General features: G+C 37.0%; 5 protein-coding genes across 7 annotated transcripts in view; 3 read left to right on the top strand and 2 right to left on the bottom strand.

Annotated features, from left to right (window-relative positions):
• The first annotated feature begins 12,637 nt into the window (after nt 1–12,637).
• Nucleotides 12,638–17,120, top strand: LOC132110049 (ubiquitin-conjugating enzyme E2 K-like). The gene is made up of 7 exons (XM_059516634.1): nt 12,638–12,773; nt 13,970–14,063; nt 14,476–14,534; nt 15,492–15,574; nt 15,642–15,741; nt 16,486–16,614; nt 17,010–17,120. Exons 1-7 carry the CDS (start codon nt 12,711–12,713, stop codon nt 17,082–17,084), a joined length of 603 nt encoding a protein of 200 aa, XP_059372617.1. The 5' UTR covers nt 12,638–12,710; the 3' UTR covers nt 17,085–17,120.
• A 5,377-nt stretch (nt 17,121–22,497) lies between these two features.
• Nucleotides 22,498–75,542, top strand: LOC132109352 (putative methyltransferase NSUN7). Its single transcript, XM_059515369.1, has 13 exons — nt 22,498–22,781; nt 23,942–24,257; nt 35,820–35,878; nt 39,353–39,489; nt 42,844–42,996; nt 45,554–45,737; nt 45,947–46,205; nt 47,702–47,845; nt 47,936–48,037; nt 68,075–68,195; nt 71,905–72,040; nt 73,763–74,057; nt 75,057–75,542. Exons 2-13 carry the CDS (start codon nt 23,945–23,947, stop codon nt 75,500–75,502), a joined length of 2,349 nt encoding a protein of 782 aa, XP_059371352.1. The 5' UTR covers nt 22,498–22,781; nt 23,942–23,944; the 3' UTR covers nt 75,503–75,542.
• Nucleotides 75,543–76,715: 1,173 nt separating this feature from the next.
• Nucleotides 76,716–99,751, bottom strand: LOC132109350 (amyloid beta precursor protein binding family B member 2-like). 3 transcript variants are annotated; one of them, XM_059515366.1, is made up of 14 exons: nt 99,596–99,751; nt 95,911–96,873; nt 95,565–95,743; nt 94,959–95,090; nt 94,798–94,877; nt 94,661–94,721; nt 92,625–92,753; nt 92,424–92,551; nt 86,721–86,835; nt 86,221–86,296; nt 84,326–84,409; nt 82,207–82,322; nt 80,932–81,114; nt 76,716–77,540 (listed from the first exon to the last, which is right to left on the bottom strand). In XM_059515366.1, the coding sequence occupies exons 2-14, from the start codon at nt 96,854–96,856 to the stop codon at nt 77,385–77,387; spliced, it is 2,385 nt and encodes a 794-aa protein (XP_059371349.1). In that variant the 5' UTR covers nt 96,857–96,873; nt 99,596–99,751; the 3' UTR covers nt 76,716–77,384. The 3 variants fall into 3 exon arrangements, with proteins under 3 accessions (XP_059371349.1, XP_059371350.1, XP_059371351.1); XM_059515367.1 differs by having other exon boundaries at nt 84,326–84,406; XM_059515368.1 differs by lacking the exons at nt 92,424–92,551; nt 92,625–92,753; nt 94,661–94,721; ... (3 more) ...; nt 95,911–96,873; nt 99,596–99,751 and adding an exon at nt 89,016–89,158.
• Nucleotides 99,752–106,355: 6,604 nt separating this feature from the next.
• LOC132109370 (fibroblast growth factor 2-like) overlaps nt 106,356–116,579 on the top strand; it is a 12,460-nt gene continuing 2,236 nt past the window's right edge. Inside the window, exons 1-2 of the mRNA XM_059515393.1 lie at nt 106,356–106,699; nt 114,506–114,609. Coding sequence (XP_059371376.1) covers nt 106,522–106,699; nt 114,506–114,609 — 282 coding nt within the window. The 5' untranslated portion in view covers nt 106,356–106,521. The remainder of the gene's footprint in view (nt 106,700–114,505; nt 114,610–116,579) is intronic.
• Nucleotides 110,757–116,579, bottom strand: part of LOC132109357 (ankyrin repeat domain-containing protein 50-like) — a 164,480-nt gene continuing 158,657 nt past the window's right edge. Inside the window, exon 5 of the mRNA XM_059515379.1 lies at nt 110,757–110,772. The gene's annotated coding sequence lies outside the window, so the exon portion shown is untranslated. The remainder of the gene's footprint in view (nt 110,773–116,579) is intronic.

Genomic DNA, 116,579 nt, shown 5'->3' with positions numbered 1-116,579 from the left:
TTTGACTCGCCAAATGTTCTTGTTGGTCTCGACCGAGTCCAGGGAAAAAAAATTATCCTTTAAAACAAAACCACATTTGTATGATGTCGCGATTGAAAATGTGTGGAAAACGCTAGGCTCGCCGCTTTCTCTTTTTTTCCAAAGCACTCTGTAGCCTGCGCTTGCGCTCCAGTGGCGTCTGCTGTTGCTAGCCAACCAAGACCTGCTCTCCATGAAGACGCAAAAGTTTCAGCAAAGGATAAATGGCGTTCCAGCACTAAAAACCGCTTGCAGTAGCTCTGCTAATAAATTCTATAATAAATGGCTTTCCTTGTACAGCTATGATCAGCTGTTTCTCCATCTTGGCTTAGCTTAAATTTTGTTACGGGAAAGGATGTGCATGAGCAGCGGTGCACTTGCTGCGTTCTGAAAAGTTTAGATGTTTCTAATTTAATTTTCTACCTGTTAAATTGTATTTTATTTACATCTACACCTTAGCCCTAAACTTACCCTTTACAATAATGAAATACTAATTCATGTTGTACAGTATAGGGGTTGCAAGACAACTGATTTCTACAAGTCAGTTTTTTATTAAAAATACTTAGTTAACTCGAGTACTCGTGGTTCATGCTATTGTAAATGAAAACACATTAAATATGTTTTTTTAATCAATAAACACTTATTAATTTTTAGCCTTATGCAACAATTTCATATGTAAATTTTATAATTATGACATTACATATTAAAATTTTCATGTAACAGCCAGTATTTGTATTTGTGTCTGTAACAATCACAACATTTTTCATATCTGCATTCGGATACAACGTCGCACAGTTACATATTAAGACCGTTATGACTTTTTATCTTTTTTTTCATAGTTTTCACTTAACAAGTATGTCGTGTTAAACTAAAATAATTATTAATTTGTTAAATAATATTTATCATGCAAGCAAAGAGATGACATGTCAAATGTTTAGTGATCATTTGAACACGACTGAATCCATTCAATGCGCACATTTTCATTAAGCAGAAGTCTTTAAGCGAGTCTTAATGTTTAGTGAACTTCACTAAACAAATGTGCATGTGCTGTGCAAACCAGCAAAAGATAAAGATGCAAACATGTAGGACAAATAGAAAATGTATCTGTATCTACCCTGATTATTAGCCTACTCTTGAGAGAGAACTGGTTTGGTTTCTGAGAGACTGAGATGCGCGGCTGTTTGTTTGGTTAAGTACGCTGCGCTTATTCCATTCATTTGTATCATATCTTTGCCTTTTAAATATATACAAATAATAGAACATGTATGATGTATTATTATAGGTGAAATTACTCTTTTCATTCATAAAGTTTACATTCATTCACTTCACACTTGTGACTTTAGAGGTCTGTGTATAATATTGCGCTGATCCTGATATTGTAATCCTAAAATTCACGTCGTACTTGCAAACTCTTTGTATGCATTATGGTTAATGCATAGTAGTCGATTGTTTCCAACAGCGCTCGACTAGTCTATGCAAGTCCTAGTACAGTATGACAAAAATTTTGGTGTATTTATGTGCACATGCCCAGTAGAGCCAAACGTATCCCTTCTAGCCTTAACTGCACGCATGCGTTATATCCAAAGCTTTGCGTGTGTGTGTGTGTGTGCGCTGCACCAAGCCATCAGTCATTTAATTTTTAAACCACAGACATAATGTCGGCAACAGCAGCATTATAAAGTAAATAAAATGTAAATTGAAGATGGCATTTCTTAGACACGACGTGGCAGGAGCCATTCTTAAGCCCTATTCGGACGGGATTAGTTTAACATAGGGATGTGGGGTAAAGCAATTTTTATCAGAGCTTCTCTGTGATTTTAGTCCTGTCCGAATGCTCCATGTCAGTAATCATTACGGACAATGTCAGTAAAGATTACGGCGACTTTTACCTTCTGTAAAAAGGTCCGGAGAAATTATCTCAGGCAATTCTAGTCCCGTGCGAATAGACGATCTGAAAATATACACGGTAGTATTTCGTCATTTCCTGTAATTTTGCGCGTTTTTTTAAAATATGGAAGCGCTTGAAGAAGCATTCACTTGCTTTCTAGGCGGTGGAACAAATCAATGGCAAACCTCAAGTTTATCCTGCATACGACGACACAGACCATTAAATCAGAATCAGAATCAGAATCAGAATCAGAAAGAGCTTTATTGCCAAGTATGCTTGCGCATACAAGGAATTTGTTTTAGTGACATAAGCTTCCAGTAAACAGAGACAACAACACACAGACAAAAAAAAAAAAAAAAAAAAAAAAAAAAATTTACAGGAGATTTACAAATTGGCAAATAAATAAGTGTATAAACAATTGTGCTATAAATGATAATGGAATAGGACTGAGTGAGATGCAGGAATGTTCTAGGATGGAGGGGTAACAAATAAATATAAGGATATTGCACATTTTTTTATAAGCATACGTTTAAGTGGGAAACATTTAACTGTTCATGAGGTAGATTGCCTGGGGGAAGAAACTATTCTTGTGCCTTGCTGTTCTTGTATTTGCGGCTCTGAGGCGCCGGCCAGATGGCAAAAGTTCAAAGATGGGGTGACTTGGATGTGAGGGATCCAGAGTGATTTTCTGAGTCCTTTTCCTCACTCTGGATGTGTACAGTTCTTGGAGGGTGGGCAGGGGAGCACCAATAATCCTTTCAGCAGTCCGAACAGTTCTCTGTAGTCTTCTGATATCTGATTTTGTAGCTGAACCAAACCAGACAGTAATTGAAGTACACAGGACTGACTCAATGACGGCTGAGTAGAACTGTTTCAGCAGCTCCTGTGGCAGGTTAAACTTCCTCAGCTGGCGAAGGAAGTACAACCTTTGTTGGGCTTTTTTCACAATGGAGCCAATGTGATTGTCCCACTTCAGGTCCTGAGAGATGGTGGTTCCCAGGAATCTGAATGACTCCACTGCAGCCACAGTGCTGTTCATGATGGTAAGTGGGGAAAGTGCAGGGGGTTTCTCCTAAAGTCCACAGTCATCTCCACTGTTTTGAGCGTGTTCAGCTCCAGGTTGTTAAGACTGCACCAGACAGCCAGCTGCTCAACCTCCTGTCTGTAAGCAGACTCGTCACCGTCCTGGATGAGGCCGATGACTGTAGTGTCGTCTGCAAACTTCAGGAGCTTGACAGAGGGGTCTTTAGAGGTGCAGTCGTTGGTGTACAGGGAGAAGAGCAGAGGAGAGAGAACACATGCCTGAGGGGCACCAGTGTTGGTGGAGCAGCTGTTTGACATGAATTTCCCCAGTCTCACTAACTGTTGCCTATCTGTCAGAAAGCTGGTGATCCACTGACAGATAGAGCTAGGAACAGAGAGCTGGGTCAGTTTGGTCTGGAGGGTTGTTGGGATGATGGTGTTGAAAGCCGAACTAAAGTCCACAAACAGGATCCTCACATAAGTCCCTGTTTTGTCCAGATGTTGCAGGATGAAGTGCAATGCCATGTTGATTGCATCATCCACGGACCTGTTTGCTCGGTACGCAAACTGCAGGGGGTCCAGTAAGGGTCCAGTGATGTCCTTCAGATAAGCCAGAACCAGTTTTTCAAACGACTTCATGACGACAGACGTTAGAGCCACAGGTCTGTAGTCGTTAAGTCCTGTTATCTTGGGTTTCTTTGGAATGGGGATTATGGTGGAGCGTTTGAAGCAGGAAGGCACTTCACACAACTCCAGAGATCTGTTGAAGATCTGTGAAAAGATGGGGGCCAGCTGGTCAGCACAGATTTTCAGACAGGCTGGTGTAACGCCATCTGGGCCTGGTGCTTTTCTTCTTTTGTTTTTCTTGAAGACCTGGCGCACATCATCTTCACAGATTTGAAGAGCAGGAGGTATGGAGAGGGGGATTGCAGGAGGTGTTAATGGTTGTGTAGGGAGATGGTCAGAGTGGGTGTTGGGGGTTTCAAATCTACAATAAAACTCATTCAGGTCGTTAGCAAGTCGTTGATTAGCCTCAGTGCAAGGGGATGGTGTCTTGTAGTTTGTGATGGCTCTCAGTCCTCTCCAAACTGAAGTAGAGTCGTTGGAAGTAAACTGGTCTTCCAACTTTTTAGCATAGGTCTTTTTAGCCGCTCTAATCTCTTTGTTCAGTGTGTTCCTGGCCTGATTGTACAAGACCCTGTCCCCATTTCTGTAGGCATCCTCTTTGGCCTGACGAAGGTGTCTGAGTTTTACTGTAAACCATGGCTTATCATTGTTGAATGTGAAATAAGTCCTGGTAGGAATGCATATATCCTCACAGAAACTAATATAGGATGTTACAGTCTCTGTGAGTTCGTCCAGATCGGTGGTAGCAGCTTCAAAAACGCTCCAGTCTGTGATGTCAAAACAAGATTGTAAATCCTGCTCTGTTTCGCTGGTCCATCTCTTCACAGTCTTTACTACAGGTTTAGCAGATTTAAGTTTCTGCTTGTAGGTCGGTATAAGATGAACCAGACAGTGATCAGAACGTCCCAAAGCTGCTCGTGGAACAGAGTGATATGCATCCTTTATTGTGGTGTAACAGTGATCCAGTATATTACTGTCTCTGGTGGGACAGGTAACATGCTGTCTGTATTTTGGCAGTTCACGGGAGAGATTGGCATTATTAAAGTCCCCAAGAATGATTAAAACAGAGTTCGGGTGTTGTTGTTCTGTGTCTGTGATCTGATCAGCGAGTTTCTGTAAAGCTGAGCTCACATGCGCTTGAGGTGGAATGTAAACACTAACCAGAATGAGCGAGTGAAACTCCCGCGGCGAATAGAACGGCTTGCAGTTGATAAACTGCGTTTCTAGATCAGGACAGCACATCTTCTTTAACACAGTTACATCTGTACACCACCGTTCATTGATGTAAAAGCATGTCCCGCCGCCGAGCGATTTCCCCGTTGATTCTGCGTCGCGATCCGCTCTAAACAGCTGAAAGCCCGGCAGATGGAGTGCGCTGTCCGGTATGGTGTCATTCAGCCAGGTTTCCGTGAAACACAGAGCAGCAGAGTGTGAGAAATCCTTATTTGTCCGAGAGAGCAGAAGGAATTCGTCTGTTTTGTTATGTAGAGAGCGGAGATTTGCGAGATGGATGCTAGACAACTGCGTTCGAAATCCGCGCTTCCTGAGTCTGACGAGCGCTCCCGCTCGCTTTCCCCGTCTGCGCATCCTGAAGCGCTTGATCAGCGCCGCTGCTCCTCCGATAACAATGTTCAGTAAAACGTCTGTATAATAGAAATCCGGAAAAATATAATGTGGTGTGTTCTGCCGAATGTTCAGCAGTTCATCCCTGGTGAAACTGATCGTGTTTGTTAAACAAAAAACAGGAAAAACGAACAAAAACAGTACAAACACTGGAGAGCCAAGCACTGAAGCAGCCATGTGCGGCGCCATCTTGGATTGTGATTGTGTTAAAGAAAATGTCACAAGCAGTTCTCAGAAGCACGGAATTTCTGTTTGTATTAGGTAAGTTAATTTCCAATTACCAACAGAATCCAATCATCAGAATGTAATGAATTGCATTAATAAATCGTTTAACTGGACATGTTGCGTGTTTGCACGTGAAATCAGGAAGCAACGTAATGTCCACGTGACGACGAGGGAGGTGACTGTGCTGCGTAATCGTGTTACCCCTCCCACTTCTGACTGTTTTACTGAGACTTTCTAATCCAGTTCGAATAGGACATCAATATTACAGACGTCCTGTGGTAAAGTTACATTACTCCATCTACCCCCGTAAAACTAATCCCGTCCGAATAGGGCTTTAGAAGTAAAATAAAGCGACCTAGTTTTTATACATATAATGAGTTTAGTTCCCTGATCAACTTTACTGCACTTTTTATGAATTTTTACAAGTCGAAATATATGCAGAGATTTTTGATCTTCGGATATATGTTTGCCCTCCTTTACGCTTCTGTTCAGTGTTGTTGGACTACTCGTAATAATAACGAGACCCAGTCGCTAGTTTGTCTAAGTAAACTGGGCCAGTTTGCTACGTATTCCGTTGTCTTAAAACACGGAAAAGCGTTAACACCGTCTGTATCTAGAAGTCATGCACATGAGAGATCTACGCGGCCTGAGAGAAAGGTAGTGCCTTACCTGATAACGACGCTTCTCCTAGCTGACGATTTTAAACTCAACCCAGGCCCTGGCGACACTAGATGTCCTCGGCGCGTCGTTATATCATTTCTAGTGTGTTTGTCTGAAACGTGGTTAACTAAAACTTCTCCTAGTGCTGCTTTGGCAATGCCTGGGTATAAATATTACAGACAGGATAGGAAAACTGGTAGAGGGGGAGGGCTTCTTATTTATGTTAAAGATTATTTGACAAGTAAACAAGTCCATCTTGAGTGTTCTAATGAATTTGAATGTATCGCTGTTTTCAGAGCCGGCCAAGCCACTAAGCGACCCTTGCAATTGCAAAGGGCCCCGTAGCCAGCAGAGGGCCGCCTAGAGTCACTCTAAAAATAATTGTTTCTGCAAGTATTCCCGTAAACACAGTCGGTTATGTTTTAAGTGAACGTATACAGTGGCCTGCTGCTCAGAGAAATTCGCTGTACCGGATAAATCTGTCTCTCTCTCTCTCTGTAAAATAGACGACGGGGGTGTGTTTCAAGATACGCAATGGAGTAGACCAAACTAAACAGGGAGGGAGGGCAAAACACTCATGCAAACAAAACATATCGGCCACGGCCGCGCGATCGACTCTCTCATCCAGATGGCCAGCCCGCCCCTGAGTGCAACTGCCCGAGCGCTTTGGAAAGAAGGTGTCTGTGTGTGTGTGTGTGTGTGTGTGTGTGTGTGTGTGTGTGTGTGTGTGTGTGGGCGCGTTGGGCGCGTTGACACCATAGACAGTAAAAGAAATGGACACAGCGACCCTATTGGATTCAATGGAGACAAGTGAAGTCAATTAGAAGCACGCACTTCCTGGGGATCGGGCGTACTGCGCAGACTCAAACTGAACTTGATGACGTAGATGTCACGTGAGGAACCTGCCTGACGATTGTAAGACTTCTAATCGCTGTGCCAAGAGAAATCTGAATCACCCACCGAATATTGCAGACGTTGTTGAATAATTTTGTCCCGTTGCTTTTATGGACTCTCTATGGGCTTCTCCCTTAACTTTATGCCTCCGAAGTTACTTGCAAAATATGCCACGTGGTATTAAAATAAAGCAGTAGTGCAAGTACAATGCTGTATCACTTGCGACGCAAACATCCACAAGCGAATCAAAGGCGCTTCCCAAAGCTGGTCACTCTAGCGAGACATTATCTCTTTATTCCCGGGACAACTTTGCCATCGGAAAGGGTGTGTGTCTGCCACGGGCTGTCCACAGGAGCGCTCCAGACTGACCACACATCGTGACATGTTACATTTCTTAAATAAAAATTGAAAAAAGAAATTATCGCGGGTGAAGAAATTATCGAGCTCATTTTTTTTATAGTGCGATTAATTGATTTATCGACTATCACGACAGGCCTACTATTTACATCATTAAATTAAAGTTTATGTAAACTCGTTTTTCCTCATCAATCATTCTCCAACGTTCAGTAACGTTATTCAAACAGCGCGCGTGCCTCGTGCATGGTAAAACTCTCTCCAATATATCATATGATATATTTACATTATAATGCTTGATCTGTAGATAAAAGGCTTTGGATTTGCATAAAATGACTTTATTTTGTGTATTTGTATTTTATGTTTGTTGCTGTTTTTAAACGACTCGCTACCGTCTGCCTGTTGGATCACACTCATCACAAGGACTATGAATCGGCATCAAACGCACAATAACTGGAATTTAAAACTGTGAAGAAACAAATGATCAATAAACTGTTGGACAGTTATACATTAGGATTTGTGCGCTCGACATTTCTTCGCTTTGTGCCGTGAACTTTTAAATGCGCACTTGAGCAGCGCAGCGCTGCACACTGTGACTCCATGTTGCTTTGAGCACATCATTCTGCACAAATATGGATTTTAATAGTTCTATTGAAATATTACCTAATTCTTATTATTGTTACTATTAATCTTGTTTGTGGTGTTTTAGATGTTATTGTTAATTTTGTTTATTTTAAAAATTCAAACATTTAAATGTTCTATTTATTATTATATATAATATTTTATTTAAATGTTATTCTATTTGCTTGATTTCATTTAAATTATATATAGGCTGTTGTTTGTGCCTCATAAACTCTGGTGTCAATTAAAAATGTTTCTTTGAAGGTCAGTGAAAATCACTTTATCAGTCTTCTTATTCAGCAAGTTCATCAGTGTGTGTTCGTTGAACTGCACTGCCATTCAGCTCAGTGGTATCATAATTTTCCTGTTAGACATCAAACATGGAACTCAACTCAAGAACTCAAGGTCTTTTATTGTCATTCTGTACATGTTGCCACATAAGAACAAAATACTTACTCAGGACCAGCAGCGTAAAAAAGATAATTAACATACAGCATACATAGAATAATTTAAACATAATTTAATAGACTAAAAAATGTAAAAATAACATAGTAGATATAATATGTAAAGTATAGTTATAAGGTATCCAACCGAATTTTGCTTAGGGCCCCCAAAGATCTAGGGCCGGCTCTGGCTGTTTTAATTACACTATCTCCGCAAATGTCTTTTATTATAGTTGCAGTGTATAGACAGCCCTCATCTGATATCTCATTCTATGATCATTTTAAAAACCTCTTTAAAGAAGTGGATATACATAAAGAGTGTATTGTAATGGGGGATTTCAATCTTAATTGGTCTGATAAAAAGGCCAAAAAGAAATTGAAGGAGATAACTAAATTGTATGATTTTATACAAATGATTACATATTACACTCGTATTACAGCTACTTCACGAACTATAATAGATCTTATCTTTACTAATAAACCAGATAGAATTACTAAGACTTTTAACTTTTTAACTGGATTATCAGATCATAATCATAATCAGGTCATAACTCTCATATCTAGGAAGTTAAATAAAAATAGGTTTGTTCATCATGAAACCACACAGAATGAACAGAATTGTTCTTTTAGAATACCAAAAAAGGATATGAGTGCGTTCGAAGAAGAGCTTGGACAGATTGACTGGGTACCCCTTTTATCTACTGAAGATTTGGAAACAGGGCATAAAAAGTTTATAGAAGAGATAAGAAATATAAAAAAAATATATACAAAATTTGTTAGAAATACGCATAGAAAGAACAACCTACCATGGATTTCGGAAGAGATATGGATGCTCATGAAAAGGCGTGATAATGTTCTAAAAAAAGCTATAAAATCTGGTTTACGATCGACTTATGTTTAATAGCTTAAGAAATAAGGTGGTTAAGACATTATGGCAGGCTAAGGCACAGTATTTTATCAATATTTTAAATGAGGCTAAAGGAAATGGCAAAAAGTTGTGGCAAACTATTAATCAATTGATAAAGAAAGAATCTAAATCATGTACTAAATGTTCAGAATTAAATCATGAAGGAAGAATACTTAATAAACCTGATGAAATTAAAGATACTTTTAATAATCATTTGATCGACTCAGTTCAAAGATTGACTGATAAATTTGGTATCAGACATAGAGAACCTAACTCTGTTAACTCAGCTGAAACTGCTTTTTACTTAACAACAGTATCAGAGAATAAGATTCAGAATGTTATAAAAAAATGAAAATTTGAAAAACTCATACGCTAAAGATATAGATGGTTTTAATTGTAGTTTTTAAAAAAATAACTGTGAACATTTTTTAGTACCAATCACACACCTTGTGAACTTATCAATTAAGAAATCAATTTTTCCGAACTACTGGAAAACTGGGATAGTTACCCAAGTTTTCAAAGCAGGTGATCCACTAAACATAGCAAATTATAGGCCAATCTCAATTTTGTCAGCTGTATCTAAAATAACAGAAAAAGTAGTAACTGAACAAATTGTAAATTTTTTAGACACACAAAATAATTTATTGTGCCCTATGCAATTTGGGTTTCGTAAACAGCACTCTACGGAAACTGCTGTATGTTATCTCATTGAGCAAGTGCAATTAAAGTTAGATAAGGGTGGGGTTGGGGGTGCAGTGTTTCTTGATTTGCAAAAAGCATTTGACACTTTAAACCATAATATTTTATTATCTAAATTAACACATTTTAATTTTTCTGTGCAAACAATGAAATGGATTGAGTCTTATCTTACATCAAGGAAACAATGCACCTGGATTAAAACATGTATATCGTCAACAAGACACTGTTTAACAGGGGTACCTCAGGGGTCCATACTAGGACCTCTTCTTTTTAGTGTGTAACTGAATGATCTTCCAGATGTTTGTTCTGATGCATTTATTCAAATGTATGCAGACGATACTGTGATTTATGTACATGATGCTAAAACAAATCTGCTGTTATGACCAAATTCTCAGACTGGTTAAATCAGTTTTGTTTATCGTTAAACGTCCAGAAAACTGCTTGTATGTATTTTAAGATTAGAAAGATGGAGGAGGTTATACCAGATATATTAGTAAATGGTGAAAGATTACAAACTGTATTGGATTTTAAATACCTTGGAGTTATTTTTGACACTCAGTTAACATTTAAAAAACATGTTAAAAAATTGGTTGTACAGTTACACCCCAACTTAGAAATTTTAAATTTATACGGAGTCAACTTTCAGCAGAAGCTGCAAGAATCTTTCTGCACTCTTTAATCTTTCCTCACTTCTCTTACTGTATCACTTCATGGTCCCAAGCAGGAAAATCTACCCTTAGACCTTAACATAGTTTATACAAACGTGCTATAAAAGTGTTTGATAAGAAACCTGACAGACATCATCATTGTCTTATAATTCAAAAACATAATCTCTTTACTTTTAAAAACTTTGTAATATTTCATGATTGTAGTTTAATGTATAAAATTGTGAATGATCTTGCACCTCCACCTTTAAAGATGTTTGTTTCATTGTGCAATGACAGCATAAGACAGACAAGAGCCTTGTTAAGAGGTGACTGTGAAGCGCATTTTAGAAAAACTGATTTTGGAAGATCAGCTTTTTCTGTAAAAACTGTTAACAATTGGAATAGTTTACCAACTGATATTATACAGTGTACAAACTTTGTGCAGTTTAAATTACATTTGAAAATAGTTTTAAAGGCAAGTCAGGTTTGTGATCATTGATTATACAAGGTAATGACTTTTGAATATGTTTTTATACTTCTTATATTCTACCGTGTTTAATTTGTATGTTATTGATAATTTGGTGTACTCCTGCCCAGGGACAGCAGATGAAATTTAGCTCTGTAGCTAATTCTGGGGTAATACTTTATTGTCGATTGTCCCTGTCAAATAAAGAATAAATAAATAAAATAAATAAAGTACATAAAAATAATTAGACCCTACAGCTCCAAACTCGGGTCTAGAAGGCCAGTGTCCTTTAGAGTTTAGCTCCAACCCTAATAAAACACACTTGAACCAGCTAATCAAGATCTAACTAGACACACTAAAAATTTCCAGATACTGTAGGTGTGATAAAGCCAGTTGGAGCTAAACTCTGCAGGGCATTGGCCCTCCAGGATCTAGTTTGGAGACCCCTGTCCCTCAGAGTTGTTACTTTGCACATGCTTTTTGATCATTACAAATAATAATGTACAATTATTTTCTTAGAATAGGAGCTATGCTGTCTGTCCCATCACATACATTATCAGTAGTTAAGTATGTGGCCTTGAAGAGGATCTTTTTCTCTCTCATTTGATCTTGATGGGACTTGAATCGTTTGGACTTGGACTTGACATGGACTTGAACCTCTTTGGACTCGTTCTTGACTAGGTCTCGACTAGTCCTGGTCTTGGACTTGTCTTGGACTCGACAAAGCTGGACATGACTACAACTCTATAAACGAGTAATCAAACCTTGGTCATGACAAGCTGATTAAACACAACTCAACACTTCGCTGTGCAACTGGCTGTTGGACTTTCTGACTGGAAGACCTCAGGCAGTACGGGTCGGCAGCAACACATCCAGCACCATTACACTGAACACTGGGGCCCCCCAAGGATGTGTGCTGAGCCCCCTGTTCTTCACTCTGCTGACCCACGACTGCACACTAGGGGTGTAACGGCACGCAAAAATCAAGGTTCGCTACGTACCTCGGTTTTAAAGTCTCGGTTCGGTTCATTTTCGGTACAGTAAGGGAAAGAAATGCAAACATTAAACTGCAGGTTGTTTATTACTATAATATTTTTTAACAATTTGTTTACACTTTTTTAAAATAATTTTTAATAAAGTATATATAAAATAAAAAAGAATAAATAAAATATTAAACAATAAAACACAACTTCAATATTCATTAGGGGGAAAAGGCATTGTATCTTACTAGCAGCAAGATCCATTGATGATGTCACAAGAAGAGGGAGGAGACAAATGAGCGATGCACCCACAAACATGCACATACTGAATTTTAAATTGTTCATAGAATTCTAGAATTTATTGAATTGATTTGTTCGATTTTATTTTATTATATATACATGCATGTATTTATTTATTTATTGAAATACATATCTGTTTTAGATTCAATGTAAACATTATGCTTTGGCAATGCATTTTAACAATTGTCATGGCAAGATAGTAGGCTACATACTGAATTAAAAAAAAAGAGAGAGTGAGTGAGTGAGAGTCGCGCGCGTGTGTGTGTGTGTGTGTGTGTGTGTGTGTGTGTGTGTGTGTGTGTGTGTGTGTGTGTGTGTGTGTGTGTGTGAACAGCATGGCCAACATCGCGGTCCAGCGGATCAAACGGGAGTTTAAAGAGGTCGTTAAAAGCGAGGAGGTGCGTTTAACATCGACACACACGTGCGTTTCACATGACAGCTGTCAATCAATCATGCTTCATCAAACACATGTGCATTTATTCATGTGAGATGAGTCTGATCCGGACCGAACCCGATGCAGCTGTTTAGACTCATGCATTGATATAATTCAGTTTAATGTGTGTTTAATTTGTCAGATGAAAGGTTTAAGGAATATTATGGGGTGTTTGTCCCGACAGGCCGAGCCGCACTGCTAAACGAATCCAAATCCCCCGAACCGAGTCATACCACAGCTCTGTTTTCTAACGTTAAATGTGCTTGTTAAATCGTTTCCACAGAGCTTATTGTGTTTATACAGTGATTTGATATGTATTCCTGTGTGTTTATGCTGTTATAAATAAAGTAATGTGAGTGTGAATGATGATTAGCTGCGTGCTAACTGAAGGCCAGCTAGCTTCATAAACAAACACATTTTCTCATCGATTTAGACCAACGACTGATAATATTTGGGATCATTTATGTAGACTGGCTGGTTTGGGAAATTTTATTTAAGTTTTATCGAGAGTGTGGTCTGATAGCATCGTGTAGTATCGAAAGAATTACACGACGATGATTTATTTTTACGAACACGCATTTTGATTAAAATCACCTGATCTGTACTGTAAAGAATACGTGCGATAATGTATTAATGTGTGTATTGAGTTTTGTGTGGAACTTTTAACATCAAAACTTCAGACCAAATTAATTGAATTGCCAGCTAAATATGAGATCCATATAAATAATATGTATAAAAATATAAAAAATATAAAATATATAAAAAATAAGTACAATGGATAATGTATATAGTATATAATTTAAATACCATATTACATGATCTTTCTGTAAAATTATTTACCATATAATACCATCTCTGTACAACAAATACAGCATCTGGTTTTTGTTTTTGTTTGTTATTGGTGGTTTAGCATTTAAGTTTGAATCCTGGGTTTGTTTATTAAGTTTGTTCTCTTGATTTTTGATTTTGTCCATTTTTTGTCCATTTCAATTTCAAATGTTAACTTTAACATTAACGTAATGTTGGCGTTCCCAGCCTTGGAAACCCAATCCAGACTTTCTAGAATTTTTATGCTCTCATTTTTGCAGAATTCTGTGGAATGAGTTTAAACGTGAACTATGTCAGTTGTTGACTAATTGTTCTGCCGCTTTATTTTCACAGACGAGTAAAAACCAGATCAAGGTGGATTTAGTGGATGAGAATTTCACAGAACTGAAGGGGGAGATCGCAGGACCGCCAGATACGCCTTATGAAGGTAAGAGAAAAGATGTTGTTCTGCTTAATTTTAATGTTCCCTCAGAGTTATCTGGTCATTAATAATGTTAGCAAAATGTTAGCACAACATTATTTATACTTCATTCATGGAGTGTTCTTTCCTGAAACGTTTTTTAAATGTTACTAGTCTTTCAGAATGTTCAGAGAACATTCAAAAGTAACATTCTCGGAATGTTCGTACAGTTACAATATGGAATGTTCCAGTAACATTCACATAGCCAAGTAAAACATGTTGTTGTTCTTTTTTTAACTGGATGTCTTAAATGTTCAGAGAACATTCAGACATAACAATGTTATAATTTACTGTAAATGTTAGCAAAACGTTAGCTGGGGTATGATATTGATTTTATAATGTGCTTTGATTTTGCTTGACTTTCTGTCATGTTTTGCAGGTGGCAGATATCAGCTAGAAATAAAAATCCCAGAGACATATCCGTTTAATCCACCTAAGGTGAGTAACGAGATGATGATGATGTTCTAATGTCTAGTTAAACTGGGTTTGAGTTAAACATGTGGTCTGTATTCAGATGATTTGTGATATTAGGGTAGTGTTGCGTACCCAAATACAGATACATGCAGGAGACCTCGTATAAACTCAGTAGCCTTCGCGAGACAGAAAAAGATAACAAAGATAACACTTTATATATTATGTACATTTCATTTTAAGTCAGTGTTATTTTAGTATCCTTGATATACTAGAAGTCTTTTTTGATATTTTGAATAAGATTTTATTTTTAGATTTTCTGTTTTCACTTTAATGAATTTTTGTTATTTTTATGAATATTTTAAGCATGCCTATATAGTTTCTAAATTTTTATGTATTCATTTTATTTGGTTTTAGTTATTTTAGTACATCAGTTTAAACTAAACAAAAATGAGAAATGTAGCCTTGTTTTTTGTTGTGTGTTTTTGTAATTTTATTATATTTTATTTAATTTATTTGTGTGTACATAGTCTTTATTTATTGATTTTAGTTTATTTAATTTTAGTTATTTTAGGACACAAAGTTAAAATGAAAATTAGAAATCTTGCCTTGGCAGCTAGATGAAATAAAACTAGTTTAAATTTATTTATATTTTATTTTATATCATTTCAGTTAAATTCTGTAAAATCAGAATGGTTTAATATTTTATGGTTTTAGTTTTACTTAACTATAATAACTTTGTGACATGAATATTTTTGCACAGAAATCACTTCTTATTTTTATTTTTTAAACAAAATATGGCAATGATCTGTCTTAACTTGTTCCTAATTTAATATTTAGATGAATCAAGAATAATTTTGTGCTCACATTGTTACTCCCTGAATTGAAACTGAATCAATCCATAAGATTCACCTCTATTTTTAACTAATGTGTCTTTTAAATGACAATTAAATAACTATGCCTTTCTCCACTGATGTTTTCCAGGTTCGGTTTATAACGAAGATCTGGCATCCCAACATCAGCTCAGTAACAGGTGCCATTTGTTTGGACATCCTGAAGGACCAGTGGTAAGATCTCACAGTAGAGAAGCGAGCGCTGGAGCCGGAGCTGAAGCTGAAGCTGTGTGTGTTTCAGGGCAGCGGCGATGACCCTCCGAACAGTTTTACTGTCACTACAGGCTCTTCTGGCCGCCGCTGAACCAGATGACCCACAGGACGCTGTAGTTGCCAATCAGGTAGATGCTTTGGGCTCGTGTTGGGAATGTGCAACAGGAAGTGGTGAAAAAACATGCCTTTCATGTAGCATTCAGGGTCCTTAAAAAAGATCAGTTTAGTGTGATCAAATTAAAGTCTTACATATATTAACAAAGAGCATGATATAAAGGAACTGTGATGTGTTCTGATGTGATTATTACACTCCAAAAGGCAAAGATTAAATGAACTGAATGTTCATTTAAAAATAAATGATCTACTGTTAATTTAAAAAAGCCATGCAGTAATGTAGATGTACACTCACGTTATTTTTTATTTTATTTTTTATGAATATTAAGCAGGGATGCAATAAACTGATGAAAAGTTTCAAATAAATGCTGTTCTTTTGAGCTTTCTATTCAACTGTGAATCCTGAAAAAATAAAATGTATCACGGTTTCCACAATTAATTTTTTCTGAAGATCATGTGACACTGAAGACTGGAGGAATGATGCTGAAAATACAGCTGCACATCACAGAAATAAATTACACTTTAACACAGATTCACACAGAAAACAGCTGTTTTACATTAGAATAATATCTCACATTTTAACTGTATTTTTGATCAAAAACATGCAGAAGAGAGACTTTTTAAAAACCTTTTGAAGAGCAGTGTATATATACTGTACCACCGTAGTTTCACTCACATTCACAGGTTTTCTACTAGAAAAAAACATAAAATTACTTGCTCACTTCCTCTTTTAACATTCTGTATTTCCTGTTTGGCAGTATAAACAGAACCCAGAGATGTTCAAACAGACGGCTCGACTCTGGTCACATGTTTACGCAGGAGCTCCCGTCTCCAGCCCAGAATACACTCGCAAAATAGACAAACTCTGCGCCATGGGCTTTGATAAAGTGAGTAAATACACACTCATTGATATCACACTTGTATAGAAGCTTGTTTTACAAAATTAAACATAATTTTATCTCATCATTTTGAATTTGCAGCTCACAGTATTTTTTGCAGTCCTGTACTTTTCTTCCATATATTTGTGTGTATAACATTTACTGCAGTTTTTCAAAGCTGGAAAATAATTGTCACAAACTTTTCTTTCTGTAGCACTTCTGTTCCAAATATTTGTCCAAAAAACATATGCACATGCTTCTATGTGTGTGCTGTGATTTTGCAATGTTGCACACTATTCTGAAGGAGAGTAATTGTGATGCAGCTTGTGATTTTATGACAGTTTGTGCAGTAAGTATTTCCTCCACTCAGAATCACTGACATCTGGATCTTCTCTTCTTCTCAGAACTCAGTGATAGCGGCGTTGTCGTCGAAATCCTGGGACGTGGAGACCGCGACAGAACTGTTGCTTAGTAATTGAGTCCAGCCTGAGGGGCCAAATCACCTTATCTGACACAATCCCACCCTCAGATCTCCTCCTCAGTCCACACTACCTTCATCTTCATGAATCTCTTTTTCTTCATCCATTTTTTACCTCTGTTCTGAGCAGTTCATCCCAAAGTGAAAATGGCGTCATCTTTATGTTGTTCTAATCTTGTCTGTCTGTATTTCTTCCATGGGAGACTTTCAGTTGGATGTTCAGGCTGCTCTGTATATGTACAAAGAACGCTGGCTGGTGATTGGGCAGTAAAAACCTCCACCCGTTTTCCTTGTACAGTGCAGATTGGTATGGAAGCTTTAAAAAAAAAAAAATCTGACTTTGTTTTTCAAAGTTCTATAAACAAAAGTCAGAACTGTGAGACGTAAACTCAGAATTATTTTTTCCACCTTGCAATTCTAAGTTTATATCTCGCAGTTCCTCTTAACTGAGTTCCATTTTGAGCCGTACCTGTATCTCAAAAGTTTATATTTCATAATTCTGAATTTGTTTCAAAATTCTGAAATTTCATCTCATAATTCAGTTTCAATTTCACCGAGTTTATATCTTATAATTCTGACTCACACGTCAGAGTTGTGTGATATAAACTCAGAATTGTGAGAAAAAAAAATCACTATCACCTTAGCTTTTTATTCCGTGGCAGAAATGGGCTTCGATAGGTTTGGAACAACAAGAGAGAAAGAAACATTTAGGGATAAACTAACCATTTTTTCCCTTTATACTGTATATCTTGCTCTCTCTTCTTTCGTTTATTAATTTTGGTTTGAATGTGCCTTTTTTCTTTCTTTCTCATAATAATAATCATCATCATCATCTCCCTCAGCTCAGGTTCTGCAATCTGACTCTAGCCACGCCCCCTCAAGCACACGCCCAATCAGCACTGTGGTCATTCTCCCTCCTGCAAAATCATTGGCCCTTTCATCTGGGAAAACATTAGGATTACATTTTTAAAACTCCAGTCTCACAATGGTTCCTTCACTCATAGATGTTAATCTCAAACAGTCAAGACTGGAAGAAACCCTCACACAAATAAATAAAAGACGAGAGTTCATCTGTAAATAGAGCTATTAAAGTCTGTATAAATTTAAGCAATGTGGCAATGCCTTTATTTATTATTGCTTTGTGGAAAAGTGAAATAAACACCAGTTTCATGGCTGAGCATGTGATGTTTGGATGATCTGTGTTTTACATTGACTGCAGCTTCTGCATTCATAAAAACTTTCCTAATATTAGCATAATGTATAGTGAGAGAGAAAATGTTTATTTGCCAATAATGTGTGGGAGCTGTCTTATTTTGACAAAATACCAAAACTACAGGTTATTAAAGTATGTTAACATAAGGATATGACAAGATTTTTGGTCCACATTATCCTTAAAGTGTTTAGCATTAATATATCAATTCACATATATTCAGTTTTATTGAGTGTGGTCACAGAATGAGTAAACATGTTGATGGTCACTGGGATAACAAATCTAATTGCAGTTGCTAGTGAAAATGACAATAAAATGTTGCACTATATTAAAAGCTCAAATGTTACAAATAACTTGCAATATTGATGTTGTAATACTGGTAGCACTGATATGAAAATCTGATGATACATTTTACAAAAAAGTAACAATACTGTAAAACGCTGATGGTTGTAATATTTTTTATTTTTATTTTTTTGTCTAAGTGTTTTATGCATAATAGTAACCCTATAATGTAATCAAACAGTTTAAAAAGATATCTAACCATTTTTTGACTGTAGAAATATGTTAATGCAATATACAATTGTGACAGACCATAAAACAAAAACAATTAAACAATTATTATTTCCAAAAGGTTACTAATGACACATCATCTGGATATTTTCATGTCTGGGAAAAAACGGGTCTGGGATTAAAATGGTTTAAGTCTAGTTTTCTGAACAATTTATCAAAATGAAGTGAGTTCATGCTTAGAACAAGAAAGCTTTATTTTTATAAAAACCGAACAGTATTATTAAAACAAAAAAAATACTTAAAAATACTCAATTGAACTAATTCAAAATAATCTTAAAAACTATAATGGTATCTCAGCTATTCTTAACACTGGTTCACATTAAATAAACACACATTCAAGAATTATATATTTAAAAAAAAAAGTTGAGAAATTGTTTTTTCACAATATTATAATAACCTATAAATAATGTGCAAGTGTAAAAACTTGTTAAAAATAAGTATAAACAGTAAAAAAATGTTTTTATATTAGCTGTCTAAAAAGGTAGAAATCATTGTCAGGATGTCCTAAAAGTGTCTAAAAAGTTTGCAGACAGCACCACCTAGCCTTTAGAAGACATGCAGTAAATGTCCAGCTTGCATTAAATTATGGGCAAGAATTATTCACAGACTCATAGTGGGACATGCTGAATAAAGTCTGGTATCTGGTCTTTAACCTGTCCACTGGTCTCCTGTGGACATCACAGTGGGATGGACAGCAGTGATGTGTCGGATTCGTGGAGAACGTGGAGTGGGAATGTCACGGGATGCCAGCCACTAAGAACGTGATCCGTATCCCGACATCACCTACACACTAGGTGTGTGTGTGTGTGGAGAAATTAATGTTGTGTAAATTAAATGCCATATACATTACCATTCAAAAGTACGTTTTTTATGCTAAAAATTTCAAGTTTTTAAGAGAGTCATACTTTTATTCATCAAGGATGCATTAAATTGATTAAAAGTGACAGTAAATAGATTTCTAATGTTGCAAAAGATTTGTATTTGAGGTAAATGCTGTTCTTTTGAACTTGCTATTCATCTGTGAATCCTGAGAAATAAAATGTATCACGGCTCCACAAAAATCTTCATATGTATTTTTCACCATAATGGAGGTTTGTGTTCATTCATACACTCATTCATTCATTTGTTCATCTGCTGAAAAAAATTGAAATCACATAGATTTTTTTTTTTTATTTTTTATTAAGATAATAGCCTCTTAGTTATGGATGATTTCACTTCAGTAAGATCCTAGTTCATGCATCTGACTATTAAGCATAACATCATATTACTTAGTCTGCCTTCATAACAAATGTACTTATGTAATATTATTTCATTATGTGACATATTTAGCTACAGTGTGTTTTCCTTAACATTATCACTGGAACTGTGTGTCACAATGACTGGAACCAAAGACTTTTCTTTTATTTAACAGAAATCACTTTTCAAAATCTACAACAAACGACTCATTTGTACTATTTTCTGGGATTTGTGATATCACAGATATTGACGAATGGGACGAGACCTGGTTGAGCAAAACTAGAGAAGACTATTTCGGAGACACACTAACTTTCCCAAGAGAGACGAGCTTAGACTGGTTACAATCATCTGGGTTTAAATCAGACTTTGATGCAGTATTTACACTGAAGCTGGCAGCAGTAAGGGCATGATATTTCCCAACCAGTGCTGCCAGTCACAGCTCAGACTGGCCCAGCTAACCAATCACACCACAGACTGGCCCAGCTAACCAATCACAGCTCAGACAGGCCCAGCAAACCAATCACACCACAGACTGGCCCAGCTAACCAATCACAGCTCAGAATGGCCCAGCTAACCAATCACAGCTCAGACTGGCCCAGCTAACCAATCACACCACAGACTGGCCCAGCTAACCAATCACACCACAGACTGGCCCAGCTAACCAATCACAGCTCAGACTGGCCCAGCTAACCAATCACAGCTCAGACTGGCCCAGCAAACTAATCACAGCTCAGAATGGCCCAGCTAACCAATCACAGCTCAGACTGGCCCAGCTAACCAATCACACCACAGACTGTCCCAGCTAACCAATCACACCACAGACTGGCCCAGCTAACCAATCACAGCTCAGACTGGCCCAGCTAACCAATCACAGCTCAGACTGGCCCAGCTAACCAATCACAGCTCAGACTGGCCCAGCTAACCAATCACAGCTCAGACTGGCCCAGCTAACCAATCACACCACAGACAGGCCCAGCTAACCAATCACAGCTCAGACTGGCCCAGCTAACCAATCACAGCTCAGACTGGCCCAGCTAACCAATCACAGCTCAGACTGGCCCAGTTAACCAATCACAGCTCAGACTGGCCCAGCTAACCATACACAGCTCAGACTGGCCCAGCTAACCAATCAAAGCACAGACTGGCCCAGCTAACCAATCACAGCTCAGATTGGCCCAGCTAACCAATCACACCACAGACTGGCCCAGCTAACCAATCACAGCTCAGACTGTCCCAGGTAACCAATCACAGCTCAGACTGGCCCAGCTAACCAATCACAGCTCAGACTGGCCCAGCTAACCAATCACAGCTCAGACTGGCCCAGCTAACCAATCAAAGCACAGACTGGCCCAGCTAACCAATCACAGCTCAGACTGGCCCAGCTAACCAATCAAAGCACAGACTGGCCCAGCTAACCAATCACAGCACAGACTGGCCCAGCTAACCAATCACAGCTCAGACTGGCCCAGCCAACCAATCACAGCACAGACTGGCCCAGCTAACCAATCACAGCACAGACTGGCCCAGCTAACCAATCATAGCACAGACTGGCCCAGCTAACCAATCACAGCTCAGACTGGCCCAGCTAACCAATCACAGCACATCTTGTGTTTCAGAAGGCGGGCCTTCATTTGATACAGGAACTATTCGTGCTGTTCATGCTAGACTGGAGAGAGAGGTGTTATAATAATGTAAAATAAATGAAAAATTATGTATTTTGAACAACCTAGTATGAGAGCCTGTTACACTCCCAAATCAAAATCAAGATTTTGTAAAAGTGCATAATAGGACCCGTTTAAGCCATTTATGGGAATGTCGCAGCTGTCAACTATGTTTGAATGGAGGAAATTTTGAAATTTGGTTTTCATTCAGTTTCTTTTCTTTTTTTCTGGGACCTGGCAACCCTGTTTGGTCGCACACTGAAATTTCAAACCTTCTACTTTTTGCCACACAGAGAAATACAAACAAAAATGAATTAATTAATTAATAATAAAAAACAATCTTGCTGGTAAATGACAGATCACCTTAGATGTAAAATCTATCTAAGAATGGTTAAAGTGAATAAAGAACGTTTTTACAGAGTGCATCTAGTAATCCACCACAGTAAACGGGTAACTGAATAAACTGCTGGTTGGGTGAATGTGATCGGTTCAGTCATCAATCTCACTCCATCCTAGAAACCAGAGTTTGTCGACCCTGATATTCTGCATGTGTCCTCAGCAGCTGTGTGTAATGTGATGAGACACACACAGCTCTGTTCTTGTCCAGCAGACAGCAGCAGATCCTCACAGATCAAACTACCTCTGAAGAAAACACTACTGCTTTTATTTGAATTGATTCATGACGTGGTGACAGGCTTTCTGTCGTTGATTTTTGTTTGTTTTTGGTTTTAACAGTTAAACGTCGCGTGCCCGGAGGTTTTGTGAAATTCTTTGATGTTTTAGATGAATCTGTGATTGATCTTTTTACTCCAGTGACTGAGAGCGCGTGATGAAAGCATCTCCCGTCGCCATGGAGACGGAATCTCGCCTGCGTCATCCGACGATAAACTTCTTCCTCCAGCTCCGGACTGATTTTGTTCGCTCAAGTTTCTCCGACAGACGCAGATTTATTCCTCTGATCGTGGAGACTTTCACAGAAACAGCGATGTTTTCATAAGACCTACAGGACTGAGAGTTTCCGGTGAGTAACATCTTTTCGTCTTTATTTTACATCTGAAAGATGTAAACAACGTACTGCAGTAATCAACATTAGACATTATTACCATGTTAAAGTGTTTTACAGAATAAATCATCATCATTAATCAGTGAACAGTTACTCTGATGTTGTTTAGTTTCGCACGGATTGTTTTGTATTGAATATCTCTGCTCTGATTATTGAGAATAATGATTTTGGGAAAAGATTTCAAACCACGTGAAAAAAAAAGTACTATAGTAATTTTGTATTTGTTTTTGAGCCATGCAGTAGTAAAACATATTATACTGTCTATTATAGGATTCACAACACTATTAATGAAAGCTATGTCAAAGTATTAACTATAGTACTATAATAAATACTGTAACGTTAGTATACTTTAGTTTTTACTACAGTAAACTGTAGTGTATTGTTGTAGAAAACTTAGTACAGTATTGGTTAAAGTAATTTGTTTATATTACTATAGTTGTTATATTACCATAGCAACTATAGAATTACCACACCAAATTAATTAAAGAACTTAAGCATAGTGTTTTTTCTTTTTGATTTTCAAAATATTTCTGTTTATAGTAAAAATTAAAAGTATTTTGAAAAGTGAGTTTGCCAATATATTAGAGAATAGAATGTCTTTCACAGATATTTAAACATTATTATTAAATCAAGATACAGTTATTTTAGTAGTGAAATTACTTAAAATATTATGATTTGATTACGGAAAATTTGTATTAAAATTTAGTAAAAATATCTGGCAATGGTGTTTCAGAAAAAGATAAAACTAAATTATGTTTCTTACTTCATAAGTATATTTTTTCTTGTTTTAAGAATAAGCTTTGAAAGATCGTTTCTGCCGCAGGATAAAAAATTAAATAAAAAGTTAAGACTTTTTTCTTACAATTAAAAGTCAGAATTTCAAGATATAAACTTAGAATTGTATGAAAAAAGTCAAAACTAATTTTTTTTATTTTTTCAAGACAGAAACCATAATCTTCCATAATAAACTCAAATAATTTCGATACTTATTTTAGAAAACAAGACCTAAATGAATAATTTTTTTTAATCATGTAAAACAAGATAGAAATAGTAAGTAATGAAATGTTTTTTGCAGTGTTGGATTATGAATGCGATGTGTTTTTGTGTGTGTGTATCAGAGGATGGTCAGGAAAAGCGTTGTGGCGCGTCGTTCATCGAAGCGTGGCTCTCAGATCTCGGCTCTCAAACATCTTTCTCTGCTGGATCCGGCTCCCGCAGAACCTCCTCTGCTCCGGACCGCTTCACAAGAGAGTCCCGTCTGTCCAGACCGGGTTTACCTGCACGCGGCTGCCATCTTTCAGAGCACACACCTGGAGAAACCTCCCGCTCACAGGCTCATCAGCTACGGGAAGAGGTCAGAGGTCAGACTGCCGGTCGCCAAGGATGAGGCGTCTCAGCGATCAGCGTATCAACTCGCCTTCAACACGCTCAAATGTAAGTGTGAATCATGTTTACACAAGTGCACTGCAAATATATATTTTTTTCCTGTTTTCCGTTACAAATATATAACATTCTTTGAATCAAGTTATAGTTTCTTTACTTCTCGTTTTCTGGAAAAAACATACAATAAGAACAAATATCTGCCAATCAGGTCAGAGAAACAAGTTTAATTCAAAGAGAAAATAAGCAAAAACTAATTTAATTCTGATGGATTTTTTTCATAAAATGAAACTTAATATCAAGACATTCATATGAAGTCATTCTGGTTCTCCAGTACATGTATCTTGATTAATAAAGTTTAGATATTTGTACTGGAAAACAATACAAAAATACCGCAGAAATAATGATGATTTTTTGCAGTCCAGTTTATTTTTTCTTCCCAAAACAGCCACAAATGCACTGCAAATTATATATATATATATATATATAATTTTATTTTTTTCTATAAGATGGTGGTTAAAAAGGATAACACTCCATCCATCCATCCATCTTCTACCGCTTATCCGGGGCCGGGTCGCGGGGGCAGCAGTCTAAGCAGAGAACCCCAGACTTCCCTCTCCCTAGACACTTCCTCCAGCTCTTCTGGGGGGACACCGAGGCGTTCCCAGGCCAGCCGGGAGACATAGTCTCTCCAGCGTGTCCTAGGTCTCCCCCGGGGTCTCCTCCCAGTGGGATGTGCCCGGAACACCTTCCCGGGAAGGCCTCCAGGAGGCATCCGGAACAGATGCCCGAGCCACCTCAGCTGACCCCTCTCGATGTGGAGGAGCAGCGGCTCTACTCTGAGCTCCTCCCGGGTGACTGAGCTTCTCACCCTATCTCTAAGGGATCGCCCAGCCACCCTGCGGAGAAAGCACATTTCGGCCGCCTGTATCCGGGATCTTGTCCTTTCGGTCATGACCCAAAGCTCATGACCATAGGTGAGAGTAGGAACGTAGATTGACCGGTAAATCGAGAGCTTCGCCTTGCGGCTCAGCTCTTTCTTCACCACGACAGACCGGTACATCGACCGCATTACTGCAGAAGCTGCACCGATCCATCTGTAAATCTCCCGTTCCATCCTTCCCTCACTCGTGAACAAGACCCCAAGATACTTAAACTCCTCCACTTGAGGCAGGAACTCTCCACCAACCTGAAGTGGGCAAGCCACCCTTTTCCGACTGAGGACCATGGCCTCGGATTTGGAGGTGCTGATTCTCATCCCAGCCGCTTCACACTCGGCTGCAAACCGTCCCAGTGCATGCTGAAGGTCCTGGCCTGATGAGGCCAACACGACAACATCATCCGCAAAGAGCAGAGACGAAATCGTGTTGTCACCAAACCTGACCCCCTCCGGCCCCTGGCTGCGCCTAAAAATTCTGTCCATAAAAATCATGAACAGAACCGGCGACAAAGGGCAGCCCTGCCGGAGTCCAACACGCACCGGGAACAAGTCTGACTTACAGCTGGCAATACGAACCAAGCTCCTGCTCCGTTCGTACAGGGACCGGATAGCCCTTATCAAAGGGCCCCGGACCCCATACTCCCGGAGAACCCTCCACAGGCCGCCGCGAGGGACACAGTCGAATGCCTTCTCCAAATCCACAAAGCACATGTGGACTGGTTGGGCATACTCCCATGAACCCTCCAGCACCCTGTAGAGGGTATAGAGCTGGTCCAGTGTTCCACGGCCTGGACGAAAACCACACTGTTCCTCCTGAATCCGAGGTTCTACTATCGGCCGGATTCTCCTCTCCAGTACCCTGGCATAGACTTTCCCAGGGAGGCTGAGAAGTGTGATCCCCCTGTAGTTGGAAGACACCCTCCGGTCCCCCTTCTTAAAAAGAGGGACCACCACCCCGGTCTGCCATCCCAGAGGCACCGTCCCCGACTGCCACGCGATGCTGCAGAGGCGTGTCAGCCAAGACAGCCCCACAACATCCAGAGACTTGAGGTACTCAGGGCGGATCTCATCCACCCCCGGTGCCTTGCCACCGAGGAGTTTCTTGACTACCTCGGTGACTTCAGCTTGGGTTATGGACGAGTCCACATCTGAGCCCTCAGCCTCTGCTTCCTTAATGGAAGACGTGACAGCGGGATTGAGGAGATCCTCGAAGTATTCCTTCCACCGTCCAACGACATCCCCAGTTGAGGTCAACAGCTCCCCACCTCTACTGTAAACAGCGTTGGTAGGGCACTGCTTCCCTCTCCTGAGGCGCCGGACGGTTTGCCAGAATCTCTTCGAGGCTGACCGATAGTCCTTCTCCATGGCCTCACCGAACTCCTCCCAGGCCCGAGTTTTTGCCTCCACAACCACCCGGGCTGTAGTCCGCTTGGCCTGCCGGTACCTGTCAGCTGCCTCTGGAGTCCCACAAGCCAACCAGGCCCGATAGGACTCCTTCTTCAGCTTGACGGCATCCCTTACTTCCGGTGTCCACCACCGGGTTCGGGGATTGCCGCCTCGACAGGCACCGGAAACCTTACGGCCACAGCTCCGAGCGGCCGCTTCGACAATGGAGGTGGAGAACATGGTCCACTCGGACTCAATATCTCCAGCCTCCCTCGGGATCCGGTCGAAGCTCTGCCGGAGGTGGGAGTTGAAGATCTCTCTGACAGGAGACTCGGCCAAACGTTCCCAGCAGACCCTCACAGTACGTTTGGGTCTGCCGAGTCTGTCCAGCTTCCTCCCCCGCCATCGGATCCAACTCACCACCAGGTGGTGATCGGTTGACAGCTCCGCCCCTCTCTTCACCCGAGTGTCCAAGACATACGGCCGGAGGTCGGATGAAACGACCACAAAGTCAATCATCGACCTACGGCCTAGGGTGTCCTGGTGCCACGTGTACTGATGGACACCCTTATGCTTGAACATGGTGTTCGTTATGGACAAGCTGTAACTAGCACAGAAGTCCAATAACTGAACACCGCTCGGGTTCAGATCAGGGGGGCCGTTCCTCCCAATCACGCCCCTCCAGGTGTCACTGTCGTTGCCCACGTGGGCGTTGAAGTCCCCCAGTAAAACGACGGAGTCCCCAGTCGAAGCACTTTCCAGCACCCCTCCCAGAGACTCCAAGAAGGCTGGGTACTCTGCATTGCCGTTCGGCCCGTAGGCACAAACGACAGTGAGAGACCTATCCCCGACCCGAAGTCGCAGGGAAGCGACCCTCTCGTTCACCGGGGTAAACTCCAACACATGGCAGCTGAGCTGGGGGGCTATAAGCAAACCCACACCAGCCCGCCGCCTCTCACCTTGGGCAACTCCAGAGTGGTGAAGAGTCCATCCTCTCTCGAGGAGTGTGGTACCAGAGCCCAAGCTGTGCGTAGAGGTGAGTCCGACTATCGCTAGTCGGAACCTCTCTACCTCACGCACAATCTCGGGCTCCTTCCCCGCCAGTGAGGTGACGTTCCACGTCCCTAGAGCTAGTTTCCGTGTCCAGGGATCGGGCTGTCGAGGCCCCCGCCTTCGACTGCCACCCGATTGTCTAAGCACCGGCCCCTTACGGTCCCTCCTGTAGGTGGTGAGCCCACGGGAAGGCGGCCCCACGTCGCTCCTTCGGGCTGAGCCCGGCCGGACCCCGTGGGGGGAGGCCCGGCCACCAGGCGCTCGCATACGAGCCCCAACCCCGGGCCTGGCTCCAGGGTGGGGCCCCGGCTGCGCCATACCGGGCGACGTCACGGTCCTTTGATTGTTCCTTCTCATAAGGGGTTTTGAACTGCTCTTAGTCTGACCCGTCGCCTAGGACCTGTTTGCCTTGGGAGACCCTACCAGGGGCATATAGCCCCGGACAACATAACACTCATTCATGTTAAGTTTTAAAAATGTTTTTTAAATGTTTCTTAGATCAGCAAATGTTAAAGGAACATTTATTTTATTGTTTTGCAAACATTATGGAAACGTTACTTTTGAATGTTCTCGAAACATTTAAGTAAAGTAGTAACATTTAAAAAAAAAAAAAACATTAAATGAACATCCAACTGACTTTTTTCAGAAATAAAATATTTAATGAATGATATATAAAGATGCCGTAGTGCTAATGTTTTGAAAATAGCATAAAAGACCGGATAACTTCGTTCTATTCACATTATTGGATAATGTTTGTTCATAACTTTGAAATAACCCCGGCAGAACATTCTGAGAACATTTCCTTTTTATGTTGAAATTTCACACTCAATCTCATTGAAATGCAGTCGTATTGAGTATTATGTTTATTCCTGTTCACTGTTGATGGAGTGGCCTGGTTCCATTTCTATATACTATCTCTGTCATGCTGGTTAAGAAGTTGCAGATTTCGTCCCGTGTGATGGTCAGTATCTGTTAGCACTGTGTCCTTTTAGAAGAATATTTAATCTACGGGTTCTCTAGAGGATGACGGCTTTAATGAGCGCTGTACATGTCTGCTAAACCACAACTAACTAATGAGTCTCTGTGTGCCCAAGAGAGTAAGACAGAGTCAGTACATTCTGTTCTGTGTGCGGATATCGCTGGGTGACGCCTCACAATTAAAGCTACACTATGCAAGTTTTTGATCAAAATTAACAATGTTTTTAATGAGAGAGTGTTCTTAACTCATGTCTTTACCCAGACAGACTATACTGTTTATAATATATGTCAATTTTAATTTGTTCTATTTTTAATATAATATAATATATATATATATAGACTTAATATATCTAGTAAGTAATTCTGTTTCTCAGATACAGTAAATGCATCTTGATTTAAGAATGTTTAGATATTTTTTCTCTAAAACAAGACAGAAGACAGAAAAAATACCAGTGCAGAAAATCTACAGGGAATGTAAAAAATCAGACATTAAAAAAAGGATTCTTTAAACTTTTTCGTAATATATTTTTGTTATTTATATTTATTGCCTAATCTCCCTGGTACTTTAGGCCGCGGTGGAAACACAGAAAGCAACAGGTCTTGAGGGAAAAAAGTTCCTGGTACAAATGTTCCGGATAATTTCGGTGGAAACGCGGCAGTTAATGAGATCTCATTCATGAGTCAGAATGATGATGGATGACTCTGTGAGCTGAATTGATAGAGTGATTTGAATTAAATATCTTCATTCTGCTACCCATAATGCAACAGATCAGTCGACCACTCATCTGCTGTCTGAGCAGCTCGGCTGATAACGGTGATGAGATACGGAGATTGATCTCTCTGTGTGTCGCTGAAGAACATGGGCCGGTGGTCTGATCAGTGACCGAGTGTGGATAAACACTAATCTTACATTTCCCAGAATGCCTTTCTGCTGTCATCCACAGGTTTGACGCCTCATCAGCATTCATTAAGCAGAATTAGGAGTTAAGACATGTTCACAGATGTCTCACTAACGTGTCTGGGCTTATACATGCACCTTAATTAGAGGCTTAATGAGATTCAGATGCTTGTTTCAAGCTGAATGTTAATTTGAAAAGCTCTTTGTGGCATTATGAGATTGCACAATAAATACAAACACAGTCTGTGAAGAATATGTGATACTCTGATGCTGTATATTTTAGTCATTTTCAGTGGAAGTCTAATAAATAAAACAATAATATTTTTTTCACAAAACAATTATAAAAAAACATTTTACAACTGTAAAATATAATTATTATTATTGATAAATAAAATAATATATAATTTTATACTGTAATATGTGAGTACATAATTAGTTTTAAAATAAAATTGTAAAAGAAAATAAATATTATTAAATATAATATTTAAAATGTATTGCTATTTGAATACTGTTATTCTGTAAAAATTTTGAATTTTATATTTTTTACAGAACATTTTAAAATAAAATTAATATCATTATTAAATACAATATTAAACAATATAACTTTTTTTACTATTACTTATTTTATTTTTAACTAAGGATCTGCAAAAAAATATTTTTATTTTACAATTAAAACTTAAAAAAAATAAAACTTATTATTACAGTATTGTTTAAAATAATTATCTTTATTATTAATTGTAAACAATAGTATAGTGTTTTATTAGTAAAATAAAGATGAACAACTATATGACTATTGTAATAATTATACTGTACAAAATAAGTATTTAATAATAAAAGTTATACTTTACATTTATATTATTATATTAACAATTATTTCATTATAAAACATATTAATTATTAAATACTTAAATACTATAAATATTTATTTTACAGTACAATAGTATACCAATACTAATATATCATTAATTTAATATTTTTTATTATATATAATTACAATTTTATTATGTAAAGTAATTACAATATGGCCAAGTTTTATACTCATTCTTAGAGGTTTAATCACATCTCTATCAGTACTAGTTCTAGTGATAATCGACTTAAACAGCACTAAATGTTTACATGTATACAGCTGAAGGTTGTATAATGTTGAAGCATGTTGAAAAGCTGATTTTGCACCAGTAAGCTCTGAGAGCAGCACAGTCAGAAGAGATCAGAAATGAGACCGAAGCTTGATATCGATGTGGCTGTTTTGGTTTGTTGAGCATGTTTCACATGAAACCGCACACCTGAAAAAACCTGCTTTAATCTTTCCTAACTCCATGCTGCACAATCAATACACACACAAACGTGACTCACATACACACTAGCACACATCAGGAGATCTGCAGAAAATTAGTTTTGCATTTGCTCTCCCAGTGATTTTTAAAACTAGTCTTATTTCTGTTTTTGCTGTGAAAATACATGCAGACAGTTGAACAGATGCAAGAGTGAAAAGACAAATAGTGTAAGCAAATCTTAAGTTAAAAATTTGTTGTAGATGATTAAATACACTTGTCTTTGCAATGAAAATGTGGTTGTAAAGGGTTGGATAGATTTGTATTTGCAGTGAACTTATAAATGGTTATAAATGATTCAATTTACTTTGCAGTGAAAATATAGATCTTAATGTTCATATTAAATTAAATTTATGCATTTAGCAGACGCTTTTATCCAAAGTGACTTACAGTGCATGCAGGCTATAAATTTTTACCTATCATGTGTTCCCGGGGATTCGAATCTCCAATTTTGTGCTTGACAGCGCAGTGCTCTACCAATTGAGCTACAGGAACACTAAAATTAAAATGTTAAAATTCATTTGTATTTGCAGTGAAAATGTAGTTATAAAGGGTTAAATAGATCTGTATTTTTTCAGTGAAAATGTGGTTATAAAGGGTCAAATAGATCTGTATTTGCAGTGAAAATGCAGTTAGTACAGGGTTAAATTGATCTGTATTAGCAGTGAAAATGCGGTTGTAAATTGTTAAATTGATCTGTATTTGCAGTGAAAATTCGGTTAGTACAGGGTTAAATTGATCTGTATTCCCAGTGAAAATGCAGTTGTAAAGGGTTAAATAGATCTGTATTTTTTCAGTGAAAATGTGGTTATAAAGGGTCAAATAGATCTGTATTTGCAGTGAAAATGCAGTTAGTACAGGGTTAAATTGATCTGTATTTGCAGTGAAAATTCGGTTAGTACAGGGTTAAATTGATCTGTATTCCCAGTGAAAATGCAGTTGTAAAGGGTTAAACTGATCTGTATCCGCAGTGAAAATGCGGTTGTAAAGGGTTAAACTGATCTGTATTTGCAGTGAAAATGCGGTTGTAAAGGGTTAAACTGATCTTTATTCGCAGTGAAAATGCGGTAGTAAAGAGTTGAATTGATCTGTATTCCCAGTGAAAATGCGGTTGTAAAGGGTTAAATTTATCTTTATTCGCAGTGAAAATGTGGTAGTAAAGGGTTAAATCGATCTGTATTCCCACTGCAAAGGCAGTTGTAAAGGGTTAAACTGATCTGTATTCGCAGTGAAAATGCGCTTGTAAAGGGTTGAACTGATCATTATTCGCAGTGAAAAGCGGTAGTGAAGGGTTAAATTGATCTGTATTCCCAGTGAAAATGCGGTTGTAAAGGGTTAAACTGATCTGTTTTCGCAGTGAAAATGCGGTTATAAAGGGTTAAACTGATCTGTTTTTGCAGTGAAAATGCGGTTGTAAAGGGTTAAACTGATCTGTTTTCGCAGTGAAAATGCAGTTATAAAGGGTTAAGTAGATCTGTATTTGCAGTGAAAATGCGATTGTAGATGGATTAAATAGAACACGACTGAAAAGACAGTTTGCAACTAATGTAAGAAACAAGTCCGAGTGTGTTTTCTGGAGTTCGGTCTGTAGACGTGGTTTGATTCTGTCGCTGTCTCGAATCCATGAAATGCAAATGAAGGAGGTTTCGGTTGTAAAGGGCAGAGACTGTATTGGTCCGGTGACCTTACAGACAGCGTGATCATGCTCACTCTGCACTTACAGGTGTGGAGGGGCTTCTGCATGATTCCACTGCGGCTTCATCAGTTTTCATCAGGTTTGTGAGTGCAGACACGTCTGGAGGAGATTGGAGCTGGATTGTCTCAGGGTTCGTGGGATTGTTGCAGTTCACTGGAGGAGATAAAGGCTTTTTAGCTGAAAAAATCCACAGGGTTCATTGTGATTTTGTCCTTGAGCAGTAGAAAGTTCCCCTGCCAGAAAAACCGTGGTAAATATCAGCCTGCAGGAGATCCAGAGCATGAAACTCATGCAAATGACCTGATTAAAGCTCTGGGCCAAAATGAGTCGTTTCTCACACTGGGTTCCTTCTCTTCTGACAGATAGATGAGTGTGTTTGTGTGTGTTTCACACATCTAAGAGATAAAGTAGAGAAATGGAGCTCTGTGCTTTGTGTTCATCTGTCACACACTCATATTTCTCTTTTTCCTTTCATTTTCTGTTCGTTTCTCTGCTGTCGTCCATCACTGGACTCTCTCCGGGTCACATGACTCCGACCAGATGTATGACATCATTAATTCTGTTTCACGACTCCACCCAGAGTGATGATAACACGGGGGTTTTAATCTTCTAAATGCCACATCCCTAAAATGTTATTTGGAAAATGGTTTGTTTCTGTTAGAATACATTATTATGTTATTTCCTACTCTTTAGAGTGCTGTATTTATTTACTTTTATTTTAAATTATTTTTATTATTATCTATTTTATTCCCTCACTTATTTACTTATTTGAATCTAATCATTTACTTTGTTTTTTTTTCAAATTTTTAGTTAGTAATGTATTTTAATAAATTATTGTTTATGTATTTGAAATTTATTTATTTTAATATAATGTTTGATTATATATTTAGCTGTTTTAGGCCCTGTTTAGACTTGGTATTGAAATGTATTTTGGATGATCGGATCACAAGTGAACGATGAAGACACATATCCGTACACACCTGGTGTTTTAATCCGTCTCTTCTGTCCACTTTACCTCCTCAGTTCACCCAGAGCGATTATAGCTGCTCCTTTAAACCAACAACCTTCAGCAAGAACTACTGAGCAAATCACAGCGTGATCTCAGTAAATGGCCATGAACAGATCAGCGTTTCTCCTCAGTGGTGCGATAAACATGATTTTCATTCTGCTGGGGTCCAGACCATTAGTGAGATTGCAGATTTACTCTGACAGGCGTTTCTCCACCGAGAGCTTGGCTGGGGAGCTGCTGTAAATGTGATCTATGTGATGACCATCGCTGGAGTTTGTATTGGCCTCTTGTGCTTTTCCAGCCTCTTACTTAGTCCCGCCCCTGCTCTCCTCTAATTGGACAACAGCTGTGTGGTGGCCACACCCACATGCAGTGCTGATTGCTTGATCATTGGTTGACTGCATCCAGCAGAACGTGTTCAGACATTATGCAAATGTGTTACTTTGTGATATAGAGCCATAACAGAATAAGATTCAATTTCCTGACAACTGGTTTATGCAATTGCGAGCTGACTCTTTTTTTTTTTTGACAGACAATAACTTTATTTATCGTGCACTGTTGACTTCATAACGTTGCAGATAGTTTATGTTCACGTACAGCTACATGACACATTGCATGAAAGGTAACAGTCGAAAAGGCATAATAGGGGCACTTTAATAACACAGACCCTGAAAATAAATTCATCTAATGTTTAGTAATGTCATTTAATCTAATTTTTGATCTCATTAGTAATTATTTATAATTTATTTGTTTGTTTGTTTATTTATTACTTTATTTGCTTATTTATTTAATCTGGTTATGTATTTATTTTTGTTTTATCAAATGTCTATTCATTTATTTTAATCTCATGCTTTATTTATTATTTATTATTTATTTGAAAAAAAAATCATATATTATTTATTTACTATTATTTGTATTTATTCATTTTAACCAATTTTTTGATTATTTACTTTAACCTATTTTGTGATTATTTATCTTTTTTTTGTAACTCATTTATTTGCTTTTTAAAATCTAATTATGTATTTATTTGTATTTTATTCAATATTTAATTATTATTTATTTTAATATTTGATTTTACTATATATATATATATATAATGTTTTTTTTTCTGTAAACATTCCATGCCTCTGGTATGACCCCCTCTCTTCTCTGATTGGATAAGAGCTGCACTAAGGCCACGCCCATACGCAGTGCTGACTGCTTTATTAACAGCTGATGCGCTCCACTGGAGGTCATTATCTCTCCTGCATTCAGTCTGTGTTGTATATTTTAAATGTTTGAACACAATTAACGGCTTAACGAGTCACAGATCAGAAGGTTAATGACTGGCTCATGAATCACATCCGAGGAACACTCTCTATGTGTGTGAGAGAGATTCTTCTCAGTGAATCATATTTGCTGATACTTCTTGGCCACACACAGTGACGGTCCCCTGTCAGGCCGGATGAATGGGATGTTTGTGGTTGTCATGGAAACGGCTGATGGGCGGAGACAGAGCTGTCAATCAGGATAAGAGCCTTATCTTCACGGAGTCCTGTACCAGCTCGAGATCAGCAGACACACAGATCCCACGTGACTGATTTCCCTCTGACTCTCGTGCAAGCTTGAAGGAAAACTCCCGGGGAGACAGATGCATGCTTTATGAAATGCAATTCAAGCACTTTTCTCCAGAGAAATGAAATAAAAATGAATTAGGATCTCGATCTATTTTACTCACTCTGTGAAAATGAGCTATAAAAGGAATTTGCGCTTCCTCTGCCTTTGATCTGTTTAACGTACACAAATATAAGTTTTGCTGAATTATGAATTCATCAGATTGATTCAGTTCAGAGGTTCAGTGAATGTGGGAATATGTGGAAGATGTTTTATGTCTAAAGGAGTGTTTTTCACTCTCATGTTGCTTATGCATTGTCTTTTTTATTGCTTTAATCTTCGGCAGAATGAATCTTAGTGATTGGTGGCATCAAAAAAGTTATTTTTTATCAATTAAACAGATGATCTTGATCTAAATTTGTGTATTTTCCTCACACAAATTATATAGTACGGGTTCAGAAGGCTTGATATATAGATATTATAGAATATAGATATTATAATGTTTAATCGTATTTAAAATGAGCTTATGTGTGTGGGACAGAGGGACACAGTTTGCTGGCCATATCATGCATCAAAGCACATGGCACACAGTGTTTGGACGAGAACGCTGGAAAATAGGACAGAATTGATGATATTTGTCAGTATTTGCCTTACACAAGCGACGGTTCAGCTGCTCCTGCTCTGTGTGTTCGATCTGGACTCATTTGAACTCTTTTTATCTTGTTTCTGTAGATCAGGAGCTTCTGGAGGACGTCTTGATTGACAGCTGCTTCTGTCTCTCACAGCCAATGGTGAGTGGAGGGCGGGACTGTGTGTGTGTGTGTGTGTGTGTGTGTGTGTGTGTGTGTCTTCCTAATGAAACAGAAAGTCCATAAATGACTAAAAACTCCCAGAATGCACTGCAGGTGGTAAATGTGACTGCTGATGGCCATGGTGCAAAGACACTCACAAACGCTCAGCTGCGCATTTATTTTACACACATTCACACCCTTGTGCATGGACACACACACACACACACACACTGGAGGCTGAAATACAGCCGCTGTAAAGGATGAATCGTTTGTCCGCTGCTGTTTTGGCAGGTCGTTACTCTGGATCTTAAGAGAGACCATAAACTCTGAACACAATGAACCACAAACACACACACACACACACACACATCGAATGCTCAGGAGTTGCTCTTTCAGAGCTCATGAGTTGTGAATGAAACAAAGATTATAAGAGAACGTATTGCAAGAAAAGACTAATTCAGGATTTCTACTTCAAGAAATCAAGCTTAATTCAATGTGTTACTTTCTGTTTCTTTGTAATTATATGTGGAATTTATTAGCAAACATATACATATATATAAGTTTCTCAGATGTTTCTTCTAATATTCCTTATGAAAAATAGAAATCTAAAGAAAGTCAAATCAGTCACTAGTTAGAGATCCAAATAAATGCAGCTCTGATCAGTCGATAATTGAGTTCATATTGAAATCTGTTACACTTTACTATAAGCTTTTATTTGTTAGCATTAAAACCTCAAAAACCAAAATAAAAAATACAAAACCACAACAAAATTACTTAAACTAATAAAATAAAAATAAAAATTCAAAATTAAAACTTTTGAAAGTATCTCGGTGACACTAAGATAACACAGAAAACAAAACACACTCACACTGACACCAGAAAGAATGTAAACAGCCAGTGAGTTCATTTTATTTTATTTTATTTATTATTATTTTTAATAACCTTTTAAATGATTTAAATTAATAACTTAATTTAATTATATATATATATATTTTTTTTTTTTTTTTTGTTTACAATTACATGTTTACAGTTTTTTACAATCACTTTGCTACTATTTTCTGTGAAATACCATTGAAACATAACTATAGATCACCCACACACAAGCAACCGATAGTTTCACTGTGTCATTGTTCGTACAATCATTAAATATTGTAGAACAAAATAGGTGATACAGGTTTGATTATGGTACTACATGTACAGTAAATACATCTCAGTAAAAGTACTGCAGTAGTAGAGAGAATACTACAGACACAGTGGAATCATTGAACAAAGTTTATAATATATTGATGCAAAACACTACAGTACTGTACAATTACAACATAGGTTTATTTGAATCAAAGCAAAAATAATTAGCTATGAAATTGAAACCCACCACACCATCTTCTGATATAGCCGCACACATGGTAATGTTAGCCGCACGTTGTCCAGGTTCTTGGATGGTTTCCCGCTGGCCAATGAAATTCTGACCTCTCCTCCTTGTCTTGGCCAGATTAAAACCTGCCTCATCCAAATATATGAATTTGTGATGGTCATCATCAGCATCCAGCTCCATCACCCTCTAAAAATACATTTTAGAAAGAGATTTAGAGATTACTGTACAATGTAGAATTTTTGAAACATCACCTATTCTGTGATACACATTGGTATGCAGTCATTTGACAATTGAGAGTAGCATAATGTTTAGTGCATGCTGATAACTTACCGGTTCTCATTGTGGAACGTTCTGATTATTGAGGCCACGGTTGACCTTCTGAGGTTTGGTTGTATCATTGTAGCCGCCTCAGTCATTGTCATGCCATGATTTATGACATGGTCTACAACTATTGCCCGAATTTCATTGGTTACTCTATGCTGTTGCTGCCGCTGTCTTGGTCCGTGGCCTTGTCCTCTGCCACGTTCCCCCACACCTCTCAAACGAGGCCCACGACCACCTCTCAGAAGGGGGGCCTGTCCTCTACCATTCCTTTGACCAACATGTCTTCCTCGTCTTCCTCTCACCACTGCCTGACCTCCATTGTGACCTGGATCACCTGCTGGCTCCATGTTACGTATCACTATGCTCTTGCAATTGGATCCCAATCAATTCTTTCACAATGTGCACTCAATCATCAGTAATGAGCTGGCAGAATTGGACAAGCAATTACAAGGGCCTGCATCTATACAGTGCAGTACTGTCAATACTGTAAATAGTCTGAAAAGGTGGTACAGTATTTGGGGCCATAGACACAGTTTCTGATGAAGCATTATGATAAAATATTAGGCTACATCCATGGATATTGTAGTCTAATTGGTTCATGCTCCGCGCTAATTGGTGACAATGAATCTCGTTATCTTGAAACGTTCATGATTTACAGTAAACATGGAAGATTGTTTGTGTGTTTCCATACTAAGAGTAATGCAACAGTTACTTATCATTTTGAGCAGTTGTATCAATTGATAGTTACATCATTGTAAGGAAATTAATAGACACTCATTTGAAATGTAATGTGTGAATTGCCTTTTGAAATAGTAGCACTTTGATGTTAAGTTGTGTCATATTGAACAGGTGATTTTTGTTGAATGAACAAATGATCTAAGTTTTATGTGTATTGTATCCAAGCAATTGAGAAAAGGGTTAGAGTTTTGAAAAATGTGCATTTTGATCATTGGTTGTGAGTTTTGTGTCTAGAGTTGTGAAAAATGACATCACGGTTCTGAAAATAGTAACAAAGTGATTGTAAAAAACTGTAACTTTGGTATCTGGTCACAGTTTGGGCCATTGTGAGATGCTTTTAGAAAAACATCTTACTTTGCTCCCATTTTATCTCACTGCTGTCTCAAAGAAACAACTGAGATATTATTTAGATCTGAGATGATAACTGAGAGTGTGTTTCCTGAGTTTATTGATCAGATAAAGCCTGAGTTCACTCTCAGTGTGTGTGTGTCCGTGTGTGTGTGTGTTTGTGTGTGTGTGTGTGTGTGTGTGTGTGTGTGTGTGTGTGTGTGTGTGTGCGTGCGTGTGTGTGTCCGTGTGTGTGTGCGTGTGTATGTGTGTGTGTGCGTGTGTGTGTGTGTGTGTGTGTGTGTGTGTGTGTCCTGCTCTCTCATGGGTCTCAGTTATTAGGTCAGTGGTGCTGAACCCATCAGAGACACAGTTACTCAGAGACAGCAGAGGAATCTTAGGGGTGTGAGTCTGACCTTCACTGAGAGCAGAGTGAACCTCCAGCTGCTGCTCGTGATTACACTTCAGAAGAGACAAAAGCAGAGGAAACTCTCAGGAACAGTTCGTATGAGACACTTCTGAGCCCAGAGCTGCATTTACACTGACCTCTGAGACAGACATACTAAAACTTCAACATTAAGTGGAAAATATAAAACTACAGAAGTAGCCAGTTGTTTAGTCATGTATTATAAGTTTAACCAGTAATCTTTATGAGCAGGTTGTTTATGTCGTATTATAAAGAAGAGCCACTCTGTCTGTCTGTCTGTCTGCAGCCGCTCCACAGCATGAGTCTGGTGGCCGTCATGCTCAATGACTTAATGGACAGGAAGTTCCTCCCACGTCCACCGGCAGCCAATCAGGAGGAGGAGGAAGTGAAGGCCGTGCAGGAAGTGGAGGCGTGTCTTCTCAGGTGGGTCAGAATTACAGACTAATCATACTGTTCTGCACTGTACAGACTGAATACTGTGTTTGTGAATATATATATTAGTGGTGGGCATAGATTCATTTTTTAATCTAGATTAATCTCACTGTAATCTTGGAATTAATCTTTTAATCTAGATTAAAATGGCTCATTTGAATTCTTTGAAATCATTTGAATTTTTTTTTATCGCCCGATAACGGCCCACCACTAATATATATACATATATACATATATATGACAGACACAGTGGGCGTGGCATCAGGCCTCGGAGAGGCTTTTATTAACAGAAAATCCCGCTCCCTCCCAAATAACTGTTGTTTTTGATTTTCTTCCAAATAATATTTGACTTGTTTAAGTGTATTTATACATTAAATGATAATTTGAAAAATCCACCAATGAGTTCAGAAAAATAAACCTAATTTAAAAGCAAGTTGTTGTTTTTTCTGACCCCACTGGCAGATTTTAGTTTTAAGCATAAGGTCACTTGATTTTAATACATTTTTCAAAAAACAACTTTAAGCATTTAAATTTGAAGTAATTTTGCATTTAAAAATATTTAGATATTTTATTGAAAAACGAGACAAAAATATTTTAGATTTTTTTTTGCTTGTTTGTATTTTCTTTTTTTTCTTTTTTGCAGTAGAGTTTTTGAATATACTGAAGAAAAAATATAAAAAATAAATCATGCTTAATTTGATTAATCAATACTACCAGTTTTTGTTGATTTAAAAAAAGAAGTTTTATAACCGTTTTTTTAAAACGATACACTTTTTTTTTTACTTTACACAAAAATCCAAGAATTGCAAATGCCTCTCATCTCTTGCAAAATAAAGTACTGCGTTAAAAATATCACAAACACATCTTAGAAACAAACTTGCCATAATATTGTTACGTACCTTATTTGGTCATCTTCCTTTTCTTGTTTGGTTAATTGATTAATTCCCACCTGTCTCCATTCACCTGATTTCTCCCTCGTGTTTAAATACCCTGTCTTTTGAGTTCCTCCTTGTCCGTGATTGATGTTGTATCTTGAGTTAGTATTGCATCTTATAGCATGGTTATGTTGGATTCCCCCTTATTCTCCTGCATTCATTAAAAGAATCCGTTTATATATCTTCTTTCTCGTGCGCCTTCATTCACACACCAGCAGCCGTAACAGAGTCACGGACCCAACAGTTTATTTAGCGGCGTTTTTCTTTCTTTTTGTTTTGTTTTGTTTGTTTTCCTCCCCTGCCTGAATGGCAATCCCAGCAGTCCGTCTCCTGTGCCTGGAGCAACTAGACCGTTCGCTGGAGGACCATACCAGGGACTTTCTAGATCTGGCGTGCCTTACCCACTTCCCCGACGTGTAAGGCACGCCTGTCAGCGAATGGTCCCAGAGAGGATTTCACTGCTTTCGTGGAGTGGGTGCTGGAGAAAAATGGATCTTCATTTACCATCTGCACCGCTGAAGAGGATATCTCCAGCCCCACTCCCGAACCAGAGACCAGCCAGCCATCATCCTGCTGCACGGAGATACAGCCAGAGCCCACCGCAGCCACAGAGCCCGAGCCTGTCAATATCAGGGAGCAAGGACTCGAGAGCGCGACTGACCAGGTGTGTGAGCCGGCAACACCGTGCGTCGTGGGATTACTGGTGGAGATCAAGGGTGTGAAGGAAAGCCCTGCCCACACTCCCGCGACTGAGGGTGAGCTGCATTCGGTTTCTGGAAATTTTATGGAGGAATTTATGGACCTTATAGACTGGCTTGTGGAAGTAATTCCTGAATCTCCTGTTTTTCCGCTGGTTCCGTCCAGCCTGATCCTCATGTGTTCCCTCCCAGCCCCCCTCTCCCGCCTCCTCCTAGACCAGTCTGTTCCTCTGCTCCACTTCTGCTGGTTCAATCCATCCCTGTATCTCCTGTTTCTCTGCTGGCTCTGCCCAGCCCTGATTCTCCTATGTTTCCTCCCGGTCTCCCTCTCTCATCTCCTCCTAGACCAGCCAGTTCCTCGACCTCATCTCCGCTGGTGCCAGTCAGTCCCGCAGCTCACCCTCAGTCAGCGCCATCTCCACCAGGCTCCCTCGTCCCTCCGGCTCCACCTTGGTCAGTCGTCGACCATCCGCCGCCTCGGGACTCCACTCCTATGACTTTGCCTCGTCAATCCATCCTTCTGGCTCTGTCAAGCTCCTCCTTCCCTCCGGCTCCACCTCCGTCCTCAGTCACTCCGAATCCGCAGCGGGCTTCCGGAGCCCTGCCTTGGTTGCCGGTGCCTTCAGCACTGCCTTGGACCTCCGGACCCTCTGCGTCATCCTGGCTCTGCGGCTGCTCTGCTCCATCTTGGGCTCCTCAGGCGGGAGGAGCCATGGTGGAGGAGGAGCCGACGACACCAGGGGGCCGACTGACGGAGACTGCGCCAGTGGCTGAGGAGCCCAAGGTCAGTCGTCGGGGCTCCGGAAGCCCGCTGCGGATTCGGAGTGACTGAGGACCATCCTGGCTGGTCTCTGGAGCACCATCTGGCTCCTCCTGCTCCGGGCTCCTCCCTGGCTCCTCCCTCCATCCACTCACCCTGGTTCCAAGCTCCTTGCTCCCTCTTTGCCTGCCCCACGCCCGCCTCCAGAACCCCCCCCCCCCCCATTCGCTGGTATTCCTCTTGCGGTGGAATCCGAGAGGGGGTGAACTGTTATGTACATGGACTTTCAGTTCCCTTATTTGGTCATCTTCCTTTTTCTTGTTTGGTTAATTGATTAATCCCCACCTGTCTCCATTCACCTGATTTCTCCCTCATGTTTAGATACCCTGTCTTTTGAGTTCCTCCTTGTCCGTGATTGTTGTATCTTGAGTTAGTATTGCATCTTATAGCATGGTTATGTTGGTTGTGCCCTTATTCTCCTGCGTTCATTAAAAGAACCCGTTTATATATCTTCTTTCTCGTGCGCCTTCATTCACACACCAGCATCCGTAACAAATATTAATTCATGTTAGATTTGTGTTAATAGAGAATTGTGTGTTGTGTTTTACAAAAAGTGCTTTATGAAAATTGAAACCTAAATCAATGTCTGAGAATCAGTGTATATTTTGTAGATCTTGTGTGTGCTTCTGTTGTTTGAGGGACAGCTTTCAGAAACCTAGTGTGACAAGTTAAGATTTAGTGTGTAAAGAGGAAAAACTGTAAATAGCCGACATAGAAGCTACATCAATCCATCACAAAAATGAATGCAAATGCAAATTAAGTGTTTTTATGTATGAGATGATAACTGAATGAAAGCTGAAGTGTAATGAGATTATGAGTCTGTGTGGCGTAACACAGTTTGACCAGTCTGTCGTTGATGTGAACTCTCACACATGCTGTCGGTGTTTGACAGGTTCAGGACGAAGCTGGTGGCGTCTCTGGCTCGATGTCGAATCAAACACGAGCTGCTGACGCTGGAGAACATGGTTCCAGAGCAGATCAGACACAGAGAGGAGAGAGCCACGCTGCTGCCGCTGTATGGCTGGATCAACTCGCTCCGCAGCAGGTCACCACTAACACCTACACTTACTATCACCGCTCATCTTCCTTCACTAACACTTACTATCACCGCTCATCTTCCTTCACTAACACTTACTATCACCGCTCATCTTCCTACACTAACACTTACTATCACCGCTCATCTTCCTACACTAACACTTACTATCACCGCTCATCTTCCTACACTAACACTTACTATCACCGCTCATCTTCCTACACTAACACTTACTATCACCGCTCATCTTCCTACACTAACACTTACTATCACCGCTCATCTTCCTACACTAACACTTACTATCACCGCTCATCTTCCTACACTAACACTTACTATCACCGCTCATCTTCCTACACTAACACTTACTATCACCGCTCATCTTCCTACACTAACACTTACTATCACCGCTCATCTTCCTACACTAACACTTACTATCACAGCTCATCTTCCTACACTAACACTTACTATCACCGCTCATCTTCCTACACTAACACTTACTATCACCGCTCATCTTCCTACACTAACACTTACTATCACCGCTCATCTTCCTACACTAACACTAACTATCACAGCTCATCTTCCTACACTAACACTTACTATCACAGCTCATCTTCCTACACTAACACTTACTATCACCGCTCATCTTCCTACACTAACACTTACTATCACCGCTCATCTTCCTACACTAACACTTACTATCAACGCTCATCTTCCTACACTAACACTTACTATCACCGCTCATCTTCCTAGACTAACACTTACTATCACCGCTCATCTTCCTACACTAACACTTACTATCACAGCTCATCTTCCTACACTAACACTTACTATAACAGCTCATCTTCCTACACTAACACTTACTATCACCGCTCATCTTCCTACACTAACACTTACTATCACAGCTCATCTTCCTTCACTAACACTTACTATCACCGCTCATCTTCCTACACTAACACTTACTATCACCGCTCATCTTCCTACACTAACACTTACTATCACCGCTCATCTTCCTACACTAACACTTACTATCACCGCTCATCTTCCTACACTAACACTTACTATCACCGCTCATCTTCCTACACTAACACTTACTATCACCGCTCATCTTCCTACACTAACACTTACTATCACCGCTCATCTTCCTACACTAACACTTACTATCACCGCTCATCTTCCTACACTAACACTTACTATCACCGCTCATCTTCCTACACTAACACTTACTATCACCGCTCATCTTCCTACACTAACACTTACTATCACCGCTCATTTTCCTACACTAACACTTACTATCACAGCTCATCTTCCTACACTAACACTTACTATCACCGCTCATCTTCCTACACTAACACTTACTATCACCGCTCATCTTCCTAGACTAACACTTACTATCACCGCTCATCTTCCTAGACTAACACTTACTATCACAGCTCATCTTCCTAGACTTTCTGTTTGCACTTGTCGTTTTAGTCATTTTGATTTGTTTTAATCTGAGTTCTTTAAGTTAAACCGTACGAAAATGAGAGATGAGCTTTATATTTGTTATTATAGCTAAGTTCCTGTTTATTTTATTTTATTTCATGCAACCTTTTTTTTTTTTTGCTTGTTTTAAGTTTTAGTTCATTATAACTAAAAAATTATGTTCTTCCTCAGTATTTTGGTCTTGTTTTATAGTACATGTCTAAAAATGCTTAAATTAAGATGCATTCATTTTACTATTATATATATATATATATAATATTGCACTTTTGTTCATATAGCAGTACTTTTCAAATAAAAGTGCGCAATACACTACTTTTTCGATTCTTTATTTAATGCACTAATTTAATTATTTATGGTGAAAAATAACACAATAAAATGTTTTTACGCATAATGCGATTAATCGCAGAAAAATCATGAAGGTAATTGCAATTAAAAAAAAATAATCATTGTCCCGCACTAATATATCATATATAATAATACATAATATATGTACATTTATTGTACATATATGATAGATGCAAATACATATTACATATTTTATATTAGAATTTTAAATTGTTTTTGCATAATAATAATTAATATAATGTACATATATTAAATATTATATTCTGTGTTATTGTAGAAAACAAGACTTAATATCTTCAGTAAATGTCTCCTGATTTAAGAAGGTGCAGATGTTTGTTCTGGGACACAAGAGGAAGTGATTTGTGGGACGCTCAGAAACACGCTGCTGTGTTCATCTCTGTTCCTTGTATTGCTGTATGATTTTCCACTGAAATCATTTATTGTTTATGAGGTAGAAGACGAGAATGTGTTTGTGTGCATGTGATTTATGGTTCAGATGTGGCATTATTCTGGTTTTTCCCTGTTTAACCTCCATTCTGGGCTGACCAGCCTTATTTCACACTGTTTGTGTGTGTGTAAATTTTGAGTTGTTGACAGATCCAATCACTAGCACTGGAGATCACACACACACACACACACACACACACACACACACATACACACACACTGATTTCTCTCCATTGCGTTGCTCTTGTCTTACATTTGACACTTAATTTCAACATATGTGTGTTTGTGTGTGTAGTTTGGAGGAGGTCAGTGAGGTGTTACACACATCAGGTTTTTCCTGTGTTAAATCTGTCGGGCAGCTGGAAGGACGGACCTTCTGTAAGGACCTGCACTGCCGCGATCTGCTTGTGTTTCCCAGCAGTGTGAAGAACGATCTGAGCAACAGCAGATTACTGAGCGACGGCAGACTCATTATACAGGTGTGTGTGTGTGTGTGTGTGTGTGTGTGTGTGTGTGTGTGTGTGTGTGTGTGTGTGTGTGTGTGTGTGTGTGACGGGTTGTGCTCTCTGTGACGGTGTGTGTGTGTGTGTGTGTGTGACGGGTTGTGCTCTCTGTGACGGTGTGTGTGTGTGTGACGGGTTGTGCTCTCTGTGACGGTCTGTGTGTGTGTGTGTGTGTGTGTCTGTAGGATAAGTCGTGCTGTGTTGGCCCCTGGGCTCTGTGGCCCCTGCTGGCCGGCGGCGGAGACGTCCTGATGAGCGGTTGTTTCTCTGCGCAGACGGTCGCACACGTGTCTGCAGTGGCTGCGTCTGCACACACACAGACTGAAACACACACGTCTCAGTCAGACGCTCGCGGTCGAAGCGCAGTGATCGTGTGTTTGGGAGACGGAGCGCAGACACACACAGAGGAACTGCAGAACACACTCACCAAACTGAACTGCAAGAGTAAGAGCTGACATATACAGCACAAACAGCTGTGTGCTTACATATCTATATATAAAAGATAATTCAGACACACTAGAAGATTTATGATCATTTACCATACAAAAAGAGCATTTATGAAACATTCAGTATTATATTATACTATTATATATAAGTATTTATAATTAGTTTTAATATTAAATTAGTATTATACAGAGAAATAGATAATACATAATTTATAATATAAACATATACAAAAAGAAAAGTTTTAAATGTTAATTGCTGCTTTTTTTTCTCTAAAAGTGAATTTAGACATCACAACACTATTGTTGTGTGTTTGTACATATAAAAAAAAATTAAACACAAAACATACAACATAAACATACAAAAAGCAGATTTAGACATCAAAGCAAAATGTGCAGTAGGAATGATGGGTAAATATTCAAAATTCATGAAAATTCATTATATAGAGAGAGAGTGAGGCATTATATATTAATATAAATACACAACATTATAATGTGCAGTATAAAATAGATACATATTTCCTTTTATAGTCTTCTGAAGGTAAACGATGCTCTGTTATGCTCTTAATAACAGGAGAGAAACCGCTGGGATGCTGAGCTCAAACCAATGGATCTGAAAGATTATTTGGGTTCCACACGAGTCTCATCTAACTGATATATCTCTTATTACATGATATGGCTCTTATGATAAATTGTTTGTGTTGTTGCTGGGGATAAGGGCATCTGCTAAATGAATAAATGTGAATGTAATGTAAATGCTGTGCGTTCCTGTTTTGCTGTAATGTAAGCAGAAGCAGGTGCAGGGCTTTGGTTCCCAGGGAAGGCAGGAACTGATTAAAATGTATATATGGACTGCTGTTTAAGTTGCTTTCCATAAACGTTTCTGCTGAATGCATGAATGTAAATGCACAAATGAGCTCCTCCAGGACCGTGAAAGAGAGACACTGGTGGAGGTTTGACTCGAACATGTGTGTGACCTTGGTATATTTCTGTGGTAAAAATGCTAATTCACGTCTCTTGGGGTCTGAATCAGGAGAAATAACTCCCTTTGGGGATGTTCACTAAGACGACATGGTCCATGACTAAATTATGTCTTTCCAACAAAACATTTTTTATTTTTTTATTGTGATTACTGAGATATTTTGATTTCATCTAAATCATATCAGTATATCTATAGTTAATTAAATCTTAAACTAAAATCAAAACCATAAAAAGATAAAAAGAACAATTTTGTTGCTTGAAATCAATGTAACTTCTAATATATAACTATATATATGAAAATTTAAGCACATAAAAGTTAAATGCTAATTTAGCTTATAAAATTATTTATAGTGTTTATAGTGTACAGTAGGAAAGATGGATAAATATTCTTTATATGAAAAACATGAAGTACATGTTTGTTTGTGGTGATGGTGGGATGCTGGTTAGTCCTTGGTTAGAAAATAGAAGTCAGAGAGGTTGATTTTATTAGAAGATAAAGTAATGTGTGTTTTTCAGATGTGAAGCTGCTTCCAGATTCTCTCGAGTCTCTGGACGTCTCTGACGTGCGTCTGCAGAAGATCAGTGTGGTGTTTCTGATGCCAGCGTGTTCCCTGTCCGCCATCAGCAACCCTGTCGATTACATAATGCAGGAGAACAGAGGTGCACACACACTCACACACACACACACACACGATACTGAACACTCTCTCTGAGCATCAGTCACATGTGATTGTTCTGGACCCGTTTCAGACCCGCGGCTCATGTTGGATCTGTCCCAGGGTTCAGTCTCTCCAGAGAAAATCCAGATGCTCGTGTGCCAGCAGAGGAAAGTCCTGCAGCGCGCCGTCCAGTGTGAGTGTGTGTGTGTGTGTGTGTGTGTGTGTGTGTGTGAGTGTGTCTTAGTTCAGACACAATTAAATGATGATCTAAAATCGTAAATCTGGATGAGCTACAAAATATTACACTAAATAACTACCTTAATATCTCTAAAAATAAAGTAGTTTTTTGACTAACATACTAATTTGCTTACAATACGATACATCCATTATATAAATCACTTAATTCACTTAATGAGGTCTTTTCTCGTGTGACATCCATCTTATTTTCAATAATGCTTTATTTGTAAATCTCTTTATCAAACAAAACCGACCAACATTGAAGTCTAACAAAGTTGAATGACATAAAACTGTTTCTAGAACACAACCAACATTTAGATCTCTTAATCAGAAAACAGATATTAAACAATCAAAACTGACCAACAATGAAATCTGTTAATCAAACACAACCTGTGGCATTTAAATCTCTTAATTGAGCAAGAACTGAACAACATTTGAACCTCTCTAGAATAAAACCGAATGTCCTTTAAATCATTTTCTATAACAAAACTTAATGACATTTAGATCTCTTACTCAAACCGAATTGTCCAACATTGAAATCTGTTAATCAAACAAAACCAAACAATATTTAAATCTCTTTTTAGAAAAAAAAAATTGAATAACATTTAAATGTCATTCTAGATTAAAAACCATAAGACATTTAAATTTCTAGAACTGAAACAAGTGGTCCACTGAATGTCAAGCTGAAGAACCCAAGTGCAGTTTATTAAAACTAAGTAGAATCCATAATCCAAACAAATCCAAGCAAAGGTCTGTTTAAATGCAGACGGGAGCTGCGTTTGAATTACAATAGTTTTTTTCCTAGTTGTAGTGATGTTCACACTCGCGTGATGCCTTTTGAAAACCTTAGGCCGGTGACACACTGGCGTATTGCACCTGTCAAACATAGTCTATTTTGCCGCCAATACTGTTGACGGTGTCCTTTATCAGTAGGCTTTATATTTATGCTCAACATGAAGTATAGATATTGTTGTCGTGAAGACAAGATCCTGGTCTGTCGGCGCCAGCGCCGCGTCAGGCACGATTCTGGTGTTAAAAGACACAGCCGTCACGCAACTGACACGCAGCAGAAACGCCACGCTCACGCCACGCAGCCAGTTAGAATCAGCTGCAGGGCAGGATTTGGCTGAACGCGGAGACTTCCGACACTTAATATGTTCGTTTGGAAACACGAAAATGTACTTATGTTCCGCAAACAAAATATTGCATTCGGTCATTCGGTACACACGTGCACTGTACCGAAAGCCCTGTACCAAAACGGTCCGGTACGAGTACACGTAGCGTTACACCCATAATATATATATATATATATATATATATATATATATATATATATATATATATATATATATATACTTTTGCACATCCTGTCATACCGGTGACTGGATGTTGCTGCAATAGATGCAGCATTTTGCAGCATTTAGGTTAACGATTAATTGATCGTTAACTTAAACAATGATTGATCATGGAAATGATCGAAAATTAACATCCCTACACAGAAGTATAGAAATTCTACATTGATTTTTTTTAAAAAAATGCAAAAAACGACACTGATATCGGATCGGAATTGGCATATACTGTCTCTTCTCATAGTGACAGCCAGTCACATTAGTTTTCTGGTATTGCATGCACTCGATTGGCTTGCGTCTGCGCTAGGGTATTTGCATAAGACGTTCTGACTGGAGGGCGGCTGCATTGGCGCTTGAAAAGTTTTCAACTTCTACCACGAGCAACGGACCCACAATTAATTTTTCCATGCTTGACGTCACTCCATTCAAAGTAAACGAGAGGCATTGATGCCGACGCCACGTGTGAATGGGGCGTTATATGTCTGGATACCGCTGCACAAATCTTTCAACCATGAGAAATGTATATCCAGCATGGCCTTACATCCAGGACAGCAGAATGGTCAGAATGACCTGAAACACATAACCAACTGAAATCATTTTAAATGTATTTAGTCTTGCCTGAGTGATGGTGAAACCACCAGGTTTAGTTTTTCACCCAGGAGAAACTGCTTCCTGTGGAACAGTCTTCATGAAGAAGATGATTTGGATATGTGGTTGTGTCTAAAGGGTAATGAATCAATGTTACAAGAATACTGATAGCAGCACTATTGATCCTGTAGTTTATATAAATGTTTTCAGTACCGAACAAGTCAGGAACCAAATTAGTACCAGTTCTTGAAACCCATCTCTACTTGTAATAGTTGTCTTGTTGCTGCTGCCCAGACGGTCTCTTCCCTGATGATAGATATATGTGTTCATTTTAAAGCAATGAATAATACATTTAAACTACTAGGGGGTAACAAATGAATATATTTTCTTATAAAGAACTCACTGAATCATTGACTCAACTGGTTGCAGTCAGTCCCTAAAAAAAGTGAACCATTTGTTTATTTTTTTGTGAAAGGAAAGTATCAGATCAATTTGAGAATTAAACTAGCATTAAAAAGCATGAATGTGAAAAACACCATTAACACCAATAATGAGCAGATGACAATTTATTAAATATATATATTATATATATTTATATTTATATTTATTATGTATATATATATATATATATTATTAAATATATATATATTTGCCATATTTTAACATGCTTGATGAATTATTAGTGTATTTCCCAAATAATAGGCTGTTCAAATGGTATCTTAATAATAATAATACATATAGTGCAATAATATTAAAAGTTATCTGAAGACCAGCTGGCCACGCCACTACAACGTCCCCAATGGGACTCCAAAAAATGGAACTTTACCATGACGTCCTCACAACGTCGCCATAAAGTAATGTCGCGATGACCAAATGATGACAAACTGGCGGGATCGCGAATCATTTGAATCAGATCGGGAGTTCGGAGCGGCTTCGCGGATCATTTGAATCAGTTCGGGAGTTCGGAGGGGAATTGCGAATCATTTGAATCAGTTCGGGAGTTCGTAGCGGGTTCGCGAATCATTTGAGTCAGTTTGGGGATCGCAAATCATTTGAATCAGTTCGGGAGTTCGTAGCGGGTTCGCGAATCATTTGAGTCAGTTTGGGGATCGCAAATCATTTGAATCAGTTCGGGAGTTCGTAGCGGGTTCGCGAATCATTTGAGTCAGTTTGGCAGTTCAAAGCGGGTTCGCGAATCATTTGAGTCAGTTTGGGAGTTCAAAGCGGGTTCGCGAATCATTTGAGTCAGTTTGGGAGTTCAAAGCGGGTTCGCGAATCATTTGAGTCAGTTTGGCAGTTCAAAGCGGGTTCGCGAATCATTTGAGTCAGTTTGGGAGTTCAAAGCGGGTTCGCGAATCATTTGAGTCAGTTTGGCCGTTCAAAGCGGGTTCGCGAATCATTTGAGTCAGTTTGGGAGTTCAAAGTGGGTTCGCAAATCATTTGAATCAGTTCGGGAGTTCGTAGCGGGTTCGCGAATCATTTGAGTCAGTTCGGGGATCGCAAATCATTTGAATCAGTTCGGGAGTTCAAAGCGGGTTCGCGAATCATTTGAGTCAGTTTGGGGATCGCAAATCATTTGAATCAGTTCGGGAGTTCAAAGCGGGTTCGCGAATCATTTGAGTCAGTTTGGGGTTCGCAAATCATTTGAATCATCATAGCTGTATATGGATAGGCATTTTTAACTAATTTAGTAGCTAGTTCTAATTATGTTTTCCAAGCGTCTTAAGGTGTGATATGTGAACTCGTATTTTTTGTTTTAATGATGTGCCTTTTAACAGTATCAAGTATATTCAAAAACTAAACAAATCGTGCCTAAAAAGTGCACGCATAGGCTAATGTAAAGTTACATGATGAAGTCATTCTAGTGCGCGTGTGCATTTTGAGTGCGTTCTTTCACTGCATTATTCGGTGTATTCAAATGCATTTATGAATGCATGTGAATGATCACAAAATTCAAGATATGGTTAGAAAATGTATACCGTAATTCCTCAAATAAAAACTGGTAGTCAAATAAACGGCGGGCCTCTTATAGTGGCCGGGGCCTGGTCAACACGGACAAATAAAGGCCAGTCTTAAATAAAGGCCGGGGGAAAATTTGTGCAGCAGAGCCAGATAACGAACGTACACCTTGGAGATTGAAAATGTTTCTTTTTTGAAACCCCAGGAGCCCAAATTCAGACCCAGAACAATAAAACCCACAGAAGAGGTGGGAGTTCAAAGGAGGAATCTTTATATTACCAAACTGCAGGGAGAGGAAGAGTAGATATAAGTCATGATCTTTGTTTTCGGATGCTAAAATGGCATGGGATTTTTTTCATTCAAATTTTATTTCCATTGTAAATAAATATGTACCAATCAAAAAGTTTAGGATCAGTGGTAAGGACAATCATTGGTTTTCAGACAGTCTATCAGAGCTAATCTGTTTGAGAAATAAAATGTGGGCACAAGCCAGATTTTCTGACTCTTCTGCTGATTGGACTGCATTTAGATCTGTAAGAAACAAGTGCACTTCGATGATTAGAAAGTCCAAATCTGATTTTTTTTTTTTAAGTCAACCACAGAAAACTTAAACAATCCTTTAAAGTTTTGGAAATCAATTAAATCTTTGTCGGGTGCACGTGTGACCTCAAACCTCCCAGATCAGATTCTTATTGGTTCAGATGAAATAAAAGATAAAGCAGTCATAGTCAATCAGTTTAATAAACACTTTATTCAGGCTGGATTCATATTTAATCAAACCGTAAATAAATCTGTCCCATGTCCAGCCATGTCAGCATCTGAAAATGTAAATCGGGAATTGTTTAATTTTAAACTGATTTCAGTTTCAGAAGTTCATAAAGCCCTCAGAGACATTGATCACAAAAAGTCAGCAGGTACAGATAATCTGGATCTCTTTCTGTTAAAAGTAGCAGCTGATATTATTGCTTAGCCCATAGCGCATATTTTTAATTTGAGTCTTCTTTCTAACTCCATTCCTAAAAGTTGGAAAGCAGCCTATGTTCTCCCTTTACATAAAGGTGGAGACCCATCAGAATTGAATAATTACCGTCCAATATCAAAACTTTCTGTTTTGTCAAAGATCTTGGAATCATTTGTGAATGTACAGTTAAAACAGTATTTGACTGACAAAAATATTTTAAATAATTTTCAGTCAGGGTTCAGAAGTGGCCATAGCACTATCACTGCTGCTACATTAGTGACAAATGATATTATTGGGGCCTTAGATAAGAAGCAACATTCTGCTGCATTATTTGTTGATCTTTCTAAGGCATTTGATTCGGTTGATCATGGATTGTTATTGACCAAACTACATTCAGTTGGTTTAAGTGAGAAGGCTGTTGCATGGTTCCAGAAGTATTTAGTAGATCGTATTCAGTGTGTTTATGCTGAAGGTTATAAATCTGATTTTCTTGAGATAACTAAAGGTGTCCCTCAAGGATCAATCTTAGGACCCATTCTGTTTAAAATTTTTATAAATGATTTGGATAGAGATGTTCAAGCCAAATTACATTTATACACTGATGATACAGTGGTTTACACCCAGGCTTCCACCATTTCAGTAGCAGTGCAGGAACTTCAGACTGCATTTCAGGCATTGCAATACACATTATTGAGTCTAAAATTGGTTTAAAATACACAGAAAACAAAGTATATGGTCTTCTCAAAAGCTCGAGCATAGCTACTTGACAATTGTGGCATTTTGTCATTAGATGGGAAATCAATTGAGAGAGTGTCTTCATACAAGTACTTGGGGATATGGATAGATGATAAGCTATCCTTCAATGAACATATTACTGCTTTAGTTAAGAAACTTAAAGTCAAGTTCAGCTTCTATTTCAGAAACAAATCTTGCTTTACTTTTAGTGCTAGGAAGAAACTTGTGGAAGCTACTTTTCTGCCTGTAATTGATTATGGAGATATATTGTACATGCATGCTGCATTTTCCATTCTGCGTCATGTTTACCTTGCATCACTACCATTCATAACAAATACAAAGTCCCTTACCCATCACTGTCCCATCATTATGATTTAGTTGGTTGGACATCTCTTAAAATTTGTAGACAACAGCACTGGTATATCTTTATTTATAAAGCTATACTTGGCAAATTTCCACTGTACCTATGTAAACTTCTCTCTGTTTGCTCTGGTACCTATCAGCTACGCTCCTCAAAGTGGTTGCTTTTTAATGTGCCACGAGTTACAACCGAATTGGGAAAACTGCCTTTTGTTATTTAGCATCTTGTGGGTGGAATAATCTACAAAAAGAGCTAAAGTTAGAAACCCTTATGCCCATAAATTAATTTAAAACTACTGTAAAGAGTGTTGTGATGGAGACATGTTCTTGTTTTTCTTAAGAGTCTCATTGTGTTATATATATATATATTTATATTTTGTACTTCTTTTATCGTGAAAATGTAATTTGGTGTTTGTTATGTATGCATTTGTTGTGATTTGGCTGCTAACTTGGCCAGGTCTCTCTTGCAAAAGAGATTCTGAATCTCAATGGGAACTCCTGGTTAAATAAAGGTATAATAATAAATCTGCAAGATTAACCACAATCTGATGTGATCCGACCACCTCAGAGAAAACCAGTGTTGAGCTGCTGCAAGAGCTTTTGAAGCACAGCAGCTGTGGTCAAAGAGTTCTCGTGTGTTCTGATTGGTGGATGATAATGATGAGTGGATAAAGACTACAGCATTCAAATAGTGAGAGAGTGATCCGCTCACCTGGTTGTTCATGGATGTTTCGACGTGGAAAGCAGTTCGGAATGGAAATATTGATATTTTATTTGTTAACAACATACTTTTCTTACCTTAATTTCAGTAAATGTTATGAAATTAGAGAACTAAGCCAATAGTATATAGCACTGGAGGTGTCATTTGATTTGGATGGGAACTTCGGATTGTGAATCATTTGAGTCAGTTCAGGAGTTCAGAGCGTGATTCATTTGAGTCATTTTGGGAGTTCGGAGCGGGATCGCGAATCATTTGAGTCATTCGCCATGACATCGAAATGCTTTTATTTTCATCTCGGAGTCCAATCACCTTTGTTTGAGCTTCCCAGGGACGCTGTACTTAGAGATCAATGGTTACAATTTATGTTTAACTCGGTTCCCGAAAATTGTAATCCACATGTAAAACTACGTGCAGCACATTTTGCTGAGGACAGCTTCCTCAATCTCAACCAGTTTAATGCTGGATTCGCACAAAGATTATTCCTGAAAGATGGAGCAGTTCCCTCTTTGTCTGGAGAAGGCGTTGTTTATGGACCACAACCGGTAAGTGTATTTTATTATTTAAGTTGGTGCGTTTAACAGTTTCTGTAACTTATTACACAAAGGGCAAAGCTGTTTAGTTTTGTTAACTAGATGTTAGGGCTGTGCAAAAAAATCGAATGCGATTCTCATGCACATCTCGTCAGTAAAAATGCTCCTGTGATTATAAGTACATCTCCAGCACGTGCTCCTGCCCACTTGCTTCTCAAAACTAGTCCATAACTAGTCCAATTGCGTTTCCAGGAGGGCAGCATGAGCTAAGCTGGTGTCGAATCACAACACAGGAACCGCTGGCACAATCACAACTCATTATGTATTTCTGAAGGAGGGACTTCAGAACAAGGAAGTCATCAGCCTGTTTTTATGACAGTGAAAACAGCGGTATACAGATAGGTGAATTGTGTGGAAAATACTGTTTTTTTACACGCGAAACATGAACCCATGTTATATTGCACACTGTAAACACAATCAAAGCTTCAAAAAAGCACGAAAAACAGGACCTTTTAAGAAGTTAATTACGATGATTTTTAAGAAGATTCTTTTCAAGATTTTGAATTCTTCTTAGGTTTTGTCTTAAGAACAATCTTAAGAAAAAAGACAAAAACATTCCTAAGAAGATTTTTTGGGGAATACAAAATATTCGTATCTTTTTTCTTAAGTAAGAAAATAAGAATAAATTGGCAGTTAAGAAGAATTTTATTCTTAAGTATGCTTTGTGAATCCGGACCCTGCTGTTTATGAGTTTGTGTTTCTGTTCATGTAAAGTCAAGTCTTTGTTTGTTTGGATGTTTGGATTTCACCTTGTTTAAATAAACTGCTCTTGGATTCATCATCACAACTCAACTTCAGTGGACATTTGTTACAAAAACAAAACCGAACGACATTAAAATCTCTTTCTAGAACAAAATCGAATGACATTTAAATATCTCATTCTAAATATATCTTGCTAGAAAAAAAATAAACAATATTTAAATATCTCTTTCTAGAAAAATTGAACGACCTTTAAATATCTCTTTCTAGAAGAAATCCGAATGACATTTAAATATCTCTTGCTAGAAAGAAAAAAAAATAATTAAGGGAAAAAAACATAAGAGCTTTCTGTAAATAATGTTTTTGTGCTAATTCTCTGAGATCAGATTGTTCTGAATGAATATTCTGTTAACGTTACAGATTTTTCATGACTTTGAGAGGACCTTGCCAGAATGTTTCAAAAGTTGCAAAATTTGCAAAAACCGAACGACGTTTAAATATCTCTTTCTAGAACAAAACCTAACAACATTTATATCTCTTGCTAGAACAAAACTTAATGGCATTTATATCTCTTTCTAAAACAAAACCGAACGGCATTTTAATATATTTTGCTAGAATAAAACTGAACAACATTTAAATATCTCTTTCTAAAACAAAACTGAGCGACCTTTAAATATCTCTTGCTAGAACAAAACCGAACGACCTTTAAATATCTCTTTTTAAAACAAAACTGAATGACCTTTAAATATCTCTTTCTAGAACAAAACCAAATGGCCTTTAAATATCTCTTTCTAGAAAAAATTGAACTACTTTTAAATATCTCTTTCTAGAACAAAACCAAACAACCTTTAAATATCTCTTGCTAGAATAAAACCGAACGACCTTTAAATATCTCTTTCTAAAACAAAACTGAATGACATTTAAATATCTCTTGCTAGAATAAAACTGAATGACCTTTAAATATCTCTTTCTAGAACAAAACCAAATGACATTTAAATATCTCTTTCTAGAAAAAATTGAACGACTTTTAAATATCCCTTTCTAGAACAAAACCAAACAACCTTTAAATATCTCTTGCTAGAATAAAACCGAACGACCTTTAAATATCGCTTTCTAAAACAAAACTGAATGACATTTAAATATCTCTTTCTAAAACAAAACCGAACAACCTTTAAATATCTCTTTCTAGAACAAAACCGAACAACCTTTAAATATCTCTTTCTAAAACAAAACCGAACAACCTTTAAATATCTCTTTCTAGAACAAAACCGAACAACCTTTAAATATCTCTTTCTAAAACAAAACCGAACAACCTTTAAATATCTCTTTCTAGAACAAAACCGAACAACCTTTAAATATCTCTTTCTAAAACAAAACCGAACAACCTTTAAATATCTCTTTCTAGAACAAAACCGAACAACCTTTAAATATCTCTTTCTAAAACAAAACCGAATGACCTTTAAATATCTCTTGCTAGAATAAAACCGAACGACCTTTAAATATCTCTTGCTAGAACAAAACCGAACAACCTTTAAATATCTCTTGCTAGAATAAAACCGAACAACCTTTAAATATCTCTTTCTAGAACAAAACCGAACAACCTTTAAATATCTCTTTCTAGAACAAAACCGAACAACCTTTAAATATCTCTTTCTAGAACAAAACCGAACAACCTTTAAATATCTCTTGCTAGAATAAAACCGAACGACCTTTAAATATCTCTTTCTAGAACAAAACCGAACGACCTTTAAATATCTCTTTCTAAAACAAAACCGAACAACCTTTAAATATCTCTTTCTAGAACAAAACCGAACAACCTTTAAATATCTCTTTCTAAAACAAAACTGAATGACCTTTAAATATCTCTTTCTAGAACAAAACCGAACAACCTTTAAATATCTCTTTCTAGAACAAAACCGAACAACCTTTAAATATCTCTTTCTAAAACAAAACCGAACAACCTTTAAATATCTCTTGCTAGAATAAAACCGAACGACCTTTAAATATCTCTTTCTAGAACAAAACCGAACGACCTTTAAATATCTCTTTCTAGAACAAAACCGAACAACCTTTAAATATCTCTTTCTAAAACAAAACCGAACAACCTTTAAATATCTCTTTCTAGAACAAAACCGAACAACCTTTAAATATCTCTTTCTAAAACAAAACCGAATGACCTTTAAATATCTCTTGCTAGAATAAAACCGAACGACCTTTAAATATCTCTTTCTAAAACAAAACCGAACAACCTTTAAATATCTCTTTCTAAAACAAAACCGAACAACCTTTAAATATCTCTTGCTAGAATAAAACCGAACGACCTTTAAATATCTCTTTCTAGAACAAAACCGAACGACCTTTAAATATCTCTTTCTAGAACAAAACCGAACAACCTTTAAATATCTCTTTCTAAAACAAAACCGAACAACCTTTAAATATCTCTTTCTAGAACAAAACCGAACAACCTTTAAATATCTCTTTCTAAAACAAAACCGAATGACCTTTAAATATCTCTTGCTAGAATAAAACCGAACGACCTTTAAATATCTCTTTCTAAAACAAAACCGAATGACCTTTAAATATCTCTTGCTAGAATAAAACCGAACAACCTTTAAATATCTCTTGCTAGAATAAAACCGAACGACCTTTAAATATCTCTTTCTAGAACAAAACCGAACGACCTTTAAATATCTCTTTCTAGAACAAAACCGAACAACCTTTAAATATCTCTTTCTAAAACAAAACCGAACAACCTTTAAATATCTCTTTCTAGAACAAAACCGAACAACCTTTAAATATCTCTTTCTAAAACAAAACCGAACAACCTTTAAATATCTCTTTCTAGAACAAAACCGAATGACCTTTAAATATCTCTTGCTAGAATAAAACCGAACGACCTTTAAATATCTCTTTCTAAAACAAAACCGAACAACCTTTAAATATCTCTTTCTAAAACAAAACCGAATGACCTTTAAATATCTCTTGCTAGAATAAAACCGAACAACCTTTAAATATCTCTTGCTACAATAAAACCGAACGACCTTTAAATATCTCTTTCTAGAACAAAACCGAACGACCTTTAAATATCTCTTTCTAGAACAAAACCGAACGACCTTTAAATATATCTTTCTAGAACAAAACCGAACAACCTTTAAATATCTCTTTCTAAAACAAAACCGAACAACCTTTAAATATCTCTTTCTAGAACAAAACCGAACAACCTTTAAATATCTCTTTCTAAAACAAAACCGAATGACCTTTAAATATCTCTTGCTAGAATAAAACCGAACGACCTTTAAATATCTCTTTCTAAAACAAAACCGAACAACCTTTAAATATCTCTTTCTAAAACAAAACCGAACAACCTTTAAATATCTCTTGCTAGAATAAAACCGAACGACCTTTAAATATCTCTTTCTAGAACAAAACCGAACGACCTTTAAATATCTCTTTCTAGAACAAAACCGAACAACCTTTAAATATCTCTTTCTAAAACAAAACCGAACAACCTTTAAATATCTCTTTCTAGAACAAAACCGAACAACATTTAAATATCTCTTTCTAAAACAAAACTGAGCGACCTTTAAATATCTCTTGCTAGAACAAAACCGAACGACCTTTAAATATCTCTTTTTAAAACAAAACTGAATGACCTTTAAATATCTCTTTCTAGAACAAAACCAAATGGCCTTTAAATATCTCTTTCTAGAAAAAATTGAACGACTTTTAAATATCTCTTTCTAGAACAAAACCAAACAACCTTTAAATATCTCTTGCTAGAATAAAACCGAACGACCTTTAAATATCTCTTTCTAAAACAAAACTGAATGACATTTAAATATCTCTTGCTAGAATAAAACTGAATGACCTTTAAATATCTCTTTCTAGAACAAAACCAAATGACATTTAAATATCTCTTTCTAGAAAAAATTGAACGACTTTTAAATATCTCTTTCTAGAACAAAACCAAACAACCTTTAAATATCTCTTGCTAGAATAAAACCGAACGACCTTTAAATATCTCTTTCTAAAACAAAACTGAATGACATTTAAATATCTCTTTCTAAAACAAAACCGAACAACCTTTAAATATCTCTTTCTAGAACAAAACCGAACAACCTTTAAATATCTCTTTCTAAAACAAAACCGAACAACCTTTAAATATCTCTTTCTAGAACAAAACCGAACAACCTTTAAATATCTCTTTCTAAAACAAAACCGAACAACCTTTAAATATCTCTTTCTAGAACAAAACCGAACAACCTTTAAATATCTCTTTCTAAAACAAAACCGAATGACCTTTAAATATCTCTTGCTAGAATAAAACCGAACGACCTTTAAATATCTCTTTCTAGAACAAAACCGAACGACCTTTAAATATCTCTTTCTAGAACAAAACCGAACAACCTTTAAATATCTCTTTCTAAAACAAAACCGAACAACCTTTAAATATCTCTTTCTAGAACAAAACCGAACAACCTTTAAATATCTCTTTCTAAAACAAAACCGAATGACCTTTAAATATCTCTTGCTAGAATAAAACCGAACGACCTTTAAATATCTCTTTCTAAAACAAAACCGAATGACCTTTAAATATCTCTTGCTAGAATAAAACCGAACAACCTTTAAATATCTCTTGCTAGAATAAAACCGAACAACCTTTAAATATCTCTTTCTAGAACAAAACCGAACAACCTTTAAATATCTCTTTCTAGAACAAAACCGAACAACCTTTAAATATCTCTTTCTAGAACAAAACCGAACAACCTTTAAATATCTCTTTCTAAAACAAAACCGAACGACCTTTAAATATCTCTTTCTAGAACAAAACCGAATGACCTTTAAATATCTCTTGCTAGAATAAAACCGAACGACCTTTAAATATCTCTTTCTAAAACAAAACCGAACAACCTTTAAATATCTCTTTCTAAAACAAAACCGAATGACCTTTAAATACCTCTTGCTAGAATAAAACCGAACAACCTTTAAATATCTCTTGCTAGAATAAAACCGAACGACCTTTAAATATCTCTTTCTAGAACAAAACCGAACGACCTTTAAATATCTCTTTCTAGAACAAAACCGAACGACCTTTAAATATCTCTTTCTAGAACAAAACCGAACAACCTTTAAATATCTCTTTCTAAAACAAAACCGAACAACCTTTAAATATCTCTTTCTAGAACAAAACCGAACAACCTTTAAATATCTCTTTCTAAAACAAAACCGAATGACCTTTAAATATCTCTTGCTAGAATAAAACCGAACGACCTTTAAATATCTCTTTCTAAAACAAAACCGAACAACCTTTAAATATCTCTTTCTAAAACAAAACCGAACAACCTTTAAATATCTCTTGCTAGAATAAAACCGAACGACCTTTAAATATCTCTTTCTAGAACAATACCGAACGACCTTTAAATATCTCTTTCTAGAACAAAACCGAACAACCTTTAAATATCTCTTTCTAAAACAAAACCGAACAACCTTTAAATATCTCTTTCTAGAACAAAACCGAACAACCTTTAAATATCTCTTTCTAAAACAAAACCGAATGACCTTTAAATATCTCTTGCTAGAATAAAACCGAACGACCTTTAAATATCTCTTTCTAAAACAAAACCGAACGACCTTTAAATATCTCTTGCTAGAATAAAACCGAACGACCTTTAAATATCTCTTTCTAAAACAAAACCGAACAACCTTTAAATATCTCTTTCTAGAACAAAACCGAACAACCTTTAAATATCTCTTTCTAGAACAAAACCGAACGACCTTTAAATATCTCTTTCTAGAACAAAACCGAACAACCTTTAAATATCTCTTTCTAAAACAAAACCGAACAACCTTTAAATATCTCTTTCTAGAACAAAACCGAACAACCTTTAAATATCTCTTTCTAAAACAAAACCGAATGACCTTTAAATATCTCTTGCTAGAATAAAACCGAACGACCTTTAAATATCTCTTTCTAAAACAAAACCGAACAACCTTTAAATATCTCTTTCTAAAACAAAACCGAACAACCTTTAAATATCTCTTGCTAGAATAAAACCGTACGACCTTTAAATATCTCTTTCTAGAACAAAACCGAACGACCTTTAAATATCTCTTTCTAGAACAAAACCGAACAACCTTTAAATATCTCTTTCTAAAACAAAACCGAACAACCTTTAAATATCTCTCTCTAGAACAAAACCGAACAACCTTTAAATATCTCTTTCTAAAACAAAACCGAATGACCTTTAAATATCTCTTGCTAGAATAAAACCGAACGACCTTTAAATATCTCTTTCTAAAACAAAACCGAATGACCTTTAAATATCTCTTGCTAGAATAAAACCGAACGACCTTTAAATATCTCTTTCTAAAACAAAACCGAATGACCTTTAAATATCTCTTGCTAGAATAAAACCGAACGACCTTTAAATATCTCTTTCTAAAACAAAACCGAACAACCTTTAAATATCTCTTTCTAGAACAAAACCGAACAACCTTTAAATATCTCTTTCTAAAACAAAACCGAACAACCTTTAAATATCTCTTTCTAAAACAAAACCGAATGACCTTTAAATATCTCTTTCTAAAACAAAACCGAATGACCTTTAAATATCTCTTGCTAGAATAAAACCGAACGACCTTTAAATATCTCTTTCTAAAACAAAACCGAATGACCTTTAAATATCTCTTGCTAGAATAAAACCGAACGACCTTTAAATATCTCTTTCTAAAACAAAACCGAATGACCTTTAAATATCTCTTGCTAGAATAAAACCGAACGACCTTTAAATATCTCTTTCTAAAACAAAACCGAACAACCTTTAAATATCTCTTTCTAGAACAAAACCGAACGACCTTTAAATATCTCTTTCTAGAACAAAACCGAACAACCTTTAAATATCTCTTTCTAAAACAAAACCGAACAACCTTTAAATATCTCTTTCTAGAACAAAACCGAACAACCTTTAAATATCTCTTTCTAAAACAAAACCGAATGACCTTTAAATATCTCTTGCTAGAATAAAACCGAACGACCTTTAAATATCTCTTTCTAAAGCAAAACCGAGCAACCTTTAAATATCTCTTTCTAAAACAAAACCGAACAACCTTTAAATATCTCTTTCTAGAACAAAACCGAACAACCTTTAAATATCTCTTTCTAAAACAAAACCGAATGACCTTTAAATATCTCTTGCTAGAATAAAACCGAACGACCTTTAAATATCTCTTTCTAAAGCAAAACCGAGCAACCTTTAAATATCTCTTTCTAAAACAAAACCGAACAACCTTTAAATATCTCTTGCTAGAATAAAACCGAACGACCTTTAAATATCTCTTTCTAGAACAAAACCGAACAACCTTTAAATATCTCTTTCTAGAACAAAACCGAACAACCTTTAAATATCTCTTTCTAAAACAAAACCGAATGACCTTTAAATATCTCTTGCTAGAATAAAACCGAACGACCTTTAAATATCTCTTTCTAAAACAAAACCGAATGACCTTTAAATATCTCTTGCTAGAATAAAACCGAACAACCTTTAAATATCTCTTTCTAAAACAAAACCGAACAACCTTTAAATATCTCTTTCTAAAACAAAACCGAATGACCTTTAAATATCTCTTTCTAAAACAAAACCGAACAACCTTTAAATATCTCTTGCTAGAATAAAACCGAACGACCTTTAAATATCTCTTTCTAGAACAAAACCGAACGACCTTTAAATATCTCTTTCTAGAACAAAACCGAACAACCTTTAAATATCTCTTTCTAGAACAAAACCGAACAACCTTTAAATATCTCTTTCTAAAACAAAACCAAACAACCTTTAAATATCTCTTTCTAGAACAAAACCGAACAACCTTTAAATATCTCTTTCTAAAACAAAACCGAATGACCTTTAAATATCTCTTGCTAGAATAAAACCGAACGACCTTTAAATATCTCTTTCTAAAACAAAACCGAATGACCTTTAAATATCTCTTGCTAGAATAAAACCGAACAACCTTTAAATATCTCTTTCTAAAACAAAACCGAATGACCTTTAAATATCTCTTTCTAAAACAAAACCGAATGACCTTTAAATATCTCTTTCTAAAACAAAACCGAACAACCTTTAAATATCTCTTTCTAAAACAAAACCGAACAACCTTTAAATATCTCTTTCTAGAACAAAACCGAATGACCTTTAAATATCTCTTTCTAAAACAAAACCGAACAACCTTTAAATATCTCTTGCTAGAATAAAACCGAATGACCTTTAAATATCTCTTTCTAAAACAAAACCGAACAACCTTTAAATATCTCTTTCTAAAACAAAACCGAATGACCTTTAAATATCTCTTGCTAGAATAAAACCGAATGACCTTTAAATATCTCTTTCTAAAACAAAACTGAATGACATTTAAATATCTTTTGCTAGAATAAAACCGAATGACCTTTAAACATCTCTTTCTAAAACAAAACTGAATGACATTTAAATATCTCTTTCTAAAACAAAACCGAATGACCTTTAAATATCTCTTTCTAAAACAAAACCGAACAACCTTTAAATATCTCTTGCTAGAATAAAACCGAACGACCTTTAAATATCTCTTGCTAGAATAAAACCGAACGACCTTTAAATATCTCTTGCTAGAATAAAACCGAATGACCTTTAAATATCTCTTTCTAAAACAAAACCGAACGACCTTTAAATATCTCTTTCTAAAACAAAACTGAATGACATTTAAATATCTCTTGCTAGAATAAAACCGAACAACCTTTAAATATCTCTTTCTAAAACAAAACTGAATGACCTTTAAATATCTCTTTCTAAAACAAAACTGAATGACCTTTAAATATCTCTTGCTAGAATAAAACCGAACGACCTTTAAATATCTCTTGCTAGAATAAAACCGAACGACCTTTCAATATCTCTTTCTAAAACAAAACCGAACGACCTTTAAATATCTCTTTCTAAAACAAAACTGAATGACATTTAAATATCTCTTGCTAGAATAAAACCGAACGACCTTTAAATATCTCTTGCTAGAATAAAACCGAACGACCTTTAAATATCTCTTGCTAGAATAAAACCGAACGACCTTTAAATATCTCTTGCTAGAATAAAACCGAACGACCTTTCAATATCTCTTTCTAAAACAAAACCGAACGACCTTTAAATATCTCTTTCTAAAACAAAACTGAATGACATTTAAATATCTCTTGCTAGCATTAAAACCGAACGACCTTTAAATATCTCTTGCTAGAATAAAACCGAACGACCTTTAAATATCTCTTGCTAGAATAAAACCGAACGACCTTTAAATATCTCTTGCTAGAATAAAACCGAACGACCTTTAAATATCTCTTGCTAGAATAAAACCGAATGACCTTTAAATGTCTCTTTCTAAAACAAAACTGAATGACCTTTAAATATCTCTTTCTAAAACAAAACTGAATGACATTTAAATATCTCTTGCTAGAATAAAACCGAACGACCTTTAAATATCTCTTTCTAAAACAAAACCTAACGACCTTTAAATATCTCTTTCTAAAACAAAACTGAATGACCTTTAAATATCTCTTTCTAAAACAAAACCGAACAACCTTTAAATATCTCTTTCTAAAACAAAACCGAATGACCTTTAAATATCTCTTTCTAAAACAAAACTGAATGACATTTAAATATCTCTTTCTAAAACAAAACCGAATGACCTTTAAATATCTCTTTCTAAAACAAAACCGAACAACCTTTAAATATCTCTTTCTAAAACAAAACCGAACAACCTTTAAATATCTCTTTCTAAAACAAAACCGAACAACCTTTAAATATCTCTTTCTAGAACAAAACCGAATGACCTTTAAAACCTGTTAACTGTCACTGGCCCACCGGTGGGCCCATTTGTCATTGCATGTTTAAAACAATTATATACTATACTTAACCTGATCTAATATTGACAAACAATATATCGTTGGAAAGCTCTAAGTGTGTACTTTTCATATTTGACCACTGTTTTGCAGGACATATTATGTAGTGTCAAACATTGATCAATTTGTGACAAGAGAAAGTAACGAAAAAATCAAAACTTTACCAGGAGTTGTGACCTTTGTTATGAAAAACCCATAAACACACTTACAGTGACTTAAACTTCAGTTTTTATGCTAATAATCCAAACTAAATATATTTTCTAGTATTTGTCCAAAAATATTGAGAATACAATCGAAAATTTATATATTTTTAATGGTTGATGTAATGTGTCAAGTGGTAACAAGTGTCCTTTAGGAATCATCAACTGGGCATGAATGTCACCTAGTGGCCTTTGTTGGTATAACAGCACATAAAAATCTCATTTTTTTAAGATATTAGTCTCAAATTTGGAACACAACTTCTTTAGAACTATGGCTTTTATTTCATATAATTTTTAGGGTGAACCAAATTTTTATTTATATATTATTTTAATAAAATATAAAAGTTTTATTGCATTACTTTTTTATTACAATAAACTTAAACAGCTATAACTTTTTTATTATTTAATTTTTTAACTACAGTCACCTGTGCAATAAACCTCAAAGTCTCTTCTTTAAAACAAGACCAGAATGAGGATTATATTCAAAAGCGTTCCACAATTACATTCATTTTAATTTCAACATCAACTTTGCAGGCCTACACTCAAAAATGGGCGTGACAGTTAACAGGTTTTAAACGTCATTCAGTTTTGTTCTAGAGAGAGATATTTAAATGTTGTTCGGTTTTGTTCTAGCAAGAGATATTTAAACGTCGTTCGGTAAGAGATATTTAAATGTTGTTCGGTTTTCTTCTGTCAAAAGATATTAAAATGTCGTTCAGTTTTGTTCTAGAAAGAGATATTTAAACGTCGTTCGGTTTTTGCAAATTTTGCAACTTTTGAAACATTCTGGCAAGGTCCTCTCAAAGTCATGAAAAATCTGTAACGTTAACAGAATATTCATTCAGAACAATCTGATCTCAGAAAATTAGCACAAAAACATTATTTACAGAAAGCTCTTATGTTTTTTTTTCCTTAATTCTTTTTTCTTTCTAGAAAGATATATTTAAATGTCGTTCAGATTTTTTCTAGAAAGAGATATTTAAATATCTCTTTCTAGAACAAAAACGAATGACGTTTATTTATCTCTTGCTAGAATAAAACCGAACAACATTTAAATATCTCTTTCTAAAAACTGAATGAAATTTAAATATCTCTTTCTAGAACAAAACCGAACAACCTTTAAATATCTCTTTCTAGAACAAAACCGAACAACCTTTAAATATCTCTTTCTAAAACAAAACCGAACAACCTTTAAATATCTCTTTCTAAAACAAAACTGAATGAAATTGAAATATCTCTTTCTAGAACAAAACCGAACAACATTTTAAATATCTCTTGCTAGAAAGAAAAAAAAGAATTAAGGAAAAAAAACTATAAGAGCGTTCTGTAAATAATGTTTTTGTGCTAATTTTCTGAGATCAGATTGCTCTGAATGAATATTCTGTTAACGTTACAGATTTTTCATGACTTTGAGAGGAACTTGCCAGAATGTTAGCCACAATTTTTTTTATACATTTGTCAACTTTCGATTTTAATCATGAACTGTGGTACTTGGTGGAACAAATTTATTAAAAATAAGTAAATCAAACATTGTGGTTTACTCAGTTTTGTATCATGCCTTAACACTTGTGTATAATCCGCCTCTTACAGCTTATTCCTGTAACACCACAGATCTGAACGTGTTCTAGAGAGCTAGAGCTGATCCTGAGCATTGAGTGATTTAAACACGCCTCCCTGTATCGACGTTCATCATTTCTGTGATGATTTGTGTCTTTATTGATCCAATGTGTGTGTGTGAGATCCATTCATCAGCAGATATCGAGCGTGAAGACGTTGCGGTCCCTCCCTGCAGATTCCCGTTAAAACAGCGTTAATTAACGGCTGGCGTGAATCGATTGTAGTCCGTCAGTGAACAGACAGCCATGGTTCTCTGCAGTGTGTTAACAATCATTTATCTCATGCCTGTGTGTGTGTGTAGTTCCTCAGGTGCGGGCGGTGCTTTACTCCACCTGTTCTGTTCACCCAGAGGAGAACGAGGAAGTGCTGATGACGGTCCTCTCACAAACACAGGAGAGTCACTCCACAGCGCCGCCCTACAGGTGTGTGTGTGTGTGTGTGTGTGTGTGTGTGTGTGTGTGTGTGTGTGTGTGTGTGTGTGTGTGAACTTACATCTTGAAGGTGCTGTCTCGTGATCACTAAAACATTTTTCTTTGTACTTGAAAATGAAAAGGGAATCGAGTAATAATGATAAAATACCATTTCAATTTGATTCTTTCTGGGCAAAAACTGTTTTTCTTTTTTTTCTAGTTTTAGAGTGGCATAGTCTCCTTTCTGAAAGTTTACTAGTTAGAAGGAAATAAAAGGATGGTTAGTAATGGTCCGTTTATTATGAAAGTGCATTGTGCTATTAAGCTAATAAATATCAATAACATCAAATAAATCACAAATAATTTACAACTTTTTTTATGTGTGTGTGTGTATATATTCAATTAATAGAAATATATTCATATATATATATATGATGAATGTTTTTACATGTATTTATGTAAAATGTATGTTATGAATATTTATATATAAATACACAGTGTATATATATATATATATATATTAGGGATGTCCAGATCCGATCATTTGATCGGAAATCGGGCCCGATCACGTGGTTTCAGACTCGATCGGAATCGGACGTTACCTCCCGATCAGGACTCGGATATATATATATTCTCATTAATTTTGAACACATCTTTTGTTATGCGGTGGCACAGAGTTAGACCCTTTTGACTCCACACAGAAACAGCAACGCGTGCGGCATGACATCACTTTGTTTTCAAGAGCTGGTGTGAATAAATATAGATTCAAACTCAAAGAGACATGATAGTTTGCGCATGACCTGATATTTCATTCGGACTCAGAATACAGCGAGATGAACATCACAGAGCGCTAAACTCTCATGCAGTGTGTGTTTCATTCATACTCGAAGCCGGAGCGCGCTCTCGCGCTGATATCAGGAAACTCCTAATATGGACAAAAGCGTCCAGCTATGCTGTGGTGCGCACAGGAAAACAGAAACTTATGCAAACACGAAGACATTAATATACGATCACGACAATAAATTGTTCTTCAAGTCATCTCCAGCAGGTGATAAATAAAGTATGAACAATGCAGTGCTGATTGACATAGTATTTATTACAGTATAGAAACTATTCTGCATTATTATGTGATAAACAGTGTTTGTAGTATATAAACAAATCATTATTATTTGTTATTGTCCAGCATTTATAGATTTCTAAGCCAATTAAAAGCTAGAAATTAGAGAAAAAATAAAGTTGCCTATACTACCAGTCAGAAGTTTTTGAACAGTAAGCTTGTTAAGGTTTTTTTTTTTTATTTTTTTAAGTCTCTTCTATTCACCAAGCCTGCATTTATTTGATCCAAAGTACAGCAAAACAGTAAGATTTTGAAATATTTTTACTAGCCTATTTAAAATAGCTGTTTTATATTTGAATATATTTCAAAATGTAATTTATTGAAGATCCTGGATCTGTTTTTTCGCTCTTCTTTATTCTTTTTTTATGTATTATAGAAGTATCGGATCGGGACTCGGTATCGGCAGATACTCAAAATCAAATGACTCGGACTCGAGGACAAAAAAACCTGATCGGGTCATCCCTAATATATATATATATATATATATATATATATATATATATATATTCCTTTTTTATTATGTTTTGCATATTTTATACATATTTATAAGTTAAACCATTTTTAAACAGAAGTGGTGTAAGGTGACAAAGCATTTTGTCAACCATTGAGGAATCTGACAAATTAAAATATTTTTTCCTGCAAAAACAATAGCTTCAAACCAGGTATAATGTTTTAAATACAGGTGAGACTAAATACTGATGCCTTAATGTGATGTTTTTAATATATAAAAGTCAAAGGACACGTTTCACCAAATTTCAATAAAGAACAATAATTGTGTGTGTGATTGAGTGGATGCAAAGATTGAGCTAGTCATGATTAACCAATCAGCTGTGTGCGGTGATAATTAGCCCCGCCCCTCTCTCTCTCTGTGCTCCAATCAGCTGACGGTTAGCAGCTGTTGTTCAGTATAAAGCTCAGTGTTCAGCGAGGAGTACTGAGTGTTGAAGGAGATTCTTCATACACAGTATCAGCTCTCACATAAATCAGTGCTTATTTAGTCTGAAGTAATGTATTTTCACTCCTTTAGTCTGTCTATTTTGTGTTAGTTATCCATAATGTGAAAGAGAAGTTTCTAAAGCGTTTAGATCATCAGTAGCTGCAAACACTGGAAAGGTTTCTGGACACTGTCAATGATTTTGTTTGCTGTGTTTATAAATGAACATCAAGATGTGATTTTGACCATTAACTCTTATTGCTTATGAAAGATGAAGGCAAAGCAAATTGAAATACATGATGCATGTTCACAATGAAACAGCATCTCATGTCCAGCAAGAACTACAAACTAACTGTGATCTGTATTAACTAACCAACTAATTTGTTATTTTGTTTTGTATTATTACAAACGTAATATTGCTTTGAATTTCTTAATATATGCATTGTATTGCTTAAATCTTCCAGTCTTAATTTCGGCAAAAACTGAAGAATGAGTCTTGCATTCTCTTGTGTAGTTGGCAAGAGTTTTCATAAACTTTGTTCTCACTAGAAATCTGCTTTCATTATTGACATTTAATTATTTAGCCAACAGTTTTATCCAAAGCAGCTTGCAAATGAAGTAAACCTTTGTCCAAAAATCTGAGTGATGTTAAAATGAAGCTGATGTGCTTAGTATTTTCAGTGCATTAGAAGCAGATCGCAGCACAGACGTACAGTAAAGCGAGCTGTGTGTGTGTGTGTGTGTGTGTGTTTCTGTGTGTATTAAAGGCAGAATGCACATTTACTATGCATTAATTTATTCAGTTTAATAACTGCACTAGGCCATATCCTGATTTTCAATATATTTAGATTTATGTGTGCAGCCGTGTTGGAGGAGGATAGAAAGAGTCAAGCTGCTCTCGTAGTTGTCAGATAAATGAGTGATCGTCTCTGGTCTCTCTCTAGTTCACACTCAGTGCTGCATTGTGTGTTCAGATGGAAATCTACCATTTTTTAAGACAAAATTACACTGTGTGAATTCAGTGACGTCAAGATAAAATAAATCCCAAACCTGTAACCAGTGAAAGACATTAACTTTTATTTTTTTTCATTTAAATAGCTGATATTTGCCCTCTCTTAATAATGGCAACTTTAAATGTACCTCCTTTCATGTAAATTTTACTCCGTAAATGCTAAACTCAGCGAAAGCTAGTTTTTCCCTGCAGAAATGGCATCTGAAGTGGTATTTAGGTTTACAAACATGGTTTAATCTATCTTACAGAATGCATAACGCTGTTTAAATATAAAACATGTTAAATATAGAAATAATGAAATGTTGGAAAAAATCATTTCTACTCTAAATACGAATCAAGTCACTGTCTTAAGTGAGTCATTGAGTCATTCACTCAACCAATTCCTTCAAACGCTGATTCATTGTGGAGCGAATCAGATGATTGGCTGCGTCTGAAGTCGCATGCTCTCTGAATCGATGCTTCTTTTGATAAAATAATTACTGCCTGACTATTCAGTATGTTGTCTTTGTGACCTTCCAGAATAAGTGGCATCACTTCACTTCCTTTCACAAAGGAAAGCTTCCTTTTGTTTTATTATAACCTGCTTGACTGACCACAGTTCCAGCCATAACATAACCAAATAAGCGTGTGTGTGTGTGTGTGTGTGTGTGTGTGTCAGGTTGAGTTCTCCAAGTCTCCTGCAGGACTCTATCATTGAAGACGATGAGGAATCGGAGGAGATGAAGGCCAGATTCTTCAGACTGGAAGCATCAGATCATAGTAACGGCTGTTTTTTAGCGCTGCTCACACGAGAGGTACTCAACATCAGCATTCTCATTCCCAAAAATCCCCTCAGAATGGCCCAAAACCAGATACTCAAGTATTCACACAAAGTATGGAATATGGATCATCTGATCAGAAAATCATTAGTTCTGCATTTAAAAACAAATCTCATCATATCTGTTTTACCCTCATTTGTGTGTTTGAAAGCACTTGAAATGTGGTTAAATGGAAAGGAAAATGTAATGCTTGCATACTATTGTAGTGTGTATATACTATATGCTACATAAAAGATTATGCAGTATGCAGTACTGTAAAAATACAGTTTTATAGAAGAATGTAATTAAATGATGAGTAAAGAAAATAAAAGGGTGTGGTCATACACTGTGCATTATAGCTATGGCTCTGTAATGAGAGGAAACTGTTTATATCTGAAATATATATTTGAACAATATCTTTATATTTAGATATTTAACATGCACAATCCTAAAAACAGTAGTGACGTGCCTAAAATATATATTTAAAATATTTATGTAAATATTGTAAAATTTATTTTTCTTGTATCTTTTAAACCAATTTTGTATATTTATATAACTTTTTTTATATTTTGAACTATTTATGTATTCCCATTGTAAAACCATTATATTTATATGTTGATCTTACTAAGCCAAAATCGTATTAAAATATTATTTTATCTTCCTGAGATATTTGTGAGCCAGATTTCTGTATATTTTTCTGTGTGTGCGAATATAATCATTAAAAATAATAATATAAACTGAGAGAGTGAGTGTGAGCTGGAACAGATGTGGTTTTTCAGGCTGGTTTATTTTAGCGTGATGTTGTTTTTGCTAGTCGATGCTCAAAGCATGCTGGGAAGAGTTTCTCTGGGGTTTTGTAGAGACGCTCTTTGTTCCTCATGTCCATGTTCTCCTGGACTAATCCTGCTGTGGAATCCCGTCTTTCCCTCCCTCTGCTTTCATCTGCAGCTAAAAATAACACGACAGAGAGACGGAGGAAGAGAGAAGAGCTTAAACCCCAGTGAACCACGTGGTGTATACTATTCATATAAGATGAGTTAGATTACAGCGATCCGTCATATTTATATCTGCGCTGACAGTCAGGAAACCATCATCAAGCTCCGTATCCTTCCTGCCATGACTAATAAAAGCCACTAATAAAGATCATTGCCGTTCGCTTAAAAAGGTCTCATATAAAGGCTATTAGACGTGTGTGGGATATTACCGTCCTCCTGTAACACGCGGCTTTACGATGCATCTGTACAGTCACACCTGGGACTAATAAAGTCTTCAGCTGCGTTCAGAGAGAAGATCGGCTCTGTTTCTGATCGGTCAGTCACGACTCGAGTCACGTTCAGCTAAAGGACAATCATGATGAGCTTAATCTGGGGCCCGAGCCGCTTCAGAAACACAGGACGGGCAGGAAATGTGTGACGAGGAAGAGGAGGAGGAAGAGTTGAATAATTCAGCCCTCATGTCTGCATGTGTTAGCATCAACAGAGCAAAACCTCACATCCTCAAACACACACACACGAGCTGAATTATTCACTGTAAGAGAGAGAGAGAGAGAGTGTGTGTGTGTGTGTGTGTGTGTGTGTGTAATATTCCCCCCCCTCAGTTCCACTGATTTTTTTTAATATATTTTATGCATATTTATATATATTTGTGCCTCCTCAGAACCGATACAATAGTGTTTCAAATGCACTTCATGCTTTCTTTATTGTTTTGTCTCCTGCACAGCCTGAACCAGAAGTGATAGAAACGCCACAGGAAGTGCTCGCTCGCGCAGCGGCCAAAGGCTTGTTAGACGGCCTCCACCCAAACCAGCCAATCAAGAAAGAAGGCAGAGGCCGACGGTCCCGTAGAGCACCCACCAATCAAAAACGCTCTGTGAAGACACGCCCACACGCCACACAGAGCGACCAATCACGTGTAGCAGAATTTCTGAACCGTGAGATGAAAGGAAGCAGCTCAGAGCCGACATTGAGTCATCAGAACGGAAGAACTCAATCGCCTCGGAGTCCGGCACACTACGGTTACTTCAGTTTAACAAATACACAATAACAATTAATAGTTAACACCGTGTCCTAACTACACACGATGCCACAGGATTCTAACGACAAGCAGTTTAGGTGTCCACACCAGAAGTGACGCGACAGAATCAATCAAATATTACAGCCAATCAGAAGCATGTGTGGGCATAGCCTCTCAAAGTGATCTGCACTTGCAACAAAATACGTTTTATAAGGGTTGCCAGGTTTTCCCAACAAAACCCGCCCAAGTGCTGCTCAAAACTAGGATTGGGTATTGATTTTTATTATTTTTTTCAATACCAGTGCTAAGTCAATACTTTTAAAACGGTTCCGGTGCCTAAGCCAATACTTATTAAACAATAAATAAATAAAATTTCACCAAAAAATGATGCACTGGCTATTAGCACTATGAACAAATTACGTCTGTTCCATTCATACTGGACGCCTGTGGCCCAAAACTAGCCCAATCGCATTTCAGAGGGGGCAACAGTGATAAAGTAGCCCAAAACTGCAGACTTGGCAACACTGGAGTTTATAATCTAATTCATAAATATCAAACCTTTTTAACATCATTAAATGCACATAGTAACTTATGCCATCTTTGTCTGTCAAAAGCTGAGGTGAACTATCTTTTGTTGCTTTCAGTACCGCAATAAGGTCACTCTAAATGATATTCAAACTCACATTAGACACGTTTAGCTTTGAACAAATCACATCAACACCTGAGAATTGTCTACTGTCATATAATTTTAATGCTTGCGTTCCAGCCAGATACAGAAACGGCTTCTAAAATAGAAATGTTGCATTTCTACTTTGCAGCTGGTTAGGACAAAACCTAAGATTTAACATGGAAAAGATATATTTGATCTCTTATGGCGGTATTGCATGTAGTTATGACACGGTGTATTCCGTAAACTTTTTTTTTCAAATGTTTACTTATTTCAGAGTAAACTACTGAGGAAGACTTACCAAATGTCCTGTTTACTTCTGTATCTCCACAGATCAACCATTAAGTTCTCAACGTCCCTCTCAGAGCGGTTTCTCCAGGACAGGCTCCGCCCCCAGCCCCGCCCCTTTCTCCAAGACAGGCTCCGCCCCAAGCCATGCCCCTTTATCCAAGACAGGCTCCGCCCCAAGCCCTGCCCCTTTCTCTTGTTCATACCATAAAAGTTCGAATCATTTGGTCGCGGCTGTGGTTTCCACCAATGATAATCACTCCTCCCAGCCTCCCACTCCACCCAAAGGCCGACAGGAAGTGCTTCGGCCTGCGACTGTCACATTTCCTCCGGTTCTGTTAAGTGACGGTCTTCTTCCTCAGAGGCGGAGCCACGCCCTTCCAGCCCGCCCAAGCCCCGCCCACACAAACCTACAGTGGCGTAATTCTACACCAGCCCTCCCTCGAAACCAAATCCTCTTCAGACTGAATCATCTGCGGCCGTGGCTCTGACACGCTTTAGTCAGTATTTCACTCGCTTTTTTAAAATGTAAGGCTTTTTCAGATATCCGTACAACTCATTATTACTAAACTGGAGCATCACTGCCATCAAAACATGCATATTTTGAAATGCCACTTTGAGATTGCATGCAAATAAAACATGGAGAAACACTTTTGTTTTGATATAATTTATTTCCACAACATGATACATTAATATGGTGTAAAAATGAGTTTCTTTAGTGGTCGATCTGGTTTAAAACACCATTATGTGAAAAATAACATTCCTGTGTTTGTTTGATATCTGATGCTTATACTTTAGCAGGGACTCCTCATGTATGTGAGCATCTGAAATGCTCTGCGCAAGTACACAAAATCTCTTAGCAAAGCAAGCTCTGTTCAGGTATCACTGTGCTCCGCTCTTCATAATGCAATGCAAGCATGTTTTGCATCTTCAGCTCTTCTACAAAGGGGCGTTATGGCGGGCATTTGTGTAAATCATACTCCTCTACGCTTACTCAAGGAGTCACAGTGGAGAAATTTTTTTTTACAAACATTTACCATTAATACAATGTATTTATAGCCACATTTTACAATCTTGAAGGTCTTTTATCTAGTAAAAGCTCTTAGTGTAATTGTAATTTGATCAAGTAAAGGTCAGTAATATCTCCAGATGAACTCTTACTGGACTGAAGCAGCTCAGCTTTACTTGATTCTCCATCAATCATGTTTTAGAGTCTCAAATCTGATCCTCAGGATCTTTTGAGGAGCGTTTGTTTCCAGAAGCTTTACTTTCTCTGTTCCTCAGCGGAGGAATGATCTTCACAAGCCTCCAGAACATCTCACATCTTCTGAGGAGCCTTGATTTCTTCAGCTCTCAGTCACTGTGTTATATGTGCGGATCATTTACATCTCATCTCTTCACTGGAGATACAGAGCACAGACTCATATCTACATCAGTTTATGTCAGCATCTTCTGTTATAAAGATCTCATTGACTTACATTACAAGCATCAGAATCTCAGCATATGAATATCAGCATCTGCAGTATTGCTGCTGTTGTTGTTTTCCTGCAAATTCTCACTATATCAGACTATGAGCTATAAAAGCCAAATGGAGCAAATATGATACTAAACAAAAACACATAAGGAAACCTTTTTTTTTTTTTTTGCAGACAATACATTTTGTCTAAAGGTTCAATACATGGTTTAATAAAAAAAAATGATCAGAAACATCTTGTGGTTTGGGTATTTCATTCCCACAGGATCATGTTGAGTTTGTACAGAAGCAGCACACATTTTCCAAGCGTTCACGTCTGTGTTTGCGTACTTGCGCAGGGACTCTTTCAGGCCATAGTGTTTAACTAAAGGAGTGTGTGTGAGATCAGAAAATCCCCGTTCAGCTCTTTATTACAGTATCAGACTGAGCAGATGTTACAGACAGACTCTGGTGTATTACAATATTCCCACTGAACATCATGATGAGAGATGATGCATCAGCCAGTGAGTCTGAGACATTTTACACACTTTCCAACAGCGGAAAATTCACTCTAAATTTCTTGGGGAAAGAGAAAAAATTTCAAAGGATCCAATTTCCCGAGTGTGTGAATGAGCGGGTGTTTGAAATGAGATGCACTGAATCCAGGTCACGCGTGTGAAGACATAACATTGAGCTGAACGTGACTGGATCAGTGCCACATGAACACTGACGCCCTCGAAATACTTGAGTGAGAGTGTGTTAGTGTAAGGCAGACGCATGCTTCATTCAGCGCAGTTACACGCCGACGACATCTCATTCATCTTGCTTGTCTTTTTTTCTTATGTTGGCCTGTGTTTCTCTTCTCGTTTGCATCAGTAAATACACACACACCTGCTGTCAATCACAGCCGTTCTGCTCCGTCATTGGTTGGGAACCTCGGGGGCGGGCTTCTTTTTCAGAGTGTCTATAATTGATTGGACGCCGCGCTTGACGCTGGACGTTACACGGCGGGTGACGGAGTCAGAAGGGGGCGGAGTCAATGAGTCAGGCTTCCCCAGACACTTCTGATACCTCAACTAGAGAAAAAACACAGATTTAACACTTTAACAACTGCACAATGATCTATGAGACACTTAAGTACAATTTAACACTTTGTATAAAATCTGTGTCATGCTGTCACAACAGAAATAAACTTGTCTTTCAGCTTGTAAAAAATAATCACAATGCATCCGTTTGCAAAAGTTGTAGGAACAAACACTTTCTTGAGTGAATGCAAAATGTCTTGAAAGACAAGTTTTGTGGCAGGAGATATTTGGTTAACAAATTGTTAAACGGAACAAAAATTTGAGAGCAAAGGTTTCGAGGGAACACAAAGATTTTTGGCTACCTCAAAAAAAAGTGAAGACTAACATTTTGAGAGTTAAGAAATACTTTCAGTTAGGGCTGTGAATCTTTGGCAAGGCAGCGATTCGATTACGATTTATAGGTTTTCGATTCGATTCAAGAACGATTTTTGCAAATTTAGAACGATTCAATTCGATTCGATTCACAATTAAATTCGATTTGATTCGATTATAACGATTCGATTCTGCATTCTTTAAGTGCATTCACAGGATTATTTAAATGCTTCTACTAAATTATTTAAATGCTTAGTCAGGGGGCAAATTACAGTAGCATTTATGGTTAGAGAACCATAGGTTAAAAAAAAAAAAAAAAAACTTTTGTTCATCGTTAAATGCTAGTTTAATGATGCGACATGGCATACGTAAAAATGTATGTAAACCAAGTTTTTAAAAAAGAGCTTAAAGAGTATTATGTATAAGCTAACATTTTGTCACACCAGGGGCGTAGCCATAATTTCAGAAGTGACAGAAATGTCAAATACAATCATTTTATGTATGTAGCCTATATAATAATAATAATAAATAATATTATTACTATTATTATTATTTTTGACAAGGAATTATCTTCTTTTTTAATTACTTTAAATTAGCTGTAATAAATCAAATACACTGCTGGACAATAATCAATCATTTGTAATCGATATTTTTTTCCTAATGGCAATTTTATGATTGTTTTATATACTAGGCTACATTTAATTAGCAATTATTTAAATTTTCTGCACAGAATAAGGTAGAAAATATACTTTATAGTTTCTGTACTGTAATAAATGTCAATTAGCACTGCATCATTCATAAACTGTTTGTGTTTTTTTTTAGTTTCATCAGTTCATTCTGCTTTTATTCAGTTTATCTGCAGATATAGCCTGGCACGTCTATGAGAGCGAGATCGCTTCTCTTTCAGTGTGAAAACGTCTTCATCTCTATTTAACTTTTCCTCTCCATCAGCGAATGATTCTGAGAGAAAACGTGCCAGATGTCTGTTTGCTAATGAAACAAACGCTACTTTCATGCATCTGATTATCAGATAAATCTCGCGCTCTTATTTCAAGGTCGTTGTTAATGCTTTCCTTTGTTAATAATGTTTCCTTCGTATATTCGGTTCATCCGCATTGTTTAAAAACATTTATCGTTCAGTGGAACTGTGCGTATGATTTAGACACTTACATTTCTGCTCCGTCCATGCAATAAATACAGCTGTCGACGGCTCCGGTAACTCCGTCGGTAAGATGCAGAGAGCCATTGACAAACTACAGATAAGTAAAACTACTTCACGTTAGCATTACTGGCAACGAGTCCTATAGATCACACGTCAGCTGCGTCAGAGACGAACGGAGCGCGAGCGCAATCCTGTGACAGTCTCAGGCGGTAAACAGTGGAGCGCGTGAAGGACAGATAAGAGGCACGATTCACGAACACTCTTCGAGGTCTCCATTAATTCGTGCGTGTAGTAATTTAATGTGTATACATTTTGAAAGCATTGAATCGCTATAGAAATCGCGATTCATTCGATTCTTAGCATTTTGAATCGATTACTGTCCAAGATCGGTGATTCACGATTCAAAAATCATGTTTCAAGATCGATGCATATGAATCGTCAGGGTTTGTAATCGATACATCGAGAAAACGAGTGAACATTTTGTTCCCTAAAGAAACAGCTGGTTTGTAAAACTGCATTTGATCTCAAACATTTGTGGTCCCTCGAGAAATGTTTCCATGCACTAATCAAACTTTTTGCTAACTCTTAAAATGTTTGGTGATTTAAATTTTGCTTTAGCCAAAACTGTTAGCTCAAAATGTTTGCATTTACTGAAACTTTGTATTTGCTAGCAAACATTTTGCGTTCCCTTAAAAATCTGTTAGCCTGTTAAATGTTTACTTTCCCTTAAAAAAACTTTAAAACGAGAAACTTTGTGTATACTTATGAAAGTTAGCATTCCCTTTGCTCACAGAACTTTTGCATTTATTTGAGAAACTTTGCATTCATTCTCAAAACTGAGACTTCTCATTAAAAAACCCTTGCATTCCCTCAAGAAATGTAGTTTGCTTACAAAACTTTTGTTAACTCAAAATGTTTGCATTTGCCAAAAACTGTTAGCTCACACGATGTTTGCATTCCCTCAAGAAAATGTTACTTCAAACTATTAAAACTTTTCCTTTCACTTGAGAAAATGTTTTCTCTCAAACTTATTTCCTCAATCTCTGTGTGCATCACATTAAAATATTCTCTTTGAGAAACTTGAATCTGTGTATGCTTATGAAAGTTTGGGTTCCCTCATGACACTTTTTGTTAGCTCACATAAAAACTGTCTCCTCTGCATTCAATCTCAAAAAATGTGCTTTCACTCACAAAACCTTTTGCTTTAGTTTAAGAAATTTTTACCCAAAAACTTTAAGCTCATGCAATGTTTACGTTTACTCAAGCTCTCCAAACCTATGCATTGGCTCTCAATACAAGTGCAATGCCTCAAACCTTACGTTCACTCAGAAAACATTTGTTAGCTAATGTTTGCATTTGCTTAATCTTTTGCACTCCCTCACAAAACTTTGTGTTTGCACACAAAACTTTTCTAAGCTCAAAATGTTTGTTTGCGCTCAACTTCTCTTAGGTGACAACATGCATTCTCTCAAGAAATGTTTTACACAATGTTTGTTCATACAAGAAAACTGGAACTTGTTTACAATCGATCATTGCATTAGCTCGAGAAACTTTAGCATTTATTCCCTTGAGAAATATTTGTGTTTGATCTAAACTTTTGCAGTCCCTCAAGAAACTTTAGCTCATATGTTTTCTTTTCATAAAGCTTTTTGTTTTCAAAACACTTGCATGAATGAATTTGTATATGTGTCAAATTATATTTAAGTTAAAAATACAAATTTATGAAGAATCTCGATCAGTTTGGTGTTTACTCGAGAAACTTCAGCCTTGCTTGTTAAATCAGTGTTAGGTCACGATTTTGTGTAGAAGTGTTCCTTCACGAAAACGTTTCACCTTCCCTCATTTAAATCAGATTTTAACCTGTAATATTCCTTAAATGAGAAGCATGTATTTGCATGTGTCACTCACCACACAGGCCGACTGCACGGCCTCCGACACGCTTCCCGCATGGGGTTCGCACCAGAACACGTGACACTGGAAGTGCTGGTTTCCCGTGTCCATGATGAACGCAAACGTATGGACATCACGCCCCACGCCCATGAAGGACAGGAAGCGCACGCGGCACTCCACTATGACTTCCTCCTCTTCTTCCTGTCCGAACAGAAGAGAAATGACAGTAATAAACCTGTCTGTCTCATGTCACCAGCTCTGAATTACTTTCACAGGCCGATGAATGTTTTATCAGGGACCAAGCAGAAAGAGAAAAACAGGAGTTGTTTTGATTTCTGTTCTCGGATTGTCCATGTGGAGAAGGTTTTGGGTCATTTCGATATTTTTAACCCAAATTATACAGGTGAATTAGTCATTAAGGGCCAAATTTCCCATTTATGTTTGCCAAACAAGTGAATTAACCTAAATTACTCTATATCAGTCCTTTATGAGTTACACCCCAGAATTGCATTGTGTTTCCCTTTATGGGCTCCATAAAATACAGTAAATTGAAGCTTATGTTGTTGTTGCTTTAAAAAAAAGAAAATGTTGCATTTGCTCTTGAAAGTTTGCATTCGCCTTCAATTTTGTATTTGCCTTCAACTTATTAGCTCACTACACACTCAATCCAGAAACTTTGTGTTGGCTCTCAAAAGTTTTACAGTCCTTTTAAGAGACTTTACTCACACAGGTTTTGCATTCACTTACAAACATTTTGCATTAACTCTCAAACTTTCTGTATTTGAGAAACTTTGCATTCACGTTCAAAACTGTGTATGCTTATGAAACCTTACATTTGTTCACAAAAAAGTTAAGTTTTTGTTTAGTTAAAAGCACTTACATGAATATGTTAAATGTGTTAGTACTTAAAAACGTAAACGCAAAGTATTTAAAATGTTTTCATCCACTCATTAATTTTTTGCATTCCTTCGGGGAAAATAGTGTTAGCTCACTAAATGTTTTGATTTGTTTATGACTGTAAAGTTTCTCAAATTAATGTAAAAAGTTACGTTACTTGCATGAATTATTTAATAAATGTTTAACTATGTAAATGTAAGAATTGTCTAAATCAGTATCCAATCAAAATTACATTTCTTTTACATTTTTGTCTTTAGATGACGTTTCATGACAGTCAAAAAAACAAGGATTGTTTTGTAAATGTTCATCTGTGTGGTCTGATGCATAAACTGTTTCAAGGCAGAAAAAATAATGAAGGAAGTAGAAATCTTCACAAAAATGTAAAGTAAGCATCACCTTTTCTTTGATGACAGTAATTGTGGCGTCAGCGACGTTGAGCAGGACGGGGGTCCAGTCCTCTTTCTCTGCAGAGGACATCAGACTGTCTATCGCACCATTTATCATGTCCATTCCTGAAACACACCGTTTGAGAAGAGCATTATAGTTCCTTACAGTTACACAGGATCAAGTTTATAACAACTAATGGTGTAAAAATGAGTTTGTCTCCAAAACCTAGTGATCACATTTTGATAAGACGTTTGTGTTGTGTTTCGATTTGACCCATACATGATATTCAAATAGCTTGAAATACTGGTTAAACTATTTATTTTGTCTTGAAATTTGGTGAATATTTTTCATTTTGGATTATGAATGTGCATGTAAAGTTTCAACACACTGATGCGTTTTGGAAAGGCTGTACAAATTTTGTCAGTACTTTTGTAATGGGGTCAGTTAGACCCATATTTGATATTCAAACAGCTTGAAATACTAATTAACTAGTTATTTCTTCTTGAAATTTGGTGAGTATTTCTCATTTAGGGTCATGAAAGTGCATGCAAAGTTTTGACACACAGATGTGTTTTGGAAAGGCTGTACACATTTTGATAAGACGTTTTTGTTGTGTTCGATTTGACCCATACATGATATTCAAATAGCTTGAAATACTGGTTAAACTATTTATTTCGTCTTGAAATTTGGTGAATTTTTTATTTTGTATTATGAATGTGCATGTAAAGTTTCAACACACTGATGCGTTTTGGAAAGGCTGTACAAATTTTGTCAGTACTTTTGTAATGGGGTCAGTTAGACCCATATTTGATATTCAAACAGCTTGAAATACTAATTAACTAGTTATTTCTTCTTGAAATTTGGTGAGTATTTCTCATTTAGGGTCATGAAAGTGCATGCAAAGTTTTGACACACAGATGTGTTTTGGAAAGGCTGTACACATTTTGATAAGACGTTTTTGTTGTGTTCGATTTGACCCATACATGATATTCAAATAGCTTGAAATACTGGTTAAACTATTTATTTCGTCTTGAAATTTGGTGAATATTTTTTATTTTGTATTATGAATGTGCATGTAAAGTTTCAACACACTGATGCGTTTTGGAAAGGCTGTACAAATTTTGTCAGTACTTTTGTAATGGGGTCAGTTAGACCCATATTTGATATTCAAACAGCTTGAAATACTAATTAACTAGTTATTTCTTCTTGAAATTTGGTGAGTATTTCTCATTTAGGGTCATGAAAGTGCATGCAAAGTTTTGACACACAGATGTGTTTTGCAAAGGCTGTACACATTTTGATAAGACTTTTGTGTTGTGTTCGATTTGACCCATACTCGATATTCAAACAGCTTGAAATACTGGTTAAACTATTTATTTCCTCTTAAAATTTGGTGGATATTTTTCATTCTGGATTATGAATGTGCATGTTAAATTTCAACACACCGATGCATTTGGGAAAGGCTGTACACATTTTCTTACAAGTTTTGTGTTGGAATCATGTCAACTCCCCCATTGGTTTCCATGCAATTTGCCAAAAATCAACACTCTTAAAAAACACTAAAGTCAGGTAGAACACAGAAAATCATTACTATAATTTGTCAAACACTAAAATTTGAAATATGCATGAACTTAATGTAATTCAAGACTCAAAGTTTACTTGAAATTGAGATTCGTCTTCAGAATCCTAGCATGTGTGTGTGTGTGTGTGCAGTACATTTTTAACATATGTGGGTAAAATATTCACCCCTACTACAATAGAAATAATAAATAGCGTAAGGTAATTTTTAGATTATTTTTACTCTCTGAAATGCTACAATAGAGGTTTTCTGTATGTATTGTAGTTCCACTTATTTCTGTAATGCTTTATGCAATAGAGATTGCTTCAAAGCAGCTTCACATTGATGAACAGGAAATTAATGGTGTACAAAATTAATCATTTATGAAGGTAAATCAACTTCAGCTATAAAGCAGCTCTACAGAACACAATAATGTTGTTATTCAGCTCATTTTTTAATCAATTCAGTTTTATTACAGTGTCAATGGCACAAAATAAGTGTTAATACTTCATTTAGTAAGACACCCTTGGTTTTTGTTCAAAGTAATGAGTTGTTGTGTGTGTGATTTACCTATAGGTCGCACTACTGATGTCATTCCCAGGTAAAGCACGTGGAAACTGTGTTGCAGGTCGGTCTTTGGTGTTGGAAACTCTACTGAGGAAACACACAGATGAGAAACATCACGCAGAAGATTTCACTCATCGGTCTGAGCACCAGCGAGGGAATCGACGCTCTAAATGCATTCATATAGAGCGGGAACCTCTGGCATGATGAAAACGGAGCAATGCGTCCCTCAGGAGCCCAGAAGCCCTGCGCTGTGCGTTATGCATTATAAAACAGACAGAGTACGAGCTGCGTTTGAAGCGACGATGATTCTCTGATCTGTAACATGGGTGATTTAATTGCATTTTAATTGGTCAGAACTGCAGCTTTCGTCATCCATCTTGTTCATTCCAGGAATTTACAGACTTTATGTAATAAAGCGTGAGCGTTTGCTGAGGTCAGCACGGCCCAATGCTTTATTTATGGACTTATGGAATTTACAATCCTCCAAACACACACACACACAACATATATATTCACATCAAAACAGATTAATATACCTGAGGAAAAATAGCTTGTAGGTCTATTTATATTCATGCGCTGAAGCTGCGACATGATGTTACAACAAAACAATGCATCTCTGTGGACCGCAGCAGCATTTACTCACCACCAAAAACATTTTCACCAAAGCATTTGGGTCATGAAATCACAACTGAGATTGTTGATTGGGATTTGCATCATTTTTGTTGTTTTGCTCATTTTAGTTTTATTTCAGGCCATCTGTGTTTTTTGTTAATGAATTAGCAGTCAAACGTTTGGACACGCGGACTGAATTTACTTTTCATTATTTGAATCCTCTTTTCTACTGCTTACATTGAAAATTAGTTTCATATAATATAAATTGCACTTAAATATGAATTTATAAAAAAAAAAAAAAAAACTTAAAATTTACTAACTTTGAAATTGAATCGTGAAATTGAACACATTATTTCAGTCTTTTTTTAGTCTTATCATAGTCTTTTTTTTTAAGAACCAGGATTTTCACTGTTCTGGAGAAATCAGAAATAAGTTCTGGATATATGAGGCAATTTAAAATATGAGATTTCTATGGAAATGGAAATTAATAGTCTTAAAAATCATGGGAGTCTTTATAATGGATATAAATGCTCTTAAATATTTTATTGGGTTGAAATGGCTGTGTCACTAAAGACCGGGAAAAAGTCATTTGAATTATTTGGGAAAAACCCTGTAGATCATCCAATTATACTTTTGTTATTACAGCAAAAAAAAAAAAAGATTATGTTTTTGTTTTGTCAAGCTCTAAAATGTTTTAGCATGTAGAAATTGCTAAATATGACTAAAAAATATATTTAAATAATGCAATTCATAAAACAAAACAAAAGAAAACCCTGCAATCACAAATTACTAGAAATAAAAATTTGAGACCTTGAACAAACATCAACTAAACGTTTAGAATTATGGAATTTAATTATTGTAATTTTTTATTATTTTATTAAATAATTTATAAATGCAATTCTAAATCAGCTTCTACGCTGTAATGTATCAGCTCTAAAAAGAAAATGGATATTTATAAAAAAAATCTGTAGTCACAGATGACTAGAAAAGTCATGCAAATTTATTGGAAACAAAAAGTGTTAAAATTGAAGAACATTCAGTTGTACTTCTGGAATAATGGAATGTAATTATTTTACTTCATTTTATGCATGTATAAACTTGGGAATTAGCAAACATATGCTGTAATGCAAAAGTTAGGAAAAAACGATCTGTGATTTAAATTTCAAAACAAAATTTGGATGGCCTTGAAATATCGTCTCAAAACGGTTGTGAACCGCTGCGTTAAAGTCACTCACAATCATCAATCCGCTGCGATTAGACTGGTCATGTGACTGAAGGTCTCTTACCTCTCAGAGGAACATCAGAGCTGATCTGAGACGAGGAGCCAGCGACGGGGCCGACGCTCCTGCGATCAGCCATAATCTGAGAAAACATGAACACGACTGAGCAAAACAGCCTCCTGTCAGTCTCTCTGCAGGTCATTAATCTGGAGCCAATAGATCTCAGCTCAATGCTAATCAAAGCCTGAGGATGCATGCGCTGAGAGAGCAACTTTACAGGAGGAAGGACGGTGCATGCTAACACACACACACACACACCAGCAATGAAATACTGTAAACACAGATATTTCCCCAAGAAGACACATTTATCTTCCCACAGACCCACAGAAACGGCTTCAGATGAAACCGGACAGATGATTGGTTGCTGAGACTCTTTCCTCATAAATATTCATGAGCCTGATAATAAATATGTGACTAGTGATTCAATTTGTCGGAATGAAAGTGTTTGTGTTTGTTGGCTGTGAATGTGAATGGGTGTGGATTGTTTCTGGATTCTCGCGCCTCACCTTCGAGCAGATCTGCTTCAGGCTGCTGGCGACGCTTTCCGCAGGACTGTCACACTGAAACACGTGGCATTTCAACACACGCGTGTTCTCGTCACGGGCCACATACGCAAAATCCCTGAAACAGAACCAGAGACACTTTGTGTTGAGTTTGTAAAGCTATCTGTATTGTTAAAAGTGCTATATTATATATAAAGGTGACTTGACATAAATCAGTAAACAGGTTTAAAACACAAATACAGACATTAAAGTGTGTTCCTGTCACAGGACTCAAAGGGGGCGCTATATAATAAACCAGATTATTATTCAGGTAAGTAGATATAAATATTAAAAGTTTAACTTTATCTGTAGGAGTTATTTAATTTTCTCTCTTCTTTTATTTATATATTTAGTGTTTTGTATGATACACTTTACAACGTTTACAAAAAGTTTTCAAGCAGGTTTTCATAATCTGAGCATGCAAAAAATGCAAATTATAATCTTTTTTTAATAAAAACTATTTAAAAACTTAAATTTAAAATTAATCAAATTATAAAGTACAATTAAATTTAATAACAAGGTAAAAAAAATAATAAATATTAAAAAGCTGTTAAATCATAATGATACATTAAAATGCATGTAAAATAAAAAAAGTGCAATTATTTAAAAATACATAATCTTAAAATACATGTGAAACCAATCAAAACAAAACATCTAAAAAGCAATCTTAGATATGAAATAAAAATAAATGTAAAGGGAAAAATCCAATAAAACACAAAAAAAGCTATTTAATCACAAAAGTATAATTTAAATAAAAAATCTACTCTAAATAAAAGCCATTAAAAAAAAAAATTCTGAATAAAAACAGTTATGCATGTCATGTGGCCATTAACCAGAACCATGAACAAATGAGTGTGTTAATGTCTCAGATGGGGCTTTAAGTAAATATATTCGCTCAAAGAGGTTCAGTTTTTTATTTTGGAAAAGCCAGTGTGAATACTTTAATCACAGGAAGCTCACACAGATGAAACTAACATCCTGCGTTCAGAGCATTAGCCATCCATCAGACAGAGAGCTGAGAGAAGAGTCAGCTAGAGCAAGAACATCATCATGTGTGAGCGGAGAATGAAAGAGTTAATGGTTTCGTGATATTCAGACACAGCAGACGGCCATCAAACCTCTGTTCACCCGTCAAACACACTGATGCTCCATCACATTACACTGATTCAAAAGAGTTACTGCAGTATCACTCAGATTCTGAGAGTGGCTGAAAACAGAGTCGACTCTAAACCACACGACACACACACACACTCTTCTGTCTGCACATGACACAATAATGACAGGAGTGTGTTTCTCAGACGTCTCAGAGCCCAGCCATGAACCCATTCTGTCTGCCTGCACACACACACACACACACACACACACAGAAATTAAAGGTTTCTGATAGACTCTTTCAACACTGAAGGGACTCTGTGAGGATCGTGATGATGATGATGAACTACATTATACTCTATAAGCTCCCACTGTCAGACACTTATGAATGTGAGCTGTTTATAAGGAGAACAACATTACACACATTCACTGAGCTGTCTCTACACTCCTGTTTAAAGCGATGAGAGCGCTGTCCGTTCAGTCGGTCCTCACTAGTGCTGATAGTGCAAGCCAATCAGATCACTCATCAAACCACCAACCACACCCCAGAAACACACACAACACCCATGTTTAGTGATGTTCAACACAGGCTCAAATCCAGTCCTTTATTGGTCAGTTTGTCTCGTGAGGAGTCTTATCTGTCCAGCATTGGTTTGTCAGGCTGTACTATCATTACACACACACACACACACACACAATCAATCACTACCTCTTTCTGTCCTTTTCCCAAAAGATTGTGATTGTTCCAGCATGTCATTAATATCTGTTATACCTCCATACAGAGACTCAGACACACACACACACACACACACACACACACACTCTGACTGTATTGTGCTCACATTCGCAGAACAGCAAAAGTCATAAAACATTTACACACTCAAACACTGTCTCGTTCTCTGCATATTCTTTTTCCTTGCATTTCTGCTTGATTTGCATAATTTTGCCGAGACTCTATGCTAAGATATCAAACATACAAACACTCAAGTTTATAAAGCCTAAATAAATATATTTCACAGACTTCTCTAAACAACAAATTATACACACCACCCAAAAAAGACCAAATGTGGCAGACAATTTCATCCTCAGAGTATGTCAAACACATGGAAACAGCAGAGCGATGCAGCAGCGTGTGTGTGTGTGTGTGTGTGTGTGTGTGTTACTCACACTGATGTCACTCATCAGCATCCAGCTTCACTCTGGGTCATTATTCCCATCGCCAACACCCTCCTCTCTGAACCAGCTCTGATCTCCCGTCCGTTCCTCTCTCAGCAAACACACACACACGCTCTGAGAGCCCAACACACTCCGACAACCTGCCCTCGCTCGCTCGCTCGCTCTCTCTCTCTCTCTCTCTCTCTCTCTCTCTCTCTCACTGAGGAAGAGATGCTGGACGATCAACAGAGACACAGGAAGTGGAAACCAGAGGATGGAACAAAACAAACCGAGATAAAGAGGGATCACAGACGGTGAAAATAGTCAAATAGAAACAAAACTTCTGAAAAACCAAAAGCTAATTTGAAAATGTGTATTGCGTTCAGAGACTTAAAGAGATTAAACACGTCTGTATTTATTAGGTGAAATGTGCATGAGGTTTTTTCACTATCAGTGTACAACAAGAAAGGGAGGAGTCGACACACACTTTCTCTCTCTCACACACACACACACACACACACACACACACTCTGATCCATATATAGAGCTGTGACTTCATCTCTTCAACACCACGTGTACATGGACACAGAAAACGCTGAGTGCTCCAAATATAGCGCAATGACTTCAACCACCGAAATACACTCATTCATATTGTATAGAACGCTATCTGTGTGTGTGAGTGTGTGTGTGTGTGTGTGTGTGTGTGTGTGAGAGAGAGAGTAAAGGCAAAATCACCCACAATCTTTTTCCATTTTCCTTTCTTAACCAGGTTTACGTTCTCTGATATCTCCACTCTATTTCTATCAGTCTGCATCTCTTATTGTACGACTCTTAAAGGGCTCAAAATATAATTTGAAAAACTAAAATTACTGCTCTTGGATAATTTCACATTAGAATTCATTCATTACAAATTGTTTTGTCAGTATAATTTTTATTTGTTTTTTACTAAATGTTTTTAGTTATTTTAGTGCATTTAAACAATTAAAATATAAATTTTGCCGAAATGTTGACAAACTATTTAAAAAAAATATTTTAGTTTATTTTATTTCCTTTTTTTATTATTATTAGTTACTTTAGTACAAGTTAAACCAAATTAAAATAGAAATCTTGCCTTGGAAACTAGTGAAAATGAAAGAAGTTATTATTATTATTATTATTGTTATTATTATTATTTTTAATGGTTTTAGTTCCCTCTAATAACCCTGACTGGAAGCACTACCAGTCTTTTTTTGTGACTCATGTGGGTATATATGTTCAGAATAAAACATATTAATAATTATGTAGTATATAGTGCACACTACTGACTAGTATTTCTTTTTACAGCAGTATGTAATAATTATCGGTTTTAAACACTACACTATGTTTATTAACGAGTGGAATATTTATATAAGAGGATACTTTTATATGAAACAACTTCTAATGTATACAGAAGCCATTAAAGTTGCTGAGATGATGTTTTACCCCATTAATAACAGCTCTTTATATGAGCCTAGGTCTGCAGCGCCACCTGCTGGTGCAATCACACGATGATTTTAATAAAAACATTCCATTATCCTGGAGTCTAAATAGCATCACAGAGAGTTACAACAAACCCACTTCACTAAAAGATCACGTGTTTATGTTTATAATAACTAAAGATGTTCTTAGCTGAAGTGTTTTCTTGGCTGTTTTAGAGTAAGTGTGCATTTTGTTCTATAAAATGTTAAATGACACAAAAATAACATTGTAATTAAAAAAACGTACACTGACTACATTCAAATTGTGATGACAGTGATTTTAATCTCTCTGAGATACTGTTATAAAATAGTTTTTGTTAATATTTTGAATTATTTTTCGTATTTCATTTTCATTTGGGTATTTTTGTTGAGAGTTAGTCATTTTAGTACTACTTTTTTGTGTATTTGTGTATACCGTAATACATTTTAAACGGACGCATGACCTTTAGATGACCTGCGTTTATTATCTGGAAATACATTTTAAAAATGCTTTCTCTCTCTCTGTTTAAATCAGTTGAATCATATCCACTAGCTATATCCAGAGTTAGTGATGCATGTTCTACTGTTATCACAGTGTGCTGACTAGGTTTCTGAGAAAGTATGATTTTATTAAGATACCAATGATTAACTTCACCTTCTATCTCCAGTATGATATTAAAGTAAAGATCATATCAAAGTAAAGCGCTATAGAAATGCCTCGTTCGTCTTGAAAACATTACTGGATTCTCTCACACACCGAGATTCACTCTGCACTGGACTGAATGAAGCAGAGGAACCTCCATCTGTGACACACACACACACACACACACACACACACACACGGAGAGAGTCCCTGCAGCAGTGCATCAGTCTGCGGTCTGTGCCGTTACCACTGACACTTCAGCACTAAAACTCTCATCAACCTCAGAGACAGAGACGCTGTGCTACATTCATCAGCTCAACTCATTAACCAGAGCAGACTGCATCCCACAATGCACTGCACACATTAACCAGAGCAGACTGCATCCCACAATGCACTGCACACATTAACCAGAGCAGACTGCATCCCACAATGCACTGCACACATTAACCAGAGCAGACTGCATCCCACAATGCACTGCACACATTAACCAGAGCAGACTGCATCCCACAATGCACTGCACACATTTCTGCTGTGTGCATACTGTGCACAAACTTTTTGTCTTCATGTATGAATCATCCTAATGTCTAACGAATAAAACACATGCACAGCCAATAAATATAAATCATAGAAAAATGAAAAAAAAATTGCACACTGTTGATCCCGAAAAGGCAGATTAATGTTTTTAGAAGCAAAAGTGTGTTGTTGTTCAATAAAATAAACAAACGATCCATTATATTTGCAGTAAACCACCAAAGCAGATTTCACGTTATCCCAGTGTCCTGCATTGGAGGTATGATTGTATTTTTTTAATTAAAAAAATAAAATAAAAATTTTCAGTTTTAGTTATTTTGGGGTGTGTTTTTGTCATTTTTAGTTACAGTGCATCAAGTTTAACTTAAGACAAAAGTCTTCAAGTAACAAAAATGTTTCAATCTTAGTTTTAGTTAACTAATAACCCTGACTGTAGTACCATCAGTGTTTTTAGTTTGTTATTTTTTTAATTAGAAAAAAATAATTAGATTGTATTTTTATATTTTCTAGTCATTTTTTAATTTTTTTTGTAATTTTGATGTTTAATCATTATTATTATTATTAGTATTTTTTTATTTTTTTTACTTATTTGAGTACTTCTTGTTTTAAACAATGTGAAACTGAAAATGTATCAAATATTTATATTTAATATAATTTCGGTGGAAACGCGGCATAATACAAAGAATAGTGTTATAATAGTATAATAATATATAAACAAACAACAACAACACAAATATGAAAAACACATTTCATAATAATGGAGTCACTGACCTGCTGAAGCCCCGCCCCACTCCCCAGACGCGGATGCAGCTGATTGGCTGAGAGTGCAGGAGGGTGTGGTCAGCCGGGTCGATGAGGGTCAGAGTGATGTCCTGCAGCACCAGCAGCATTGCTCGAGTCTGAGAGCGAGACGAGAGAGAAGTGAGATCAGACGGATGTGTGTGTGTGTGTGTGTGTGTGCGTGCGTCTCACCCCCGGCCTCTGCGTCTCTCTGTGCTGCTGCAGCTGCTGGATGCAGTCGCTCAACACCGCGCCGCTCCTCACTGACCTCACATCTGCGTCTCGCACCTCCAGCCAGCCCAGATAACACACCGCAAACACCTGCAACACACAACACCTTCAGGAACCCGCCCTTAAATTGTCCTTTGATTATATCCTCGTTTTTTCTTTCAACAGCTGGGCGAAACGTAACGGCTGTTCTTGAGTCCAGCTCGGATTTCTTCTACATTTGCATGATTATTAAAAGACTGATCATATGCATATTCACTTATTATGACACATGCAAGAGGATGACAATTAACTGAACATGTACTTGTTTAATCAGTGACTCTTAGCTTGTATTTTAAAATCATTATTTGAATATGGCTCGATAACAATATCAGCTTTAATGAAATGCATACAATAACTGAACAATATTATTTTTACATTAAAAAAAAAAAAGTTATATACCAGTGTTATTTTAGTATCACTGAGATACTATTATAGATTTTGTTAATGCATTAAATTAGATTTGTTAATTTTAGTTAAAATTTTAGGATTTTTTTTGTTAGTTTTTTAAATTATTATTTGTCTATTTTTATTATTGTTTCATTTCAGTTTTACTTATATTATTAGATTGAACAAAAAAATCAGTTAACATTTAATTTTAAGTAACAAAAACTTAAAACTTAAACTTAACTTAAAAATCAATTATTGAACATATCATTTATAAAAGGATTAATTTCATATAATGTACGTTCCTTTGGTATTATTCCCTCTAAATCGAATTATTAATTTATTTTGTAACAGATACTGTTTGCAGTACATTCCTGTTTACTAGACATTAGCTGTTTGTTTTTAAACCTAAAGATGATGTCATTCTTGTTCCCACAATGCACTGCGTCAAACTGCTGCTGTTGCATGTGCCCTGTGTTCTGCTGCAGTCTCTCCATCACACACACACACACACACACACACACACAGTTCCAGGAGGCACCACTCGATGTCACTGTTGTTCAATCTGAATCCAGAATTCATGGAAATTCATCCAAAACTGTTCTTTTTGTGCTTCTGAAAATAAATCAGCTCATCTATTCTTCACATGTGCTGATTCAGTCTCATTCTGGAAGGAGATCTTATTACTTATAGTTACCTCTTTCAGTAGAAATTAATAGAAATCAAAGAAGACATGGTTGTGTACAGTAATACCACATCTAATTTTGTGATTGTTGGGAAGATTCCATGCCAATATTTCCAGAACCAACAGCTTCAAAACTTATATTTTCTTTGCTCTACTCTACTCGATGAGAAAAAAGTCATCAAAACATCCCAGGTTTTAACTTCGATTAATAAGTTTATTATAATTAGAGCAAATATGTAGGTAGACAGGAAAAAATAAATATATTTAGTAATTAATAATATTAACAAAAAATATATATATACATATTTATTTGTTATATTGTTCATTTATTAATATTTTTTATTAACATTTGTATTTAATATTTTTATTTTATATTATATTATATTATATTATATTATATTATATTATATTATATTATATTATATTATATTATATTATATTATATTATATTATCTTTATTTAATATCCAAATAATTTTTGTCATAAAAGAAAAAACTATTTATTAAGTATTAATAATTCCTTTAAAATTAATTAATAATTAATGTTATATTGTTCATTTATTCCTTAATTTTTATTATATTATATTATATTATATTATATTATACATCTTTATTTAATATCCTAATGTTTTTTGGCATCATTTTTTTTTCTTTTTCCTTTTTTCTATTAATAATACCAAAAATATATAATATTTATAATATTTATATGTTATATTTTTCATTTATTGCTTAATTTTGATTAATCTATTATATTATATTATATTATATTATATTATATTATATTATATTATATTATATTATATTAAAGATTTCATGTCATCCCTTGTCATAGTTTGGTTTTACTTGTTTCGAGTTGTATTGTTAATGTTTGGTAATTAGAGCAGGTTCACCTGTGTCTCCGGGTCGTTGATGGGGATGACGGTGTCTGCAGGGGCTGATGGGACTTTAGCTCTGCACAGAGAAGGTCAGTGTGAAGCATCTACTTCTCTGAGTGATGAATATGACACTCAGGTGTGTTTGTGTTCACCTGTGGTTGATGAAGCTGTACGGGCCGCCCTGAGCTCCTAAACACTCTCGCTCGCGGGACTCACATGTCTCTGTCAGGTCCTGTACGCAGAGTTTGTGCACTGTTCATTAGAATAACTGGATGAAGCCTGTTTAAAGTGCGGTTTTATTTTGGGTGTTTACCAGGTAGTTGTTGTTGAGTAACCCGGCGGCGCGGCCCATCGTCTCATAACACAGCGAGGAAGAGGAGGGTGAAGAGGCTGCTGATGAAGGAACGGGTTCAACAGAGCTGTCCGACACGATACTGCTGGGCCGCTACACACACACAGTTATGAACAAAGTTATGAAGTATTCTTCCAGTAGAGGAAAAAACTGTGTTGCAAAAGTCTGAAGAAGACTATAGCATCATCATTCAGATCAGTGTTGACTCAGTTAAATAATAATAATAACTTATTTTAACATTTCTCAAATTGATTGAGTTTAAATTGGTATAATAAAATAACTATAAAAAATGAAAAAAATAAAATAAAATAATATATATATATATATATATATATATATATATATATATATATATGTAACCTCAAGTCATTTTTTTTTTCAATTAATATTTTTTTTTTCTCAGATATACATCTTAATCGGGTAGAATGGATTGCAGTTTCTATTTCGCTCCAACTTCAAAAAGATCAATATTTGTTAATTCAATATTTCCTGTGCCAAGTTCCTGTCTTAACAGGAAACACGTTATGATTATGCTGCATGAGATGAAGATGCTGTGTAGAATCTGACCTCAGTCTGTGCTTTAGTGCAGGGCACGGGGAGACACGCCCCCTTCACCCCTGGCTCCGCCTCCTGGTCAGAGTGGGCGTCGCCAGCCACGGGCTGATCTCGAGGAGTGGAATCGGCAGAAATACGCCAGAAATACTCCTGAGACACGTCCTGAATCTGAGGAGGCTCTTCCCAAACGCCTACAACACACACACACATGCTTCAGAAACATTTTTTAGAGTGTACGATATATTGTCATATGAAACGGCTATTTTAAATCCTATCAATATTTGAGAATTTTGACATTATGTTTGATCAGATGAACGCAGTCTTGTAGAGCAGGAGAGCGCATCTGTCTGCTGGTCACCTGTGTCCTGAGGCGTCTCCACAGACGGGCTCTCCTGTGACAGCGTGGTCCAGCTGGAGTCCTCCTCCTCCTCCTGTTTCTCGGGTCTGGCCGGGCGTTCGGGCGACTCCTCCGACTCGTCTCCTCTCAGCTTCAGGCGTAACGGACTCCTCAGCAGAGATCCGTCTCTGATGCGGCTGAGGCGCTCATTATTGGGCCGGAGCGAGTGTTGGTGGACCTCCAGCGTCCCGCCAGGACTCTCCTCCTCCTCCTCCTCCTCCTCTTCCTCGCTGGCCAGCAGGAGCAGGTGGTTCTGGGGGAGGGTGAGGTGCGCCTCCACGTGGTTCTCTTTAGCCCACGTCTGTGCCTCTAGTTTGGGCAGGAGGTGTTTCTCCTCGGGCTGCGTGTCTTTATCTGGGCTGTTCGGGGCCTCCTCTTCTCGATGGTACTCTAGAAAGCTCTTGGTCCTCCTCCTGATGGTGGGGTTCTTCTGGTTGTCCTTCCCCTCCAGCCAATCACAGCTGCTCCTCACCAGGTTCCTGTCGTTCTTGTTGAGGTCCAGCTGCTCCTCTTTGAGCTGAAGGTTCGTGCCGTTTTTGGCCAGTTTGGGATTGGAGGTGGAGAAGGAGAGCGAAGAGCAGTAGAGGGATGAAGAGGAGGCGGATTTCGTGGGGTGGGCGGGTTTTCGGTCGGAGGAGGTGTGGCTTTGGGTAAAAGGGGCGGGGTTTTGGCTCAAACCCATCGCGTTTTGTATATTGGTCAGCGCATATTTATGCCGACTCTTCGAGCTTTGTGTTTCCTTGGAAACGGCGACCACGCCCTCCTTTATGGTGTCGCAGCTCAGCTGCAGGTTGTGGGAGGAGCGTAAGTTGAGCGAGGTGGGCGGAGTCAATATAGGCCCACTGTGATTGGTCGATTCTACAGTCGATGCGCTGCGTCGGAGGGGAGGCTTCTGCAGTGACATCATCGCAAATGATTAATCGTCTGCGGAGAGAGAGAAAGATGGTCAGTTTATAATTCATGTTTCTGGTCTCATCGTTATAGATGCTTGTTTCTGCGACGGCTATAATAAAAAAATAATAATAATAATTAATTTAATAAAATATTTTATTTAAAAATGTAAATAAAATGTAAAAAGTTTAAAGCAATTGTTTATTTTTTTCTCACAATTCTGACTATTTTCACGCAATTCAAAAATATTTTCTTGCAATTCTGGCTTCATATTTTTCCATTCAGACTTTTTTCTTACAATTCAACAACTCAACAATTTGTTCAAAAAAAAACAATTTTTTTTTACTTGCAATTAATTTTTCTTGTAATTTTTACTTTTTATCTTGCAATTCTACTTGAATCTAACAATTGTGATTTTGACCTTTTGCACCACCAATTCTGACTACTAAGCTTCATTAATTCATGTATCTGAAAACAGAGCTGGGAAAGCAGGTTTAGATATTTGCCAGGAGAACATCTTAGTGTTTTCTCATATTAAAGAATGTGACAAATCAGATCTCGCTAATACCTCAATCCTACAAATAAGAAAAGATGACTTTAGATAAACATAAACATCTTAAAACATCTTTTTATAAACAATAAACAAACAAGCCACTTTGTATGAAACATAACTGAGAATGAATAATAACATTTGCTCTGATAATCAGCCGTGTTTCACTGTGTGTTTGTGACTCTTAGACCTGATCACCTTTACACGAACTTCACAGTCAGCACAGACTCTCACATTAAACACCGACAAACAGTTTCAGTCCACACACACACACACACACACACACAAACAAACACACACACACACACACACACACACAAAGCTGTGATGGACTGGGCTGGAAAATGTGTTTGCTGCAGATTTCCACTGAAGATCATTGTGATTATACAGCATTATTCAGCATAACAACCTGCATGCAACACACACGATGTGTGTGTCAGTCTCCACATGCGTGACTGTTTTTCTGTGCATCAGCCAAATGGTGTTTTGACTGATCACAACCCTGATACTGTGTTCAAAATTATGTTATTGTGTTCTTTAATTACTCAGGTTTACTTAGATATAAAGTTATTAAAGAACACAACTGGATATTAAATGCATATTTCATATTTCATCCAGCTCTTTGATTATAATCCTTTATACAATAAAATTTGAAATAAATACTGTTTATAACAATTTAATGCAATATCGCATTGTAAAATACTTTTTGAAAATTATTTATGCAAAAACGAATTATAATCCATATGCAATCAAATTTAAAATACAATATAAAAGCAAAAAAATGCAAGACTTAGAGTAGTAGCACTGCAATAATTGTATATTATTATTTTATCCATTTATGCATTAGGATTTGTAATATGATATACTAAGAAAAATGCAAGATTCAGTAACTTCAATATATAAAACTACTGAAAAATAATGTATGCTAAATTTGATTATAATCCTATAAGCAATAAAATTGCAAGACTAGTATTGCATTGAAAAAGACAAAAGAAAAATGTATGGGATTTATTATTATAATCCTATATTCAACAAGGGTTGAAATCAGATATAACAGAAAATATGCAAAGCTTAATAACTCTAGTATAGTATTACAATAATTGCATATTCTGACTGATTATAATTGTGCAATATGATTTGAAATAAGATAAAATGCAAGATTAGTTCATGTAGCAAAAGACATATGGAAAATAACACATGCTTAATCTGATTATAATATTATATGCAATAAAATTAAGAATATGATATAAGAGCAAAAGTGCAAGACTGAAACTTTATTATAGTATAGTATATATTATAGTATTGCTAATACTGCATATTCTACCTCTGATTATAATCCTAAATGCAAGAGAATCTGATTACTAATCGTAAATTATTGTATAATATAGACTTCTGGGTAATTCATACTACTATTTGATTAATCCTATAATAATAATAATAATATTAATAATAATAAATTGTATCTGTGATGCACCTTTCTTACATTTAAGGCACTAAAACAGTAATAAAACAATAATAAAAGAACAACAATAAATAATAAAATCTGAAATAAGATATGCCATCAAGAATGCAAAACCTAATAACTTATAATTGCAACAACAATAATTGCATATTCAATCATGTATGCAATAATATTTGAAATTAGATATAGCCTACTAGAAAAAAAGCAGGACTCCATAATGCATTATATAGGAAAAAAAGAAAAAAAAAAACTAAAACAACTCTTTGATTATAATCCTTTATGAAATACGCAATCAATAAAAAATGTCACAAATATTAGTCCTTTTAATTCTTGCATTTTAAGTATTTAGAATAAAAGTCCATTTTTCCCAAGTTTGATAAATACAGCCATGACATCATGATGCACAGAAGTTGTTTGTCCTCCTGATCATGACAGATCGCTTCTGATCGGCCCAAAACATTCTGTGCGATGAATGACGCACATCTGAACTTAAACACACATTCTGCAACAAATGCTCCATGCAGCATCATCATCTCGAACATTATTACACATATACATACATTATTCCTGCGTGACATTGATGTGACAGCGAGAAGTGTCAAGTCACGCTCTCGTTACGCGCATCCTGTGCATAACAAACTCAAGGCAAGCATCAATTCTATGAATTTGCATCGCCGAAGATTCATCTGATCAATCGGAATAATCAATAATGTGTGTGAGACACATGTGTGTGTGTCACTCACCTGCTCGCTCCGCTGTCTTCTCGCCTGAAGATGCTGATGCGGAGCCGCGAGGTGACGTCCGCTTTTAAAGCCCCGACGCCCGCAATCAGAGACCGCTCCTCTGCTCTCCGCACCGCGTACAGTCTGCGCGCCTCTCTGCGCATGCGCCCCGCGCCGCTGACCAATCAGAGCGCCGAGCGCAGGGTACAGCATGAATATTAATCAGGTCGCTCTGACATCGCGTCGCAAGTTTCCTAGAGCGTCTAGAAACTGATTTAATATTCATGAGAATGATCACATAGAATGATTGGAGGGATGGAGGATCGACTAAATGCGTGTATATATATATATATATATATATATATATATATATATATATATATATATATATATATATATATATATATATATATATATATATGTAATTAATTTTTTATTAAATACATGGATGAATGCAAATGAATGAAGGCAAAAAAAAACAAAAAAACAAAGTTGTCTCTGATATTGAGGCTCATGATGAAATACCATTGGCTTTCCATGAACTGCACACATCTGATTAAGGCACATGTTAATGAAAAATATTCATTTAGCAGTAAACGGTGCCAATCAAATTGTTTTGTTCTTAATTCTTGATGAACAATAATTCTTCTGCTGCTGAATGAACATGTGAGCTTAATGTTTTAATATAATCATGTAAACAATGTGTTCAAATAGCACAGAAAACAAGAAAATGAAACCATGTGACCTCCACAAGACAGTTTAAAACCACGATTGTGAACAAAAAAAATAAAGATAAGCATCCTCTTTCTTCACACTTAATAAAAACACTCATTCTACTGGATTCAGACATTCCCTCCACAACCAAAACACACACACACACACACACACGCACACACACACACACACACACACACACCCACACATTAATGAGCACACAGCCAATTGAGCTCCGTACTCTCCAGCTCTCCTCTGATTGGCTGAGAACATTCACCGGTCAGATCTGGCTCGTTTCTAATGGCTATATGCTTGTGTGTATGTCTGTATCTGTCAGATAAGCTGCTTTGAAGATGCGGATATGAGACGAGAGATGAATTGATCATGTTATCTCATGCACTGAGCGTCTGAAGCGTGATGGAGGACAGCACACTCAGATTTACTAGTGCTCCAGGAATGAGGGAGGGACTCTGATAGGTCGTATCTCTGATGTGGGCGGGGCTTCTATTGCGGAAACATGGAGTCAAGATTCAGCTGGCCAATCACAGAGAAGCAAGAGCACTAGAGCACTAGTAGGAGATTTATTTATGAATCAAATGCAGATTTAAAAAGAAAAAAGTGAAATAAAGTCACCCATATGCTAATATATATAATAAAAAACATAATTAGAAACCTTTAGCTGCTTTAGACACATTTGTGATAGTTATCAGAAATACTGATATCAATTCAGTTTTGCACAGTATATAAGTTTGTAAAACTTAAACGTAAAGATCTTTTTTTATAAGTCTTATAAGAGCTCAAACTCTTGCAAGTAAAGAAATTAAGTCATAAGGATCGCCATTTATTCACTACTGTGAAGTCAAATAATTAATATAGGCCTACTTGTATCGATGTAGCAATGTGTTAAAGTATAATATTGATGTATCATATCGATTTAACGGTGTGTAATGTATAATATCGATGTAACAGTGTGTTAATGTATCATATCGATTTAAAAGTGTGTTAAAGTATAATATCGATGTAACAGTGTGTTAATGTATAATATCGATGTAACAGTGTGTTAATGTATAATATCGATGTAACAGTGTTAATGTATCATATCGATTTAACGGTCTGTTAATGTATAATATCGATGTAACGGTGTGTTAATGTATAATATTGATGTAACGGTGTGTTAATGTATCATATCGATGTAACGGTGTGTTAATGTATAATATCGATGTAACGGTGTGTTAATGAATAATATCGATGTAACAGTGTGTTAATGTATCATATCGATGTAACAGTGTGTTAATGTATAATATCGATGTAACAGTGTGTTAATGTATCATATCGATGTAACAGTGTATTAATGTATAATATCGATGTAAACAGTGTGTTAATGTACCATATCGATGTAACAGTGTATTAATGTATAATATCGATGTAACAGTGTGTTAATGTACCATATCGATGTAACAGTGTATTAATGTATCATATCGATGTAACAGTGTGTTAATGTATAATATCGATGTAAACAGTGTGTTAAAGTATAATATTGATGTATCATATTGATGTATAATATAATATAATATAATGTATAATATCGATGTAACAGTGTGTTAATGTACCATATCGATGTAACAGTGTGTTAAAGTATAATATTGATGTATCATATCGATGTAACGGTGTGTTAAAGTATAATATTGATGTATCATATCGATGTAACGGTGTGTTAATGTATAATATCGATGTAACAGTGTGTTAATGTACCATATCGATGTAACAGTGTGTTAATGTATCATATCGATGTAACAGTGTGTTAATGTATCATATCGATGTAACGGTATGTTAATGTATCATATCGATGTAACGGTGTGTTAATGTATAATATCGATGTAACAGTGTGTTAATGTATCATATCAATGTAACAGTGTGTTAATGTATAATATCGATGTAACAGTGTGTTAATGTATCATATCGATGTAACAGTGTGTTAATGTATCATATCGATGTAACAGTGTATTAATGTATAATATCGATGTAAACAGTGTGTTAATGTACCATATCGATGTAACAGTGTGTTAATGTATCATATCGATGTAACAGTGTATTAATGTATAATATTGATGTATCATATAGATGTAACAGTGTGTTAATGTATAATATCGATGTAACAGTGTGTTAATGTATAATATCGATGTAACAGTGTGTTAATGTACCATATCGATGTAACGGTGTGTTAAAGTATAATATTGATGTATCATATCGATGTAACGGTGTGTTAAAGTATAATATTGATGTATCATATCGATGTAACGGTGTGTTAATGTATAATATCGATGTAACAGTGTGTTAATGTATCATATCGATGTAACAGTGTATTAATGTATAATATCGATGTAAACAGTGTGTTAATGTACCATATCGATGTAACAGTGTGTTAATGTATCATATCGATGTAACAGTGTGTTAATGTATAATATCGATGTAACAGTGTGTTAATGTACCATATCGATGTAACGGTGTGTTAAAGTATAATATTGATGTATCATATCGATGTAACGGTGTGTTAAAGTATAATATTGATGTATCATATCGATGTAACGGTGTGTTAATGTATAATATCGATGTAATAGTGTGTTAATGTACCATATTGATGTAACAGTGTATTAATGCATAATATCGATGTAAGAGTGTGTTAATTTATAATATCTATGTATCATATCGATCTAACAGTGTATCGCAGCTCGTGATTGTTTCTTAATCGCATACTCGTTCACCTCTGCCCACTAAATCGTTCACATGGCATATCTGCAGTTGTTTCTGTGAGTTTATGAGGATTAATAATGATGCTCTCAGCCTAAAGTATAAACTACAGTCCAAAGTTCATTCTCCCGCCGCCAGAGGCCGCTGCTCACCAGTGGACTGCAGACTCAGTACGCAGGGCGCTTCTGTTTAAGTGAAGTGACATTCAGCCAAGTATGGTGACCCATACTCAGAATTTGTGCTCTGCATTTAACCCATCCGAAATGCACACACACAGAGCAGTGAACACACACACACACACTGTGAGCACACACCCAGAGCAGTGGGCAGCCATTTATGCTGCGGCGCCCGGGGAGCAGTTTGGGGTTCGATGCCTTGCTCAAGGGCACCTAAGTCGTGGTATTGAGGGTGGAGAGAGAACTGTACATGCACTCCCCCCACCCACAATTCCTGCCGGCCCGGGACTCGAACTCACAACCTTTCGATTGGGAGTCCGACTCTCTAACCATTAGGCCACGACTTCCCTTTAGTACGGACAGCTGTGATTTTTTTTTTTTTTTTTTTTTTGTAAAATATTATTTTAAATGATTTTGTTATTATTATATTGTTTTAAATATTATTATTATCATTATTATTATTAATGTGTTTGTATTATTGTATTCTTTTTATTTTTATGTTTATTTAATTTAATTTTTATTAAAACATCATATATATATATATAGATAGATAGATAGATAGATAGATAGATAGATAGATAGATAGATAGAGGGAAGTGGGTGGGGAAGTCGTGGCCTAATGGTTAGAGAGTCGGACTCCCAATCGAAAGGTTGTGAGTTCGAGTCCCGGGCCGGCAGGAATTGTGGGTGGGGGGAGTGCATGTACAGTTCTCTCTCCACCTTCAATACCATGACTTAGGTGCCCTTGAGCAAGGCTTCGAACCCCCAACTGCTCCCCGGGCGCCGCAGCATAAATGGCTGCCCACTGCTCCGGGTGTGTGCTCACAGTGTGTGTGTGTGTGTGTTCACTGCTCTGTGTGTGTGCATTTCGGATGGGTTAAATGCAGAGCACAAATTCTGAGTATGGGTCACCATACTTGGCTGAATGTCACTTCACTTCATATATATATATATATATATATATATATATATCTCCGAACTCTGCAAAACACTATATATTTTCAGCACATTTTTCAACCGCTTTCAAAACTGATAAAAGCACATTCAAATCAGAGCGATGGCAAACGGTCCATTTCTGCAGGAATTATACTGAAATATAAAATCTTAGCAGAATATTAATGAAATTGATTAATAATTATTCCAAAGAAAACTAACTGCAATTTCAACTGAAAGCCAAGCCAGTTGTCCTATTTTTGTGCTCTTTCTTTCTTTCTTTTTCTTTTTTGGTTGTATATCTTTTGATAAATGGATGGCTTTGGAATTTTATTATTTTATTTTATTTTGGATCAAGGATGCTCCCTATTATTAGTATTTTTTCGATCATTGTGTTATGAACGAAGAGTATATTTTCTGAACGAGAACTGCTGCCAGTGTTATGGTGAAACAAGTTTATCTTGGGATGAAGTGTTTTGTTGGTCTGAGTGAGTTTTGGAGATGAGATCAACTGTTTGGTCAAGATACATGTTGGTAACACCGTCTGTTGAACAGTAGTAAACAATGCTTGTTAGCAATTGAAAAAATAACTGTAAAGTTAATTTGCATTATTATTATTGTTATGTTGTTGTTGTTTATCTGTTAATTTAGTTCAAGTGTGATTTGTGTAATGGTCTTCAGTGTGTGCATGTGTGTGAGAGCGAGTGTGTGTGTCTGCTAGTGTGTGTGTCATGAGCTATCTGAAGACAAACACGTGCTGTGTTTGTGCGAAAACTAAAGCTGGTTTTGCGTGAGGGAGGATGGAAGCTTTTACAGCGTAACTGTGGTTTGTCATCTGCCTCTTCTTTAATTATCATAAAAGCGGACGGAGCGAGGGCACAGCTCTCCACTCGCTCACAGACGTGATGTGGTCAGTGATGGGAATCCCTCAAACGCTCCTCTGAACCCAGATGTTCTTCACTTTATAACTGGAGATCCGTGATGAGAAACCACTGTGACGTGTGGAAGATACCGTTGTATCAAATCCGACCAGTGGATGACATTGTTGAGATCTTCTCTGAATCTCATGTCTGATCACTGCAGGAGAAACATCTGAGAAGCATTTCATCTTCTCCATTTCATCTAATTGTATGCAGTCTCAGAGAAACAACTGAGATATCAAAGAGATCGTACAGGAAATGCCTGTTGTGAGGATTGCAGCCACATGTTTACAGTGAGCTACAGGAGACCACACCAACAACACATTTCACTCATGTTTACATTATACACACACACACACACACACACACACACACATATATATATATATATATATATGAAGGTTTGGAACCCACTGTAAATAAAAAAACATTTCAACAAATTCACTCTTTTATTTATATTGTATCGTTTTATATTTCATTTGTAGACATTTTAGTTGCTAAAACTAAAACAGAAATAATATAAAGCTAAATTCAAATATTTAACTAATTAAAATGAAAAAAGCACATTACAAACTTACTAAAACTTAAACTATTAACATCGTTTTTGGTCACTGATATTAAGCTCAAATTAAAAATGAATGTTACATTGAAAACAACTGATATGAGTTGAAGTACTAACATCACTAAAACTCAAAATAAAATAAAGATACATAGAAATATACCAGTCAAGATTTGAAATTTGAATTTGTCTTAAGACAAGACTGCATTTATGAAACTTTGATGAAATGATCTACTTCAAATGTTGACTGTATTTAATTGAATAATGAATGAATGAATTAAAGCACAAAACACATTAAAAGTAAACTATTAAAAATTATTTTGGTGATTGAAATAAAGTTAAAATGAAAAATAGGCTTAAATATTACATTATTACAATTATTACATTACTATATTACAAATATTAAATATCAATTAACTAACAATTAACGTGTAAATTTAATGTAACTTAATTCTTGGTATCGAAATTATCTATAATGGAATAGAAACATTAGATGAAAAACATTTTGCCTTAGCAACTAACTAAAATAAAATAAAACGATGTTAAAAAAAAAAGTTATGAACTAATAGAAATAGCAAAGGCACAGAACAAAATATATTTGTATCAGCATCAGGAATGGTGCTGGGAATGATATTGGGCTCATTGATCATAATTAAACACATTCTGTTCACGTGTATTTGTGAGTGAGATGACAGAGGCTTTGGGACAGGACTAGCCCCCCCCCCCCCCCTCTCCCGCTCACACACACAGTGTCCCGCAGCTGGAAGAGTTTCTCCGCGCTGTGATGAGGCTCCGTGGCTCCGGGGAGCGGCGGAGGGACACGGGAGAGACGGCGGAGGAGGCGCGCGGAGGCCGTGGAGGGGCTCCGGAGACGGAGCAACCGAGAGAGAGAGAGAGATGGCGGCGGGAGGAATCACCACGCTTCCCGCTTTACCGGAGGACGGCGCCAGCGGAGGCTTTCCTCCGGTGAACTTCAAGGAGCCCAAGCGGCTTTACTGCAAGAACGGCGGCTTCTTCCTCCGGATCCACCCCGACGGGCGAGTGGACGGCATCCGCGAGAAGAGCGACCCGCACAGTGAGTTCCTTTCGGTTCCTGCTCCGACCCCGTGCAGACAAAGACTCTTTATGCGTCTGATGAGCAGCAATGAAAATCAGGCCCTGGTGATGATGATGATGATGTCAGATTTCCAGGTCCACCTTCAGTCTCTGAGTTCTTGCATGTTTCCAGAAAGCGTCTCTAATGTTCTCAGAACGTTTTGGTTCTTTCTCAAAGTTGTGAATTGCGTTCCTCCAGTAATGTACACTCAGAGCGATCTGGTCTGTTTGGGGCCAGTCGTTACTTAGTATTTTAACCCGATCTCATGAAAGTGCGTATCAGTAGCATGAGTTAATGTTTCGATTTGGCGTAGCCTACTATTTGTAAACGCAGAAATTGACTTTGGCGTCCATATGATGCGTATAATGGATATCATGTGCGCGCGTAAACTATGCGCAACAAAGTCAGTTTCTTCATATCAATAGCAAGATCTTCTGTTTGTAAATTTGGCGTGCTATTTATATGCATTTTCACGAGACCAGTCTCATTTCTCGGCTAAAACAGTATTATAGCTGACCAGAAACTTCTCATTAATCAAATTAATAAAAAAAAAAAAAATCATTTACGCCTTTTAATTATTCAAAATGAGAAATTCTTTGAAATTTCAAATTACACACAAACCACCAAAAAAAAAAGTCTAATATATCTATATATTTTTCTCTATTGATGAGAAGTTTTATTTAAATATCATTGTGTGAAATTTGCAGTATTAGAACATATATTTAGAGAGTTACCAGTATCAGCCACATAGGAATGAATGGAATTTAATTAAATTAATTTCCTGTGAATTTATCACTCGTGATTCTCAAAAACTGCCCAAAACAACGTCACGCTGAAAGTTTTCAAACAGAATAAATACCTTTTACTTGCATAAACTTTCACTTTCAGATTAAAAAAAAAAATAAAAAAAATGATCTCTTACCTAAGCTTATGTCTCTTTAAAAAATAAATGAACATACATTGTTCAGAAATTCACAAATTATAATTGTGTTCAGTTTTGAAAAGTATTACATCATGTGATATCATCGTTCTTTTTCAACGTATTAAAACAAAGATTGTGAGTGTGAATGAAAAGTAAATCTTCACTTCAGTCAAAACAGAAACTGAAACCATGATCTCTTTAGTTTGGATTTAAAAATCCTGTTGTTAAGGGCGACCATTGAGTGGCATTTGACAAACCCCGCCCACTTCTCGCTTCATTTATTCTGAGTAATCAATATACAGTAATCAATAATATTTGTTACTGTTGAAAGTAACAATGGAAAACATTTACAATAATGCAAAAATGAATGCATTAATAACAGAGCAATACATTTGTTACAGTATTTATTAGATAAAAATACAAAGGTTCGCTGTTTTTTCATGTCAGCTCTGGTTCAACTAATAAAATATAAACAGATGCAACTTCTGATTTTAAATGTGTTGGTAATGTTGTGCATTAACTAAAATGCTCCAGAAGTTTCATAGCTCAGATTAATTAATGTTATCATATGGAACCATATAGTGTTATTAGTTTATTGACTCTGGAATGCTTTAACACACAGACTTCCATTGCAAATATGATGCATATAAATTAAGTGTATTATGCATACCTTTCTCAGTGTCTTCAAATGGAGGTTCTGTCAGATTTAACTCTCTTTTGGGACAAATCTGAACCTGAAATATGGTACAGTAGATCCAAACACACAGTATTGGTGTTTTGTTGAGCATGTCTGTCTCTCATGGCATTAGTCAGGCTGCTGTAGACATAAACACTGAATGAATGACGCCATTCATCAGCTAACGACAAACTCATTATTCACACACACACGTTCTTGTGATGTCATGATCTGAGCGTCTCTGCTTTAATCTGATCCCAATCAGACTGTCTTATCACAACAACACAACACTGAACAAACTTGTGCTTAGAAAATCACCTCTGAAACCTTTTAAATCTGTAAAGAACCATAAAGCAACTCATGTATTTCTGATGAAGATCTATCTATCTATCTATGCACTCACACTACAAGATTTTATGCACAAATCTATTTTGGCACATTATTATTTTTTTTCTGTGGCTATAAAATGTATTATTATCATTTATTTTTATGCAGTGGAATTGGTTGCAATATCAAACATTGCACTTTCAGATTCGCTGAGGTTTATTTTTAGCAATAGCCAAAAAAAGCATTGAATGGGTCAAAACTATAGATTTTTATTTTATGCGAAAAATCATTACGATATTACAGTTTTTCTCAGCCGCTTTGGAGCATTTCTCAAATCAGAAATGAAATTTTCAAAACTACTTGTACAACCTCCACATCATTTAGTCATTTATACACATCATAAAACCAGTTTATCATTCTTGTGAACAAGTTGCGATTGCTTTTGTACATTCATGCATTTGATTATGTACATTTATTTGTGGTTTCCTACATTATCAGTTGCTAATGTTATGTTGCTCAAAATGTATTATATAGTTTTCTGTGCAATAGTCTTACCCCTCAAAACATCTAGTCTTTAGTTCATCGTGTAAGTCATTAAAAACGGTTAATCTATACCACTATTAAAAATTTAACTGGGAATACTATCCAGTCTCTTTAAATCAGTATCAGTAAAGGGTTTGAGTGAACTTGATTAAAATATTTATTCAATGTTATGTGCATTATAATTTATAGCAACAGCAACATTTTATAATGATACATTTGGTCATTAACTTTTAAATGCATCATTATGCAAACATATAAAGATAGTTCTCGACATTATAGACCCGCGACTGGCAGATCAACATGCCTTTTCATTTCTCTCAAATACGGTAGGACAGTGGATCTAAAAGTGTGGTATGCAGAGGAATCACTAAATTAAATATAAATGAATGTTAAAACACAATGGCCTGACTTCACACACAGGGCTTAGACTAAACAAGGATTGGGCCATAGTTCAATTAGGATATTTATGTAATTTTATAAACGTGTCCTAAAAAAAAAAACATTACTAGTGTGCATCTTTGTCAGACACAAGACGGGAACACAGAAGTAGAAGTAACTGGTAGCAGTAGCAGACACAGGTGAAGTAACAGGAATAGTCTTGACACGAAGAAGGTTGGAACTTAGCTCTTGTTGTGATGGAAGTAGATGACAGAATCGGAAGGCGACTCCCGACGGCCGGACGGGATGTTGACGACGGGGTCTGCCACGACCCCGAGGAGCTGGACGATCCGGGTGTTCCTGATGGAATTGGGTAAGTAGGGTAGGGTCCAGGATGTCGTTGCGGTTCACCCAGCATCGTTCCTCGGGGCCGTAGTCTTCCCAGTCCACGAGGTATTCCAGCTGTGGACCCCGTCGTCTGGAGTCGAGGATGGCCCGTACCCGGTAGATGTTTTGAGTCTCATCGATGGCAGGAGGAGGAGGTACCACATCATCACCAGACTCTGTGGAGGGAGGAGACAAAGGGTCAGTGTGTGGTTTCAGTAACGAGACATGGAATGAAGGTGAGATACGGTAGTGAGCAGGGAGGTTGAGTCTGTAGTTTACTTCGTTCAGCTGCCTCTTGATGGTAAATGGACCAATATACCGGGGACTCAGCTTACGGCAAGGCAGCCGGAGACGGATGTCCCGAGTGGATAGCCAAACCTTCTGGCCAGGTTGGTATTGCGGAGTGGGACCACTTCGGGCGTCGGCTTGTTCTTTGTGTCTCCGGACTGCCTGTTGGAGATGCACGTGAGCCGAGTCCCAGACCCTCTCGCTTTGCTGGAACCAGTGGTTGACAGCTGGAACCTCGGAGGGCTCATCTGACCAGGGGAAGAGAGGTGGCTGATAGCCCAGAACACATTGAAACAGGGTGAACCCAGTGGTAGTTTGACGGAGTGAATTTTGTGCGTATTCAGCCCAGGGTAGGTATTGGCTCCAGCTGTCCTGGTTCTAATGGCAATACAGTCTCAGGAATCTCCCGACTTCCTGGATCTTACGCTCAGTCTGGCTGTTGGTTTGAGGATGGTATCCGGAGGAGAGACTGATGGACACCCCTAGGAGACGGAAAAAGGCGTCCAGACACGTGAGATGAATTGGGGACCTCTATCCGAGACAATGTCCTCTGGGAGTCCGAAGTGGCAGAAAACTTGATGGAAGAGTGCTTCTGCCGTCTGTAGAGCAGTAGGTAGACCCTTGAGGGGAATGAGTTTGCAAGATTTAGAGAATCGATCAACCATGACCAGGACGCTAGTGTAACCTTGGGATGGAGGAAGATCGGTCATAAAGTCTACTCCAATGTGCGTCCAGGGTCGCTCGGGGATGGGCAGAGGCACGAGTTTCCCTTCTGGTAGCTTCCTAGGGGTGTCAGCAACGGCACAGACTGAGCACCCTTGTACATATCAAGAGACATCCCGAGCCATGTAGGGCCACCAGTAGCGTTGTTTCAGGAGCGAGAGGGTCCTTCTCCTGCCTGGGTGTCCAGAGCCTGGGGATTTATGAGTTAAGTCCAAGAGGGGCTGGCGATGGGTTGGGGGAATGTAGAGACACCCCTCTGGACCTCCCGGCGGAGCAGGTTTTTGTAGATTCTCCTTAGTAATCTGTTGGTTGATGGTCCACTGAATCGGGTTAACAAGCACAGCTGGAGGGAGAATGGGTTCAGGAATGGATTGTTCAGGATCGGCTTGGTAAAGACGAGAAAGGGTATCCGCTCTACCGTTCTTGTCACCTGATCTATAGGTGACCTGGAAATTAAATCGGGTGAAGAAGAGAGCCCATCGGGCCTGGCGAAGATTCAAGCGTTTGGCTTTTCTGAGATACTCAAGATTGCGATAATCTGTAATGACTTGGAAAGGTTGCTTGGCTCCCTCCAGCCAGTGTCTCCATTCCTCGAGAGCTGACTTTATGGCTAGGAGCTCCCGGTTTCCCACGTCGTAATTCTGCTCTGCCGGGGATATCTTTTTTGAATAGAAGGCACATGGATGGAGCCGTGGGGGGGTCACCCTGCCGCTGAGAGAGGACCGATCCGATCCCGGTTACTGAGGAGTCAACCTCCACTATGAAAGGTAGATCTGTATTGGGGTGAACCAGGACCGGAGCTGATAGGAAGGCCTGTTGCAGTAGGGAGAAGGCTTCTCGGGCAGGTGTTGTCCATGAGAGTGACCTGGGCTGGTTCTTTAGCATAGAAGTGAGAGGAGCACTAAGCAGACTGTACTGGTTAATGAAGCATCGGTAGAAATGGATAATCCCAAGAAGCGTTGAAGTTCTTTCACGGTGTTGGGTAATGGCCACTGCTGGATGATTTCCACCTTCCTCTGGTCCATCTTGATACCATGTTGGTTGATGATGTAGCCTTAGAATTGGATGGTGGAGGTGTGGAACTCACACTTCTCTAATTTTAGAAACAGTTGATGTTCTCGTAGTTTTTGAAGGATTTGGAGTACAAGGACTTCTCATGTTCTTTCATGTTACTGGAGTATATCAGGATATCGTCAATATAGATGATGACAAAGCGATTCAGGTACTCACGGAAGATCTCATTCATATAGTTCTGGAAGATTGATGGAGAGTTGGACAGGCCATACGGCATAATTTGATATTCGTAGTGTCCTGACGGGGTTATGAAGGCAGTCTTCCATTCATCGCCTCTTCTAATGCGGATGAGATTGTAGGCGCTTCGGAGATCGAGCTTAGAGAAGAGCAACTGGAACCAGAGGAAGGGGATAACTGAATTTCACTGTTTGGGAGTTCAGGTGACAGTAGTCTATGCACGGCCTCAAGCCTCCATCCTTTTTGGTCACGAAGAAGGAACTCGAAGCAGCAGGGGACGTAGATGGACGAATGAATCCCTGACGCAGGGCCTCCTGAACGTACTCCTCCATGGCCTTCTGTTCCGGGATGGACAGAGGGTAGATCCGATCCTTTGGTAGGGTCGCTCCAGGCAGGAGGTTGAGGGCACAGTCCCATGGCCGATGAGGTGGTAGACGTGTAGCCAACCGCATGCTGAATACATCCTGGAATGCCCCATACGCTGGTGGGATTTCCACTATCACATTAGTCGCCAGGCTCTCCACAGAGGAGGACAGGACAGGAAGATAATCAGGAGTTGCGGGAGATTTCGCTTGGTGCTTTCTTGGGCGATTAATACACTTCTCAAAACATTCATCACTCCATTTGAGAATCTCACCAGTTGCCCATTGGATATGTGGCTGGTGGGCGTTTAACCAGGGGCGTCCCAGGATGATGTCCGTGGTTTACTCCTCCAGCACCATGAACGTGATTTCCTCCATATGCAGGCTGCCAACGCGGAGGAATAGTGTGGGGGAGTAATGGCGGACACGACCTCTACCCAGCGGCTTTCCTTGGATGGTGAGTATTCTCAGGTCGACTGGGCATTTTTTCTGATGAACATTTAATTCTTGGAGGATTTAAGTGCTAATGAAGTTCCCAGCCAACCCAGAGTCGATGAGGGCTTGCGCTGAAACACAGGAATGAGAATTACCGACATGGACCAGAGTCTTAATGAGTTGAGAGTTTTGAGGTGGAAATTGGAGGTTACTCACTGCTGGGTGTGGAGGTCGGACCGGGCAGTTGGAAATCACATGTCTTTCTCCCCCAAAATAAAGACACAGGTGATAATTCATCCGTCGAAGACACTCCGCATTGATCAGATGGTTTGAATCAACCTGCATTGGTTCAGGTGCTGGGGCGGCGACAGATGTTGAAGCAGGCAGAGGATTGATTAGCTGCTGAACCTTAGTCTTGACACGAAGAAGGTTGGAACTTAGCTCTGGTTGTGATGGAAGTAGATGACAGAATCGTAAGGCGGCACAGAGGAACTGATGATGAAGGAACAACGGGTATCCAGTGGAGCAACAATGATAGCGAGAGTTCAGGTAAGTACATGTGGGTCAATGCTAGATCAGACAAGGAGTGAGGGGAATTGATGGTCCGCATATGAGAGCCTGGTGATGATGGACAGGTGTTCAGAATTCTGGTGATTGTGAACGAGTAGGCGTGGCATGTGTAGAGGGTGTAGGCTGTGACTCCATGACAATCTTGAGACAAAACAAAGGCACTGATATATTTAAAGATCAGTCAGTGCAGGTTTCTTTCAGATGAAACAGCTCAGACTTACATTTTAGTCTGGGACTAGGCTTAAACCAGGACTGTGGAACAGGGGGAATACATTTAAATTTAATCTTTTTGAGTTTTTTTATACATTTAAATACAGTACAGTTTTTATTTAACTTTTATGTAGAACACATTTTAATTTAATAATTTTTATTATTATTATTTACCTGTATGTAAGCACACAACAATAAATATTCGTATTAGGAATAAAACGCCTCATATTTTTACTTCAGAGCTGTAGCTGAATAGTTAAGACACTACGCTAATGTATTTTAATATAAGCCATTATGGCGGTCCTCTGAGGAATAATATTTTCTCAGGTGGTACTTGGTATAACAAGTTTGAGAACCACTACGGTAAGAAATTAAATTAAATTAAATATGGATTTTGTTAACTGTGATGATGTGAAGATGATTGACAGTGCAGTTTAAACGCTGACAGAATGCATGTAACTAAGCAACAGAGCGTAGTTATGACAAATTATTATGTCCCAAAGCTTGCATACTATTATACTACATACTCAAAAGTTACACCTTTTAGGTTTTAGGGCACAGTATGAGTAGGCGGACTGAGACACAGCAGTTGTAAATAGAAACAACAGATGCACTTCACAAAGTGTGCACAAAAACAAGTGAGCATTTGAAAGGAGCTGTTTAACAGAGTACGGAGCTTGACTAAAAGTGTGTGTGTGTGTGTTCTCTGGCAGTTCGGCTGCAGCTCCAGGCCACGGCCATCGGTGAAGTGGTGATCAAAGGGATCTGTGCGAACCGTTACCTCGCCATGAACGCAGACGGACGACTGTTCGGAACGGTGAGACACTCTCTTCATCTAACAGCTCTTGAGCTTCATCTAATTAACCCTCTGGCCCACTTCGTTTAGGAGTCACACTTGCCTCTTTAACAGTCAAAAGTGACTGAAGCCTTGAAATGTAACTTTTTTTCTTTTTTAAGGTAAATCAATATAATACATTTTTGTTCAATAATATTTTTTGATTATTATTTATGAATTTGAGCTAATTTTATGATATTATACAATATTTATAAAATTTTAATGAGCTATTTTCTCCATTAGAATTAATATATATATATACTTTATACTTTATTTCTTTACTATTTAAAAAAATTCAATATTTCACATTAAAACAGAGTGAAGGCATTTAAAATAATTTTTTGAAGTGAGAATCGGGCAATCTGGAGGCATTGAAAAATTTAAATGTGTGTAATGTTGTGTAACCTTTTTTAGACATAATTTCTTCTTTTTAGGTTTTGCATTTAGATATATATCTAGACATTATAAAAGACTACTTTTTTGTCAAGGTTTAGATATTTTTGGTTAGATAAGTATCAGGTTTTACATTATGATGAAAGTCAAACATTAAAGTCTTGTGAGAAAGAATACACATACTGTATAAAGCATTTTTGTTACTCAGTATTTGATAATTAAAAAATCTAACAAAATATGGAATGGATGGTGATAATTCAAAACACTTTATTCAAACGTTTTGTATTTAATATTTTATTTGATGTAATTCAATAAATGTTAATAAAAGCACAGAACAGAATTTTTTTATACTAATAACAAATTACTGTATGTAAATGAATGATATAAAAATGCTGTTGAGGTGTTAGTTAGGGGTCCGGGGTCCACTGAAGGGCCTCAGAAAACTTCTGAGATGACTTAAAATAAGACCAAACATACAAACATTGTATTTTCTGTTTTCAATTGAATCGTAGTTACATTTTAAGTAATTGTGTTGTGTTTTGTCATTTTTATTCGTTTTTATTTAATGTCCACAAATAGTTTTTATTAAGTTTTAGCTTTTATAAAAAAATATATATATAAAAAGAAATTGAAATGCGAACCGTTGCTTTTGAAACTAGCTCAAATAAAACACATTGAGGTTTTTGTTGATTTTGGTTTGTTGTTATGTAAAATGCACAAAAATGGTCATTTCGAGATTTATATGAAATATACATGTTCCAAAAATATTTTTTTCTCTAAAACTGCCAGCAAATCAAAGCTAGATATCTTAGAAAAGAAAGTTGTGTTCCAAATTTGAGGTTGATATCTAAAAAAATGAGCATTCAGTAATCTTTCCACCAGATGAAATTCGCTTCTAATTTATTTCCAGTGTAGTCATTGTTGACCAAGAAAAAACAATACAAAAGTGACTTTTTATTTTTCGTTCCAGGATCTTTTAACCTTCTTGAATCATGTCCAGGTTTTTTTAAAACAATTATTATTAATATTTTTGAGCATGTGTGTTCACATAGCAAATGCCAAAACCATCACCAGGTTTTATACCATTCTGATAAAGTAAAAATAATAGTCTAAAATTTTTCATCCAAACATAACCCAAGAGCACCAGAGGTTTAAATATTTGTACTAAAAATGAAGGCAAAAATACGAAGTAAACATTTTTTTTTTTTTTTTTGCATTGTTACATTGTTGCATTTTATTTTATTTTCATTGTTAAGAAAATGTGAATAATATAAAGAACCTGTTTACACTGTAAAGAACTTTGGAAAGATTCCACAGATGTTAAAGTTTCTTCATGTAGCCATCAATGGGAATTATTTGTAAGAGCGAAGAAACACCTTTACTCTTTTATAACATCCTGTTTGAATCTGAAACACTTCAGATAGTGTTGGCTTTAAACCTGAGCAGCATGTCAGCATCACAGAGGTCACATAAAACAGCCACACATTCCTGTCAGGAGACGTTTTCCAGACGTCCGGTTCAAGCTGCTCGGGAAAACATAGAATATTCCTCTAATAAAC

This window comes from Carassius carassius, chromosome 29 (genome assembly GCF_963082965.1).
Source record: "Carassius carassius chromosome 29, fCarCar2.1, whole genome shotgun sequence".
Classification (NCBI taxonomy): Eukaryota; Metazoa; Chordata; class Actinopteri; order Cypriniformes; family Cyprinidae; genus Carassius; species Carassius carassius.
The sequence above is the reverse complement of the archived record's forward strand: the minus strand, read 5'-3'. Positions and strand labels throughout refer to the sequence as shown.

Bases quoted from the DNA above. Each gene is read 5' to 3' on its own strand.
- LOC132109352 (XM_059515369.1), top strand. From the start codon at position 23,945: ATGGTCAGGAAAAGCGTTGTGGCGCGTCGTTCATCGAAGCGTGGCTCT. The intron at 48,038-68,074 runs GTGAGTGTGTGT...GTGTGTGTGTAG, and splicing joins CCTGCAGCGCGCCGTCCAGT to TTCCTCAGGTGCGGGCGGTG. The intron at 74,058-75,056 runs GTTACTTCAGTT...GTATCTCCACAG, and splicing joins TCGGAGTCCGGCACACTACG to ATCAACCATTAAGTTCTCAA.
- LOC132109350 (XM_059515366.1), bottom strand. From the start codon at position 96,856: ATGATGTCACTGCAGAAGCCTCCCCTCCGACGCAGCGCATCGACTGTA. The intron at 95,744-95,910 runs GTGACCAGCAGA...TGTGTGTTGTAG, and splicing joins GGAGACGCCTCAGGACACAG to GCGTTTGGGAAGAGCCTCCT. The intron at 77,541-80,931 runs GTGAGTGACACA...TTTTTTCTCTAG, and splicing joins CCGTGCAGTCGGCCTGTGTG to TTGAGGTATCAGAAGTGTCT.
- LOC132110049 (XM_059516634.1), top strand. From the start codon at position 12,711: ATGGCCAACATCGCGGTCCAGCGGATCAAACGGGAGTTTAAAGAGGTC. The intron at 14,535-15,491 runs GTGAGTAACGAG...GATGTTTTCCAG, and splicing joins ATCCGTTTAATCCACCTAAG to GTTCGGTTTATAACGAAGAT. The intron at 16,615-17,009 runs GTGAGTAAATAC...TCTTCTTCTCAG, and splicing joins GCGCCATGGGCTTTGATAAA to AACTCAGTGATAGCGGCGTT.